The sequence below is a fragment of the Mercenaria mercenaria genome, chromosome 11, assembly GCF_021730395.1.
Source record: "Mercenaria mercenaria strain notata chromosome 11, MADL_Memer_1, whole genome shotgun sequence".
In the NCBI taxonomy this organism is placed as follows: domain Eukaryota; kingdom Metazoa; phylum Mollusca; class Bivalvia; order Venerida; family Veneridae; genus Mercenaria; species Mercenaria mercenaria.
This window is the reverse complement of record NC_069371.1, coordinates 30727653-30838189: the sequence shown is the minus strand read 5'-3', so window position 1 is coordinate 30838189 and position 110537 is coordinate 30727653. Positions and strand designations below refer to the sequence as shown.

General features: G+C 35.6%; 3 protein-coding genes and 2 long non-coding RNA genes across 11 annotated transcripts; 2 read left to right on the top strand and 3 right to left on the bottom strand.

Moving 5' to 3' along the window:
• The first annotated feature begins 1492 nt into the window (after window positions 1-1492).
• On the top strand, window positions 1493-8765 carry LOC123532385 (uncharacterized). Of its 2 annotated transcripts, XR_008365977.1 has the most exons (5): window positions 1493-2972; window positions 5006-5278; window positions 7098-7289; window positions 7987-8101; window positions 8500-8765. It is a non-coding gene; the product is annotated as an uncharacterized LOC123532385 (long non-coding RNA). The 2 variants fall into 2 exon arrangements; XR_008365976.1 differs by lacking the exon at window positions 1493-2972 and having other exon boundaries at window positions 4655-5278.
• On the bottom strand, window positions 4067-4305 carry LOC128546499 (uncharacterized). Its single transcript, XR_008365978.1, has 2 exons — window positions 4246-4305; window positions 4067-4171 (listed from the first exon to the last, which is right to left on the bottom strand). It is a non-coding gene; the product is annotated as an uncharacterized LOC128546499 (long non-coding RNA).
• An 8173-nt stretch (window positions 8766-16938) lies between the features above and the next one.
• LOC123531799 (uncharacterized) lies at window positions 16939-35465 on the bottom strand. Of its 2 annotated transcripts, none has more exons than XM_045313051.2 (3): window positions 35209-35465; window positions 22396-22517; window positions 16939-20230 (listed from the first exon to the last, which is right to left on the bottom strand). In XM_045313051.2, the coding sequence occupies exons 1-3, from the start codon at window positions 35290-35292 to the stop codon at window positions 19810-19812; spliced, it is 627 nt and encodes a 208-aa protein (XP_045168986.2). In that variant the 5' UTR covers window positions 35293-35465; the 3' UTR covers window positions 16939-19809. The 2 variants fall into 2 exon arrangements, with proteins under 2 accessions (XP_045168986.2, XP_045168987.2); XM_045313052.2 differs by lacking the exon at window positions 35209-35465 and adding an exon at window positions 24602-24982.
• Window positions 35466-40786: 5321 nt separating this feature from the next.
• Window positions 40787-47476, bottom strand: LOC123532569 (tripartite motif-containing protein 5-like). The gene is made up of 5 exons (XM_045314025.2): window positions 46479-47476; window positions 45705-46033; window positions 43677-43798; window positions 43249-43421; window positions 40787-42823 (listed from the first exon to the last, which is right to left on the bottom strand). The coding sequence occupies exons 1-5, from the start codon at window positions 46787-46789 to the stop codon at window positions 41914-41916; spliced, it is 1845 nt and encodes a 614-aa protein (XP_045169960.2). The 5' UTR covers window positions 46790-47476; the 3' UTR covers window positions 40787-41913.
• A 5062-nt stretch (window positions 47477-52538) lies between these two features.
• On the top strand, window positions 52539-95938 carry LOC123531348 (methylmalonyl-CoA mutase, mitochondrial-like). Of its 5 annotated transcripts, none has more exons than XM_053517062.1 (20): window positions 52539-52606; window positions 55657-55733; window positions 56063-56191; window positions 63132-63263; window positions 64178-64284; window positions 64766-64949; window positions 65330-65464; window positions 72256-72373; window positions 73309-73388; window positions 73938-74069; window positions 75318-75494; window positions 77224-77307; window positions 78580-78685; window positions 80008-80144; window positions 82317-82442; window positions 85005-85106; window positions 86596-86736; window positions 91641-91768; window positions 92412-92500; window positions 94172-95938. In XM_053517062.1, exons 2-20 carry the CDS (start codon window positions 55689-55691, stop codon window positions 94252-94254), a joined length of 2235 nt encoding a protein of 744 aa, XP_053373037.1. In that variant the 5' UTR covers window positions 52539-52606; window positions 55657-55688; the 3' UTR covers window positions 94255-95938. The 5 variants fall into 5 exon arrangements, with proteins under 5 accessions (XP_053373037.1, XP_053373041.1, XP_053373039.1 ...); XM_053517064.1 differs by having other exon boundaries at window positions 52568-52606; window positions 56066-56191; XM_053517063.1 differs by lacking the exon at window positions 52539-52606 and adding an exon at window positions 54026-54163.
• Window positions 95939-110537: the final 14599 nt, after the last annotated feature.

The window sequence follows — 110537 nt, the reverse complement described above, 5'->3', positions numbered from 1 at the left end:
GCTCAATGTGCAAGTCAATTGAACAGGAATAGCATTAAAACGAAAAGCTTTTGGTGGGGAAATCGTAGTACTGGGGATAGCACTTTCAAACAGGTTTCGAATCATATGCATGATATAAACACAATATATAAATTAAAAAACTTACGCCTGATTTTCAATTTTGTTTACCTTTCTACTTTCACTTTCCAGCTCAAAATGACGTAGCGCGATCACGTGATTAGGCACACTGTGCATGGAATTTTTATCTTAATAATCTCTAGGTCAAGTTCGGAACTTTGTCATGTGGGGTCAAAAACTAGATCACCACGTCAAATCAAGGAAAAGCCTGTTAACGCCATACGCCACATTTATGGCCTTATCTTCAGTAATGTTTATCTTTATGATTCTAAGGCTAAGTTTAACATTGAAAGATAAACGGAGAAACAGAGTTCAAACAACTAACAACAGACGAGCAGAAAGAAATGTTACAATAAATGAAAGACAAAAACTTAATTCTCCTCTGAAAACTGTCACAGCACCAATCAAACATATTAAGAGACCTTTAACTCCTTGTTCTAGTGCCAAGAGGATGACAAGGAATCAACTCATTTCAGTTATTCTTATTATAACAACTGAAGAGAAATTACAGCTGGGAACATACTTAAATATGCTAAAACAGGATTAAAAAACCTATAAAAATGACAAATGGTTGCAGCATGTGCAATGTGTTGGAGAATTTTCTCCCGCCCCCACCCTAATGTGAACCCGACTTCGATATTATATGGCCAAAACAAAAATAAGGGACAGCAGAAACCCTGTCAGTTTGTGTATTAGATAAGTTGGTCTGTTCTATGATGTTAAAGTCGCATGTAGTAAGCATTTAATCAAACAATTGATATTGTCAGTTGATATTTTGTATATAATAAGGGAAAAGGAAAAAGAAGAAAACCTTCATGCTTTAATATCAATAATCATAATTAAGTTGTATTTAGTACGAAAGAACATGGCGTTATTATTTGGCAGTTGAATTAGTAAAATAATTATGGTTTAAAATAAAACTTTTCGTGTATGCATTCAACAGAATGGAAGTGCAAATCAATAGGATATTATTACTAAACATTAAGTTTCTGTTGCTGTCTGATATCAAAGTGATTTCATGGACCTACCCCAATCAAAATCCAAGGAAAATGCTGTTTACTTAAGTTAAACGTCCATAACGAACATTAAAGAAACAAGATCCCCGTGATGCGTTGCAATTGTACCCACCGCACACTGCGTTGGAATAATTTTTGGTCGATATTTTCATATGCCTGTAAAGAAAATTCACCTATTACGAAGAAATAGTTTTTGCTTGACAGGGTCGTACTTACCATTTGCTGCAAACGTGCCCCTGAGGTCGTTTTGTACAAGATTTTACCATTTTTAATGGGAATTCTACAAAAACGGCAGTCCCTCGTCAAACTGTACAGAAGTGTTCACATGAATGACAAAGAATTGCACTGAACAAGTGTTTCTGGTTGGAAGAGTACACATGTGGGCTCCTGTCTTACTGGTTGTTTTCAGTCAAACGTGAAAAGGTCATTAGAAAACGTACCAATGACAGCATAAATGTAGTCAGTCGGCCATATTTCTCCACTGCTTCTGCGACGAATCCTCCACCGCCGCGGCGTTGGAACCACCGCATCTGCGAAAGCTATGGCCAGTGTGCATTTTGCATTTATGTTAGTTAAGGTAGACACCGTTGATGTTTTTTACTGGCCCAATAGAAATAGGGCATTTGCGTTTCACTCAGGAATCAGTAACACTAAAATGCATTATGCTTTTTATCCGCCCTTTACAAATATGGCATATGCATTTTACTTGCTCTTAACAAACATGCATTTCACTTAGCCATTTGAAATACGGTATATCATAATTATTAGGTTTTTAGAAATACTGCATAATTTTTATTTATGTTGTATAACATTGCTGTTAGAAATATGGCACTTGCTTTTTAGGCTGGCAAACTTGTTCGCTAGACTATTATTACCACAAGTCGAAAGTCACAAAGACTGTTGAGACTGACCACACAAAATTATATTTCATGCGCAATTCAAATAGTTCTGTGCTGTATATCAATTTTACTATGAATTTGTTTAAAGATTGATAAACTTACCTGTCTCAATAAATCTATTTTTTTCAACCATTTTATAATCATGTTTTCTTTTAAAGGAAAAATATTTGAAAGTACAAACAGATCTTTATAAAGGCATTGCTAATTACATATTCATTCTTACTAGCGTTTCTTTATTAAGCTGGCGTAACATCTCTCTGCTTGTACATTCACTTTTGTATAGACTGTTAACTTATGCATGCAAGCAAGTTTATTTTTAGACTGTGGAATAGTCGATTTTAAGCAGAAATAGTGTGTTAAGTTCTTAATTAGAGTTCTGTCAACAATTTTATATAATATACGATAACATATATACAAATCTAAAATATATAACATACTTCATGGTGTTACTGAAATAGATAGTGAAGATACCGAAGTTGCTTAAGAAAGTAATGGAGTTTTCCTCATGCATAATCTATTGTTAGATTTCCAAAGAATATTATTTAGGTTTTTCCGTGTTCTATTTTAGGAATAATGTCAGTAATTTCGTCGAAAATATGCTTCCGTGGTGTAGTCGAAAGAAGTCCATACTAAATAGATTCTAATTTTCCCATTTTTGCGCACAAATTTGTGTAGAACGAGTGCTTCAATCACATTTTTTCACTGCTAGAATATATTCTGCATGAAATGAGATGGTTTTCATGTTTATACACCCCATATGGCAAGTTTTGCAGATCAAAATCTGAAGTAGGTGTTTATTGTACGGACAAGAGCAAATATGCGCCATTGTTTGGGTAGTAGACAACAACTGACTGGCATTTGGCACAAGATCACAGTTATTTGCACTTGGTTGACCACAGTAAGGAAGTGGTGAAGTGGAAAATAGTTCCTCTGTTTGATGGTGAATATTGGTGAATTTTTTAGTGAAAGACCTGCAATATATGACATAATTGAATAGAGGAGATGTGAAATAGTTGGTATATGTACAATTTGACAGAATGAGAATGTCAGAATATGCATAAGATGACTTTTTGATAGGGCCAGTTTTGCCTGTTTGCAACCATTAAGGGGGTATTCTTCATACGCATGTGATTTGGTTCAAAATGGTGGAAAAAAGAGCTGGTCAACCCTATGTTTGTTGTAGCTGGAATTTTTTCTCTTGAATAGTTGTTATGTTCAGGTACTTTTAGTGGGGTTGGAATGCATGTAAAATTACAATAGTGTCCAGTATATAGAACATATAGTAAAAGTAATTGTAGTCTTGTGCCATTTCACTAGGAACTATTTGACCCCCTATTTTCTTTTCATTTTTTCGTTAATTTATGATAGAACTTTAATGAGAAATAGGTGTATAAAACAAATTGTAAATAAAAAATTTGTGGTTTCTGACCGTAATAAATTTGGTAGTCTGTGACCTTTAAAATTTAGTAGTAATTGGCCTTTGAAAATTAGTGGTCTCTGACCTTAAACATTTTATAGTCTGTGACCTTAGAAATTTAGTAGTCTTTGACCTTAAAAAAATTGGTAGTCTCTGACCTTAAAAAATTAGTGGTCATTGACCTTTAAAATAATTAGTGGTCTCTAACCTTAAAATTTAGTAGTCATTGACCTTAAAAAATTGGTAGTCTCTTACCTTAAAAAAATTGGTGGTCTCTCACCTTAACAAAATTGGTGGTCTCTCACCTTAAAAATTTAGTAGTCATTGACCTTAAAAAATTGGTAGTCTCTGACCTTAAAAAATTGGTGGTCTCTCACCTTAAAAAATTAGTGGTTTCTAACCTTAAAATAATTAGTAGTCATTGACCTTAAAAAATTAGTTGTCTCTGACCTTAAAAAAATTGGTAGTCTCTGACCTTAAAAAATTGGTGGTCTCTTACCTTGAAAAAATTGGTGGTCTCTCACCTTAAAAAAATTGGTGGTCTCTTACCTAAAAAAAATTAGTAGTCTGTTACCTTAAAAAAAATAGTAGTCATTGACCTTAAAAATTTAGTAGTCATTAACCTTAAAAAATTGGTAGTCTCTGACCTTAAAAATTTGGTGGTCTCTTACCTAAAAAAAAATTGGTGGTCTCTTACCTCAAAAAAATTGGTGGTCTCTGACCTAAAAAAATTGGTGGTCTCTTACCTAAAAAAAATTGGTGGTCTCTTACCTAAAAAAAATTGGTGGTCTCTAACCTTAAAAAAATTAGTAGTCTGTTACCTTAAAGATTTAGTAGTCATTGATCTTAAAAAATTAGTGATTTCTAACCTTAAAAAAATTAGTAGTCATTGACCTTAAAAAATTGGTGGTCTCTGACCTTAAAAAATTGGTGGTCTCTGACCTCAAAAAAAAATGGTGGTCTCTTACCTTAAAAAAAATTAGTAGTCTGTTACCTTAAAAATTTAGTAGTCATTAACCTTAAAAAATTGGTGGTCTCTGACCTTAAAAAAAAGGTAGTCTGTGACCTTTAAAAAATTAGTAGTCTCTTACCAATAATTGAACACCCTCGGCGTGTCCGGGGGTAAAAATAATCACTTTCGGGGAAGACTAACATCAGAAAATAAGGAACTGCCAGGTGCAAATGTGATACCAAACTGAAAGATAGAATAATATAATAGTTTAATTTCTGTTTTATTATCATGCAGGTTATATCTGTAATTAGGAATATTGGAGGCGAGGGGGGAGCAACTTCAATACTAAGCCCATCCAGGCTCCTGGGCTAAATTTTCTTCTCTCCAGCTATCGATTTCAATCAATATAAGGCACATGCAGTTACATGTGCACAGTTACTACCTCATTTGACTGCGTTTACAATAATGTGCATTCATTATTATTACATGCATCACATATTATTGTAATAGATGTGATGCTGCAGGTAAACTGCTTTCTGGAGTAAGACTGTGTTAAATTGTGGCTATTTTCCATGTAAATGTGGTTTCTCATCAACATGTGCAGGATGCTTTGGACCAACGACTGTCTTACTTCATTACACATTTGCCTGTTGTTAGTAGATGATCCCTATAGTATCGGAGGCCAAAAATCAAGATCACAGCAATTCAAAGAATAACAAGAGATGTTCAGAGATAGCAGGCCAAACTATATGCTTAATAGTGAAATGGGACATATTTGAGGAAACTAGAGCTATCACAGGAGCAATCAATACTCTCCCTTGCGGATGATGATGTTGGACAACAGTTAAAGGCAAATCCACTCACTAAATAACACAGAGTGAGTGCATCTGAACATTAACCAGAATATCTAAGTATATCCCCGACATAATTCCTGGACATTGTAAACCTTGTATATCATACAAGTTAAAGCATAGCAAAAGTTCCTTCTAGGGCACATCTATATAAATATATAATGATCATCTTGTAAATTTTGGTTGCAATTTCTTCTTTAAATATTGGTCATCAGTGTGTGGAACACTAGGATTGGACGCAATGACAAGACCATTCTACCTTACTGGCATTCCATAACCCCTGTTTAAGCGCCCCAGGGGTGTTACATTTGCACCAAGGGGGTGTTTATATCTGCACCAAAATACAAAAAAAACAAGAGGGCCATGATGGCCCTATACATCGCTCACCAGAGTTGATCTGGCCTAATGACCTAATTTTTGACCCCGCATGACCAAGAGTTGAACTTGACCTAAAGATCATCAAGACAAACATTCTGACTAAATTTGGTAACAACTCTGGCCTCTAGAGTGTTCACAAGCTTTTCCTTCGATTTGACCGGTGATCTAGTTTTTGACCCCATATGACCCAGATTCGAACTTGACCTATAGATTATCAAAACAAACATTCTGACTAATTCCAATGAGTTTCGAACTTAAATTATGGTCTCTAGAGTGTTGAAAAGAATTTCCTTTGATCTGGCCTAGTGACCTAGTTATTGACCCATGATCCAGATTCATACTTGACCTAGAAATGATGAAGACAAACATTCTCACCCAGTTTCATAAAGACTGAGTCACAAATGTGGCCTCTAAAGTGTTCACAAGCTTTTCCTATGATTTGACCAGGTGACCTTGTTTTTGACCCCACATGACCCAGTTTCGAACTTTACCTAGAGATCATCAAGACAAACATTCTGACAACGTTTCATAAAGATTGGGTCAAAAATGTGGTCTCTAGTGTTCACAAGCTTTTCCATTGATCTGACCTACTAACCTAGTTTTTGACCCCACATGACCCAGTTTCTAACTTGACTTAGAGATCACCAAGACAAACATTCTGACCAAGTTTCATAAAGATTAGGTCAAAAATGTGGTCTCTGGAGTGTTCACAAGCTTTTCCATTGATCTGACCTACTGACCTAGTTTTTGACCCCACATGACCCAGTTTCGAACTTGACCTAGAGATCATCAAGACAAACATTCTGACCAAGTTTCATAAAGATTAGGTCAAAAATGTGGTCTCTGGAGTGTTCACAAGCTTTTCCATTGATATGACCTACTGACCTAGTTTTTGACCCCACATGACCCAGTTTCGATCTTGACCTAGAGTTCATCAAGAAAACATTCTGACCAAGTTTCATAAAGATTAGGTCAAAAATGTGGTCTCTGGAGTGTTCACAAGCTTTTCCATTGATCTGACCTACTGACCTAGTTTTTGACCCCACATGACCCAGTTTCGAACCTGACCTAGAGATCATCAAGACAAACATTTTGACCATGTTTCAACAACTCCACTTTTCCATCCCCGGGTTTAGTAATGTGTAACCTGCAGAGCGCATTCAGCCAGAGTCGCCTCAATTAGGAAAGAATAATTTAAATGTCGGAGGTTATTTCTAAAGTCACGGAGTATGATTGGCCAGCTTGTAATGACAACAGCTTTCGAGGTCAATACTCAGTCAAGTGTGACTTACCCATTCTAAGTGTTCCATCTCAAGAGATGGAGAGTTCTTGAGATGGAGAGATGGAACAATAATGTCGGTGGTGATGTGGAATAACTTTTTCAAGTTTGAATCAATTCCATTTAGAAACTATCCCCTGTGTACTTTGATACACATATTTCTAATTATGTAGTGCCTACTTTTTTAGGCTGAGCTCCACTGCCTATACAGTAGCTGTCCGTATACTTCTTACAGTCAAGAACAGTTTGCCGAGTGGTTAACAAGGGGCAGGACGTGAAGTGGTTGCACACTTGGTTCAGGCGAGGGAAATGGTTGCAAACTTACAAAATGGCGGATATTTTCTGAAATCATTGCGTGTTCGCTTGTTTTTTTTTATCAGGTAAGTGGATTTTGAACTCTATGGATATGTGCATGCATCAGTTCTATTTCTACCTCGGTTTTGCGTTTCAGCGTTGTAGATTTCGAATTCTCAAAGTTATTGAAGTTATAAAATTGTCATGTTCATGTTTTGATATTTTAATTGCGTCGTTTCTTGCCATTTTTTACATTCTAATGATCAAACTAGCCTGTTTTAGGGCCCTTAAACGAGACAAAACAACTAATTTTGAAGAATTCTATAAACGTTTGGCTCTGCATGTTTTTGGGATAGTGCTATACCCAAATAAATCTTGTTCAAGCTCTTTTTTGTTGCAAACTTGTACTTCAAGCAATTTCTGTTGCAAACTTTTTCTGAAAAAATAGTGTCCAACTAACAGAGAATGTTTATTGTGCAACACGTGTACATTTCTTTTCTGTTAAGGGTAGTACATTTTCATAGCATCAAAAGGCCCTTTGATATTTTAATATAACTGTCGATAAAAAACCTTATCATGTTTTCATGAAACCTGGTAGGATTAGGGTTAGTGTTCCTACATAATTTTAACATCTTCCTTGTTTATAGATTCAGCTGTCCAGATTGCAAGCAGAAATAAAACTAAACTTTCGGAGACATTGTCTATAGGTTCATTTTGTCTTTGCGATCTTGTGGAGCTATACGCACTATACATACAATGACTTTCACATGTAGTTGTTTTCAGGTCTAGATGCTATGAACATCAGATGCTATTATGACCCGAGTCTCGGAGAGCATGAACATGAATCTTCATTAGTTGAAAAAACTATGCTATCACGTATATCAGAAAAACACGTTAGGTAAGTGTTATTGGTATCAAAGACAATATATAAAATTTTGTAACCCTATTCTTATTTTCTATTCCTATTCTGAACCAACTATTTTAGCAACCTAAAGTCAGATACATTTTTTGCGTAATATTATAGTACACACAAGCAATGTTGGTTACCAACCAGTAATGAAAAGTAAATTAATTGCAGTGCCATAATACAGAAGACATTAAGTATTGCTACAGAAATGAATGGCAAGGACAAACATTGAAATGCCGTTTACTTGCATAATTTATTTTGTTAGAAACAAAACAAAAGCGTCAAGTGCAACAGTGTATAATGTTGTATGTTCAGTTCTTTATATTATATTAATTTTGCATGACATTGCAATAAATTATACAAATTACCAGTGTTACTTTTTATTGCAGAGATCACGAGTTTAACCGAAGGAAAGGAACCATACCAAAGTATGGAACCTTAAGAAAATTGAATAATATACCAAGAGGTGTTCGACCAGTTAAGTCACATTACAGAGTTGACGAGTCCACTAAGACTATATTTTGAATGAACTCGCAAATTAAAATACAACGCAACAGTTACGATGTATACAGTGGATTGAAATTGATAAACTATAATAAGAAAATGTTCGGCTGCGATTAAATCCGTCTTCTCTGAAAATGAACAAACATAATTATGATGTTTTCTGTTGATTGCCACCACAAATTTAAATGCCAACTCTACTGTTTTCAATTTTGCCTTAATAAAGTTGCTTGTGTCCAAGATTACATCTTTTTGGATACCGTGCAACTTGGGTTTTGCCTTTTCCGAAGTTGTTTGTGGTACTTTTTCTTTCTGTTTAAAACCATTCAATTTTCCAATGACACAATTAAGCACATGATAAAACTAGAACAGTCACAGGAGTGACTCATACCCCCACCATACGGTCTTGTCACAGAAGAATGGCAACCATAAGGAATCTTAAAAATACTTTGGAGTACTTCATCCTGGGCTTCCACATATAAGTAATACTAGTATAGTAATACAAGTAAATATATTAAATCTCTAATATTAGAGATACACTAAAAGTGAATACAAAAAAAAGTGTCTTACCGACCCATGTTACCACAGAAAAATGTTTTTACTTTTTACATAGGACTTATAATAAAAAAGTCAGAAAAATACCTAAATACTGAAAATCTAAAATAGGATTTCTAAAAATAGACTAATTCCTGGAATTTAAGGGTAAGAAACTCAGTCCAAAAGTTAAACAAGAGCACCGCCTTGCGGGTGCTGACGCTCATCTGATTTTTTTTTGTGTAATAGAAATATTGTCCTACCCATGATTTTCTAAGTCTAAAAAGGGCCATCATTCTTGCAAAAAGCAGGATAGAGTTATGTTTCTTGATGTACAGTGTCCACTTATGATGGTGAAAAACTGTTGCAAGTTTTAAAGCAATAGCTTTGATAGTTTATGAGAAAAGTTGACTTAAACATAATACTCAACCAAGAAAATGATTTTCTAAGTCTAAAAAGGGCCATCATTCTTGCAAAAAGCAGGATAGAGTTATGTTTCTTGCTGTACAGGGTCAGCTTATGATTGTGAACAAGTGTTGCAAGTTTCAAAGCAATAGCTTTGATAGTTTAAGAGAAAAAGTTGACCTAAACATACTTAACCAAGAAATCTGATATTTTCTAAGTCCAAAAGGGGCCATAAATCTTGCAAAAAGCAGGACGGAGTTATGTTTCTTGCTTTACAGGGTCAACTTATGATGGTGAACAAGTGTTGCAAGTTTTAAAGCAATAGCTTTGATAGTTTAGGATAAAAGCTGACCTAAACATAAAACTTAACCAAGAAAACTGATTTTCTAAGTCCAAAAGGGGCAATAAATCTTGCAAAAAGCAAGATGGAGTTATGTTTCTTGATGTACAGGGTCTGCTTATGATGGTGAACAAGTATTCCAAGTTTCAAAGCAATAGCTTTGATAGTTTAGGAGAAAAAATGACCTAAACATAAAACTTAACCAAGAAATCTGATATTTTCTAAGTACAAAAGGGGCCAAAAATCTTGCAAAAAGCAAGATGGAGTTATGTTTCTTGCTATACAGGGTCAGCTTATGATGGTGAACAAGTATTCCAAGTTTCAAAGCAATAGCTTTGATAGTTTAGGAGAAAAGCTGACCTAAACATAAAACTTAACCAGGCAACGCCAACGCCGAGGCCGACAACCGCTCAAGTGATGACAATAACTCATCATTTTTTTTCAAAAAATCAGATGAGCTAAAAAAGGTTACTTCCCTTTGGCTCTAAGCCATTCAGAATGAGATATAGTGAAAATACATCAAAATTAACCTTAAATTCTAGGTAAAAGGGGACACAATTCAAGAAAAATTAGTGTCAGAGTTATGCACCTTGTGTCACATGATGTGGGTGATGAGGTGGAACATCTATTTTAAGTCTGGATCAAATCCATTCAGTAGTAACTGAGATATAGTGAAAATACATCAAAATTAACCTTAAATTCTAAGTAAAAAGGGGCATAATTCATGAAAAATTGGTGTCAGAGTTATGCACCTTGTGTCACATGATGTGGGTGATGAGGTGGAACATCTATTTTAAGTTTGAATCAAATCCATTTTGTAATAATTGAGATATAGTGAAAATACATCAAAATCAACCTAAAGTTTAAAGTAAAAGGGGACATAATTCATAAAAAATTTATGTCAGAGTTAAGCACCTTATGTCACATCATCTGGGTGATGAGGTGAAACAACTATTTTAAGTTTAAATCAAATCCATTTAGTAATAACTGAGATATAGTGAAAATACAACAAAATTAACCTTAAATTCTAAGTAAAAGGGGACATAATTCATGAAAGCTTGGTGTCAGAGTTATGCACATTGTGTCACATGATGTGGGTGATGAGGTGGAACATCTATTTTAAGTTTGAATCAAATCCATTTAGTAATAACTGAGATATAGTGAAAATACAACAAAATTAACCTTAAATTCTAAGTAAAAGGGGACATAATTCATGAAAACTTGGTGTCAAGAGTTATGCACCTTGTGTCACATGATGTGGGTGATAAGGTGGAACATGTATTTTAAGTTTGAATCAAATCCATTTGGTAATAACTGAGATAAAAGATTTCGGGACGCAACGGGACGCGACGCGACGCGACAAAACTGCCTCCTATATACCCCCCTCAAACAAGTTTGGTGGGGGTATAATGATGGGAACTACAATCATGTTTCTGCAGATGTTACACTGTAACTTAGAGGAGTTAAACATTTTATCTCGGTTTTACTCTCATTGTTCAGCGTCCATGTGTTTTAGTGTTAGTATCAGTTTATTTATCGTTTTGATACACAGTACGTATGTCTTATAAATATTCAAAGACGACGAATCACGATTTAAGTTTCAGAAACAAAATATGAACTATGCCGCATGTCCGTAAAGGGGCATTTTATATGTATCTTATCACCAACACTCGAAAGCCTTGTTTCGTATTATGATCATGTTATATTGACACAAGATTGCGCAGGTGGATAAACAACTACTATAACTTCTAATAAGTTCAAAACATTTTGCATCATATCTTAAGACTGGGACATATTTTTGTACATTAAATCTAGAAATAAAACATAACGTATGCATTTATGTCATTACATCACTGTTGTATATAAATGTGTTGTTTTTTTTTTCTATCAAAACTACATGTACTAATATTTTACGAAAAACAGTTTTTATGAACAAATCATGTATCCTGGTAGTTTTTTGTCTAATGTGACGACAAATGACGTTGAAGCACAAACCATGAACAGGATTTCTTTTCGCAATTACCACATTCCAGAGGAGAATTCCCATTGCTGTCTCAGTCTTGCATTTTTTCCTGAAAAATAAATTGAACAAGGAAATACAATACTGTAGATTTCAGATCGATTGAAATTAAAACATAAGTTTGCTATATATTAGTTCGATTATATTTTTTTTTATGTAAAATATCTTTAACAAATTTTCTGTCAATTATAAAATAAAGGTCAATGGAGATGAGAACTTAGAATTGGGACTAAGAATTGAGACGAGAACTTGTCAGATTACCCAGTTTGCATTAAGTAATTTCTTGGGCAAGATACACACAAGGCTAGTGCACACCATAGCAAAACATCGACCATATTATTTCACTGATCTTCCAAACTCACAAAAAGCTAAAAATTAGTCTCGTTTTGTGCCCAAACGCTGTTATAAGAGATTAGAAATAGAATTGTGAAATTTCGCGCTATCTGCTGTAACTTTGAGGAAATTTATGATTTGCCTCTTCAACCAGTTACACAATAAACATTCTCTGTTAGTTGGACACTATTATTTTTTTTCAGAAAGTTTGCAACAGAAATTGCTTGAAGTACAAGTTTGCAACAAAAAAGAGCTTGAACAAGATTTATTTGGATATAGCACTATCCCGAAAACATGCAGAGCCAAACGTTTATAGAGTTCTTCACAATTAGTTGTTTTGTCTCGTTTAATGGCCCCCAAACAGGCTAGTTTGATCATTAGAATGTAAAACCCGGCAAGAAACGACGCAATTCAAATATAAAAACATGGACATGACAATTTTATAACTTCAATAACTTCCAGAATTCGAAATCTGCAACGCTGAAACGCAAAACCTAGCGTGACGTAGAAATAGAACTGATGCATGCACATATCCATAGAGTTCAAAATACCATAGAAACCCACTTACCTGATAAAACAAGAGGACCATGATGGTCTTGAATCGCTCACCTGTTCCCACATGACCCAGTTTCGAGAATGACTTCGTTTTTTCTATTATTTGACATAGTGACCTGGTTTTTGAGCTCATGTGACCCAGTTTTGAACTTGACCTAGATATCATCAAGATAAAAATTCTGACCAATTTTCATGAAGATCCATTGAAAAATATGGCCTCTAGAGAGGTCACAAGGTTTTTCTATTATTTGACCTATTGGCCTAGTTTTCGAAGGTACATGACCCTGTTTTGAACTTGACCTAGATATCATCACAGTAAAAATTCTCACTAATTTTCATGAAGATCTATTGAAAAATATGGCCTCTAGAGATGTCACAAGGTTTTTCTATTTTTATACCTACTGGCCTAGTTCTTGACCGCATGTGACCCAGTTTAGAAACTGACCTAGATATCATCAAGGTGAACATTCAGACCAATTTTCATGAAGATCCATTGAAAAATATGGCCTCTAGAGAGGTCAAAAGATTTTTCTAATTTTAGACCTACTGACCTAGTTTTTGACCACAGTTGACACAATTTCAAACTTGACCTAGATATCATCAAGATGAACATTCAGAACAACTTTCATACAGATCCCATGAAAAGTATGGCCTCTATAGAAGTCAAAAGGTTTTTTTATTATTTGACCTACTGACCTAGTTTTTGACGGCACGTGGCCCAGTTTCAAACTTGACCTAAATATCATCAAGGTGAACATTCTGACCAATTTTCATGAAGATCCATTCAAGGGTATGGCCTCTAGAGAGGTCACAAGGTTTTCTATTTTAAGACCTACTGACCTAGTTTTGACCGCAGTTGACCCAGTTTCAAACTTGACCTATATATCATCAAGATAAACATTCAGACCAACTTTCATACAGATCCCATGAAAAATACGGCCTCTAGAGAGGTTACAAGGTTTTTTCATTATTTGACCTACTGATCTACTTTTTGAAAGCACGTGACCCAGTTTCTAATCTGACCTAGATATCATCAAAATGGACATTCTGACAAATTTTTATGAAGATCCATTCATAAGTATGGCCTCTAGAGAGGTCACAAGATTTTTCTATTTTTAGACCTACTGACCAAGTTTTTGACCGCACATGACCCAGTTTCGAACTAGACCTAGATATCATCAAGATAAACATTCAGACCAACTTTCATACAGATCCCATGAAAATTATGGCCTTTAGAGAGGTCACAAGGTTTTTCTATTATTTGATCTCCTGACCTAGTTTTTGATGGCACATGACCCAGTTTCGAACTTGACCTAGATATCAACAAGCTGAACATTCTGACCAATTTTCATGAAGATCTATTGAAAAATATGGCCTCTAGAGAGGTCACAAGGTTTTTCTATTTTTAGACCTACTGACCTAGTTTTTGACCGCACATGACCCAGTTTTGAGCTTAACCTAGATATCATCAAGGTGAACATTCTGACCCATTTTCATGAAGATCTTGTGAAATATATGGCCTCTAGAGAGGTCACAAGGTTTTTCTATTTTTAGACCTCCTGACCTAGTTTTTGATGGCACATGACCCAGTTTCAAACTTGACCTAGATATCATCAAGGTGAACATTCTGACCAATTTTCATGAAGATCTTGTGAAATATATGGCCTCTAGAGAGGTCACAAGGTTTTTCTCTTTTTAGACCTACTGACCGCATGTGACCCAGTTTCGAACTTGACCTAGCTATCATCAAGGTGAACATTCTGACCAATTTTCATGAAGATTTTGTGAAAAATATGGCCTCTAGAGAGGTCACAAGGTTTTTCTATTTTTAGACCTACTGACCTAGTTTTTGACCGCAGGTGACCCAGTTTCGAACTTGACCTAGATATCATCAAGGTGAACATTCTGACCAACTTTCATAAAGATCCCATGAAAAATGTGACCTCTAGAGTGGTCACAAGCAAAAGTTTACGCACGCACGGACGGAAGGACGGACGCTGCACGATCACAAAAGCTCACCTTGTCACTTTGTGACAGGTGAGCTAAAAACAAGCGAACACGCGATGATTTCAGAAAATATCCACCATTTTGTAAGTTTGCAACCATTCACTCACTTGAACCAAGTGTGCAACCACTTCACGTCCTGCCCTTTGGGTTAAGGTAGTTCTGCATGTTTGGATCAAATTTTTTCTGCAATGTAGAATTTGATTAAACTTCAGAATATACCTAAAAATTCAGCAAATAAAAAGGTTAGGGTCATGTGCTTGATTTTTTGATAGATTGATTTGAAAAATTTGGACCTCCCTCAATTTTTCATAATGGGAGTTTATGCAACTTTCATAACATTTTCGCAAATAGAAAATTTTCCACAATGTAACTTTTTAATGAAACTTCTCACAGTCGTAAACAAACATATGGCCAATAATATGGTGAAATAAAATGTATAGGTCCATGTGCTTATTTCTGAGATATCTGGCCACGATTAAAGTGAACGGCCTATTTGAAGCTAATTCTAAGACATTATTTTGGATTATTTAATGTGTAAGATGTTTTAATATCATATTTTAACTTTAGAAAGATAGCAACTGTTACAATTCAGTAAATTTATTCAGAGGTTGCCATTAATTCATAAACTGATTTTCATTTCCGTACGCTGAATCCAAGCTTTACTCTACGTTTTCCAGATAAATGACGTTTATCAAACATGCAGATCTACCTTAAGGTTGCTGACTTGAAATCACTTGCTCCTCAATGATGTGGATTTGAGTCTCACTTGGGGCACTGAATTCTTCATGTAAGGAAGCCATCCAGCTGGCTTGCAGAATGTCAGTGGTTCTAACCAGGTGCTGCCCATGACAAAATAAGGCACGGTGGGGCGCCTGGGGTCTTCCTCCACCATCATAGCTGGAAGGTTGCCATATGACCTATAATTGTGTCGTTGCGACGTCAAACCCAAGAGCTGTCTATTGACAGCATGCTCAACTATTCAAAGATTTGATGTAAGTATGAGGTCAAAATATTAATAATCAATTTCTATGTCAAGAAAGGGCCATAACTGAGCCAAAATCCTTGCCCTAGGTATGTAGTCTTGCTTACATATGGAGACTATGATGGTAAACAATTGGCCAAAGGTTCAATACCATAGGTTAAACAGTTTAGACAAAATATAGACTTTTATGAAAAACTTATATGACTTCCAAGTCCAAAAAGGGCCAAAATTCAGCCAAATATCTTTGACATAGTTACATACCCTTGATTACAGACTAAGATTTTGATGATGAACAAGTGTTCAATGTTTCAAAGCCAGATGTCAAATAGTTTTGACAAAACACGGACTTGTACAAAAGCTGAATCAATTTCCAAGTCCAAAAAGAGCCACAATTCAACCAAATACTTGACAGAGTGTTATGTACTCTTGCCTACAGATAAGAACTGTTATAATAAATATGTGATAAATGTTTCAAAGTCATATGACAAACAGTGTGCACAATATATGAACTGGTACGAAAAACCCCGTGCGAAAATGGAACAGGAATTCCTGGGATTATCCCAGGAAGTCCCAGGACTATCCTGGGATAATGTCCTGAAAATATCTCAGGAATTCCTGGGATAGTCCTGGGACTTTTCACGCTGTTAAATGGGAATGGGACAATCCCAGGATTTTCCTATGAACTGGAAAAAACAGGACATCTGAGAATTCCAATCCTGCTATCCTAAAATCCCAGGAATGTCCTGAGATTTCCTGAAGACAGGACATAAAAGTTTAATATTGTCCTATTCTCAGGAAATCCCAGGAATTCTTGAAGCCAGGATATCCCAGGACAATTGTCCTGTCTTCAGGAAATCCCAGGAATTCCTGATGTCAGGAAATTACAGGACAATTGTCCTGTTTTCAGGAAATCCCAGGAATTCCTGATGACTCAGGACAATTGTCCTGTTTTCAGGAAACCCCAGAACATGTAATTGAATATCTTGTACACATGATTTGAAATTCTCTTTGGCGGGAAATACAGATAACAAATTGACTGTTAAAGTTCAATAGTATTTACAGTAAGAATATAAGGATTATCATTTCCTAATATTAAAAAATATTTTATACTTAAAAGGCAACCCTCATGTACATTGAAACAATACAACCTCTCATAGCAGAAATTTTAATTTCTTGGCACATCTTAAATCAGCTCAAATATGTGCACTCATGGCAAATAAAACTAGGTGAAAGTACTACTATTTAGTCTAGAATCATCAAATTATAATGAGCTTCATACTGAGCAAAAAGCTCTTATCATTCTATGATCTGTTCACTAGAGTGAAACTGTCTTTGATCAAACATGCATGTACAGATAACCTAAACTGTAGTAACGCATTTCACTTTTTAATGCTCTGACTGATTTTAAAGACAACTACTTTTCTAAATAACTTCTTGTTTTGTAAAATCATTAAGTGAAGAGTATTATTTCTAAAAGTTTATACAGAAATAATAACTTACCACAAATTTATAGAATATAATCCTGTTACACTTACAACAACACAATCAGAAGTACTTAATGATACAGTTTCTTCCAAAACATGGGCCTTCAACACCAGGATGTAATTAACTTATTACACCATTACAAGATCATGTTTCAAATTAATTACCATCTTTCAATCTGTGTCTTTTAGAAAAAAGTCCTGTCTTTCCTGTGAACAGGACAATTTTTCTATCAAAAGTCCTGTCTTTTAGTGTTAAAAGTCCTGTCTTCAGGACTTTTTTGCAGCCTTGCTAAAAGAATCCCAGGATATCCCAGGATACTCCTGGGATTTCCTGAGAACAGGAAAATATTTCTGCACGGGACATAACCATTTTGTTTGTTTTGGGTTTAACACTGTTTTTCAACAATATTTCAGTTATGTAACGGCGGGCAGTTAACCTAACCTGTGTTCCTGGATTCTGTACCACTACAAACCTGTTCTCCGCAAGTAGCTGCCAACTTCCCCACATGAATCAGAGGTGGAGGACAAATGATTTCAGACACAATGGCTTTTATCAAATCATCATGGAGGCCTGCCCGGGGATCAAACTCGCGACCTCACGATTTTTAGATCTGCGCTCTCCCTATTGAGCTAAGCGGGCAGGTTTAAAACATAACAATATTTAGTTAAAAGGGCCATAATTCAGACAAAATCCTTGATGGCGTTATGTACTCTTGCCTAAAACTGGACATTGTGATTGTACACAAGTGTTGAAAGTTTCAAAGCTGTATGTCAAAAGGTGGAATTATACTAAAACTGAACCAATTTCAAAGTCCAACAAGAGCTGTCCATAAGACAGCGTGCTCCACTTTCCGGCAATTTGACAGTAAAATGAATTTATAATTCCAAGTATAACACCTTGGTGACCTTGACCTTGGGTATAATGGGTCCAGCCCCTGCACATTGTTTGTATGCTAGACAATGTGTATGTGAAGTTACAGTAAGATATAAGCAATAGTAACAAAGAAAACAAAGGTTGCCGAAGAACACACAGACGCTGGGGCGAGTAGAATAGCCCCTTTATTCTCCAAATAGTGGAGCTAAAAAGGGCCATAATTCAGCCAAAATACTTGACAGAGTTATGTACTCTGGCCTACAGATAGAGACTGTTATAATAAACAAGTGATTAAAGTTTCAAAGCCATACGAAAAACAGTTTACCCAAGATGAGCTGGTAAGAAAAACTTTACCAAAATTTTAAGTTGAAAGGGGCCATAATTCAGACAAAATCCTTGATGAGAGTTATGTACTCTTGCCTAAAACTGGACATGGCATACAAGTGTTGTATGTTTCAAAGCTATATATGTCAAAAGGTTTTGTCAAATTGTGGACTGGTAGAAGAAACTGAACCAAGGTGTGAGGCCGACACTGAATCCGTGGTGAGTAGGATAGCTCTCCTATCTACTCTGATATACTCTGAACAGTCGAGCTAACAAAAAACAAAAAAAAACACTTTCCTTGTAATAGCAGTATAATGCTTAGGCTTTCAGTCACCAACATTCAAAGAAGGATAGTCTTATAGTCAGCTGATGACCTAGCTCTATTGTTATCGGGGTCATCTATGGTACATGTAACTAAAAAATACATAGAACATGTACACGGTTACCTCCTACAGCTCTTGTTTGTGAAGATAACCATTCTATAGAAAAAGCTCATATCTGTTTAACATTTCATAATTTAATACGAAGACTCTCAGTAAAGGAGTAGTGACACAATGACTAGATGTAATTTGTCAGAATCTAGATGTGGTGTCATCCTACCACATAAATTTGAATATTAACTAAATTAGATGTAAACTTGTGTAACACAATCAGATTCAAGTTAACAAAAACAATGTGAAAACTTAACTTAATATATTTTTAAAGTTACCAACATCAGACCTGTAGAATAAAGCACTTGCCCTTGTTCAGAAATCAAGATCATCATAACCATTCTTTGAAATCAAGGCAACAAAAGTAATATCACATTTACTGCATAGTTGTCAAGGCTCCACTAAGGCCAGGAGTGTGGTCGGGGTTCGAAGGAAAGGTTGTCCCTCGTGGGGGTCTGGAGGGCGAATCTTGATCCCTAAAAGCCAGACACGCCCTCACATGGAAAATTTATATTTTTAACACAAAATAGATATGGTTTTGAATAGTCTCCCTCCATGTTTACTTTTTGTGACATTTATTCATGTGGTAGAAATAACATGTTGCACCGGTGAATGTAAAAGCTGTATTATATATACGGAATGAAATCACCGTGTCAACGTCGCCTCGCATGTTCGATTCAATAATTTTCTACAAAAAAACAATCGATTGCTTTATTGCTTTAAAATGCGTGTAACCTTGAAAAGTAGGCGTGTGAGCGTGATCTAGGACCAAAATGTGTGTGACACACGTGCAATGCGTGTGTCTTGACAGGTATGTTTACTGATTATTTCAATATCTGACCAGCAGAACGCCAGAATGCCGATACATAACTGAAACTGAACCAGACAACATCCTTACTTGAGACTAGTTCAACTTTCCTGTGTCAAAATTGTTTTTAACCGACTTTTAAACTTATTAATTTTAACTAAAGAAGAAGCATCCTGGCTCTCACTGTCAGTCAATTCACTAACTAAATTATTTTCACCGACTGTTCTTGAATTTGCATTACCAGCTCTGCTTTCAGTATTTGAGCGGTCTTTAATGTCAATATTATATTCAGTTTCATCATCATCAACTATGGTTGTTAATCTGTTGTTAATGCCAGGGTTAATTTCTGCACCACTGTTGCATGACGAGTCCTCTTTCTGTTTTAAATGAGAGTAGAGTTCATTTGAAAACTTGAGTAAATGTGTCTCGTATTCTACAATATCACCAAGCAAAGTTTGCAGGAGCTGTTCTTGATCAGGTGACAGTACCCCTGGCTTCATCAACTGGTAAGACAGTTTCCCGCTGAAATAAAGTAAATTTAAACATACCAAAACATGAAGACAGAGGATAAACAGTGTAATATCACATTTAAGATCTATATCGCTACTCACAGGCCCACAACTGAACTTTAATAACATTGTTAGATCTCATTGGTAATTAAATAAGTCTACATTTATTGTAAATATAACTAAGACTGGTTAAGAAATGATGGTGCTAGAATGTAAAGAGAAACAAACATTTGACCATGTTTTATGTAAATCCAGTAGATCAATGTCCATTTGGACGATTATGTCTTCGCTTCGCAAGCAGGCTCAACAAAAATGATGATAATATCCTCAGATGATGTATGTTTATACTCCCTACTTATAGACCTAAATACAGATAGTCAAGAAGTTCTGAACTTAAGGACTTCATGCACTAAAATCCAATGGTTAAAACTTCTTATCTTGTGTTTAGGCCACACCAAATTGATGTCTTGTTCTTCGGATTTTTTTCAAAAATATTTGGGGCGAGCGAGCGAAAAAAAAAATTAAAAAAAATTTCTTCAAATCATCATTTACTGAAGCGAGCGAAGAGCGATGAAATTAAAAAACGAGTAAATAATCGCTTGTGTCATGTTTAACACCATATCAAGTGTGTTTCTATTCATAAGCTGGCAAAAAGTGTGTGAAGTAACATTCAGACAGCACTGTCTTTGGAGTATTGAATGTTTAATGTGTGATACATACAACAAAAAGTAAGAATTTGTCAGCGCTATTATTATTCTGAAATGTCCTATTTATTCCATATCACTTAACAATTTTCTCTGCTCGTGAAATTAGACCTTTTAACCCTTGAAATGCTGGACAACACGTATCTATTACAAATGCAGATCACAGCACTCAACTGAACCTGTTAATCTGAGGTGGTATAATTCGGTGCTAAGTCAGCAGGCTAGGTTTTACTGTCAGAAATCAAAAGAAAATCAAGCACTTTGAGGACTTGACTACACCAAGCTATAAAAAATAAACAAAAACAAATGTTGACACTTTTGAGTGACGTATTAGCAAATGTCTAGAATTCCTGATGTATTGTCAATTTTTTGTATCATCTTTAATATCACTCAAACCAAATAAAACAAGAATGTGTCTGTAAGACACAGGATGTGCCCCCACTGGTACATTTGTCACAAATAAGGGGAAATAATTCAAATGTTTGCAGTCTTAATGGGGTATAGCCTCAAAAAAAAAAAAAAAAAAAAGATTCATTATTCTATACCATATACTTTTTGAGCTATGAGTATCACAAACAAAAAATCCACTATTTTGGCTATTTCAAGGGCCATAACTCTGTAATAAACACTAAGACTCTCAAGAAGAATGCCAAGTGTGCTAGGTCACATTATGATAAAGGCTCAAGCAAGGTTTCATGAATTTACATTAAATACGAACTTCAGACGGACAGACGGACAAGAGCAAATCTATATGCCCCCACTACTCATGGGGGGACACAAAAAGTCAACAAAAGTCAAAAACAGAAACCTGCATTTGAGAAACACACATGTCCCGGCAGGGTTTATACGACTGTATCTGCGGAAAGATTCATCTTATTGTATAGCACAGCTAGCAGCCCTAAACAACTCTGTAAAACTCTGTAGCTCAGGGAAATCTCAACAGCTGTTGCTGGAAATACTTGACGTTCGTCATCTCGGCATGAGACAAAACAGACATAGGGGGCTGCCATTTTCTTATGCCCAATTTTTAAAGCGATCAAATATTACAAAAAAATTTTATCGAATAAACTGATACTACCAGGGTAGGTATCCCTTCTGTGCAGTAGGGAGACTACGTAGTCGAACCAGTGGCTGTGTCAGAGAACATGTCAGAGAACATGTTCTTCCGATGTTCCGATAAAATTACAAGCAAGGTGCGTTTAAACTTCGGAATTTCCTCTTTTCTTTCGTTCCTACTGATTTCGACCCACCAGGTGCGGGCGGTCAAAAAAAATAATAAAATTTTTTGTTTCATTTCCCGTCAAATTGGTGCGGGAAATCCGACAAACAGGTAATCAGTTTGGTGTGCCGCCTTATGTTAATAAAATTCTACAGACTTATTAGTTTCATGTGTGATTTCATTTATATATAACAGTGCTGACCAGAAATTCTAGTAATAATTCGTAATTCACTGAAGGTAAATGACAAAACACACCTAACTATTCCTCTTAATTCCGAGACAGCAAAAAGAAGTTTTGAAGACTGGGTAAAACTTGTATTGAATCCTTCCTGCAGACATTCTTCCTGGCCAACATCTATACCAGCTCTATACCCATCCTAAAATACAGTATTCCCATTCGCCTATATTCATACATAATTCACATATAAGATTGAGCTAAAGCGAAGAGAATTTTACCCTGCACACAATAACAAGAGGGCCATGAAGGCCCTGTATCGCTCACCTGACCTAGGAATCATCAAGATTAACATTCTGACCAAATTTCATTAAGATATGGTCATAAATGTGGCCTCTTGTGTTAACTAGCTTTTTCTTTGATTTGACCTGGTGACCTAGTTTTTGATCGTACATGACCCAGATTCAAACTGGACCTTGAGATCATGAAGATTAAAATTCTGACCAAGTTTCATGAAGATACAGTCAAAAATGTGGCCTCTACAGTGTTAACAAGCTTTTCCTTTGATTTGACCTGATGACCTAGTTTTTGACTCCAGATGACCATATATCGAACTCGTCCAAGATTTTATTGAGGGTAACATTCTGACCAAGTTTCATTAAGATGGGCCAAAATTGTGACCTCTAGGGTGTTAACAGTGTGCGACATTAACGGTAGCCCGATCGCCAATGGCTACGAAAAATCGGCTCGGGCGACAGAAAATTGGAAGACCGTAGCCCGTCGGGCTATGAAAAATTCTCAGGAATAAATTTACCAAAAAGATCATTGCAAACGTGGGAAGCTTCTACCTAGGTATTCCGAATCAGTTTCAAATGCGGGTCACTGTAAACATTTTACAGCTGATGACTACAATTACTTCAGCAAAATTAAAAAAATGATTATGTTTGTAATCTTATAGAGCTGCTCCCTTCAAGAAACTCTTACTTCATTGTCAGGTATGTACACAGATAAATAATACATGGACATGGTGTAAAACCTATCACACTACAGATATATAAATATTTTAACATTACATATAATAAAGTTGTTTATATTTAACAAAATAATGTCATTAAATATGGGGTATTCTGAATCACTGTACTCTTGTCTGTTTTATTCCATGCCAAATAGTTGTTTATTTATATATATATATATACTTAACTTCACTTTCATCAGTGTTAAATATTTATTTGTGTTACCCTATTCATTTAAAAATGCCTTGAACTCATGTCAATAGTAAGTCTGAACCATTTACATGCTACTATGTATTACACCAGTCAGGGGTGTAACTGTTTCAAGTTATCGCAGTTTATAACCCGTTTGAGTTACTGCTTATTCTTTCATAACTTGTTTCAGTTATCATTAAATATTACTAAGCCCTCCTGTGCCAATTCCTCATTTTGAATGATACTAATGCAACTATTTCCCGAATCCTTGAACTTTTATCTTTCCAGCTATGCAGTAAAATATTTTACGCAAGGCTGATATTGATAAAGCTTTATCCAAAAGATACTGTACATGTTGAAGCATTAGTCCAATTTTAATTTTTATGAAAACAGGTTCAGAATACCCGAGTAGACTGTATATCTATCCGGTCTGTCTGGAAACAGGTCTAGTCCGGCTACTGGTTCGTCATCAGTAACCTTATCTTATGTGTATCATTGATGGAAGTGTCTACTGGGGTATGGATCCGTACCTCTAGAATCTGATTCTAGAGGTACGGATCCGTACCTCTAGACAGGGCTGTTAGGGGTTTTCTAAATAACAAAATAAAAAGGTGCATAATTATTATGCCTATTTTTTCTGCTGAATTTCATATATTAATTTATTCAGCCGTTAGAACTTAGATTCACTCATTAATCTATTAACAACAGTTTGTTTTTAACAATAAATTTATCGGCAAGGAACAGTGTATTCATTTGGAGTTCCTCGGTTATTTAGGTTTTGAAAGCAGGTAAACAATCGGGTGAACGCTGGTATCTGTAAATCATTTAAAAATTAAATCCAAGTTTGAAGTGAACACTGGTTATGTCTTACTAGTTATTTCATTTTCAACAAATTAAATTTAAGATGTAAATAACCCTAAATCTCTAGAAAAAGGAGATCCATACCCCTAGAAAAACCCTAACAGGATTGTCTCGAGGTACGGATCCGTACCCCTAGACACTTCCATCATTGATAGGGGATGAAAATCCCCAAGACAGTAACATCGGTATATAGTTATTCGTCTTGGTTGTCTGCATATACTGAGGCATTTTTTTCGATGTTTTCCGGTTCCGGTTGATGCACATGCCGCAGACTGGTTGTCTTCATGAACATTCGAGCACCCCGAATCAGTCACAGAAATTCGTAAACCACATCAACATGCTTCTTTTACATCTTTTTTCGTAATGAAAACTGTACATGCAACTGAAAAACACTTTTAAAACAGCAAGGAAGTGTAAAGGCCGTCAAGTTTCTGCGAGAAGTGCAAACAAACAAAAAATATCCTAAAGCCAGTGCGAGAACGCGGTGAATTACGTCACCGTCACGGCTTCCCGTAAATTTTGCAAAGTATGATATTTGCTGTATGAGGTATGATGACACTAAATGTAAACTTGGAACAAGATTTCACTTTCTTTTGAGTGTTAAATATTTCTTTGTAAGTTGATATAAAAGATAAGGCAGTGGCTAGAGAACCGGAATCGGTTTCCTAGACTCCGGACTTATTCGTCCAGAACCGTTTCTCTAAGCAAAATACCGTGCATAGGCTAGGGAACCGGAATTTTATTTCTATGCATAATACTGCCAAAATCCACTTTGTTTCTAGGTAATTGTCATGCCAGGGATATAAATTAACACTCGCCCAGTGCGACCAGATTTGAAGCTGGTTGAGTCAATTTTCCAAGATAGTCGCCCAGCCGGCGAATGGCTTTGGATTCTCCTAATGTCAATATTCTGGGTTTTTCCGAGACTGTCTTATTAATACGCACGACGTCACTTGAATTGACCAATTAAAATTACCGATATATACTACAACAAATCGGCATACGCGGAACATTTACTCTGTCTCTAACAATGGCTGCGCCCATAGAAATACGGGTAATTCCATAGGGCAAACAAACCACTGTGGCCATAGTCGACCTAACCCTAACCTTTAGTCAGAATATTAAGAGTCATAATTTTAGTGGTGCAAAGCCTGGACTATGGCCGACAAAACTTATAATAGAAAGTAGTGTTTCCCTAGAAATACAGCACTAGAAAGTAGAGGTTTATTGAAGGCTGTTAAAAAGCTTAAAACGGCCAGTCGCGGCGACAAAAGGAAATATTATCAGGATTATGAAAAGACCTTAAGGCCAATGAGGAATTTTAATGAAAAATGGGCTGTTAACAAACCGTGGCTGCTTAGAACACCGACCGTAACATGGTTTGTACTTTCTGTACAAGTAATAATTTCGTGACAGTTGCGAGTCCTGTAACTCGACAATGTAACAAAATACTAGAATTCAGATGTCCATAAGCCTGCAGCCTCTATCAAAATGCCCATAAATAACCCAAATCTTCTAGTGCAGCAAAAATCATTCAAACTTTAAAGTAAGTGCGTCCGTTTTTGACAGGCTGTGTCCTATGTTTAGAACATGTCATGCACTGGTTGATTATAACTTTCCTTTTTCAATATGAGTTTGATGAGTGTTCTGTATTTATATTTAAGATTTTGATGTATTTTGGCAGGAAGCAAATTACAAGACTTATTATTAAGTATGTAGATCTAAACCACTGTTAGTATATTTTTCCGCTAATAAAAGCTGGGCCCCTAACTTTTAGGCTGGGCCCCTAGAATTTGCCTGTAACGAGCCCAGATGGCTAATAGGGTCTGAGTGTTAATTTATATCCCTGCATCATGCATATTATATTATATATTATTATCTTAATTAATTTTACCATGCCTTTGCATTTATCTGCGTTCACTGTCTCCCAGAGTGTACTCGCCGTATATATACCGTGTCTGCCGTATTCAAATGATATAAACTATAGTCTGTCCCACCTAATTTTGGACCTCCGATAATTTATCTATACTGTATATAAAATTGTCAAAAAGGACATCGTTAATACCAGATGGTTAATATCTCTAGGCACCTTTTTCATTTTTTTGAAAAAATGTAAAATGAAGTTATAAATCAAGATTTTATGCTTTTTCCCATAGACTTGCATTGTAAAATGACACAACGTCAATTTCAAGATGGCGGCGTCCATACAAACGTCATTTGGGGGTTTGCTCACAGTTAGCAACGTCAGATATATTTATTGTTGAATAACAGACATGGAAAATTAAAACAAACTTTGCCCAAAACATGTAGTATTTCCTTGTACGGAAGACCCTGAATTAACATTTTACTTCAAATTAAAGTTATTTCCGTTTCAGGTTTTCAGCTTTTTTTTCTGAAAATGTGTCTGTACTTACCCGTAGGCATTGACGTAAAATAAATACATGTCTCAAGTCATTGTTTCAGCCGTAGATATCGTAATAGAGGTGGGGACAGCGGAGATGCGCGCAACCCATTAAACTCATTTTCATTATCGGTTACTGTTGTTTATAATCGTATCAAAGGTTCGCAATTCGCATGATAACAGTCTGTTAAAAGGTTGTTTTTAAATAGCATGTGTACTGCCTGGTGCTCACTATTTTCAGTGACCGTTCGATTAAGGTAAAACATTATTCCTCATTGCAATTAATGATTTAAAATATACATATTTCAATTTGAGACAACCGCCTATATATGGGACTACGTTAACCAAATTAATACTCGTAATTGCCTTTATTCTTTGTAATAACATAATACCAGTTTTTCAATTCCATCCTCGCGTCTTTATATCTCATGCTCGACCGTTCAGTGAAATCCAAAGTGGCATGTTAAGACAGTTTTGTGCTATTGATAGGCATGGTAGACCTATAGACAAAATAAAAATATGAGCCGCGCCATGAGAAATCCAACATAGTGCATTTGCGACCAGCATCTGCGGAATCTGGTCAACTGCCTACTGCAAATAGAGAAACCGTTAGTGAACAGCATGGATCTTGACCAGATTGCGCGGATGCTGGTCGCAAATGCACCATGTTGGTTTTCTCATGGCGCGGCTCATATGACCTTTCGAATGGGTATTTTGTTCTTCAGCTAGATAAAAGAAGCCTGTTCAAGCGCGTCAGTTACTTTCATTTTCGATCATATAAAACAAGTGTTTTTTGTGTTTTTTTTTCACCAAGAAGTACTTATACGAAACATTTACTTCTATTACAAACAGGGCAGTATGTAGCTATATTGAAAATTCAACCAAAAACACGCTGAGCGCAAAACAACAACAACAACAACAAAAAAACACACACAAAAAAAAACAACCATAAAAAAAAGTTATTCCTTAAAATGTGATTTCTAGCAATTCAAACTTTATATAGATATCAGTGGCGTAGCTTCTATAAGGCACTGCAGGCCCGGGCCTGCAGATTATCCGAAAAAGTGAAAAAAAAAAATGCCAAATATGCAATAAAAATTGTGTAAGGGGGGTTAGGCTGTAGGAGGTAATTAATCAGTCACTAACTGGAGCGTACCTGGATGAGTTTAAACTGTGCGCTAGATATGAGCAGCATAGTTACGAACGAAGCAGCGATGCTGCGAGTATGATGTAGGTGAGGGAGGGGGTCTCCATCTCCCAGAAAATTGAGATTTAGTGAATGTTTTAGGCAAGAGATGCGTTCTCTTGCTATATTCCAGCATTAATCTATTTTGTTTGTCACATTTGTACTACAGATTACGGAGGTAATCATTTAAAATCATAGTTTAGCACACCGCTCATGCTTAATGGCAGGGATCGTGACATTGTCTAAAAGCAAAAACTGCAACTCGAGCAGCCCAGGATATTTTGAGGAATACAACCATTTTTCGTATACTTTGTTTACAATTAAGAGTCCTAAATAACTTGACCATGAAATTGTGTATCGCTCTAGCACGGCTGAGACTTAGAACGTTGAAGAATCAGAGTTCTGTGAATTGCTCTACACCGTGACTATACTCCCTGTTTTCGTACATTAGACATCAATAGTAACAGTAGATATATGGTTATGTTTCAAAATATTGGTGTCACTGAAACACTTTGTCATTCTATGATATATTTTATTGTACAACTGCCAAGACCCGTTCACGCCAAAGGGGCCTAACACTATGGCAGTTTGGGTAACTGCATCTAACTGCTACACACGTGAAAAAAATCGTATATTCGGACCGTGTGCAAAGCAGTCGCTATGATTATTTAATTATTTATTTATTATTCATTTAATATCCTCCACAACGTCAAGATTACATAGGCAATGAATGGAACGAAGGTATACTGTTTTGTTTTGTTTTTTATCATATTTGAAATCTTTGTCAATGCATTAGTTTAATGCATTGCGTCTGCATCCGCATTTTGGTAAGTTTTTGATACCTCGCACTTTAAAGGTATACTAGGTTTTTTATTTTTGTTGTAATCGTATTTGAAATCTTCGTCAGTGTTTAATTTAATGCATTGCGTCTGCATCAACATTTTGGCAAGTTTTTGATTAATGTATCTATGCACAAATTACAAGGGAAACTTAACATTTTTATAGTCAGATTAAACATCTAATTTTGGCAAAGCAAATTTAAACTGCGCGAATTGCTAAAAGTATTTCTGTATTCAGATCTGGATATAGATTGATAGATGTTATTGCAACCATTAATAAAGTCTTCGCTATCACGTAAGCAGTCACATTTTTCTTACTTGAGATAACTATGGTCACGGTGGCTGATTTCTGCCAGTGTCGTTCTGTCGTTCTGGCGCCCCCGCCATAACGAAAGAACGACATTTTGCTCTCTTGGCGTTGTCTCGTTGTCGTTCTGGCACCCCCGCCATAACGAAAGAACGACGTTTTCCTCTTTTGGCGTTGTTTCGTTCCCACGTTCTGGCGCCCCCGCCAAAACGATATAACAAAGAATGCAACGCGACAGAACGAAAGAACGACACTTATAAACGGCGCCATAAGAAGCGTCGTCTTGGCGTTCTTTCGTTCTGGCGTCCCCGCCACAACGACGGAACGAAACAACTCCAAATGTGAAAATATCGTTCTGGCGCGTTCCGGTAGACCATGCGCAGTGTTGTCATGTTTCGGCAGAGTAACTCGGAGTTACTCCCTTTTAGTGGAGACCGCCTTTTGGGTTGTTCCTAATTCCATATCGTACCCGTTCCGTACATTCATATTCGGCAACTTTCGAGTTTCACGGAGTGTGGCGGAACATATGATGAAAAAAACTCTATTTTAAGTCATATTTAAGGGGCTGTTGTTGTGGTCTTGCACGACTCATAGGTACAGTGGTGAAGAGCACATACTTTATGTGCCAAGCCGCCCTATACATAAACACAGGTGTTGGGGGAATGAAATGGTGTCCTCTGGTGCATTTATTAGTGGGTGTAATCCCCTCATTTTAATGGGGTCAGGGGGCTCTCCCCTGGAAATCTTTGAAATACAGGCATAAAATGGTTGCTCCCGGTGCAGGTTTTGGTCTAATACAGATCTTATAATTGAGGGGTTACTCCTCTCTTGATGTTGCGGGAGGGGGGGGGGGTCAGGGGGCTCTCCCCCTTGAAAATTTTGAAATACAGGTATGAAATGGTGGCCTCTGGTGCGTTTCTGTGTAAAAATTTTGAGAAAAAATTATTCCTTTACCAAAATAGTAGGGTTCATCTTTGATGAGTTATACGAGTAATATGAGTAGGCCTATAGGTCACTTCTCAGCCAACTGAGACGCTTTATGTAAGAGGCCAAAATTTCAAATTTATAAATATAAACGCACCTTCCGTAACCGGTAACGTCAAGGTTGTTTGTTTTTGTCAATGATAGAAAAATCCCTTTTGACACGTTTTTTTTTCAAAATAGCTGTATTGATATGTTATAAAGGAATTTAGGTCTGGGCTCAAAGTTAAAGTAAACTGAACCATTCCCGCCTTTGATTTAAATTTTATCCACGTAAATCTAGTCAGACTGGCACATTCGACAGATAATTTGCTTTATCCTCTTTAAATTCGGGACTTGGTTAGCTTCAGTATTTACTTAATTAATTATTGTTGTGGTAGCTATGCGTAAGAGAGCCCACATGTGCCGCCTATGCACTTGATCGCTCGAGATTATTTAGTGACGTCATATATTGTATGACATAATTGGAATTTAGCGTTGAAAAGTTATTGTGTCATGGCGAGCTTCTTAAATGTGTAGAAGGCTATATTCTAAGGAGGCTGAAGCAGTTGATGTCTTTGTATCGTACAGGTTCTTCCTGGATTATGCATTTGGAAAATACTGTGATTAATGATATTGTTTCAAATGCATAGTTCAGTTATTTGCCTGAAATTCTTCGAAAGACTGCAGCAGATTGACTGGATCAATTTTCGGATGATGGATTTTCAGCATAAAACTTCTGACTCATGGACTTTGAAAATTGTGCATTGAACTGGACATCGTTTGGAAGGATTTAAGGATAATTGGAATAATGATTATGGCATAAAGGAATTTATAACTGAATATTTTATTTAATGGCCGGATTCTTTCATTCAAAGTAAGTTCTTTTTCTATTTTTCATTTTTACGTTTTTCAAAACTTCGTTTGTATACTGAATTATAAATTCTATTTCAAACCCATTCTGTTTCTTACGGGAGGAAAAATAGCTAAGTGTAAAAAATAAGTGTGAAACGTCCCCATGGAATAACACGTGAAATTTCCCGAAAATCTCCAAAACAGAGAGTATTTGGCAATGGCGACCAGAAATAAACAACAGCGAATTCCCATAGAAAAACTGAAATTAAGTCGCACGGGAAAACCACACGATTGTTTCAAAAATCCTTGAAATTCTCGAGGGTGACTTTTTTTTTCATTCACAAAATCATGTTTTATGTTCTTTGATCCCATTTCATTTCTTCATATCAGCCCAAAGTTGAGGTCCAAAATTAGGTGGGACAGACTATAGTATGAATGAATGCATGAAAACTACTTTGCAGTTTTTAAATGTTGTTTGCTTTAAACTTGTATTATGTTTAAATTATTTAAATATAAAATAATATTGGTTTGTATTTGCGTCATTACATGTTTTTAGATGAATAAACTAATTTAATTGCCCTTAAAACTTCATACATATTCTTTGATCACTTTAAATACTGGTTTGTAACACTCGGCATTTCACGTTCAAAGATATGTAATCAATACTGAAATTACTTATTTTGTTTTAATCATTTCTTTTATTGTCTTATATCTACCTTTTAAGTTTAAATTTCAAGTTTATTTCGGCTCCAGTGTCGACGATTTCGCATTCATTCGTACTAGTTTATTTTATCATTCCAATATGGCGGACAGTATGCGGTGAGTACACTTCTGGAGACGCAGTAAACACAAATAAATAAAAGGGCATAGCTTGCTGAAATGGTAAAATTAATTTACTAATTAAGATAAGAACATGCACATGATACTTACCAAAAGAAACAAAGTGGATTTCGGCAGTATTATGCGGGATCACCTAAAACCCGTGACAATCTTGAATTCCGTGATGCCCGTGACGACATAAATACGTGACAAACACCTAATATCCGTGACACATTGAATTTTCCGTGATGGACTTCTTAAGGTACTAAACACCGTGACGCTTTCTATTTTTAGAAATAGGATTGTATTCGGCAAACTACGGAACGCCCCGTATAACAATGGACGGACATGACTTGGTAATTTCCGGAACGTTTCGTATGCTTCCGATGATTGGCTTCTTTATATTTGGTTAAACATTGACCACAAAATCGTAATTATTGACATTTTTATTAACAATAACAAATCTTAAAATATACAATCATTTTCTTTTCGTGCGTTTTCTATTTTGCTTTTTGGGGTGTGTGCATTTTTTACAGTAGTAAGGAACGTCATCTGCTGGTATGTCATCTTTTTGTAGACCCTCGCATTCAGGGTGGTACCATATTTTACATTTATCACAAACAACATACATACCATCTTCAGGCATTCTACATGAACAAAATACTTTTAGATAAGCGGTGTATCTAACACCACTTGCATGCTCAAGGGTCCTAGAACCGGCAGGAAATGGTGTTAGTTTAGCGTTTTCTAAACAATTAATTAAATGCCCACGTAAAAGTTCCACATTATATTTTTCAGTACACGGGTCTATTCCATTAGCTTCCGCTATGGCATTTGCAACTGCATACAGACCACAGTCATTACCGTTTTCCTGAAAAGCACAGTCCATGAATTTTAACAAAATTTTGTCAGACTTCTTTGGTGGGGTATCCTTCTTAAGTAAATTACACACCACTTGTTGAACTTGAAAGCTTAAAGATAAAGCTGGAATCGTATATTTTTATTTCCGATTTATTGTTCGTTTTCATGGTTGACAAAGTAAGCCAGTGGGATCCCCCGTGCTCTGGAGTTCTGTTTACAATCTGGATAAAATTACCATATGCACGAGGAAAAGTCAGATTGACCGCGTTTAAACAACTGTCCAAACCCCATATATGTGGAAATTGTCTCTTCATGAGAATCATTGCTGCGTCTATAATCCGATCATTAAGCCACTCTGTTGGTGAATAAAGAATGTTTTTTTCTTCGTCCTTAAGTTTAAGGTTTCCAATATCTAACCAATCAGGTCCACTGACAGATGTATTTGACGCAACTGGCTGTCCAGGTTCTATGTTTTCTTCTATATATATTGTGTATGAAGGTTCTGTCACGGATGACTCTACATTCCGTGACGGGTCTTTTGTCACGGGGTTTTCATGTTCGCTTATGACCGGTTCCGTCACGGAAGAATCCAATTTCCGTGACGCCTCTTTTGTCACGGGTTTTTCATGTTCGCTTATGACCGGTTCCGTCACGGAAGAATCCAATTTCCGTGACACCTCTTTTGTCACGGGTTTTTTGTCCAGGGAACTCTCATAATCGTAGTCTCCTATCCTCGGCCGTTTCCTTCCCGCCTTTTTCTTTTCATCAAGGCCGCGCAGGATAGTCAGGTTTGGCTGAGCTTTTGAGCTTAAGTCCATTCCTAAAGACTTCTTCACAGCCATTAAATGATAGCAGTTAGTGCATTCCATAAATGCCGCCATACTTTCCTCTCTTGAATCTCTCCCAAATATGAAACGAATATGGTCTTTGTAAGCATTTACTTCCGCATTCGAGAACCCTTGCTCCGTCAGCCACCTTCCGATATCATTCAAAATATGGTTCCAGCACCTCACATCGACTACAGTCGGAACGCACGACATAGCATTCATAATGCCTTGTTCACCATCAGTCACACAGGCAAAAAGTGTTTTGGGAAGTCGTACATTTTCTTTGAAAAAGGCGAACAATAATTCGTGATGTTTTTGAAACTTGCGTTCGTGCAGCATAAAGAGGGCTGGCATGCAAGGCATTTCTTTAAAAAGAATATGTCTAAATATCAACGTAGATACGTAAAAGTCTCCGAGCTGAAATGTTGTGTCATAGCTGAGACACTGATTTTCATTGTCGAGATATAGTACCCTTTCAAGTTCTTCAAACATTAACTTGTGTCCACAGATAACAACTAAATTTGGGTAAGTATTAATTACCTGAATGAATTGATTACTTGTATCTCTGGCCAGCGCATGAAGGTTATATAAGGCATCACGGGATATTCTAAGTTCAGTATTGCCTTTATGTCTCAGGTTTTGTATTTGCTTCAAGTCTCGGGGTTGCTCCTCGTCGTCATGGATTTCTCTCTTATACACAAGATTCGGGTCTTCCGACTTTGTCTGTTTCAGCCATTTTTCTAAACTGCTTGGTTTAGCTCTCAAGAAAGGACGATCCTGATTTTTTGAATTTCCATGTGACATTGGCTGTGAAACTTGTTCATTTCCGATATACTGAATTACAAATGGACCGTCGGTACAATCCGGCTCGTGATAAACAAATTTCACAAATTCTTTTGAAGCTCCGTTCTCTGTATGGATGTAGAAATATTTTTTCTTCAATCTTGGATTTCGTCGAGGTAGGCCCACAGTTCCTTGGTTCACCCAACGATGTCTATCGGCTCTCCAATCCTGTTTTTTTAAGCCTTCTCCTTTGAAAATCCATGTTTCCCCACCTTTTGGCCTGAACGGTAGCGCCAATATCGGCTGTTCGGACCGTATTAAATGGAGAATTTGTTCCGTAGATAAGGACATCTATTTTCCATCCATTTTGGCTGACGACGTTACTAAGACAATCACGTGACGTTATTGCCATTAAATTTGACGTCGTCACGTAATGGCATCATTAGAACTGGCATATGTCGTGATATAAATTGCCCATGAGTTTAAGTTTAAGCTAAAACAATACAAACAGCAAAACCCGTGACAGACCCATGATGGCATCATTAGAACTGGCATATGTCGTGATATAAATTGCCCATGAGTTTAAGTTCAAGCTAAAACAATACAAACAGCAAAACCCGTGACAGACCCGTGATGGCATCATTAGAACTGGCATATGTCGTGATATAAATTGCCCATGAGTTTAAGCTAAAACAATACAAACAGCAAAACCCGTGACAGACCCGTGACAAAAAATATATTTTCCGTGATGACATCGTCACGGTCGTCACGGGTTTTAGTAGATCTGGTATTATGCATAGAAATAAAATTCCGGTTCCCTAGCCTATGCACGGTTAGAGAACTGGTTCCAGACGAATAAGTTCGCAGTCTAGGGAACCGATAATTTCCGGTTCTCTTGCCACTGCCAAAAGATAAATCCCCATGCAAGGCGGTGCCTTAATTCATATTATCAGGGAAGAGTCAACTATGCTGAGAGTGAAAGGTAGTACCTTATTTATTCCATCAATTGTTTTCTTCCAGGACTTTTCTAAAATCATACTTTCGTCATCTAAATCTTCGAAATCATCACACATTTTGTTTGTTGTTGTTGTTTGTTTGTTGACAGATTGTCTAATGCCCGTCAAGAATTGCAATATGCCGTATTACGAATCCCGTATTACAGAACTACGCTAATACGATAATCTGTGATTTAACGTGCGTTATGAAATAATTAAGATATTCAGAAAAAATATGGTAACATGCTTTTTTGCTTAACCTGTTGAAAAAATTGGCCTGTAATGGTATGCAAGTGCAAGTACGGCCCGAGACGGGAAAATCAAAAACCCATCCACGGTTACCTCCCCTAGTAAGTAAGGGGAGGTCACTGCGAAGGAGGGAAACTTGATTTATGATTTATTCAAAAGGAAATATAGTTCGAGAATTTCCGAGCTTGGACCACTTGTATAGGAGGCAGTAAACAGTTTTCTGAGCTTCTCGGCCTAGAGTCGCCTACCTAACTTTCAAAACCTCACACAAAAGTCTGTAACCACACACCTGAAATAAAGATATTGCAACATTAACATCACTGTATGTCTATCGTTACAAACCATCTGCAATACATCTCTAATATCTAGTTTTCTGTTTACAAGACCTGAATTTTGTGCTCTCCCGGTCGCGGAAACTGATGACGAAAAAAGCTAAATTTGCCAATTTTTCAGTCGCTGCAGAAAATTTCCTGAAAATGATAGCCCCAATTGCTACACTGTTCCATACTCCAGTAACACTGTAAAATCTGAAAATAAGCTGAAATATATGGGCCATCCGTACCGTTTTTTCACTATTACACTTTTCCTGAGGCCCCTGCTAAAATGACAACCCCACTTTAAGCTAGCTCAGAGGAAGCATGTATACGCTCCTGCAAGTCATTACGTCATACTATCAAGATCAAGGCTACTCAACTGATTTTCTTTAAATAAGTGAAACTCAATTCTAGCCGCTGAAACTTCAATTCTAGCAATTATTATTATTTAGAAGTTCAAATATGCACTTCATTCCGTAAATTGCCTCTTATTTGTAAATTTCACCCGGCCAATTCGACACTAACAGCTCAAAACTGTTTACTGCCTCCATAAAACATAAACACACTTCATTGATTTCCACGTGTTCTCTTTACGTGTTCCTATCTTTTCATTTGTCCATTGATTGAAAACGTGAAAAGAATGATTCGTCATTCTATATGAAATAGAAAATCTCCCAATGCATGAAGCATACACCAGACCCTTTTAAATGCCTATAACGTACATTTTCTTGAAGAACATTGTCAGTGCTGAGAAAAGTTACGGGTGGGGGCGACATGCTTGTGCAAGAAAAGTAGTTTTAATCACACATACGCTCAAAAATCATACCCAAATTGTAGAGGTTGTGACTATCACGTACACTTAATTAAGTCATCCTATTTTGATAAAAAAGTGCCTATTTTTCAAGTTCATCAATTATCAATCAACGTACCTCGAGTCCTTAGAATAAATCCGATACTGGCATCTATACAATAAAAAAGAAAGAAGTTAAGTAAGTGGTTTGTCTTTCATGTTACCACAAGACTGTCCGCCACGAGAGTTCCTACCTGCAATGCACTGTTGCCTCATATATCTCACTAGAGTCCTGATGTAGTCCTTGGGGATCTTATGCCACTCCGCCGGTAGTTCGGCGTGTATAAGTCCTGTACGTTTTGGAGACTGTGAGTTTGAATCTGCCGTTTAAGATGGTCCCAAACAAAATATTGTTCTATAGGGTACTGTTGTGAAAATCTTCACATAATGTTTGGCCAATATATATCTTTTAGCATTTTAAAACGAATTTAGAGTGCATTTGGGTAGAAATCCTATTACCTAAAACAAAACCTATAATTGTAGGTTCTTGCTATAGACCACCAAATCAGAATGACTTTTTAGAACATTTTGAAAGTGTTTTATCTTCTATAAGATTTGACAATGAATGGTATATTTTAGGAGACTTTAATATTTGTTTTAAAGATACTAAGTCTACTCTTTTTAAATGTTACCAACAGGTTTTAAATATTTTCAACCTGAAACAACTGGTAAATAGTCCAACTAGAATTGCTAAAGAATCAGCAACATTGATTGACCATATTCTCTGCAGCAATGAAGAAAAAATTTTACAAAGTGGTACATTACCAATCTCTTTCAGTGACCACCTGCCTGTGTTTTGTACCAGAAAGACTATTAGGGGTAAATTCCATAAACATAACAATGTTACTATTAGATCATTACGTAATTATAATGTTGAAGATTTTATAGCAAAATTGAAGGTTTGTGATTGGTCTAGTATGTTTACAGCAGACACAGTTCAAGAATGTTGGTTGAATTTTAAGGAGATTTTTTTATCAGTATTAAATACTGTTGCACCAGTTAAGGAGGTAGGTTTAAAGCAAAGAAGTGAACCTTGGATGGATTCTGACATTTTAGAACTTATAAAAATTAGAGATTATTATTTTTACTTGTTTAGAAAACATAATAAATCAGAATTTTACAAGTTATATAGTCAATATAGAAACAAAGTCCAGAGAGTTATAAAAAGGGCAAAATCAGAATACTTAGAAAACAAATTGGAAGAGAACAAAAATAATCCTAAGGAGCTTTGGTCGCAGATCAAAAGTTTAGGGTGCAATAACAAGAGTAAATCTAACACTAATGTGGTTTTGAAAATAAATGGTAATAACTGCTTTGAGCCAAAGAAAATCGCAGATCATTTTAATAACTTTTTTACAACTGTGGCTTCTGTTTTGGTGCAAAAATTGCCCAACCCATTAAATTTATTCACTGTTGATTCAGAACTGTTCAAAAAATTTTATGAACAAAGAAATCCTAAGGGTTTTAGATTTAAACTTCATACTGTAAATGAAGAATTTGTGTATAGGGAATTATGTAAGTTAAACAGCTCTAAAAGCACAGGGTTAGATAATATTCCTGCTAGATTTTTGAAGGATGCAGCTTCTTACTTAAAAATTCATGTTACTTTTTTAGTGAATAGTTCAATTGTTAGCAATACTGTTCCAGAAGATTTGAAAAGTGCAAAGGTTAAACCTTTATTTAAGAAAAATGATAGGTCTGATGTCTCCAACTATAGACCTGTAAGCATTTTGGCAATTGTATCTAAAATCCTTGAAAGAGCGGTTTATAACCAGTTAGAATCTTTTCTAGTCAAAAATGGTTTATTATATGAATTACAAAGCGGTTTTAGAGGAAACTATTCTACTGACTCATGCCTGATACATTTGACTGATCACATAAGAAATCAAACATCAAAAGGACTATATACAGGGATGATTATGTTAGATCTTCAAAAGGCTTTTGATACAGTCGACCACCAGATATTATGTCTTAAATTGAAGGCGATGGGTATTGAGTCGGTGGAGTGGTTTCGCTCATATTTAACTGGAAGGACCCAAGCTAGTCATGTGAATAATACTATGTCGGATTTTGATAATATAGTTTGTGGTGTGCCTCAGGGTAGTATACTGGGTCCATTGTTATTTTTGTGTTATGTGAATGATATGGGTATTAGCATTAGTAAAAATTGCAAGTTAATTTTATATGCTGATGATAGCGCTATTCTATTCTCTCATAAGAACCAGAAGTGATCAGTTCTGTTTTAGGTAATGAACTTGCTAGTTGTAGTAAATGGCTGATAGATAATAAACTATCATTACATTTAGGAAAAACAGAGTGTATTCTATTCGGCTCTAGACGTAAGCTCAATAAAATTCAAGATTTTTCAGTTCATTGTAATGGACATACAATTAAGGCACAGGACTCTGTTAAATACTTGGGAGCTATGTTGGATAAAGACCTATCTGCCACTTCTATTGTTAATAATATTGTTAATAAAGTCAATTCAAGATTAAAGTTTTTATATAGGCAAAAGAGTTATTTAAATGAATCATTAAGAAAAACTCTATGTAATGCACTCTTACAGTGCCATTTTGATTATGCTAGTTCGTCATGGTATTGTGGACTCACAAAACAATTGAAGTGTAAACTACAAATTGCTCAAAATAAGATTGTGAGATATATATTGAATTATGAATGTAGAACTTCTCTGTGTGTTTCAGATTTTAGTTATCTAGGTTTTTTAAATATTGAAAACAGGTGCAAGCAACTTAGACTTAATCATGTGTATAAAATATTAAATGACAAATGTCCGGCATATCTTAAAGAAAATTTTAAAAGGTGTAATGAACAACACCAGTATAATAGTAGAGGTAGTAGTACCAATTTTTATGTGCCAGCTGTAAATGGTTTTACAACTTCAACTTTTTATTATAATAGTATTTTAGACTGGAACCAGTTACCTCAATGTATACATAATACTAAGAGTAAATATGCTTTTAAAAAGGAAGTTAAAAAGCACTTGATTTTAAATATGAAGTTGACTGAAGATTCCAGTTATATCTATTTTTAATTGTAAGTATAGTCAAATGTAGATTTTATGTGATATGATTTTTAATGTGATAATATTGTTCGTGTAATATATGTATGTCTATGTACTGACAACATAATTGTGCACTTACTCTGCATAAACTGTATCTATTACTATTATTTAAATTATTTAAATACTCTTATCCATTATGACAATATTTTCAAGGACCCTGTTGGAAATAAGCCGCAAGGCTTTTACAGGTTATCCTGTGTTTTAATATATGTCATGATTGTGCACTAGTCACCAATAATATCTGTGATATCAAAGCTGTGTTAATATATTATGTGCTGTTATAAAATTCAATGTATGTGAGTAATTGTGTCAATGTGATGTATATATTTACACGAATAAATCTATCTATCTATCTATCTATCTATCTATCTATCTAACTGAGCATAGATAGAGAGCTGACATTCAGGTTTCGACGGGTAACCGAATCAATCAATTTTTCTTCTATGAAACACTCCTTTACGAATGGGTATCTGCTTTAAATATATAAACCATAGGCTGGCAGAGCCGCGTACCAAAATTGACATGCTTTCGATTTTGTTGAACCGGATAATTGTAATATTACACAAGGGCTGTTTACTATGAAACGATATGTGTCAATTATGGTACCTAGACATGCGTGATACAGAACAGGTATCCAAGTGCAAGGTGTATGTTCCATGTGTTGATTCCCAGAGTTTCCAGGATTGTTATATAAAGAGAAATTTTGGTACTTTTTTTCAAAATGCTGACATTGTAACAATGCATTGTTTAAAATCCCGTTATATACAGTTCGTTTTGGAATGCTAAAAGACATTGGCTAATAGCTGATAGTTGCGTAGGAGGGGGTATCCTGACCCAAAGTATCTCTGCATTTTATTGATCCTTTCAGTGTCTTTAGATGAGTTATTCCCCTTTCGAAATATTTTGACCACAACAGGATCAAATTATACAAGTTTATGTGGCAGAGGAGTTAGGATACACTATTCCCATTTGTATAATGTAATCATTTAAAAAGTACCGGCAATGTGCGTTTCAAAATGACAATATATTTTTCTTTATTTTCTATCTTTGTAATTTAAAACAAAATTAATTCATGCATTTGTGATTACCTCTTTAATAAAAAGGAAATTAAAACTTTCCATCTTCTCAAAACTTAGGAAACTTCGACATTATTTCTATATTTACAACACATGCAATACACACATTTGTTTATTTGAATATAATTCAAACTAGATTTCGTACAAATCAACCAGAAAGCACTGCAAAGCAAAGTTTTTGGTGAAAATGCAGCTCAAAGACGTTTACTATCGTTTTGCAGAAGAGAATTTACACACTGTTTCGTTCGAATCTCTCTCCAAAAATAATGATTCTCAAAATTTACTATAAATGCACTTTGAATAAGAATACTAGTACCTTATATATTTAAAAAATCGAGCTTGACCAAAGTTATATCCATTCCTTACATAAATCACGGGTCTATGGTTTGTGCTATATGGTCGGTCTGTATTTAATACATGGTTACTGGGCCCATAGGTTAAAAATTTGAAAATTAATTTATGAGATTTAATAAAAACTTGTCAGTCATTAGTCAAAACTGTTGGCCCAGGGTCCAAATCAAATTAAACTAGTATGTACATGACATTGTGTTTTGGAAAACAAAATTATTGTTGTTTTACATTGCTTAGCACATTTGATTTATATAAAGACATATACTTGGTGCTACCTGAAGGCTAGTGTCTGACTAGCTTAATATAAATCAGTTTTGACTAAAACACATTTTAATACAATTGTATATTAGAAACGTACCAATGCACGAGTAACAAAACTTTAGTTAGCATTTACACAAATAAATGTAAAACCTAAACAAGATATTTATGTAACTAAGCAAAGTATAGACATGCAGACCCGATGTGTGTTTATTTGTAAGTGGTAACGAAGCTTTCGCGAACTCCGAATTGATTAATTTAATGATTTGAATGATAATGTTCTGCATTTAGAGCCAGTTACATGCATCATTAACTATGACGAACATACTCCATCAAACTAAGTCTCCAATAGTTTTCTTGGATCGCTTCTATGCTTCAAAATGATCTTCTTTATGTATTTTAAATGCAAATTTATATTGAATGGACTCCTGTAATAATCTTTTACATGTCTGTTATAATGTTATCCTTTCAAAATTCATTTTCCATTTCGCATAACGTTTGTATATCAAAGTCGGGATATCACTTTGCCGTCGGAAGTTCAAACACTTTTATAGAGTCACTTGCAACCTCTGTCAGCAAAAATCTTATATGATAGTTCTTTATAAAATTCAAGTGCAATGGTCCTACTACTTGTTCAGTTTTGGCGGGAAAGATTCTGAACATTTCCCCTTTTTCATTACATTGGTACACTGTAGAAGATTCTAGACCACAAATGTAGAGTTTTCCATGTCTGTCAATAGCAGCACTACGCGGTGTGTCAATATCCGGGTCATTGTAAACATTTTGAAGTTTTCCATCCATGTCCATGCAGACGACACAACCTTTACTCCATGCCCCGCCAGTGCATGTAACATACAAAAGTCTTTTCTGCTGATCGGCAACAACAGAAACGGGACATCTTATATTCTCGTCTGCATGCTTAGTTAGCAGATACGAGTTTAACTCTTTACCTTTCATGTCTAGAACAATGACAGAATGTCCATCTCTACCAGTGGTCACAATTACGAGGTTTTCTAGAATATCAATGCCCCAACAATCCAGCCTTGTGTTTATTTTTCGTTTCATTGCGAACTTATCAATTCCAACATTTATAAAATAAACTTCACGTTTCCCTGGTAATGTTACAGCAATTTCCGTCTCAGAAACAGCTGCTAGATTTAATGGATTGGAATCCAGTGCTAGTTCAAAGGTTACATCAAAACTACTGCTCATCATTTTAAGCTTACTATTGCTGTCGTCTGCTAGAATAATTCGTCCGTCTGAAAGTACCACTGTACTTGTGACGTTACAAAAGAATGATTCCTCCTGCCCACTCGCGCTATGCTCACCCAACTTGACAACATGTTTACTTCTATGACGCTTACCATTCTCTTTTTCTTGTGTCTGTGATTTTGGTACAAATCCAGGGAGAAGATGGTCCTTCTTTGTCCTGCAAGGTATACAAGAACGAAAATCAAAATCTTTATATGTAAAGGAAGCTACAACGTTTTAGGATTTTACCTTTTTGTTTTCAAATGTGAGCAATAAAAGTCTTGTTGATATTTTTAAAGCCTAGATGCAAATGTTAACGTCAAACACGAATCATGTTGTGGATAAGGTATAAGAAACAATAAGGAACACAGCAAGTATTTACATATCACAAATGTATTTACATTGAACTTATAATATAAATAACATTCTGTAGAAACGTCCAGCACAAAGTAGTCTTGGCGGCATAGGAATGCAGTAATGGCTGACAAAGAAAGCGCCAACAACTTGGCTTACACGCATTATTGAATAAGCGCACTACATATACTTGGTTAAAGCATTGAAATTGAAGAACACAAAAAGGAAAAGTAATAAAATGAAGAAAACCTTTCTATATTGATATTTCCAAACTTTTCCAGACCTTGTTTCAAATCTTCTATAAGTGGATCGAAAGCCACCGTCATGTTAATGAAGCTGAAAGTATCGTGTTCACTTCTAATACTTTTGCCAAAATTTGCCATTTTTTCTTCTACACTGACAATAATTTCTGCTTTTTGTACCTACGTAGAAAATTAATATTTTAATTTTTATGCAATAGACCGAGAAACAACAATTTTTAAAATAAATGATAACACTCAATTTATTTTTACATTAATTATTCACTAACTACATTAAAATAACATACTTTATTGATTAGATCAAATACAATCTTTTAACGAAGCGAGTACATAAAATGGCTCGGTCAAGGTCACTGACAATAGTTGTTGGTTCAAAATACATTCGTTTTGGGAAGACAAATTTAGGTGAACCGATACCATGTTTATATCTTCCTGTGCTGCAGCAATTTGTTCAATTGAGTTGCTTATGTCAGCAACCACCTTTCTGCATCGCGCAGTCTGTTCACAAAGGTGTTCGCATTCTTTTTTATACTTTTCATCTGAAATATTAGATAAAATACTTATCATAAAATGCTATAAATTGATACATTTTATGTATGCTTTAGAACTTTTATAGAATTCTCTATAATTCTGCTCTGAAATATTAGATGCAAAATTTCTATGATAATAAAATCTGGAAAGTAGATCCCTCGGAATCACCGAGAACAAGACAAACAGTGAAAATTGCAGACTCGGTTTGATTGAGTCTGTTCATGAGCAGTAATGGAAAATGCAACACTGCCCACGCCCCTAGCACCGGCTTAAGAAGTATTCAATCTTCAAATCTAAATGAGTTGAAATCAATGATCCCGAAGGACCAGAAAATATAACAACACTGAGATGAAGTCGGGGCGACTTTTCACGGCCGCCACACATTTTAAGGCAGACTGTTGTTCTGAATTCCAGATAAAAACGTGTTTGACTGAAACCAGTTTAACTTAGTGTTACGAATTAAAAAATAATATGACCATTTCATGATAAAGTGGAATACGTGCAGTGTAAAAATGTTAATCCACCGTGTATGAAATACGACGCTTCGAGCTGGTATTATATTACTTATCATAGTTTAAGTATTATTTACAGCTGATTGTTTGATGCCCTTTCTTTATCACTCCAACTCCTGGTAATGAGATAATTCCAAATGTTAATGAAATTTAAAGTGTTCAGTCAAACAAACATCTGAATAACTCGATCAATGATCATTAAAAGGTAATAGATACTCGATCATGAAGCAAATGCCAGTCTTAAGGTATTTTGTTCATTAGCGTTAAGGTTATTAAAACAAACGTGCTGTATCTGTTAGCAACATTCTTCAATATTAAATTTAACCGTCTCAGATAGTCTCATTGTGTCGGTCTTGGCAAGCAAAACAATTTGACGGTTTAACAATTTCCCAGTAGTGGATTTACCTTTCCAAGGCAGCTGTCCCACAAGTGTTCCTCTACTTGTTTTCTTTGTACATGTCCAATTTCTACTTTTCTATGCATTTTGTGTAAAAATGCAAATCAATTACCATACAATAATATACTGATAAAGAGTTTCATTTCGAGGATGCTACGGTCATAAAACATGCGTGGATATTGTTACTGAATAGTGGTCCTTCTTTACCTATTTTGTTAAGTATCTTTTCCTCCAAATCATTCAGTAAAGTAGGACTTTTGTCCTCAATTCATTAACTTCATCGATAACGTAGGTATACGTATTATGCAAAAATTATTCAGGGGCCACTTGTATCGCAGAAAGATGTTTCTTTTAAAGCCTTCAATATTTTAAAATTATTGCTTTTTTGGTGAGGTCGATATGTGGATTTATCGACCTGATAAATCCACATATCGACCGAACTTAAAAGGCAACAATTGTTTTATTATTAAATTCAGCCTACTCATAATTATAAACATTAAATACAAATATCTGCAACCTTTGGTCATTTTTAGTGGTAAATTGTGTACGACGTCGCATTGTTTTGACGTCACAGCTGGTGGTCAATATGTGTTTTTGGCTCCGCCTTCGAGTCAGTAAGACTTTTTATCATTGATCATGTGACTACATCTAGGAAAGGACTATAAATATATAGATTTGATAATAAAGTCTGATGTATGACCCTCATTTCTATATATAGATGTTACTAGTATATAAAATATAATACGTACCATCACCACTTAATATCTTTTCCACTAAATATTGCAGCACAGTATGAAACGTGGTCCTCATTTCATTTACTTCATAGTGCATTAACATGCTATACAATAAGTTTCTAACTTCATTGATAATGTACAAACATGTTACACAAACTATATTATTACCTTCCCCTATACCTATTTACTTAGTACATGTATGAAATGTGGTTCACATTTCCTTTACATCATTGATAACGGATAAACATATTTTACAATTCGTTACATTTACCTATATCAAAAAGTATCTTTTCCTCCAAATCTTTCAGCATAGTTTCAAGGTTGGTCCTCATCTCTTTAACCTCGTCGATTAAACAAGCTCTATCCTTCTCCAAAGAATCTAGGTTCTGTCCAGCTTCAACTACCATATCTTCAAACAGTTTCTTGTATTGTTGCAGCATATCATTGTTTTTCTGACAACTTCTTTTGAATTTTCCACTCTTTATAAAAGTCTCAAGTTGAACAACCTCACATCCTTTGTGTCTAGTTATCAAGCATGTACTACAGCCAATTTCTATGTGACTCTCGCAGTAAAATTCAACAATTTTTCCTGGATGCAATCTGGAAATAGATATTTGGAGTGATTAGTCAACGAAATACAATACAAATGGTGCGATATGTTTAATGTACACAATACAATCTGAAAACTGCTTCAGCATGGAATGACAGAGTTTTCTGGGACAATGTTTGTGCTATATTCTTGTCCTGTTGGATTGTGGAGTATTTTCAATGTACCCTTATAGTAGAGTTCTGCTTAAGTCGGGCATGAGGAGTATTTCACGTTTCATTACCTCTAATCCACAGACGCAATCAAAACGAATATGTTACTGTTTCTTGGTTATGATCTATACTTCTAAAGGATATTCTTACAGATTTACTAGGATACAGACAGACAACTGAAAAGAAAAAACACGATTTAAATTTACCTGCAACCTTCCGAACGTTCAAGCTGTCCTTCAAACAAAGACAAAAATAATTCATTAGAATTAACACGATCTAAATTTACCTGCAGCCTTCCGAACGTTCAAGCTGTCCTTCAAACAAAGACAAAATTAATCTATTCTTTGGAAAAAGCTTTGCCCATTTGTCACGTGGCCTGTCTGGTTTTGGAATAGTTGTTGTTTCTCTGCACATTGGGCAAGGAAAATCTGTTTTATCCGCTTCAAAAGACATTGTCCGTGTGATGTATGTATGGAGACAACCTTCACAGAACGTATGTTGGCAGGGTAACATACGAGGAACTTTAAACATATTAAAACATATTGAGCACTGAAGCAGCTCTGGCTGTCTCTTTGTTTTAGATGTCCCACTTCCCATCTTTTCTTATAACAAAATATTGTGTCCTAATCAAATAATACTATTTATCAGTATAATATTGTTCAACAGTTTAAAATGTTGTACTCAAACTCAAACTTTTTCTGACACTAGGTTACACCAATGTTAATAGTTAGCCATATACAGCTGTTTCAATTAAACGTTTTTGTGACACTAGTCTACAGCGACTTTCACTTCACTTCATTTCTCCATTAAAATGACATATCACAAGCTCGATTAAATCCATTTGAAATGGTATTAGCGCAAGTATTACTTTTTATTGCGCAGGATTTGCATTACATTTGGAATACGTAGTACATTTACGCAACATTTGTCGATATTTACAACTGCACCAAGCAGCTAAAAATCCCTTATTGTTGGCAACATAAATAAACTGTACTTATACACTGTCTTTTTATGTAGTATCAAGACAATGACACTAAAGTAATTGTTCCGACCAAACCGACCAAATAGTCTGCTTATACTTTTTACTAATGAGAACACGATATCTACAAAAATCATTTATAAAGAGGCGTTATTGGAAACCGAATCTGTCATTTCACATTTTTTTGTGATTAGTCTATTGTTTTTAAGCATATTAGTGGAATTGATAAAATGTTACTGTCAGGGTAAAATGTATGCTATATTTTATGTCTATTATATCTCTACTTTGATTTTGCTAGACTAAGTTCGTTTTAAAGATCCGTTTAAATTTTATAGTAGCAATTATTCGCGATCTTAAAACGCTCGACTGCTGCAATCTTCTGATGATGATGGTTTTTCATATAATACAAACATCTTTGGCTGTTTGATATAGGCTTACTATCTGTAGTTTTCATAGATGGGGCTGAAATAAATGTAAAATCTAGTGTGGAAGCTGAATATAGTAGAATAATGTAAACGAAAGACGAACCTAACACAGTAATTAAAATGTGTTAATAGCGGTTTGAGTTATAACTATTCAGGTATGGAATACGGTTAATAAATCTAATTATAGAACGCTTGCTGACATGGAGAATTTGACACACGCCTGCAGTGCGTATCACAAAAGAAAACAACAAAATCTCAATCCATTCTTTGAATATAACCATCATTGTTAAGATAATACCTATTCGCATTCTCCGTACATGATTTTGGCGTCCTTAGGCCGTAGCAGAAAATACTTTCTTATAAAATGTAGAGAATGGACTCCGTGACTCCATCTGACCAGAGATAATAATAATCATCATCATAATTATAATAATGAAAATAACAGCAATTACAGCTTGCTTTATACATACGTCGAAATACAAAAGTTTTTGTTACCCTTGTTATCTTTGTGAGAGGACAATTTAATACTATCATTTTCTTGGATACTCTTTATTATTAATCATTTATGAAATCAACCTGATTGAACTAATATTCTAACTGTGTCTATTTTTTATGAATCCATTTAAAATATGTATTTGTCCGCTGTCAAAATATACGTTTCATTTGTCATAAAGGTCCTGGTCTTGCATATGCCGTGAAATGCACATAGGAAACTATTGTTTTAGAGGTAACGGTATAGTAACCAGATTAGTAAAAGTTCATTGATTCGACAGCAGATATGCGTGCTAACCGGTACGGTATTGTTTTTGCCTAAAATGTTTACGACAGATCTGTAATTGATATTGCTTATGTCTGTTTCACTATATTAGTTGATACAGTTGAGGAATTCCCAACCAACCGATCTTTGTAAAAACTAAGCTAACAAAATATTTGAGTAAAGAAATTTGAACTGCTTGTCTGAAATAAATGTGGGATTATGTAATTAATATTTACAATAATTAATTATACCTACTTATGTGCACTTTGGTCCCTATCAATGTTATATTGTCTTAAACTTTTACGAACTGCCACGCCAGTGCATGTATCAGTATTCAGCTTGGTAACAGAATACACGTTATATTGTTGAACAGAAGCTGGAAAAAAATACTGACAGTCAAAAGTTCCGTAACTAATCGACATAGTAAAATATCAAACGCTCTTGGAAATGCAAATATATTTTTATTAAATAATATAATTGCAGTTAAAATTAGTTAGAACTTCTTTCTTTGTTTTTCTTCTCTTTTTCTTCTTCATGTTAGTAATGCAAAGGGTCCACTTTTGAACATTATCATGCATTTGACTACATGCAATAAAACATATCGAGGGTTGAGCGCAATACTACCAACTCCTTCTTTGTTTAGTAGTAATCACGGCAGTATTGCGCTCAACCCTCGATATAAAAGTAGTCAGGTACAAAGCGCCAGAGGAGACGCTGCAGCCCAGCATATAGCCCGAATGGAAATTGTTGCTGGGTTGAAAAATGGAGTGCAAAAGGTGTCGATGTGTCCGTGTGTCTTACAGAAAATGAGTAGCCTGAAGCCATCCATACTTCGTCGCCTGGAGCTATGTACTACTAAAATATTATATTACATGTATCTGTTTGTTACGGGCCTTTAAGTTCCCGGTAAAACACAGACCGCTCAGCGTTGAAGCGCTTCCAACTGTATATGTTCCGGCTGGTATGAAAGTCTCTTGCAGTTGATTGTTTTTTTTTTTTTTTGTTTTTTTTTTTGGGGGGGGGGGGGTGGGGGGGGGGGGCGGTAACATCGCGCAGACAAAGTTTAGGTCATATGGCGACGTTCCAGCTTTGATGGCGGAGAAAGATGGCGGAGAAAGACCCTCAGGTGCCCTTCTGAACCACTGACCTTCCATAAGTCAGCTGTATGGCTTACTAACATCAAGAATTCAACGCCCAGAGTGAGGCTCGAAGCAACATCGTTGAGGGGCAAGTGATTTGAAGTCAACGACCTTAACCACTCGGTCACGGAGGCCCCCTCTTGCAATTGAGGCATCTTCAGTGAGTAAATGATAGGTATTGCGGTGGGCCTAATTATCCGTCTTAAAATGTACTCCTGACTATCTTGACTTGTCGGCATCCGGTTTTAAGGTGTATTATGACCTATCTCTACTGGTAAGGATTTTTGTGTGGACTAAGAGTGTCGTGTGGAACTCACAGTCCTTATGACAGCTGGCGGGCTCGACATGTTGTCCGTGGGCATCTTGCTATGTCCTGTAGAAAATATATGAAATTAATTTTAATTTAAATGAAACTCTATATTTTACAACATTGTTCGTGTTTAGATTTGTTTTTCTTTACGTTTCGGTACATGTGATCTCTTTTATAGATTACTTCTGAAATGTCCTCAGTTTCACGGGGCAACTTATTTTCTTCACTGATACGTACTTAGATATTCCGGCTTTAAGTTTTAATACATTTCCTCTCAGGATGCTTGCGTGTAGCTCTTCATCTCTTAATCATTGTACTATCGTTTTCCTGAATATTTTAAAATGTGTGAATGTTATTATTAAAAGTAATTACACAATTTTGAAAATCATGAGCTAGACAACAGTCCAATTTTAATAACAATTAGGAATCTTTTCGGAAGTGCAAAAATATCATTAATTAGTTTTAGTCCATTTTCATGAATTTTGTAACCCTAGTAAATACATTGTATTTTGAAAATACAATAGAAATACTATACCCGTTCGCTCTATTATGAAGTAAGGAAATTATCGAACTTTCGATCCAACAACAGGCGCTTGAAGCTCTATCAATAAATATATGCATTACCACATCCCACCAACCTAATGTACTATGAAGAGAGATCTAACCTGCACATATATTTTATTGATAGAGCTTCAAACACCTGTGATCCAACATACAGGTATATCTAATATCATAGTTTTTTTTCTAACAGTTTATGTTGCAAATGTTATTGTATCTAAGAAGAATGAAAACTTACATTTTCTCATAGACAGAGACGTTTTATAACGGATTTAAAACATCTTTTAAAAGACGTCTTTATTTTTTAGGTAAAACGACACAAAAAAGATGTCTTTTTCTGGTCACAGATGTCGTCCCCTTAAAACATTTTAACCAAATAAAGACGTCTTTTTTCTGGTCACAGACGTTGTGACCATAAAACTGTGGTGTAACAGGGTCTAATGGTTCACTCTACTAGCTATCAGCAACAACAACAACTGATCTCTATAATAACTACTATTTAATATTGTACTAAGTTCTAAGATAATATATACATCAATGTCTTTCTTCATAATTCACTAACATAGTTCACTAACATTTCCTCAGTTATTAACAGAACTTCTATTCTTCAACGTTAATTGCCTCGGCGCTAACCTAACTTATTCATTTTGCGTGTATCGAACATACGCATCTAACCTAACTGAATACCAGAATGATACTAAAGCTCTGCCTCAAAGTATGCTGTATTTAAGGAAAACTGTCTATCGGATGACTAAAATGTTTTTCTCGGAGCATACACGCAAATGACCACTAGTAAATAAACATGTCATAATTCCTTTTTAGTCAGCTTGCCAAAACAATTAGTAACTGAACAAAAACAACAATCATGACGTGGACAGAGGGTAGTTAACCTGGGCGAGATATCATGACCTGTCACTTTCTCATATGACCAAGTGCTGAAGTTATTTTAAGTAGCATTCCGAAATTCTTTTGTGTGTGACTTATAACTGACCAAAAACAAAATGAATAATGCTTATCTAATAAGTATAATGAATTCTTAAAGTCATTATACAACAAAACAACCAAATAAAGACGTCTTGAAGATGTCTTTTGTTTGCTGGGTATAGCTTTGGGTATTGTATAATCACCCCTTGTATATGGTGCCTGCATGCTTTTTAATTTTGTCTTTTGGCAGTTCCTGTACATGTGATATGCAGGCTTCATAACCTCAGATCCCCTTTCTAAATTCCACTTTGTTTATTTCTGCCCATTGTTTTCTCGTTTAGGGCAAACCGATTATTTTAATTCGGGACCATACGCTGCTTTTCATGGAATTACACGCTAGTGTATCATTAAAGGAGCCATGTGCACCGCCGTATGAATACATCTGCAGATGTCTCTAAAAAAAAATTGTACTTGTAGCATGTGTAAATGTTGAGTTCTACTCCACCCGGAGCTACTCTAGGGTGTGGACGGTAGCATGCATTTCAACTACCGTCCATGAACAGACTCAATCAAACCGAGCCAGCGACATTTTCGTTTTTGTCGTGTTGAGCGACCTGTGGAGTTCCACTTTTTTCTATTTTATATAGTGGATACATTAGTCTTTGTACCGTACGTCTAACCTTTAAGCATCTAAGCATTATTATATACATATTGTCATGTATTCCTCATTTACATGTGATAATTATGTAAATATGTTCTGTTTGGTTGATAGAGCTTTTACATTTTTACCAGCTGCAATAACTTTTAGTGTGTTTTATGCTATGAAAACAAATATTAAAGAGTTTTAATGATGCAACTACTTCTTTATATTATTTATTATTATTATTACTACCTTTATAAATAGTCACAAAAAAGTAGTCGGTTAAAAAGCTCTTATGAGCTTATGTTGTATTGTTGTAACCTATTGCCGACTTTAAATAAAGCTTACTGCAGTACGTACTTACTTACTTACAAGTTTACTTACTTACAGTACGATTTAAAAAGAAAACAGAAATGATAAATATACAGTACATATTGTATCAAATTGTTATTATCTATTTTTGCAATTACACAGATCACATACATTAGCACACATTATATAGTAAAACAAAGAAAAATAATTTTAACAAATCAATTTAAATAAAATACAGAATTTCTACTGCACAAATTAGAACTTGTCGGCTAAAACCTAAGAACATTGTTCTTCGTCATAAATGTTATAATCAGGCATATCTGTGCAGAGTTACCTCGCTTGCAAGAAAATAGCAAACAGAAATCAGCAGGTTTATTTTTTTTTTTTTTGCATTTGCGATGAAATTAATAAGATTTTGCATATTTCTATTGAAAAATGAAATAACTTGAAACCAATAGAATAAATTGTAGCTACAAGTCATTGCTGTCAACGCTTCCTTTCAAAGAAAATGCTGTCCTGACCTTCGTCTGTGTGGCCTTCACCTTTCATTTTTGGCAGTGGCTAGAGAACCGGAATCGGTTCCCTAGACTGCGAAATTATTCGTCCGGAACTGGTTCTCTAAGCAACATACCGTGCATAGGCTAGGGAACCGGAATTTTATTTCTATGCATAATGCTGCCGAAATCCACTTTGTTACTTGGTAAGTGTCATGCATATTATTATCTACATCTACATCTTTCACCCAACCGTCGATTTCCGACTATCACTGGGCGGCGATTATCTTAATTAATTTTATCATGCCCTTGCATTTATCTGCGTTTACTGTCTCCAAAAGTGTACTCGCCGCATATATACCGTGTCTGCCGTATTGGAATGATATAAACTAGTACGAATGAATGCATGAAAACTACTTTGCAGTTTTTAAATGTTATTAAATTTTGCTTTAAACTTGTACTATGTTTAAATTATTTAAATATAAAATAATATTGGTTTGTATTTGCGTCATTACATGTTTATAGATGAACAAATTAATTTAATTGCCCTTAAAACTTCATACAGATTCTTTGATCACTTTAAATACTTGTTTGTAACACCTCGGCATTTCACGTTCAACGATATGTAATCAATACTAGTTAACAGGAATTACTTAATTTGTTTTAATCGTTTCTTTTATTGTCTTATACCTTTTAAGTTTAAATTTCAAGTTTATTTCGGCTCCAGTGTCGACGATTTCGCATTCATTCGTACTAGTTTATTTTATCATTCCAATATGGCGGACAGTATGCGGCGAGTACACTTCTGGAGACACAGTAAACACAAATAAATAAAAGGGCATAGCTTGCTGAAATGGTAAAAATAATTAACTTATTAAGATAAGAATATGCACATGATACTTACCAAAAGAAACAAAGTGAATTTCGACAGTTTTATGCATAGAAATAAAATTCCGGTTCCCTAGCCTATGCACGGTACTTTGGCTAGAGAACCGGTTCCGGACGAATAAGTTCGCTGTCTAGGGAACCGATTCCGGTTCTCTAGCCACTGCCTTCATTTTTATAAAAAATCTTGTTTATACTTTAAAGAGAAAAAATAAATATGCAAGTGTTATATATCATTGGCAATGTCAAGACAAATATAGTGTTTTTTTCTCTTTATTGTAATTCTACGATACAAAAAGTTACAGGCTTACCCTTACTCATTTCAATTTCGCTTCTAGATTTGGCTTGTTGGGATGACCAAAGAGCTATAAAAATAAATAGATCGGCAACTTTAAAGGCATATAGAGCAAATCTCGCCAAAAAAACATGGGAACTGAATGAGATCTCGTTTACCGGAAGTGACACGTTCTCCACGCGCCATTTTATATGCGAAAGCAATTATTCATCAGTAAATTAATTATCACCGTATGACCACGCTTCTTTTGATGGTAAGAAACGTGTACTTTGTGTCTTAAGATTATTTCACATTAAACTAATGTTGTTTTAGAAGCTATCATGTATTTTAAATGTAGTTTTAAAGGTACAAATTGTAACTCTATGCTCGCCAAGGTTTGTTTTTACTAAGATAACGCTGATTCACGCCCTGACACGAGATCACGCGAGATTACAGCCAGTTGCCATTCTGTGTATTTTATACCTCTTTGGGATGACTTATTTTAAATTATTATCAGATATTTTATAGTTGTCATCCGGCTAAGCCTTACCGTATCTGCATTTTACTGTTAGAAAAACAAGACATTTAAAATCCAAAAAAGTCAATATACTGGTTTAATTGCTCCAATAAATTAAACATTAATGATCAGGTAGAAACTTCAAATGGGCTGAATATAACTCATAATTTTAAATTAGAGACTTAAATCTTTGGAAATATGATGTGAACGGTTGCGAGGAGATATCTATTCCAACACCGGTTTCAATACACAGTAGAATGCTGATGACACTAAATTGCAGAAACAAAACACAAAATATACATTTAAAAAATGTCAGCAAGGCAATGTTTGTGAGGAGATATCTGTTCCAACACCGGTCAACATATAAATTCATTATCAGAGATGTAATCATTACAAATACATTGTACCTGCACCAGAAAATGTTCCCAACAGATTTCATTTGGAATTTCCTAACAGAAATATGCAGAATAAGTTTGGATGTGACAGGACAGTGACAGTCTAAAGTTATCATGTTGTCCCAAAATGTCCTATTATTTGGACTACATGCTTATGTATTGAGCCACTATTGAGATTTTTTCTAGTGTTCAAGATAAAATGTAAAGGTAAGCTTTATTAAACATCACATATGTTCAGAAGACAAAGTTCTTGTGGTGACCATTATTATATCTAGTAACAGATTCTTGCTGGGCCTATTTTTTCTCCTGGTACAATGTTTTAATTACTGAGTGCAAAGCAAGATGACTAAAAAATCAGCTTCAGAGATGTTTATATAGTAGACAGAGATTTTTATATACAGTAGAACGCCCCTTACTGGTCTTTAATAAACCAGTGACACGTAGTGCTTGAACTGACCATATGTGATTGTCCATAATGTCTTTTCCACAAAAAAAACATTTTCTTCATATATTATGGTCTGAATTATGACCACCGTCTGCTGTTTAAGTGTTTTATTTCAAACAATTTTTTTTCTTGGCCTGAAGCAACCCTAAGTTAACCACTAGACCACCACATTCCTTATCAATATATGAAGTGATTTGGCTTCAATGAATTTGTATAGAAACATACATAGTTGAAACTCCATATCTCAAACTCGTTTATCACAAAATTCCGGTTGTCCCAAAGACATTTTCAAGTCTCGTCCTGAAGTAATGTGCACAAAATATCATTTTAAGTCAAATTTTGGTTATTTTGAGGCAAAACGCTTGATCCCTTGGAATTTAAGGTATCTGTATTTAAATATATCATTTCAGACTAAAGTGCTGTTTAGTAATCTATCAACACGATGTTGAGAGTATTCCAGTACAGAGGAGTAACTCACACAGCACAGGTATGTTCACTGCCAGTACTTACCCTTTTAGTGGTAAAAGCCTCTGCGGTTTATATAAATTATTATTTTCATTTTATATATTTCTTCTAGAACTGTATGTAGTATTAATATTTATTATCTCATTTGAAATTTTTTGCGAAAATAAAATGGTAAATTATTAGAGTAAATCACTATTTCTTTAATTAAGAATGGCAATGTTTATTGCAACATGGGCTGTGGAATTAAATCTGATACGCCTGTACATACTGGAAACCTAGTTTATCTAAAATTTGTCTTTTATGATTGGTATCTTTCATACATATGAAAAAGTTTGAGTTATTTTATCGAAGAAGTTGCTGCCTACCTGTGGATGTAGAAATATCCATAGAGAACCTATAGACGAGAAATGGAAGACTGCAGCTGCCAAAGAACTGAAGGGGAAAGATGTGGAGGAAACGTTGATGTGGAAAACACCAGAGGTGAGATCTATTTTCAGAATAATATGACAGACTAGTCTTAGAATGAAAACTAACCATTAGTTAATTCCAACAGTTTGTTCAGAATTAACCAATCACATGCTGGAGTTTTAGACAGTGCTTGTATCTCAAATTTTATGACATCAGCTTCATGTTCAGTGACAGCCTCACTCTAGAAGAGTATAATACTGATCACTTAAAAGTTCTGTACATGCACAACTGTAAGGGATAACTACATCTAAAAGTAACTGTTTTTAAAACTGATGAAGCAAACTCTGTCATTTAAAATGTGATGATGTCTGCCAGAACAGCCTTAAAGCTCCTCAGTGTTCAGTTTTAGGCAGAAAGAACAACTGTGGCTGTGTTAGTAATCAGATTTGCGGCAGGGCATTTAGTTGAACTGTTGGTTTTGGATTCTGGCAGGTTTCTGATTGCCATAGAACATAAACAAGATTGTGTCTAATTTTATATAGCCTGGTTGCTCTTGACATGTTGTGTCTGTGCTGAAGTGTGCCCCACTGCATTTCATCCCACATATATAAGACCGCGCTTGTACATTAATCGTCAGCTATTCACTGAATCATCTCCCTACTGGCTGATGATATAAAATTTACATCAGCAAAGTTAAGGTCATATGATTCTGGAAGAGCCAAGCTAGCTTCCAAAGGCAGTATCTAAAATATGAGGTGGGCACCAATGAAGACTTCTTCATGTAAAGGGAGTTAAAGGCATGGCATGACTTTAGCCTGTCTTATTTGAAATTACTCGAAATAAAAATAAACACACATTGCCTCCTCTTTATGTTTAATAATTACCTTGCAAACAATTCTATCATAACAACAAATGTAACAAAATAAAGTGATCATAAGTTAAATAATTAATAACTTTTTATGTCAAAAATAAGTAACCTCCTCAATGGGACCGGGTACGCCTGAGGCTCCTGCCCAGCTGATGAAGGTTAATGAACTTAACTGCCTTGCCACAGTTCTGAACATACTCAACAACAAAAATTAAATATGACAAAAATAAAGTTATCCGTTAAGTAATTAAAACCTAATTCAATCTTAAATACGCAGTAACATTTTCAACGAGACAGGGTAGGCACAGAAGCTCCTGTCAAGTTGGTTTGAAGGTTCAATTCCATTTACAAATATTATAACAAGATGGGATAGTATTATAATAAGATGGGTTGTAACGGCCGCTCTAATTTATCCCCCCGCCAAAGGCGAAGGGGATATTAGAAATGCTCTCCGTCCGTGCGTCCGTCCGCAACGATCTTTGTCCGGAGCATAACTCCAAAAGTACTGGAGGGATTTTCTTCAAACTTCATACACTGATAGAACACATTGGGAGGAAGTGCAGTGTGCAAGAACAATAACTCTACCTTGCCTATTTTTTGAGTTATTCCCCTTTATCATATTTTCTTAAAAAAATTTGTCCGGAGTATATCTTTTTCATGCATGGAGGGATTTTGATATATGTTGGCATAAATGTTCACCACCACGAGGCGGAGTGTCATGCGCAAGAACCAGGTCCCTAGGTCTAAGGTCAAGGTCACACTTAGAGGTCAAAGGATACAAAAATGAAAACCTTGTCCGGAGCATTTCTTCTTCATGCATAGAGGGATTTTGATATAACTTGGCACAAATGTTCACCACCACGAGACAGAGTGTCATGCGCAAGATCCAGGTCCCTAGGTCTAAGGTCAAGGTCACACTTAAGAGGCCAAAGCTCAGATACAAGAATGACTTTGTCCGAAGCATTTCTTCTTCATGCATGGAGGGATTTTGATGTAACTTGGCACAATTATACACCATCATGAGACAAAATGTCATGCGCAGTTCCTTTCTTTAGAATTACCTCCCTTTGTTGTTACTTTAAATAGCTTATATTGTAACTTTTTCATTACTAGTCGTAGGGAAAAATCGAGACCACTTTTCTGTAGTACAACATGCATGCTACATCCAGCTTTGAGGTGTATTTTGACCAATCTCTACCTGGTAAAGATTTTTGTGTGGACTTGCAATTTTTTTTTTTTTTTTTTTTTTTTTTTTTTTTTTTTTTTTTTTTTTTTTTAAGATTAACTTCCCTTAGTTGTTACAATAACTTGTATTGTAACATTTTTATAATTGACCGTAGGGAAAAAACAAGACCACTTTTCTGTGGTACAACATGGATGTTACTTTCCAATTTTATGTGTATTTTAAGATATCTCTACCTGGTAAGGAGTTTTTTGTGGAATTAGAAAAACAAAAGACTTACAATGATTACCAAACAACCACAAAATTAAAATTCCATTTGCAAATACAGCTGCTAGAGTAAACAAATTTGCTGTGACGGGCATATATTGTGACATTCTGGCACTAGTGTTCCCTGTTAGCTTTCCATTCTTTCTTTTTACAGTAGCCATATAGAAAAACGTCATAGCTTTACTGTTCATGAAAATTGATAAAATTTAGCAGTAAGCCACCTCACCACTGACTTATTCTTTCTTCCACATCTTTAAAACCCCTGATGCCGACCACAACTAAATGGTTCTTCAAAGCTTTCCCCAAAATTAATACTTTCAGACACTAACTTGCCAGGAACTTTAGCCTTCAATTATAATATGCCCAGCAGGGGGATTGGCCATGTCTAACATGGCTCTTGTTAAACTTGATAGGGTAAGCGCGAGGGCTCCGACCAAGTTGATGAAAAATTCACTCGACGGGAAGGAGACCAAGCGTGACATGCCAGTCAGTCCGAATAATCAAAAATCATACCTTAACGGAAAATATGTTACTGCAACGCAATGCAACAACTTAAACAAACTAAAGTTAAATACCAATTGCGGTTCACGTTACTTTAGAGAAGTTTGGGACTTTAAACAAGCGAGGCTCCATTCAAGCTCATAGTCTTTTTACTCACGTTGTTGACGTCGAAAAACAAATCATCAAAGAGAAAGATAAGCAACCTTACATTACCTAAATCCAATTATTTACTACAGTGTTCTACTGTTTATTAATGCCTGTTACACAACCCCGAGCAATATAGGTCCTACCACACTATAAGAATAGGTCATAATACTTAACTAGGGAACGGCATCAAAACTGTGATATTCTTCTGCAATCTTACACTACATTACTAAATATTTACTGTAAAAATCTTTATTTTATTTAACGATGCCTTTTTACGCAACGCAAAGCAATCTAGGTCCTACAGTACTATAAGAGCCGAACAAAGTGATCCAAAGCAACTTCGAGTCATACGACTTTATTAAAGAATGGCATCAAACCTGTAGTATTCTATTGCAATCTAAACTAATTATTTACTGCCGAAAACTTTGTACTATTTACTGATGCCCTTTACGCAACTCAACGCAATTTGGGTCTTGCCGTACAATAAAAACCGGACCTGTTGACCCAAGGCAACTTCGAGTCACAACAGTTTATTAAAGAATGGAATCAGACCTGTAATATTCCACTGCAATCTAAACTAAATACTTCCTACAGAAAACTTTGTACTACATACTGATGCCTTTTACGCAATGCAACGCAATCTGGGTCTACCGCACTATAAGACCCGGACCTAGTGACCCAAAGCAACTTCGAGTCATAACATTTTATTAAAGAATGGCGTCAAATCTATAATATTCCACTGCACACTTATCTAAATACTTCCTACAGAAAACTTTGTACTGTTTACTGATGCCTTTTACGCAATGCAACGCAATCTAGGTCCTACCGTACTATAAGAGCCGGACCTAGTGACCCAAAGCAACTTCGAGTCATAACATTCTATTACAGAATGGCATCAAATCTATAATATTCCACTGCACTCTTAACTAAATACTTCCTACAGAAAACTTTGTACTATTTACTGATGCCTTTTACGCAATGCAACGCAATCTAGGTCCTACCGTACTATAAGAGCCGGACCTAGTGACCCAAAGCAACTTCGAGTCATAACACTTTATTATAGATTGGCATCAAACCCGTGACATTCCACTGCAATCTTAACTAAATATTTACTGCAGCAAACTTTGCACTATTTACTGATGCCTTATACGCAATGCAACGCGATCTAGGTCCTACCGTACTATAAGAGCCGGACCTAGTGACCCAAAGCAACTTCGAGTCATAACATTCTATTACAGAATGGCATCAAATCTATAATATTCCACTGCACTCTTAACTAAATACTTCCTACAGAAAACTTTGCAATATTTACTGATGCCTTAAACGCAATGCAACGCAATCTAGGTCCTACCGTACTATAAGAGCCGGACCTAGTGACCCAAAGCAACTTCGAGTCATAACACTTTATTAAAATATGGCATCCAGCCTGTGAAATGTCACTGTAGTCTTAACTAAATATTTAGTGCAGAAAACTATGTACTAATTACTGATGCATTTATACAATGTAAAGTAATCTAGGTCCTACCTAGCTATAAAAGATATACCTAGTGACCCAAAGCAACTTCGAGTCAAAACAAATTATCAGAGAATGGCATCAAACCTTTGGTCTTCTACTGCAATCTTAACTAAATACTTACTGCAAAATCTTTATACTATTTACAGATGCCTTTTTTGCAATGCAAAGCAATTTAGATCCTACTGTACTACGAGTGCCGGACCTAGTGACCCAAAGCAACTTCGAGTTATAACACTTAATTAGAGAATGGCATCAAAATTGTGGTATTCTACTGCAATCATATAAATACTACATAAATAAATTTTCACTGAAAAATCTTTATACTATTTACTGATGCCTTTTATACAACACAAAGCAGTCAATGTCCTACCGTACTATAAGAACCGGACTGAGTGATCTAAAGCAACTTCGAGTCATAACATTTTATTAGAAAATGGTATCAAAACTGTGGTATTTTACTGCAATCGTAGATAACTAAATATTTACTGCAAAGTGTTTACTGATGCCTTTCATGCAACGCCAGGCAATCTAGGTTCTACTGTACTATAAGACCCGGACTTAGTAACCCAAAGCAACTTCGTGTCATAACACCCAAAACATTATGCTATTGTAGTCTTAGGCAAAGCAAACTACACAACAGCGATTAAACTCGTACAAGCAACGGTTTGCAAGAACGTATGTGGCAATTGCGATGCAACAAGCTAACTACATTATTGAAGCTGTCATGTCCCCTCGGGTACGAATTGGAAACGACCGACGAGAAATGATAGCTGAATGTCTAACAAAGATGCTCTAGATTAGATATAATTATAAACGCTTACTAAATGCATTTAATATAGATATCACGCAGTCTCCCCCCTGCCAACTTGAATTCTCCAGTTATATATCGTGATAACGTAGAGCGACAATTAAATTATTATGTCGTAGGCTACCATAAAAGCATAAAATAAATAATTTTATCCCTTCAAAAGCAAGTTCCATAACAAGCTTTAAAACAATATATTTGCAATGAACGTTATCAGATTGAGAATCCAGAGTATACAAACACTTGGCATTTAAATGCACATAATTAAATAACACACATTAAAATTGATAACACATCTTATGTTACTGTTTATCTCCACACTTGCTGAATGGCATATTATCCGTGTTCCACATCTAATCATTGTCTTCAGCAGTCCAATACTTCGAGCAAATATGTGTGAAATTGTCTTGGAAACCTTTTGATTTATTTGTACACTCATCCTCGTCAAGTAATGATCTGAAATATATGACTAGAGCAGAAAATCTGTCTCAACTCTCCTACTGAAACAGCTCGAGATAGAGAGAGGATAATATAACAATGTTGACAAAATGAACATATATGTAAATTATTTGGAACTGGTAAAGAAAATTAAATGCACTTCCTTTTGCTATGTCCTTGTTTACAGAAATTAAGAGCAAAGCATATTCCAGGAAATATTGTATTGATTTATGTCTACTCATTTATTATCCTTATAAGCAGTAGCAATAAAACTACAATAAAAATGTTGCCATGTACGCATACTATGATTTCATAGAACGTAAACGTTTGCTTTAAATATAATAATATGTACTATATACATGAAACTAAAGTATACAAGTTAATAGGTTTATTTTATGAATAAGATTTGAATTTACGTCCCGTATTCCATAAATGTATACTGCTAATTGTATATACATGCATATTTTAATTTTGGGCCGGTGGCCGCTACATCAAATAAACTTCGTCATTATCATTGTCATATTGAAACTGGACGGAAATGCATTTTATAAAACAGAACATTGCAAGCGGCGCCTTTGTAATCTCATGGGGTGTGGCGGGTGGGCAAAATTGTCAACTTTACATGTACTCGCTCAGCCAACGTACAAAAACAGACAGAGAGCTGCACGAGAATTCCCAGCTTTTTACGCAAGTTTAACAGACTGTTTACCGATATCAAATTTAACTAGCTACAGGCTTGTATAAACTCGGGTACCAATTTATAACGATAAGCGCGAGGGCGTATCGGTTCCATAGCAACGGACGTGACATTTGATTTCTCTAAAAATAAATCAAATTATTTTAAAAGAAAAATAATTTTTATTATCTTAACTTCCCTTTCTTTTCTTTTCTTTAATTTCCTTATCTAAAGTGATTGGAATTCAGGATACCTAATATTTTGACCTTTTAAGGGCTGATATTGCACATAAAATAGTATTTATGATATTCGTAGGTAAAACTGGATGAGTATGATTGAATGAAAAAAATGTTTTTTAAGTTTACCAAACTGTCAGTTTTAAGGTAAAAAAATAATATGCTGACATTACGTCATTTAAAGGGACTTTCTGAACAATGTTTTGTTAGAAAATGTCAACATTATCTGGTTATTTTTAATGAAAAGAGAAATGAAGTGTTTATAAAGGCTTTTAGGCAGTATCAAGTTTGTTTATCAAAAAATCACTTAATATGTAGTTTTTAAAATATAAAAAAAAACTCAGTTTTCTTTAATTTGATTGGTATTTTCTTCAGGGAATCAATGTTAAACCAGTCTACACCACAGATGATACACAGAGAACAGACAAAGAAATCCCGGGCTCATACCCATTTACCAGAGGCCCATATGCCACCATGTACACTCACAGACCCTGGACCATTAGACAGGTATATATTTCAGCAAGCTGTTATTTACCTTTCATAGTAATTACTGTAAGAACCTGTCTGTGAAGACCACCCTTGGGAGAGACAAGAAGTGAGCTGTGCCATGGGAAAACCAACATAGTGGGTTTGCGACCAGCATGGATCCAGACCAGCCTGCGCATCCGTGCAGTCTGGTCAGGATCCATGCTGTTCGCTAAGATTTTCTCCAATTCCAATAGGCTTTAAAAGCGAACAGCATGGAGCCTGACCAGACTGCGTGGATGCGCAAGCTGGTCTGGATCCATGCTGGTCGCAAACCCACTATGTTGGTTTTCTCATGGCACGGCTCAAGTGGTCTTTTTACCAGGTTAGACTGCAGAGTAAATGACAAAACAAGAAACCAGTCTAGCAGTCTTTAGATCCAGATGGTGTTATTTACCTGACTGTATATACACAGGCCACTTATTAATTTAATATCAAATACTTTTGTCTTGGGCCTGACAGTTGTTCAACAACAGACTAAGATGATTTTGGAGCATTGGCATATCTAGATCTATACATAGAGCTCCAAATTTGGCTACCCTATCAGGCCTCAGTCAAACGGCAGCATGTCAGTACATGTGATCAGCTGTTTTGACGGAGTAGAGGCTATGACAATGGCAGATCATCACAGTCTGACAGAAATGAAAGGTCACTGTTAATCAAACACTAGACCAACTTTTTCATGATTATACATCAGCAGATGACAACTAAATTTCATTTTAATGCAAGGCAAATGTTCACTATGACTATTTTACAGAAGGTGATTTGTCTGAGGTTATTCATCCTCCCAACCACTATACACAGGTAGAAGTTGGTACAGAATACAAGAACACTGGGTAACTTAAATGTGATATATAACCAATGTCCAATGTTCAAATAAGCATGATGTATTTCAGTATGCAGGGTTCAGTACAGTGGAAGAAAGTAACAAATTTTACAGGGATAACATCAAGGCAGGGCAGCAGGGTCTCAGTGTTGCTTTTGATCTGGCTACTCACAGAGGGTATGTCTTTTTTAGTTTGCATGTTCTTCCACTTCATATTTTTTGTGAAAACGTTGTTTTAGCATTCGCAGATGATAAGTCTTACTATTTTGTATGCCTTTGCTACTATTTTATATGGAAAAGGTGTGTTTAAATTATGTTGATAATAATTTTGTACTGGTAAGAATTGCCAGAAATCTATCAGATTAATGCGAGCCCCGTTGAAGTTTGAACCTTGGCTGTTTAAGCAGTATTCTTTGTTAAATGGTATAACTGTTTGTTCAAGATACCTCCTGTAACTAAAATACTTGTGAAATATGAAATTAGAACCAACGCTTCAAGACAATATGTCATTCATGGTAGGTTGTGCGATTTTCAGTTGATCAGTTTATATTTAACATGTGCTTTTAAACTCTTTTTCATGTCCTTAACTCTGTAGTAAAAAAGTGCATACTGACATTACAGTGTATATAGTATGTACAAATTTCAAGTTTATTTCAAGGTATGATTCTGATAACCCGCGTGTCCATGGTGATGTAGGTATGGCGGGAGTAGCTATAGATTCTGTTGATGACACAAACTTACTATTTGCTGGCATACCTCTGAACAAGATCTCTACGTCTATGACAATGAATGGAGCAGTCTTGCCAATTCTTGCTATGTATGTTGTCTCAGCTGAAGAACAGGTATTGCATTATAGAGTGTAGAAAACGTTTAATGAACAGATGGTTTTGCTTCCTTTTAAAGGGGTATGGCTAAGGAAATATTTTCCTAAGTAATTGGGAATAAAAAGTCGGCACATTATTTGGTCACTTCTAGGTAGATTTTATTATGCTCCCTGTGAAAAATCTTGTGTCATTTTTTCAGTAAAAAACTAAATTTTAAAAAAGTGACTACAATGGGAAATTTTGAAGCCTGCTAAATAGAATATGTCTATATTGTTTTGCTCATAAAATTAGTCATTTTGAATTTTGATAGTTTATAGAAAATGATCTGTTTTTAAATGTTGTAACATTGTGAAATAGGTGCCATTTAAATATTAGACATTTACCTTCATTAATTGTAGGGGGCAAAGCAAGCAGAGTTAGCAGGAACCATTCAGAATGACATCCTGAAAGAGTTCATGGTGCGTAACACGTATATCTTTCCTCCAGAGCCCTCCATGAAGGTGATTGGAGACATCTTTGAGTACACATCCAAGGTAATAAATTGTACATTTGAGCCGTGCCATGAGATAACCAACATAGCGGGTTTGCGACCAGCATGGATCCAGACCAGCCTGCGCATCCGCGCAGTCTGGTCAGGCTCCATGCTGTTCGCTTTTAAAGCCTATTGGAATTGGAGAAACTGTTAGCGAACAGCATGGATCCTGACCAGACTGCGTGGATGCGCAGGCTGGTCTGGATCCATGCTGGTCGCAAAGCCACTATGTTGGTTTTGTCATGGCACGGCTCATTTTATTAAGACAATTTTAGCCTAGCTGTTTGAAGAATAGGTGGAGCTAATTGCACTCGCTCGTCTTTAGGCATCTGCACCACATTTGATTAAGTTTTTGTACATAAGCTGGTATACACAAATACAGGAACATTGTTTGTCTAATCTTTTTTTTTTTCTTTTGTCTGAATATCTGTGGTAATATTTTGACCCCATTCTTCAATCAGTTCTTTGAATAGTCGAGCGCGTTGTCATCCGACAGCTCTTGTTATAGTTATGCCCCCTTTTCAAGTTTCTTCATTAATTTTATTCCTAGACTTTTGTTAATGACAGTAGTCTGGTGTTGCTCTCCACTGACAGCTTTTTGTTTAAATACTGTTTCCAAATCTTAGAGGTTATGCTAGCTATATAAGGTGCCAAATTGTAACAACAAAATACATCAGTCAGATATTAATGTTATCAGTAGTAATAAGGGAGCTACTGTTTGATCCTTCAAGTTCTTAAAGTAGTTCTGCATCTTTGAGAAAATGAAGTGCAACATAACATCATTTATCTGTGAAACTTACAATAAAGCCCAGACCTGGTAAATTGGAATGTTGATCAAATCATGAATAATTTGATTTGCAATCCTTGTGTTAATTGATAAAACTCGCAAATGTTTCTATTTTTTTTATAAAGTATATTACTTAAGTTGTGTGATTGTGATTCTAAACTCATCATAAACAAAACTAAATAAAACCAAACTTGAAACTGGAATTATGGTCTGTGAATTTCTCAAAATTACCAAAATTGTCTGCACTGTAGGTTAAGTTGTTCTTATACAGACTTTGCCAAAATGTATCACAATGTTTATGGGCATAATATGTCAGCCAAATTTGATAACCATTCAGGTCATCCCATGGGCTTTTGAATAATGGCCCTTGAACTACTAAAAATTACAAAAACTGACATTGTCTGGCCTCTAGCTTGAGTAGTTCTTACCAAATGTTCACCTAAGTTGGTCATAATCTCAGGGCCTCCTCTGGGTTTTTAGCTCACCTGAGCACAAAGTGCTCAGGGTGAGGTATTGTGATCGCTCACCGTCCGGCGTCCGTCCGTCCGTCCGTCCGTTGTACGTCCGTCCGTTGTACGTCCGTCCGTTGTACGTCCGTCCACACTTTCCTTTAAACAACATCTCCTCCTAAACCAACAGGCCAATTTTGATGAAACTTCACAGGGATGTTCCTTGGATGGCCCCCTTTCAAAATTGTTCAAAGAATTGAATTCCATGCAGAACACTGGTTGCCATGGCAACCGAAAGGAAAAACTTTAAAAATCTTCTTCTCAAAAACCAGAAGCCCTAGAGCTTAGATATTGGTGTGAAGCATTGCCTAGTGGACCTCTACCAATTTTGTTCAAATCATGACCCCGGGGTCAAAATTGACCCCGCCCCAGGGGTCACTTGATTTTACATAAGAAAATCTTAAAAAATCTTCTTCTCAAAAACCAGAAGCCTTAGAGCTTAGATATTTGACATGTAGCATTGCCTAGTGGACCTCTACTAAAATTGTTCAAATCATGACCCCGGGGTCAAAATTGATCCCGCCCCAGGGGTCACTTGATTTTACATAGGAAAATCTTCAAAAAATTTCTAAAAATAAACCAGAAGGCCTAGAGCTTAGATATTTCACATGTAGCATTGCCTAGTGGACCTCTACAAAATTTGTTCAAATCATGGCCCCCGGGGTCAAAATTGACCCCGCCCCAGGGGTCACTTGATTTTACATAGGAAAATATTAAAAAAATCTTCTTCTCAAAAACCAGAAGCCCTAGAGCTTAGATATTTGACATGTAGCATTGCCTATTGGACCTCTACTAAAGTTGTTCAAATTATGACCCGGGGGTCAAAATTGACCCCGCCCTAGGGGTCACTTGACTTTACATAGGAAAATCTTCAAAAGTTTTCTAAAAATAAACCAGAAGGCCTAGAGCTTAGATATTTCACATGTAGCATTACCTAGTGGACCTCTACAAAATTTGTTCATATCATGACCCCCTGGGTCAAAATTGACCCAGCCCCAGGGGTCACTTGATTTTACATAGGAAAATCTTCAAAAATTTTCTAAAAATAAACTAGAAGGCCTAGAGACTAGATATTTGACATGTAGCATTGCCTAGTGGACCTCTACAAAATTTGTTCAAACCTTGTCCCCCGGGGTCAAAATTGACTCCGCCCTAGGGGTCACCTGATTTTACATAGGAAAATCTTAAAAAAAAATTCTAAAAATAAACCAGAAGGCCTAGATCTTAGATATTTGACATGTAGCATTGCCTATTAGACTTTTACAAAGTTTATTCAAATCATGACCCCTGGGGTCAAATTGACCCTGCCCCATGAGGTTACTTGATTGTACATAGAAAAATCTTCAAAATTTTCTAAAAATAAACCAGAAGAGCTTAGATATTTGACATGTAGCATTGCCTAGTGGACCTCTACAAAAAGTTTTCAAATCTTGTTTTTAAAGTTACTTAAAGAAAATTTCAACTATATTTTCTCATAATTCTTTTGATTGATTTCTATTATGATCTTTTGACCTTGAAGACTTGTCCTTAAGTGCAATGATAACAGGTGAGCGATATAGGGCCATCATGGCCCTCTTGTTCATACTTGTCGCCAACCTTTTCGCCAATTTGAAAAAGTTGGAGCCACTTTAGAGCCATTTTTGAGCCAAAGTTCTGAGCCACTTTTATTTCTTTTAGTTGGCTGTCATAGTGTGCATAGAGAAATAAAATATTGTAAATAATTTCATTAGGAATAATAACAACTTTTGAAGGTGTATTAGTTTATTGTAGAAGTAAATTCAATTTGTAGTTGGATAAAAAATGACACAAATCATTCTCTAATTTAAGAATCATATCTATCCATGTCAGAATTACCAATATTTCAGGACTCATTTATTTTCAGAAAGGAAAATTCGGATTTTTTTCTATTCTAAAAGGTCGAGTTGAACACTCTTCTAATGATTTTTAAGAAGCCATGGTAGCAAGTGATATCTTCCAGTTTCTGAACATTTCAATTTCAAAGAAATTAACCAGGTCCAGGATGCAAATTGAGGCCGATGTGTTTTAATTTTCGGATCCATCGTTAAAATCTTTTATGAAAACTGAGGAATCAAAAATTATCTTGCAAAAAAGTAACAAATTAAATGTATCTTTCGTACTTATTTAAAATTCTTCAGTCATACAACTGCATGCCACAAACATGACAATCTTTTTTTTGTAAAAAATCGCAACACATAAAGTACACCGTAATCGGCGTTAATTTTGGTGAATTCTCGGCAGAGGTCAAACATACAAGCTGGCAGATGTTTTGATTACTGATTAATCTTCAATTCACACATTATTACGAAATTATCTTCTCAAAGTGTCAACCAACTTCAATAGTCGAATTGTCAAATACACCGCCTAGACTGGTTATCGATTTTATTCACTACCAGCGTCTAGGTAAACACGTGTATCGGGAACCAATTCTTGGGCCGCTTATATCACTACGGAAAAAACAAATGCCGAGGAAAAAAACTATGCGCCACTTATTTTCGCAAGTTCGCAAAATTTAGCGCCAAATTCTTAAAATTATCGCAAATGGCGACATTGGCGATCGGCAGCGGAGGCCCTGGAATAATATCTGAGACAAGTTTGATAACCAGTTGAATAGTTCCAGTCACTCTTTGAGTTATGACCCTTGAATTACTTCAGATCGCTGAAAATTGACAGTGCATCAGAGCTCCAGATAAGCTTTTGGTGCAATTGGGTATTTACCCATCACTTTTTGTCTGAATTGGGTATTGGAAATTTGAATTGGGTAAAAATTATATCATTACCCAGCCTTTTCAAAAGTAATTGGGTACTTGCTAAAACCAATTTGGTATTTTACCTCGCACTAACAAATGAGTATTTTTGCTTACAGTATACATGGTATATATCATTAAACAGGACTGACTAAGTATTTTAATGGCACTCTTCAATGTTTAATACAAAAATTATTTAAAATTGTAATGAATGTTTCATACTGTTGTTTTCTTTTTCACTTTTAATGCAGTCAGAGATCAGTTCATCCACAATATCCCGAACGATTACCGCAATATGCATTATCCTAAAAGATGTCATCCAGTATTGGTGGCACTACATCGTCACAAACAAATAACTGTCATTGTTGAACAGCAAAATACCCCACTAATTTGTTTGTTTGTGCTGCAACAATGTTTTTTTTCTGCAAGTTCTTTTACATTTTATCGGTGTAAAGATGTTGTTTACAAAGCGTCCAAATAACACAGATCAGCCGACTGAATGGTCCTGTAATTTTTCCGATAAATTGAAACCTGTTCTGCGGTAACCTATAACCAGTCAGTCAAATCTAGTGTTAAAGTCTCGTACCCGTTCTAAATGCGATACGCAAGCGATTTTTTACGAATTGGGTATTAGCAATTTTACTTGCGTTTCAGTACGCACACTGTATGAATTCAGTTGGATTTTCTGCAATTTTAATTGCGTAAATACGCAAATACGCAGCTTATCTGGAGCTCTGGTGCATCTTAATAACTTAAGCATTTCCTACCTTAGTGTTGGCCAAACTTTGTCATAATATTTATGGGCATAATATCTTGGCATAATGTCTTGGCCAAATTTGATAACCAGCCACTGAGATAGTCCTTGTTCTCCAGTGTTATGGACCTTGAATGAGTTGAAATTGAGAAAATTGGCAACTAGTCTGTTGAAAGTCAAAAGTAATTTGCTGTGATGAGCATAATATTATATTGTGACAGTTATGGCACTTTTGTTACGCTCTATTTTCTAGCGTCAAATATTGGAAGATGGTGCATATAAATTTACATTAGACTGTCCATATATATGTGTGTCCAAGCTCACATTTGCATACTTAGGTGGCTATAGGAACAATAGGTAACTGTACTTTTTCTTTGATGTCATTCATTCCGTAAGGCTTTTATGTGGCTATTTTTCTCTTACATGGCTAAAAGAATAATAGAGAGAACAAAAGAGTAGCCACATAAGTATCCATATGTAGGAACGTATTTCTGTTCATATGTATGTGTCTGTCTTTATGTCTCTATGTATGTGTCTGTGTCTGCCAGTACTCAAGTATGTATGCCTGTTTGTATCTGTCTTTGTCTGTATATATGAATATCAGTCAGTACATATGTCTATCCATCCGTACATATGTATGTCTGTCCATATGTATGTCTTGACAAACCCTGAAACTGAAACTGATTTATTTGATTAAACGCCTAATTTTACTCATAGTATATTCACTGGCGTTGTACATTAAATTAAAAAAATTATGATAAAATATATACATAATGATATCAAACAATGAAACACGACATAATTGACAAAATTATTATACAGTGCAAATTGCAACATTGCGTATTAAACATACGTCGATCACACTACATAGTAGAGTATACTCAGCATTTCTACCATATTTAGTCCACCAACAGAAAAATAATCAAAACCATGAATCAAAGCTTCTGAAAAACAGTGGTTTGAGCTTTTTCTTAAAAGTGTCTACTGAATCAGAATTTCTCACATCTACTGGTAGTTTTTTTCCATAGTTTCGGCCCTACAGTTTGAAAACTTCTATCACCAAATGTTTTACGTTTGTTAAATGGTACCTCGTAACAACCTGTAACAGAGTCTGAAGACCTTAAACTACGTCTTGGTGCTTGTTCCGATAATAATGCAAACAAGTTAGATGGACCTTGGCCGATTGAACAATTAAACATGACAGTTAAAATCTTAAATTCAATTCTAGCTTTGATAGGAAGCCAATGTAGTCGGAATGTAGTTTTGAACTGTCGTACTTGCTGAGTCTTAAAACAAGTTTGGCACACATGTTTTGTATCCTTTGCATTTTCTGAACTTCACATTGAGGAATACTATACAATATTGCATTGCAATAATCTATATGTGAAATGACCAGTGATAATACAAGAATTTCAGTAGCCTCTTTAGTAAGGTATTTTCTGATATTTTTTATTCTAAGATAATTAACCATTGCGGTCTGACATTTTCTCTTGACATGATCCTTAAAACTAAGATTTTCATCTAAGAATGCCCCTAGGTACCTTATACAATATACTGATTTGATTTTGTCACCAGCAATGTCAATTTCTGTAATTGAACATTTGTCAAGTTGCTGTCTACTACCAAATAAGATGAATGTGTTTTTTGACGTGTTCATTTTATGTTTGTTTTGTTTCTTTTCTTATTGAACAAATGTTTCAAATTTTCAGAGATGTTTACAGATAATGGTAGATCTGCATGAAACAATTTATCAGAATTTACTACAGTTATGGCTCATTGGCTTCTCACCTTTTAGAACAGGCTTATATATTTTGATGGGGGCACACATTCGTTTATTCTTTTTTCATATCTTTTCTAAGACTTTTCATAATGTCTCTTATAGAACCAGTAGTTAGAAAAGAAGATAATTCTAAGTGCATGTAAATGTTCTTATGTCATAGATTTTAAGTTATTGCAGTTTGTTGCTTTTTGTTTCAGAATATGCCAAAGTTCAACTCTATTTCGATATCTGGCTATCATATGCAGGAGGCAGGGGCTGATGCTGTGTTGGAGCTTGCATTTACTATTGCAGATGGTTTACAGTACATTAGGACTGGTATGTATACACAGGTGTATTGTTCATTATCAGGAATATCACAAAGTCTTATTAGCAGGGAGTAAAGGCTACAAATATGCAGATCAAGAAGCTGACCATCAGAATTTAAGCAGTCAGATTGTGTTGCGCATGAAAGAGTTCATTGTACACGGAACAGATAAGCCTATGTTCATCCGTTATGCAGGATAAAACTGAATTGAGAAATAAAATGCTATTAGGAAGAAAGAGCAACTATCAAAGTATTTGATTTTTATTGAAATTTAGATAAAAAAATGTATAACCAATGCACTAATTTAATACGTAAATGTAAATTGTTGAGTTGCCATTAACAGCAAGAGAGTCATCTGGCATGAGGGGCACCATATGGGTAAAATCACTAGAACTGCCAGTTCAGTGTGCAAGAAATGTAATTCTTACATGTTTTCAATACAACACGAAACCATGATAAATAAATTTTCTATGACAGTGAGACGAATTTAATTTCCATCCACTATTCAACCTGATTAGATAATGTCTCTCATCGATGTGGGTTCGAGCCTCACTCGGGACATTGAATTCTTCATGTTAGGAAGCCATCCAGCTGACCTACAGAAGGTCGGTGGTTCTACCCAGGTGCCCGCTCGTGATGAAATAATGCACAGAGGGGCACATGGGGTCTACCTCCACCATCATAGCTGGAAAGTCGCCATATGACCTAAAGGACCTATAGTTGTGTCGGTGTGATGTTAAACCCAACAAAATAAATAAATGAATGGATAACGTAATAAACTAAAGAGTTGTTTATTCAAGTGTAGACCTTTCTTCATGATGGACTTTTGATTTGTCTTCTTCTAAGTATGATGGCTTTGATAATTTTGATGCAGTACGAAAGTACTTTTGTGAGTGTTTTCATGTTAAGGTCTATACCTGGTAGTTATCTCTATCTTTCTCTTCAGGTATTGAGCGAGGTTTGAATGTGGACAAGTTTGCACCCAGACTGTCATTCTTCTGGGGAATTGGTATGAACATGTATATGGTGAGTCTTAATGAATAAACATTATTCTTTCTTTCCATAATTTAGTAGATAGGACATGCTGATTTTGAGCTTATTAACTGTTTGTCGTCAGATATCTTAAAAACCCTCAAGGGTCACTTATCAGGTGAAGAAGCCATCACACTGGCTTGTGGGAAGTTGATTGTTTTTTCCAAGATGTCTGTTGTGTTTAAACTGTCTGTATTAGCTCATTTGGTTAGAGAGTAGGCTTAGTGGTAAGGTGTTGGATTATGAAACCAGGGGACTCAAGTTTGGTCCTCGCTCTTCTGACTTAAGTTACTAGTGTTCGTTTGGAAAATAAGTTTGCAGAGAGACATGTTTCCAACTAAAAAGCCTAAACCATTGGCTTTTAGAAGACAGCCATTTTTGTACATGAAACAGCTATTTTCAGCTGATAATCATTTACCTAAAACTATCCACTTGGAAAGCATAAGGTATCTTTCTAGAAAAAAATTATCATTACTAGTAGTATATGTTAATATATATGCAGTTTAACAAACTTTTTTTTAAGGTAATTTTCTTTTATTACAGGAAATAGCAAAGTTAAGAGCTGCAAGAAGGCTTTGGGCACATCTGGTGAATGAAAAGTTTAAACCCCAAAACCCAAAATCTCTGCTGCTGAGAGCCCACTCCCAGACTTCCGGCTGGTCATTGACAGAACAGGTATATTTTCTGTCTGAAAAACACAAGTTGTTTGGGGCTAGGTGGGACTATAGGGTTATTATAACAGTAGCTTGATCTGGGATGCTGTATTCGGCTCAAGTGGAATTTTGCCAGATAGGATCTCACGAGGCGCGCAAGCGCCGAGTGTGATCCGACCTTGCAAAATCCATGAGAGCCGAATACAAAATCCCAGATTTAGCTACTGTTATAATGACCCTTTTATTATATACCTCTACCTTTTTGTTTGTTGTTTTGTTATTGAACGAAATTTTCAATGTTTATCGATATTAAAATGGAACTAAATGAATTTTTTATGTGTGCTATTTATAGAACTGTGTCAGGTCATGCATATTAATGAATATTAATGAAAGTATTGCATGCAATACAAAAGGTACAATATGGAATTTAAAAGGTACTATACGGATTTTTTTTCTGCCTGTTCATATTTAGTTGTGAAATACAAGCCGATTTCTTTTTATAGAATTTATATAGGTATATAATAAAGACAAATCTCAGCCTCTAAGGAGTTTGTTCTCAGACTTGCCAATGGTGAAAAGTTGAACCGTAACATTAAACTGAAGAGTTAGTGATGGAAATCATAGTCTAAGGAAGTGATGCATTTTGCATACACATGTACATTAAAAAATAATGTCATTAGACACTTTATCTGCTTCTGTATTCATCAAGGCTTAAAGTTTGAAACTGCGGCTTAAACTTCAAAATTCTAAATTTTCTTTTTGCTTCTGTCTGTCTTACAGTCCCAGGAAATAACAGTAAATTGTCAGTGTGGAGTCATGAAGGTCATGAATTACGACAGTTGATTTTACTAAGAATCTCATAAAAGCATTTATTTATCTTGGAAACCAACTGTATGCAGCAAAATTGTCAGATGTTTATTAATATTTAGAAGTGATTACAAATACGGAAAACCTGCCCGCTTAGCTCAGTAGGTAAGAGCGTTGGTCTACGGATATCGGGGGCGCGAGTTCGATCCTCGGGCGGGGCGTATGTTCTCCGTGACTATTTGATAAACGACATTGTGTCTGAAATCATTAGTCCTCCACCTCTGATTCATATGGGGAAGTTGGCAGTTACTTGCGGAGAACAGGTTTGTACTGGTACAGAATCCAGGAATACTGGTTAGGTTAACTGCCCGCCGTTACATGACTGAAATACTGTTGAAAAACGGCGTTAAACCCAAAACAAACAAACAAACAAATACAGAAACATGACTCAATATATTTCCAGGATCCATACAACAATATTATTCGTACATGTATTGAGGCCATGGCAGCTGTATTTGGTGGTACTCAGTCATTACATACAAACTCTTTCGACGAGGCTCTTGGACTTCCCACACCATTCAGTGCTAGAATTGCAAGAAACACACAGATCATTCTTCAGGAAGAATCTGGCATCACAAAGGTACTTTAGTTGAACGTAGGGTTGTTTCTATGCCTCCCTTCCAGGAAGAGTAGGTAATTTATTTTGCTGGTCGGTAGGTCTATCGGTCGTTAGATTATTTGGTTTCCAATCAGTAACCAAAGAAGTGTTTGGCCAACTGCTGCCAAAGTTCAAAGGATGATTGGCTGCATTAAGCAGATGAATCCTATTGTTTTGGGGGTCACTAGGTCAAAGGTGAAGGTCACAGTGACCTGAAGACTGAAAACAGTTTCTTGTTAATAACTGGAGAATGCTTTAACCTATGACTGTCAGAATTAATAGCATGATTGCTGGTGTTCGGAAGAAAAAGTGCTTTTATTTTTGGGGTTCATAGGTCAGAGTCGCAGTGACCTTCAGACTAAAATGGTTGATGATCATTGACTGGAGAATGCTTCTGTCTACTTCCGTTAAACTTCATAGCCCACTTGTATTGTTTCAGTAGATGACCCCAATTGTTTTTTGGGTCATTTGGTAGGAGGTCAAGGTCACAGTATACTTTAGACTGAAAATTACATGCCCTGGCCCAGTTAACTCTGATTAGCCATTGGGTGGGTTAGGGGCACAGGCAGGGGGAGCAAGCACTTGTATTTATGAACAGCTCTTTTCAAATTGATCTCTTTCTTATGTCACAGCACCATGTGTTCTTAGACGATCTAAATATGAAAAGAATTGGAACCACTGTCTTATCCAGAGGTGATTTATAGGGTCTGAACACTTGGTTTTGCTGTAACTTTGTGATTTCATTAGGTATAAGAGTTTCGGTTCCATACCTCATGTTTTTATGCCCTCGAAGGGAGGCATATTAGTTTTCAACTGTCCATCCATTCGTTAGTTAGTTCGTTCGTTCGTTCGTCACAACGTTAACTTTTTGCATGAAGAGACTTTACTCGCAAACCACTGCACCCAGGACCTTCAAACTTCACATGCTGATAGTACTTATTGAGTACACGACCCCTACAGACTTTGGCGTCACCAGGTCAAAGGTCAAGGTCACAGGGGCCAATGATAACATTTTGCATGAAGGCACTTTACTTGCGAACCACTGCACCCAGGACCTTCAAACTTCACATGCTAATAGTACTTATTGCGTACACGACCCCTACTGACTTTGGGGTCACCAGGTCAAAGGTCAAGGCCACAGGGGCCAGTGTTAACTTTTTGCATGAAGGCACTTGACTCGCGAACCACTGCACCCAAGACCTTCAAACTTCACATACTGATAGTACTTACTGAGTACACGATCCCTACTGACATTGGGGTCACCATGTCAAAGGTCAAGGCGCTGCAGGGGCATTTGTCACCATTAGTGACAGCTCTTGTTATTTTGATATAAATGAGATGTGAAACCAAAATATTTAGTCCTGTTTGGGGCCATATAACCTGTACTGTGTTGGTTTGTAGTAAAATCCTAATAAATCAATCAGTCAATCAATCAATCAATCAATCAATCAATCAGTCAACCTTAAATCACATTTAATTTGGTGTTTTGACCATGCAGGTTTTTTTAATATATTTGCTTGAAGTAATGCACAAGGTTATGTTCTCTCAAAATAGCCATTTTGGCCTGGACCAGGAAATTCTATGTTAAGAATTTAATGGCTTTAAATTATTTGACCGAAGCTATCATGCAATAACTATAAATCAAATAAATTTTGAGTACTACTTGTCTTGTAGAATGTTTATAATTTCTTGTTTCTTTTTGTTTTGCCAGGTAGCAGATCCCTGGGGTGGATCTTACATGATGGAGAGTATGACTAATGAAATTTATGAGGCAGCACTGAATGTTATCAATGAGGTATGCAATCAAAGTATATTTCCTTAGTTCACTTTAGCCACCACTTTTTTTGTTACATCTAGTTGTGATAATGTAGTAAGAATAGTGAAATAATTGTCACATTGATAAACCTGTAAATTTTCTATGAAAATAAAGTTTGTATTTCTCAGCTAATACAAATGGATAGAAATCAAATTTTTTATCTGGCTAGTGTAGTGTAATCTATTCTGTGATTTTCATGTGTCTGAACTACTTAAAATGTTGGTTCTTTGTTTCTGAGGAGTTTGTAGTCACAGGTATATAATAAAAGTGTCTTGATAACAGTAGCTTGATCTAGGATGTGTTCAGTTCTCTTGGATTTAACCAGGCCAGGTCAAACAAATGCCTTTCTTTTAAGCACTATTTCATTAAATAAGTGTGTGAATTTAGGCATTCATTCATAAATTACAGGATGACAAGCTTTTCCAGCAACAAGAAAAACACTTTATAATCCTGTTCGGCATGCAAGAAGGGCCTGTATTGGTCCTCGCTAGACAGCTGTTTCTGTAGTATCTGGGGCCAATGCAGCTTTTTATTATCACACTGTGTAGATTTTATGGTGCCACTACAAAATGTAATAGGAATACAAACACTTTGTATATTTTTTCCAAGGAGTAAATCTTTCCTTGTCGAGTTTGATTAAGCATTAAGCATGTGGTTGCAAGTATGCCTTGTTTCCCTTTGGACCAATATGGCAGACCTGTGATCTATTTAGATACAAAATTTTATTTATAGTCGGTCATATACAAACAAGATCAGCTATAAATAGCTATTATCTTACTTCAAAAAATATCACAAGTTCATACATTCATATAAGCATAATTAAGAAATGAGCATAATTGAGACAAACATAGCCTACCACATAGTAAGGACAATACATTATGAATGAGCATAAACTATTTTAGAAATGGTAAGAGAAGTCACAGTTGAAGACAACAGTTAAACCTGTATTAAGCAGCCAGCCAAGAGAGCAAAGTAGTGTGGCTGCTTAAGCCAGGTGGCTGCTTTACAATAAGTCAGGTTGAAATTCGAACAAAAACTTGATTTAGGAAGTTAGCTGACTGGCTGCTGAAGGCAAGTGGCTGCTTAATACAGATGATGGTTTAGGTCAGGGTTGACTATAGCTTAAATTTTAGCACGCACACTATATTTGCAACCTATTAAAATAATAAGGTCAGTTAAGTTAATAAAAAGCAGTAATAAAAGATGACCATTCTTACAAAAGTGAAAAGAAATTCTGTACTATATTTTTAGATAGAAGAGATGGGTGGTATGGCCAAGGCTGTTGCCTCTGGTATGCCTAAATTAAGGATTGAGGAATGTGCAGCAAAAAGACAGGCACGAATTGACAGCAATTTAGGTAATTCATTTAAAACATTTTTGTGATGAATTTGTATTCGTATCAGCCATAGGAATCACTTAATCCAAAAGAACTTGTTTCCATAGCCAGGTATTTTTCATGCATTCAGGCCAAACTCTAATCTTTAAGGTTTGAATGATGAATATAGAAGTCTGTACAAATCAGTTTCTGTGTTTCTACTCGGCTTACAGCCTTCTACATATAATCAAAAGTGCAAAAATTCCGTTTTTGCTTATTATTAGGTTTACCATACTGTAAAATCAGTACAATTTGTAGCAAACTGATAATGCTTCTATAAGAAGAAAAGGGGATATAGAATTTTGTTTACTCTCGGTTGGTAGAGTATCTGGTTTCCAGGCAATAACTAGAGAATGCTTGGTCTCACGATGTTCAAACTTTGTAGGGTGGTTTTCTGTGGTCAGTAGATGATCCTATTGCTTTGGGGAGTCAGTAGGTCAAAAAGTCAAGGTCACAGTGACCTTTAGCCTGAAAACAGTTTGCGCTCAATAATCAAAGACTCACTTTGACCAATAGTCATCAAACTTTATAGGAAGATTGCCTTTTGTTAGTAGATGAAAACTTCTGTTTTGGAGTCAAAAGGTAAAAAGTCAAGGTCAAAGTGACCTTGGGACCAAACACAGTTTTCGCTTGACAACTAAACAGTATTTTAGCCTACTACTATCAAACTTCATAGAATGATTGTCAGTGGTGAGTAGTTGACCCTTTTATTTTGGGGATGAGTAGGTCAAAGGTCACAATGTCCTTGAGACTGAAAACAGTTTCCGCTCAATGAATACCACAGTTGCCTACAGCTGTCAAACTTGATAGGTTGATTGTCTGTGTAAAGTAGATGACCCCAATTGGTTTGGGATCAAAGGTCAAAGTGCAAAGTGACCTCAAGACTGAAAACGGTTTCTGGCCGATGATTAATGAATGCTTTGGCTGTTATTCTTCTTAGGATTGTTGCCTGTAGTCAGTAGTTGACCCCTGATGTTTATTAGGTAATTTAGTCAAAGGTTAAGGTCACAGCATACAAAATTACTTATCCACTTGCCTAAAAATGTCTTCACCAGGGCATTTGTGTTTTAAAAACAGCCATTGTTTACATGGATTTCATGGATGCATCAGTCATGCAAATAAAATTCCTATCTGTTCATCTTCAGACATGAAATCAACAAATTCATATGCCATCAGAATAGCTGTTTTGGTCAAAACTCACAAATTAAACAATTTCACAGTATGTCCAGTTAAATGCTAATTTAAAAGTATAAATACTTGCAGCAGATAAAAAAAGAGAAACTGTTTGATTTTATCATTGACAGAGGTGATTGTTGGAGTGAACAAACATAGACTGAAGGAGGCGGAGATGGTTGATGTGTTGTGTATAGACAATGCCGAGGTGCGAGAGAAACAGATCGCTAGACTGAAGAATACAAAGGCTAATAGAGATCAGGCTAAGGTATTTGTTCATAGTTTAATATGTATTGTGTATATACATTGCAAAGGTAAGAGAGAAACAGATCCCTAGCCTGAAGAATACAAAGGCTATTACAGATAATGCTATGGTATTTATTAATGGTTGATGTGAGTTGTATAGAATATGTCAAGGTCTTACAGAAAGTGTTTGCTAGAGTGAAAAAGACAAGAGTTGATAGCGATCATGCTTAGGTGTGGTATTACCATCGCATAGTAGCATGTATGTGTCAACTGTGCCCTACTGACAGGGTTTGATTAACATTTGAATACATGGCATACATATGTGTGAACTGGGTAATAACAAAATGGTTTGATGGTCATATGATGTTATACAGTAAATCACAGATCGCTTGAGATAGCAAGGACATGAGCAACGGTCATCCAAACATAGTAAGTCAAACTTCATTCACTCGAACTCGGATAATATGATCACCACCTATCACTCAAACTATCGTCATAACTAGGCAAAATTCTTATATAATGTATATTGTTTAAAGGCCCAAACTACCGATAACTCCTACCAGTTTGCCAGTCCCATCAAGTTCAAGCGAACATGTTTTGACTGTAAGAAGAAACTGGTTGTGGACCACATGGTTTGTTTTAGAGAGCCTGGATGATTAAGTTGTTACTGTAGATGTTTGAATTGTATAATAGGTGATGTAAAAAGAAACATTTGATTTGAACTTTTTTGTTACAAAAGGTTTTGTTGAGACAAATAACTCGCTTGCATCTATGAGCAGTGTCATGAGAAAATATATGGTATGGCCAACATTAATGATGTTATGTTGTCCATGATGAAATAGAAATATAAGCTTGGAGCTTTATTATGTCAAAAGTCTTAAAGACCAGTTACACCACAGACACAAATTATGTACAGTTGTTTCATAACAAAAGTGCCATGTGGTCAAAAATTTAGTTTGAAAAACACAAAAAGAAGTATTTTTTTTGTTGAAAAAATGTTCAGCAGGAATTTTATTGTTTTCAGTTATTATATTAAGTTACATGATTGCATTTACATATTTTGGGATCTTTTGCTGCATGTATGTAGAAACAAAGACTTTACAAGTTACAAGAAAAGTGTTTTCCTTTGACATAGTTCTGTAGTTGTAAGAATATATCCAACTATTGATGGACTGTAAGGTTAGTATATTGATGGTGAATGATACAATCCAGTAACCGATAGGTTGCATGCCTATCAATGTTTTCGGTAGTTTTCGCTAAAGATTAGATAATAACCTGAACAAGACTGTTATTTCCTTGTCTTTCTTCGTACTAAATATATTCTACATATTTTAAATATTAGTTAATTCTGTATACAAAGCTGGACAACAAAGCAGACACCCACCTGCCATGCCATTGATTCTGCCAACTAATTCTCAGCAAAGAAGAAATGTTCCAGTATATGGGAGACAATTGACAGAATACAGGCATAACATCTGAGCCGCACCATGAGAAAACCAACATAGTGCATTTGCGACCAGCATGGATCCAGACCAGCCTGCGCATCCGCGCAGTCTGGTCAGGATCCATGCTGTTTGCTTTCAAACCCTATTGCAATTAAAGAAACCGTTAGCAGATAGCATGGATCCTGGCCAGACTGCGTGGATGCGCAGGCTGGTCTGGATCCATGCTGGTCGCAAATGCACTGTGTTGGTTTTCTCATGGCGCGGCTCATTTTTATCGTGAGTTAAGGTAGTGGACCCATAATGAAAGTCAAATTATTCATTCTCCATTTGTGATCTCGGCTCTATCCGGTTTTATGGAAAGACAATTGCACTTTGAGCTGTTATAATTTACATCCAAAGAACCCTGAATTGAGTAACACAAAACTTGCTGAGTGTCATTACTCGTCCACTCCCTTAAGGTTGTGTATTTACAGTCAATCTTTGTTCACTCAAACTTGGATAATTCGAACACCACCCTTCGCTTGAAAACATCATTAGGTCCCGTCAAAATCCCAGTTTGATATATATTGTTCAATGACTCAGACTGCCAATAACTCTTAACAAATTTTCATACTCCCATTGAATTTGAGCAAATGAAGTTTGACTGTATTTATAAGCTGCTGTACTTATTTGCCTCTATTGTAACAACCACTTTTGCTTAACATTTTTAGATTTAGCCCGCTGACAAGTGATTGTTTATTTTTTAATAGGCTGATGAATGTCTGTCCAATATAACTAAAGCATGTGAAAGTAATGACGGGAACTTATTGAAACTGTCTATAGATGCTGCCAGACATAGATGTACTGTAGGCGAGATAACTGATGCAATGGAGAAAGTAAGTGTAGTAGGGTTGTCATCATTTGTTGTAATCATCTTTTGTCGCGTCATTGCCTTAATTTGATCAATTGATGGTATGGTCCAGTAAATATATATTGATACAGAATTTTCGAATATCAGTACAGTCTTTTGTTCTGATCTGTTAAAGGCAAAATGGTTGGTAATTTTTGGCGACTAGCAGGAAGTGTGATATTTTCTCCATTGGAGTCTTCCTGATACACTGATGTGTTGTTGATTGTTATTGTCGTTCCTTCAGTACAACAATTTCAATCAGTGATAGCTCTAATATATAGAGGATATTTGTTTGTGTATTTCTCGCTGCAAAACCAGGGATAGGGAGTTCTTTTCACAGCTCCTCCAACTAAAATTTCTGACATTCTTTGGATTTGAGTCCTATGTATAAAGGTGATTTGATATTCTAAAAGCCTGGAAAGCTTATTGAATGTGGGTGTCTTCTGTATCTTCCACTTTTCACCCAACTCCAAAATTGCTAACATTCTTGAGGAGGAGTCACCAAAATGGGTAACCCATGGCAGTTTTCAGTAATCTTAGATACACCAAGGTCTCAGTGAAGGATGGAAAAAAACGTTTAAAAAAACTCCTTCCATAGATCATTTGGATTTGTACATACTCTTTTTAGCTCATCTGATTTTTTGAAAAAAAATGATGAGTTATTGTCATCACTTGAGCGGTTGTCGGCGTCGGCGTTGCCTGGTTAAGTTTTATGTTTAGGTCAGCTTTTCTCCTAAACTATCAAAGCTATTGCTTTGAAACTTGGAATACTTGTTCACCATCATAAGCTGACCCTGTATAGCAAGAAACATAACTCCATCTTGCTTTTTGCAAGATTTATGGCCCCTTTTGGACTTAGAAAATATCAGATTTCTTGGTTAAGTTTTATGTTTAGGTCAACTTTTCTCCTAAACTATCAAAGCTATTGCTTTGAAACTTGGAATACTTGTTCACCATCATAAGCAGACCCTGTACATCAAGAAACATAACTCCATCTTGCTTTTTGCAAGATTTATTGCCCCTTTTGGACTTAGAAAATCAGTTTTCTTGGTTAAGTTTTATGTTTAGGTCAGCTTTTATCCTAAACTATCAAAGCTATTGCTTTAAAACTTGCAACACTTGTTCACCATCATAAGTTGACCCTGTACAGCAAGAAACATAACTCCATCCTGCTTTTTGCAAGATTTATGGCCCTTTTTGGACTTAGAAAATATCAGATTTCTTGGTTAAGTTTTATGTTTAGGTCAGCTTTTTCTCTTAAACTATCAAAGCTATTGCTTTGAAACTTGCAACACTTGTTGACCATCATAAGCTGACCCTGCACAGCAAGCAACATAACTCCATCCTGCTTTTTGCAATAATTATTGCCCCTTTTGGACTTAGAAAATCATTTTCTTGGTTGAGTATTATGTTTAAGTCAACTTTTCTCATAAACTATCAAAGCTATTGCTTTAAAACTTGCAACAGTTTTTCACCATCATAAGTGGACACTGAACATCAAGAAACATAACTCTATCCTGCTTTTTGCAAGAATGATGGCCCTTTTTAGACTTAGAAAATCATGGGTAGGACAATATTTCTATTACACAAAAAAAATCAGATGAGCGTCAGCACCCGCAAGGCGGTGCTCTTGTTTTTTTTTGTACCCCTCAAACAACGAAGTTGTAAGGGAGGTATACTGATTTCAGGTTGTCTGTGTCTCCATCTGTCTGTAGACACAATCTTGTGCGCGCCAACTCTCCTCATCCCCTTGACACAATTTAATGAAACTTCACACAAGTAATCAGTAACAACAGTTACATAGTTGTGCATGGTGCATGTTAGGTTCTTTCAGAAGAAAAAAATTGCAGAGTTATGGGACTTTGTTTTTTGTTACTATACTATACTATATACATAGAGTCTGCATATGCAGTCTTGTGTGCGCCTAATCTCCTGAACCCATGCACACAGTCTAATGGAACTTAACACATTAAATGATCAGTAGTAACCCTAGTTGTGCGTGGTGTATGTTATGTTCTTTCAAAAAATAATTCTGCACAGTTATGGGACTTTGTTTTTTGTTAATATACTATATACATACAGTCTGCATATGCAGTCTTGTGCGCGACTAATCTCCTGAACCCTTGCACACAATTTAATGGAACTTCACACAAGTGATCAGTACCAACCCTAGTTGTGCATGGTGCATGTTACATTCTTTTAGATAAATATTCTGCACAGTTATGGGACTTTGTTTTTTGTTACTATGCTATATATATAGAGTTTGCATATGCAATCTTGTGTGCGCCTAATATCCCGAACAATTGCACACAATTTAATGAAACTTCACACAAGTGATCAGTACCAACCTTACTTGTGCATGGTGCATGTTAGGTTCTTTCAGAAAAATATTCTGTAGAGTTATGGGACTTTGTTTTTTGTTACTATGCTATATACATAACAGTCCACATAATTATGCAATCTTGTGTGCGTCAAATTGCAATGTACTGTGTCAGTGCGTGCGGGGGTTACATTCATCACCTTCAGTGATAGCTCTAGTTGTTTTCAGGTTTATGGTCGACATGTTGCAAGTGATCGAATGGTCAGTGGGGCATATAAAACCGAATATGGTGCTGATGACGAAATATCAAAAATCATCAAGAGAGTTGAGGTAGGTGTTTGATACATGGGATGCTCACAGATGATTGTTGAGAAAATCAGAATTTTGAAATAAATTGATAATTCTGAGTGGTCAGTAATATTTAAAGTCATGGTTTGAACTAGAACATACGCAGATAATTCAACGATTTTCTCCAAAATTTTCAGCATAAATCTTAGGGAGAAAGTAGTCCAGTGGTTAACAGTTGAACTAAAGCAACAAACTGTAAAATCAGTTAATTGCAAGGGAACAAAATTTCATGGTTTGGGCCAAAATGACTAATTTATGGGGATTTGAATTTGTGTAATTCAGTCTTTTAAAGATAAAACAAAAGGGAATTTTGCTTGTTCATTTGGATTTAATTTCATATATTGACAGAACCATGAAATCCACGAATTAAGTCCCCCCTCGAATATTAATAATTTCATAGTAGATGTTCATTTTAACATAAATAGCTTGGCTCTGAGGTCTTACTCGCAATTTGCTGTGTTTATCTTGCATGTAACAAATTTGTCATATCAACATAGAACAAAATATATACAAATTGCGTATCTCAAAATTAATACTAGTATTTTAAGGCATTTAGACAAGTCTTAAATACTGTTTCAGAGAACCTCATATTCCCACAAATTAGCAACATTGTCTCCTTATGATGGAATTTTTTATAACAACACCAAACATGGTCCTGGCCAGTATCATTTCTGATAAAATGGCAAAGAACCTTGATAGGAATGGAAAAATAAGTTGGTAAAGATTTCAAAAATTCATAGTAACATTATTAGTTACACTGCTTGTTGGTGACAGGATACGGGATATACGCTCTCGCGTGATATGGGTTTTCGAGACAGCGTATATCCCATATCCTGTCACCAACAAGCTGTGTAACGATTTTATCTTGCCGACTACCCTTTATTTCCATGCTATAATTGACACATTTTGTATATTAATAAAGCTACTTACAGTGCAGACTGGAATCCTGCAACCATTTGTTTGGTCATCATGTTTTTGTTTATAGTTGATTAATACCAGCCATAAAATGCACAATGAACTGTATTTTGACTGAATCACAAAACACAAATATGTTAATTCCTTTGCTTTACGATGATTTAACTTAAAACAAGATTTAAACGGCCGTGTCTCCCATACAGAGTTATTGTTCTTCTGTTCCTGCTTAACGGCTAACTTCACGAGCCTAAACGAAGTAGGAGAATGAAAACGGCAAGAAAACACTAAATTTACTCTCGGAAACGATGTATAGATGGAGCTAATATTCTGACTTCATTCAATTACGCCAGCGATGCGGCAGCCATTTTGTTTTAATCAAAATTCATATCGGAAAATTACTAGAGGATATGGAATATATCCTGTCTGCACGTGACGTCTGTTGACCAATAGAAATGTAAGAAATTTGTAGAAGGCGAGATAAATTAATTTACCAGCAGTTGATTAACGAAAACTGTGCTTCAGAATAATAATGGTTGCTTTATTGTGTTTGTTGCAGAGATTCCAGGAAAATGAAGGAAGAAGACCCCGTATTCTGGTAGCGAAAGTAGGTCAGGACGGACATGATCGTGGAGGCAAAGTTATTGCCACTGGCTTTGCTGATATGGGATTTGATGTTGATATTGGACCTTTGTTTGCTGTAAGTTAAATTGAGTTTTGTAACTTTAATTAACAGTGTTGTTATATTTTCTGGTCCTTCAGGATCATGGAGTCCATTCAATATCTTTGTAATAGAATTCTGCTTAAGCCGGAGCTAGGGGGCATGAGAGGTGTTGCACTTTCCATTACCTCTCATGAACAAACTCAATCAAACCAAGTCTGCTATAATTTTGCTTGGTAGCATTCTGTGCTTCCAAAGGATCTTTTTACAGATTTTATTAATGTATGTTATTCTCTTTATTTAACTTACAGATTACATTGACATTAAAAGAGATAATCCATATATTGTCATGAACCTATCTTTCTCTCTGCATTAAAAGGACTATTGATATAAGGAAACTTATTATACATTATCGTGATTAGTGGACGTGCCCATATTGTCAGAACTTTCTTTTCTGGTTTTTTTTTATGGAGTTACGGACATTTTTTAGACTTTAAAACATTTTAATTAGATCTGCATAACAGAACATACGCTGTCAGTTTCTTTCAGTTCCAATCCAGTTGAAATGAAAGTTTTTATATGTCATCAGCATGAATTGGTCATGAGCATATTATTAAGACTTTCTTATGTAATTCATTTTTAGAGTTATGGCCCTTTTTTGACTTTGAAATATTAGCTACATCAGAAAATTCTGTAACTCAGCTCAACTTCTGTTTCCATCCAATTAAAATAACAATTGGTATACATCATCAACATAAAGTGGACATGCACATAGTATAGGGACTTTCAATTGTCTGATTGTTTTTCAGGAGTTATGGCCCAGTTGTGGACATGTTATTCTGTTCAGGGGGGATATGTCATACAGTGTTGTCATCATTATTGTTACATTCTTACTTAAACTATTAAATGAAATAAATTTGTTGTTTCACTGGAATGAAAAGGTTGATGAATGTTTTTTAGTGACCTCACACCTTCAAATAACGTCACAAAATATGGCACAACTCGTATGAAATTTACCTGTCCAAATGGACAAAATATTGATGTTTGAAAGTTAACATAGTTTGAAAAAAAATAAACATTGCATATTATTATTCAGCAAGGTTTTAAAGTTAGCCACTTACAGAATGTAATATTGATTAAATATTTAGATAATGAAAATTCATAATACAAGGAAATTTTCAGTGTCTAAAGAAAAGAATGAATACAGTGTTTAATTTATCCGCTGCTTAAGCAGTCTTTTCAGTTATTATTAATCTGATCTAGAAAATGAAATTTTTGAAAACTCAGATTATTGAATGAAATTCCTTGATTTATGTTTTATACTTAAATCAGTTCTCCAGTTTTCAAAGAAACACTACTGTTTGATCCAGAAATTCCATAACAGTGTTTTCATGAATTTTACCTTTATTCTGCAGGATTTACTTATAAGTTATATGTCATCAAAATGGTCTCTTGGAGTGGTACTAGAAACATTCTGAACTTATATTTGTAATAATGTTGATTAAAGCGGGCTCAAACTGATTTTTTTACTCTGTAAAATTCAGATCCATGAAAAATTACAAAAATGCTCACCCGATAACCTCCTCCACCTCGCCAGATAAACTTTCTCCATCTTAGGCACTAACCTATTATTCTATTTATCTTGTCATTACTTCATTTTCCGATATTTGGCAATTTATTTTACAAAAATAAGTGTGCGACAACCATTTCAATGACGTCATATTCGTAATAACGTCACTTATATAATGACGTAATCACCGACAAAATTGCAATAACTTCTTTGTTTTTGAATAAAAACTCATTATTTGACCACTCATTTTCTTAGTTCGGACATTTCCAACACAATGGTGATGGTTTCAATGCAAAATTTCTTATGACAACAATATCGATCAGGCCTAAAAAAAAATATGTTTGTTTCCTGTAACCCGACCGACCGTAAGTTTTTACCGCCGACCGCAATTTTTTTATGGGCTGAAATTCGAGATTCTGATCATATCTTTATTGATTATAGGGATAATTTAGTTGCACCCGACCTCGTCGCGCATAGTCACGAACGTTCCTGGTTCTGTCGACATGAAACAACATGGCGAAAAGCCTGTTTGTCGGTAGACTCGAGGTTCCGGGTTTTCACCCGCGAAAATCGAGAAGTTTTCTTTGATGCATATCGAGTTCAAAAGTTCTGCCCCTAGTCAATCAAAATCTCGGTGAATTTCAATACTGTTCGCCGCAACAAGCGGAAGTATGGCAGTAGGCGGAGCGTCATATACTAATTAGCTACTGACAGATGTCAATCACGCCACGCGCCGGCTGACACGTGGTTATCTCGCGGTTTCTATTTAGTACTTATTATGAAAGGTGTTTATTGATCAAGGTGTAAACGTTAATTGATAAACAATTCGTAGAAGAGCAGTCTATTATCATGTTTGTACCACTTGTTCAGGGGTCACGCTGTCGGTTGCACTTGAGCCATTTGCGACAAAAGATTAATTGTGGCCCCGAAAATCTCTAATTGGCAAAAACGGCCCGAAGCTATGTCTGTCTGCAAATCTATGAACTTTGCCTGTTACACAATGTTTACTGAACGAAAGGAATCAGTGTAGAAAAAAAACTTGTATGAACAACATCTGTTATTGAAAGGCGGGAGCAAATTTTCAACAATTTTATTTGATTAGTAATTTAATTTATACAGGCCTCGACCTTAGTGGTGGACCGTTGGACCGACGCAACCAAAATCGGCAGGTCCACTATCAAAAGTTGGGTTGACCGACGGTCAACCAATTTTCAGTCACGGTCTGCAAATAAAATAAAACCCTTAAAAGTGGAAAAATAGGGGTGATGGGGGGTGGGGGATCGTACCCATATCGGCGAATTCACAAAACGAAAGTTGATTTTGCCTTAGTACGGCATTCTACAGTTATAAGCATTGGCGAGTTAAAGTCAGGATAGCACGAATGGACTACTCCACCGATCGGGTGAGTGGTTTTTACGTGGTAACTTTACCAAATTGAGTAATTACATCAGGCAAAATTACCTGGATTGACTGGAATTTACCCGCGAATCGTAAAAATATCAAAACGTCATGCTGGTAATTTTCCATTCCACAAGCACGTGCGCCCTATCGTAATACTTAATTTACATCGCAGTTACTTTTGACACAAAAAACGCGCATAGTGCATTCATTTTTTAATATATTCGCTTCAGATATTCAACACCGCTTGAGAACTAATACAGTTTGAATTCTATAACAATTTTAATAAGATATCGACAGGTATGTAGGCAAAATTCTTTTAAAACGATCAGATTTTCATATAATGTTTTGTAAAATTTCAAACAGCGCGATCTTGATTATTTATTTCCTTTTTAAAGTAAATAAACGGTACATACTATGGTAATAAAATTCAGACTTTTGACCAGAAAGTACAAAAAACACAATTAAAAAATCTTAAATAATGAAAAAGCGGCAGCAATTTAAATACATGGAGTAAAACGATTTTTTTGGCAAACAGATTTCTGTTAGCACGGCAGAATAGGTTACGTGACCTCATGAACGTAAATAGAAATATGGTTTTAAAATGAGGCAGTATGATGTCGTTGCGATTTTTAATAAGTTTTAAATGAGTCTTCGTACATATATTTTTTGACACAACACTTTGTTAGATATTCTTCTCAAACAATAATGTAAATTTCTTGAGGGCAAATAGGTCAGTATCGTTCACGATCTGACACATTTACATGTCAGTTTATTCGGGATATTGCACATTCGCTTTTTAAAAAATTAAAGAAAAAACTTTTTTACTGATTTCTTCTCAACAATTAAAGGAATCGAGAAAGTACGATCAGACAGTGATGTGTCACATGGCGCGAAAACATGACGTAATGCAATGACAATCTCGTGGAAACTATACCGCTTTGATCTCCACTGCAGATGCCACAATAACCGACACACTTCCTTTAGCTCTTTGAGGGGGTGTTAATTGATGATGAAAACAAGGCCAATTACTTAGTTTATCATCAGAATGATTACCGATAATTGTTGATGTTGTTTTTTTTTCACTTTCAACACTGGTGCTGATTGTGTCCATATTTTGGGACACTTTTCAAAATAATTATTTTTCGGGATAACAGATTGCTACAGTCTTCCATTTTTAATTATTTAGAAATAAGTCCTGTTTCTCTGAGTCATATGAAGTTATGACGTCTACAGCATCACAATTTATGAGATAGAATTGGAGGTCCACTAAAGTCTGAGCAGGTCTACTAGATTTTAGCAGTTGGTGAACCTGCTGGCAACTGCCGAAGAAAGTTAAGGTTGAGGCCTGATTAGGCAGTTAATTGGCGATAATAAGGTTACTAAACACTGAAATGTTCTGACACCTACTAAAAAAAATTAAAAAAAAAAAAAAAAATTCCCTACCTACCGACCCCCATTTTTTTCAGCATGTTACAGGAAACAAACATATTTTTTTTATGCCTCATAAGGTCACATGATCAACTGACCGTATATCACTGGTCACGTGTCAACTGACGGTATATCAAGAAAGATATACGGCACCCGGATATCGGGTCGAAAATTCTGCAAGTGACAGGATAAAATTTTTTCTTTTATTCAAAGATATCTTGAAACTTCTGTAATTATCGATGAACAAATAGGCCAAAATTTAAATTTTAGAACATTTTGGTGTCCAAAATGGGTTAAGTTTACTTGTGAAAATAACCTTACAATATTTTTTTTGATGATACACACACATAATAATCTGAAAATTAGAAATAAGTGTTATTTAAAATAATATATAATATAAATTGTGCTGTCTTATATTGAAAGAGAAGCCAAAGAAAAACTTATGTTACAGAAATGGTGGATCAAATAGTTGATACATGTATTAACATGAGACGGCCAGTCAGGAATTTTAATTTTGAAGCCATGTCTGTAACATGTTTTACAGACACCACGTGAGGCAGCACAGCAGGCTGTGGATGCTGATGTACATGTAGTTGGTGTAAGCTCACTGGCAGCAGGACATAAAACTCTTATACCAGAACTTATAAAAGAACTCAGGGATATGGGAAAACCGTAAGTAAACTTGTAAATGTTGACAGTTTTCTTGAACTCTGTTTGAAATAAGTGTAAGAACTCTTGGAAGAAATTGTATAACTCTATGTTGGCACAGTAGGTCAAATGCTGCTCATAATTTTTGTGTAAAATTATTCATAGCTTCTTTAACCGCCTGACAATTTTTGTAGTTCTTGGTTGAAGATTTATATTACCTGCCTGTATTTATGTAGTAAAATCTTTTAAAATATTCTTACCAGCAAACTCTGGAACTATTTCAAAATAATTTCACAGACATTTCCTTACATAACCATCAGTTGTTCAAGCAAGTGATGTATCTCAGGTGAGCGATCTGGGGCCATCACGTCCCTCTTTTAAAGTCAGAAGACTTTTGAAACAAGTAACTATTGTATCAGATAGATGATATGGATTTATGTAAGAGGCTGTTTACTCAGAATTGTAGTAAAGGTTGGAGACTTAAGATCATTTACAATTTCTAATTCAAAAGGTGGTTGTACCATTAAGTAACAGGGGTCAGTGTCTGATATAATTTTATGAGGGGGCTCATTTGTGTGAATTAAACTCTTTGCAAAAACAAGCAAGAAGTTGTCATTTGTTTCTTATGAAAATGTTATTTAAGTGTAATTCTGTTATCAATTTTTAGAGAAATTTTAGTGGTGGCTGGTGGAGTTATCCCCCCTCAGGATTATGATTACCTGTATGATATTGGTGTTGCTGCTGTGTTTGGTCCAGGTAGGTAACTCTTAATTATGGTCTTGCAGTAAGTTACCTTCTTGACTGCTACTTGAAATATTGTTCTGATAGCTGGTTGAGTTGTTCAGGGTTCCCATGGTCAGGGAAAAAAGTATTTTTTCAAGGTCATGGAAAAGGTCAGTGAATTTTGTAATTGGTCAGGGAAATTTGGAAATTGGGCAAAAGTCAGGGAAATGTCAGGAAAATTTGGAACCAGAGTCGAGAGCCAAAGAATTTGATTTGTGAAAAAGCAGAAAGAATGAAAATAAAAGGCAAAATCATATTTACAAATATTTTAGTTAGCACTATGATATATTCTGTATTTCACATCCACAAAATATAGTTTATCTGTCATTCAGTCCATTTAACAAAATTATTTAAAAAATTGAATAGAATTAAAACTGTAGAACATAATTCTGTTAAGCAAGTGATCATCCTTTGTTTGCCTTGTACAGTATAATGTTGTATAAATGCTATGAATTGTGTTGTGGTGCATAGTTGCAAACTTACCTCATCATACAAGCAATAACTGTTCTTTTCTCTCATGTATGCTGGTATTGAAAAGTTACTTAGAAAAGCTTATTACACACCATTCTTAAATGTTTATCTTTTTTACTCAAATAAGTGCTTACAGATTGTAATGCGTTAAGCATTACTAATACTGTGTTGGACTGTGCAGTATAATTTTGATTTATTTTGTTTTTAAATCCTAATCAGCTTTTAAGTATTCTGTTAAAATAGGCACTAGTCTTTTGGTCAATTCATCTTTGTAAAGATAAAACACTAGTTTCCAGTGCAAAAGATGGCCAGTGTTTATGGAAGTTCAGTGGTGAATAAATATGAAAGTGAAAGAAACATTTACCCTGATATTACATAATCTGTTACCACTGCCATTGGAATGAAGCAATATGGGGACATGCACCTTTTCAAAAGAAGTCTCTTGTTTTGAGCAATTTTGACTATACTTTATTCTGTCAGTCATTTGGAGGGGGCATGTGTCCTACAATCTAGACATCATTCTTAGCACTGTTTATTATGCCAAGACTTGACTGTTTATTTATCAGTGCCCCGCCACGAGTGGTTGGGGGTTATAGGAATGGTTTCCGTCTGTCCGTCATTCCATCCGTCCATCGGTAACAATTGTGTCCGCTCCATATAGCTTAAACCCCTTGAAGGATTTTCATGAAACCTCATCAAGACGATGTGCAGAAGTCATGAGTCAGCCATGTCAGCTCAAAGTCAAGGTCACAACTCGAGGTCAAAGGTTTGAGCCTTCCATTTTGTGTCCGCTCTTTATCTCTGCTAAACCACTTGAAGGATTTTCTTGAAACTTTGGTCAAGTGTTCACCTTATTGAGATGGTTTGCAAAACCCATTAGTCAGCCATGCAGGCTCATGGTCAAGGTCACAACTTAAGGTATTGATGTTGTCATACATGGACTATAAATATACTTAACAAGGACAATGCTTCCACCCAGTACCATCAACCCTTGCACTATCCATAACAGTAGCGGGGGATATAGCTGTCTTTCAGACGGCCTTGTCTTACCACTTTTTCATCAAAGATATTGTGACTTTTGTAAGTTTTTGTCAGATATTATGAGGGAAAAAGTGAAAATCTTAATATACATGCTGAATGAAGATGAAAACAAATGTGTTTCTTATCTTACAGGAACGAGGATCCCTGATGCTGCTGAAATGGTTGTTGACCTCCTAGAGGGTAAAGGGCCAAATAAAAGACAGTCAGCGGCATAAAATACCTAGAAATATTACCTCCTTAGAACATGTTGGAAATAGTAGAATACTCGCAAAATGTAGATGACAGCTTCCTAGGCAAAAGAAAGTATAGGAGTTATGGTTCATACATATAAAATTTTGTTTCAAGTTGTTAAGGAGTTGAAACATATTGCAGCCCCAAATCAGGCCACCAGTTTTGGAGTTGATAAACCTACATAAAGACTGTGGTTCAAATAGGGATTTATTAAGATATGAAGACATTACTATACGTCTGTATTGTTCCATCTGGCAGTAATGGCATAACCTAATGCAATAATGGCACAGGTGCCGTTATGAAAAGCGATGTGCCATTATAGCCAGGAGGCATACCCTAGAGTTTATTATATAGATTTCTATGAGATAGCAATGTCAGAAGGGCAGAAGTTAAATTCCAGAAGTGTGCCAGTGACATTATTTGGCACACAGAGCAAGTCCACTGATATTTATGTAATTATAATGTGAATGTGTTGCTATATATGTTAATGTCTATGAATTAAAGCTCTTCTTATCTTTGTTTTGTGTGGAATTTTGTATGAATTATGCTCCAGTAGCTTTATAGTGGATTTGTTGACAATATTTCCCACTGATTGTCCCTTATCAAGGTAGATTTGTTGTTTTGATCATCAAACTGGAATAAGCTATGTTAGTTATTTACCTTACTTGCCGTATTTTTGAATGTTGACTAAAATACATCATTATATTTCACTAAAAAAAGCTTGAATTTTAAATGAGTTTTATCAGTATAATTTGACACATTGTTAAGAGTCTTGGAGTATGTCACAAAGTGGCTGAAAGCAGAGTCAGTTTTTAGTGATCAAAGCATGAGAAAACCTTAAGGTAGTGGACAGGTCAGTAAGCAGTTTCGTGTTCTCTTCTTATTTCAGTTATTTCAGTATTCTACTGCAGTAAATGTACCAACAATGGTTTCTGTTGAAACTGGGTAAATGCCGAAATAATGTATGGGGCAAACATAAATTTCTGAAATAAGGTACAGAGAGGAAATAAAATGCCAAAATTACTTATTGAGAAAATGTAAATTGCCCAAATAATGTACAGTGAAAATATAAAGTGTCAAAATCACATTGTAGAAATGGTAAAAAGCTGAAATAACGTATGGAAAAACATTAAATGCCGAAATAGTATACAGAGAAAGCATAAAATGCTAAAATCACATATGGAGAAAATGGCATTACATGTCCACTACCTCAAGTGTTCAGTATCAGTTATTATATGTAAAAATGTTTAGCAATACGGGTGAACAGATATGTTATATTTTATAGTGTATTCTGAACAGATGCTCTGTAATGAGCTTTTGCTGTATAAGAAGCTTGTTTTCGTATAATATGTTTAAAACAGTAATGTACATGTAGTTTTTTATGCAGACTGCATTCTGTGCATTGTTGTCTTAATGCCTGATGGTAAAACATGGACTGATAAGTCCTATTGTTTGTCAGTCTGTTACTAAGACCTTTGTTGGTATAGTAACTTTATTTTTCCGTGATTACTTCTGCTAATACGAACATTGTCATTCATTGTACAAGTTAATTTTTAGAAATTTACTTGTTTCATATAACAGTAATATTCCATAGAGATTATCCTTGTTAGCTCAGTGTAGTTATGTCAGTAATTTATTGTTTTATTAAATAAATTTTTAAAATATGTTTTTAATGTTTGATTGTTTTCACTGTAATGTATATGATTGAAAGCTGTAGACCTAGACATTTCAGAAATATTTTCAAAATGAATTTTGTATTATAAATAAAAATCGTAAAGTATAGATCCCTCAGAAACACCAAGCACAAGGCAGACAGTGAAAATTGCAGACTTGGCTTGATTGAGTCTGTTCATGAGCAGTAGTGGAAAATGCAACATATTGCCCAAGCCCCGCAGCCCTGGCTTAAGCAGTTTTCAATCTTTAAATGAGTTGAAATCAATGATCCTGAAGCACCAGAAAATATAGCAACAGTGTTGATTCTATGGAAGCGTGAAAGGGCCATCAGATGCTAATACATTTTATTACACTACGACCCCAGAAAGTTGTATTTTTAAAAAGAATTACTAGCCTTATGTTCTTAAATGACCTGTAAACCACCAAGAAAAGTAGGGGTAAACTTTGTCTGACAGGTCAACACTATGGAAAATCTTCCAAGCTGACAGCTAAAATGTGCATGGGTATGAACACATGAGTAAAAATGTTTGTTTACATTTCTGTAAACTTAAAAATGCTACCAAAATGTCAAGTATAGGTCCACAATGAAATAAAAACAGGAACTGGCATACATAAAACATGAAAATAACATTAACTTGGAAATACAGGCATAACTATAGTAAAAGAACCAGTGTGGGAGCCATCTAGTCTACTCGCATAATGGCAGACTTTTTTGAACACTGATTTTTCACTTGGCATGGACACAGAGGTCTAAATTAAAACTGGTTTTTGTTTGAATTACATTGGTAGATTTATTTTTGATATTTTGGTAGAACAAATGGGAGAGGAGGTTGTATTTGGTGAAGTGAAACTCAACTTTAGTACAAAGAGTACTTCCAGGTCACAGCAGTGTGATTTTGGTGTGATTTTACAGTAAGCAAATGTGACAAAACTCCTCAAAAGAAATATTCAAAGATTAAAACCCATTGACAAACTGCCATATCTGCAACTCAATGGGGTATATTGGTTTCAGATTGTCTGTCTGTCCGTAAACACAATGTTGTGCACACCCAACTCCATCCACATGGCACAATTTACTATGTCTGCATATGCAATCTTGTGCATATCTGATCTCCAAAATCCATGCACACAATTTAATGAAACTTAAGACAAGTGATCAGTAGTAACCAAAGTTGTGCATGGTGCATGCTAGGTTCTTTCAGAAAAAAAATTTGCACAGTTGTGGGACTTTCTTTTAGCTCGGCTGAGTTTTGAAAAAAAAAATCTACATGGTATTGACATCACCTGATCGTCAGCATTTTTAAAAAATTTTGTTTAGGTCCACCTTTTCTCAAACACTGTAAAAGCTACAGCTTTGAAACTTTGCACACTTGTTTATTAATTATCATTGGGTGACTGTGTAGGCTAAGAATCATAACTCTGATATGCATTTTGTCAAGATTATGGCCCTTTTTGTACTTGGAAATTTTAGTTTCTTGGTCAAAATATTTGTTTAGGTCCACTTTTTCTCAAAAACTGTATGAGCTACAGTTTTGAAACTTTGCACACCTATTTATCATCATTGAGTGACTATGTATGCCAAGAAACAAAAATCTAATCTGCTCTTTGTCAGAATTATGGCCCTTTTTGGACTTTGAAATTCTGAAATGGAACTCTTTTCTTGCATACTGTCCAGCACTTGCAGACGAGCGACAGCAACCGTAGGTTGTGCTGTTGTTATTACTACTATCTCCACATTTTCTAATGGCTATCTTAAGTACATATCTGACTTCCTCACTGCATATAACCTGTGATCGAATCGTGACAATGCCACATCACACGATTATAATATGTTTAAAGTTCCATAAGACTTTAAATTTTATGTTAACATCAGATTAAACAGCTATCCAAATAGAAGTTATGAATAATCATATGGTTGGTAAAAGCGCTACTTTTCATACTGCACATGACTTTTACAGTTAATGTCATAAAGTGAGGTAATACAATAGATTCAATGAAACTTTCTACTTTGCTCATCAATATTTAAACGTTCGACAAATATTAGAGAAAACAATTTTGTTAAATAGGATTTAACACAAAACTGATAGATTTTATGTTCATAATGAAAAAAGTGGCAGCCACATATTAAACAAAGGCATTATGAGCCTTAAATCTTTTGTGCTATGATTTATAACCATTGTAGAAGATAGGTTTTATCATCACTGATATAATAAAATTTTACACGTCTTTTTTAGCTCACCTGAACCGAAGGTTTGGGGTGAGCTATTAGTATAGGTGGATGGTCTGGCATCTGTCGTCCACATTTTCAGTTAAACATCTTCTCTGAAACTACTGGTCAGAATTACACCTAAGTTGGTCAGTAGCATCCTGGCATAGCCCTCTATCAAGTTTGTTCAAGTGGTACACCTTGGCCCCTTTTAGGGGCCGCCAGAGCTCAAGATAGAAAGACCTTTTAAAAACTTTACATGAACCGCTTGGTGGATCTTCATCAAACTTGGTCTCTGGCATCATTATAAGGTCCTTTCACAAGTTTTTTCAAATGGGGGCACGCTAGATCCAAAATTAGAAATATCTTTAAACGACTTCTTGTCATGAACCCCTTGAAGGATTTTCATCAAACTTGATCTGTAGCATCATTATAAGGTCCTCTCTAAAAAGTGTTCAAATGTGGGCACTTGGCCACTTTTAGGGGCTAGAGCCAAAATTAGAAATATCTTTAAAACGACTTCCTCTCATGAACTGCGTGAAGGATGTTCATACAACTTGGTCTGTAGCATCATTATAAGTCCATTTTGTTCATATGGGGGTACCTGGCCCCATTTAGGGACCGCTAGAGCCAAAATAAACGACTTCTTCTCATGAACCGCTTGAAGGATTTTCATCAAACTTGGTCTGTAGCATCATAATAAGGTCCTCTCCCACGTTTGTTCAAATGGGGTCACTTGGCCCCTTTTATCGGCCACTAGAGCTAAAGATATAAAGGCCTTTAAAAGACTTCTTCTCATGAACAACTTAATGGATCTTTATAGAATTTGATTTGTAGCATCATTATAAGGTCCACTTCAAATTTTATTCAAATGGGGGCACTTAGCCCCGTTTAGGGGCCGCTTGAGCCAAAATTAGAAATATCTTTAAACAACTTCATCTCATGAATTGCTTGAAGGATCTTCATACAACTTTGGTCTTTAGCATCATTATAAGGTCCTCTCCCAATTATGTTCATATGGAGGTACCTGGCCCCATTTAGGGACCGCTAGAGCCAAAATAAACGACTTCTTCTCATGAACCGCTTGAAGGAAACTTGGTCTGTAGCATCATTATAAGGTCCTCTCCTAAGTTTGTTCAAATGGGGTCACTTGGCACCTTTTAGAGGCCACTAGAACTAAAGATATAGAGGCCGTTAAAAGACTTTTTCTCATGAAGAACTTAATGGATCTTTATAGAATTTGATCTGTAGCATCATTATAAGGTCCTCTTCAAATTGTATTCAAATGGGGGCACTTGGCCCCGTTTAGGGGCCGCCGCTTGAGCCAAAATTAGAAATACCTTTAAACGACTTCTTCTCATGAACTGCTAGAAGGATCTTCATCAAAGTTGGTTTGTGGCATTATTATAAGGTCTTCTCCCAATTTTGTTCAAATAGGAGCAGTTGGTGCCATTAGGGGTCACTAGAACTAAAAAAAGAAAACGACTGTAAAAGGCTTCTAGTCACGAACCGCTTGATGGATCTTCATCAAACTTGGCCTGTAGCATCATTATAACATCCTCTCCCAAGTTTTTACAAATGGGGGCTCTTGAGTTTAAAATATGGCAGTCGGTCCCTCTTTTAGGGGCCACTAGAACAAAAATGTAACTTCTTCTCATGAACTGCTTGATGGATCTTCATCAAACTTGATTTGTAGTATTATCATAAGGCCCTTTACCAAAATTTTTCAATTGGGGACAACTGGCCCCTTTTTTAGGGGCAGCTAGAGCTAAAACTAGAAAATACCTTTTAACAACTTCTTCTAATGAATGGCAAGATGGATTTTCACCAGACTTGGTTTGTAGGATCATTATAAGGTCCTCTCTCAAATTTGTTCAAATAGGGGCAGTTGTCCCCTTTTAGGGGTTGCTAGAGCTAAAAGTAAAAATGCATTTTAATGACTAATTATCGTGAACCACTCAGTGGATCTTCATCAAACCTGGTCTGTGGCATCAATATAAGGCCCTCTCATAAATTTGTTCAGTTTTGGGTGTTCGGCCCCTTTTAGGGTCAGATGGTTAAGATCCTCTTCAGGTGAGCGGCTTAGGCCCAATTTGGCCTCTTGTTTACTTGTTTCGTTTGAATGCTACGGCACACAAACTGTTTAGGGGACCCATGTAAAGTTATAATACAATATTAGTACATTTTCATGCTGAAACTCTGATATTAGACAAAATTCCCTTAGTCAAATCAAAGGGAGGCGAAAGTTTTTAATAACGAAAAGATGAAGTCAATTTTCCCACAGATTGCTCTTATGAGGAGGTTGTTACTTTCTTACACTGCAACAAGTTATTACTGGCAGAATAACCGAGGGCATTGGAAAAGGTATTGTTTTCAATATAATAATATTATAAAATGTACATGTAATTATAACTGGATTAAATGTAAAAAATGACAAGGAATCTTGTGTCTCATATCCAGTAAAACATTTCGGTTTAGTTTGATGACGGTAATCTACACATAACTTGTAATGGGACGGTGTTAACGTTTTATTGTTTATTGTTGTCGCTCCCAGAATCAGTTACAGTGCAGCGGCTTTTATATATATGTGAATGAGAAAAAGGCAGCTATATAGAGTGAGGCAGACATCCTTTATTCCACTGTAAGAATTCACAAATAAACATCATCATAACAATGGTATCAGTTTTATACATTAATAATGTGCACCAATTTGTATATATACATACATGAAAAATGGCAATTATATGAAAATGATCTTTAAATCACGACATTTTATATTATCAATTTATAAGAAATGTGTTTCCATTCAAGTACAAGATACATTAGCCATGTTTAAAATGTTTTGAGGCTGAAGGTGTATTCGTACGTACTTACTACACAACCATGTATTGTATACAAAAATGGAAATTACTAAAATTACGAGTTATGTATTATATAATCTACTAGTATTCATATTTTATCTCGGCTTCACACATCCGGGTATTTTGGTCGATAAGAGTTACGTGCCCCTTGACGACTGGGGCAAACAAATCCATATAAGAAAAACTTTTTTCTCTGACACTATGCCAGTTTCATTTGAAATGTACAAGAAACCCAAATGCATGAAAAAATACAAGGTTTAGCTTGATATCAACAGTTTCCAAGGTTTTACGGCATTTTCAGTACCATAAGACAAAGCGTCAGATTTTGTCAAAAATAGCTGTCGTGACATAATTTTGAAGCAGTTACCCTAAATGCAGCCTTGTTTTGTCCTGTTTTAACATTTTCTACTCTGATCTGCATGCAAATTACACATTTAAACTGTTAAATATGTTCACTTTTACCTCTGATGGCCAGAAAATAGCAATCAGTAGCCTATAAATATGCAGTTTTTGAAAAAAAATACACTCAAAACAGTGAAAATGTTATATTTTTGGGTTTTGTCCTCATTTTCAACAAAATTGCAATTAATTTGTCATTTTCTATCAAATTCTTATCAAAGTAGCCCATTTCCACCATCATCTTGCCAGATTTCCTTTTTTACCAATGTCATCTTTACGCTTTATAGTTTACAGTAAGTATTTACCTATTACTTTACCCAAATAAAAAAGATTTCAACATTTGCTAAAGGTATCTCAATCTGAAAGTGTTTGATTTTTTGCTTTTTTAACTGAGAACTTAATCAAGTAATAAGATCGAGTTACGGGGGTCACTACTACGAAATTATTTCAGAATCAGCCCAGGATGTCAAATCATTTTCACTTTCTATCATTGAAAGGTACGGTGCCCCTAAAGTGACATGTTACGCACTTTTTTCCACTTAGGTAATGTGAGACTTTTTTTATTTCGTTTAAACGAAATATCATTTCGTTTTAACGAAATAACTAATTCGTTTAAACGAAATCATTTCGTTTAAACGAAATATCAATTCGTTTTAACGAAATAACTAATTCGTTTAAACGAAATCATTTCATTTAAACGAAATAAAAAAAGTCTCACATTTCCTAAGTGGAAAAAAAGTGCTTAACATGTCACTTTAGGGGCACCGTAGAAAGGATACCTCTTGATCATTTAAATTTGCTGCTTAGTTGAAATATTTGCAAATGAATAATGTGACCGTATATGCATATCCAAATCTTTTGTGTCGGTACATCCTGTTTAATTCTGAATTTTTCATGCGCCAAACATTATTACCTCTACGCCGTTTGTCTTTTTAAAGACATTTCTTGTTAATTATACCAGTGATGAATACTTTTGAAATAATATATCCCTAGACTGATAAACCTGAACAGCGATTGTTCTATAGCAAATGATTCAATTGCCAGTTAAATAAAGAAGAAGATCAAGCTATGTGCAACGGTAGACGCGCGGACCGGTAAGAGAGCATTATGACGTCAATGTTGACCTCAATTGCCGTATGACGTCCGTTGCAGTACAAGTCCAGTATATTTTTTGTCCAAATATATCACTGAATAGAAAACAATGCCTTCTTGTGATTTATCGTCCAATTTTCCACGGTTCATCTTTGAGATGCTTAGATATTTAACCATTCGGGCATTTATTCCTGCGCATCTAAATTCTGAACCTTGATAAAACAGTCGACAAATCACTCGAAGTCCTTGATTATTTGATAAACATCGCAAACTAATGTGTTCATTACTCAGACTTCTTTTAATAACAGTTTATTTTAAATTCATACAGCGTTGTATATTATCGAATTATTTATCTAAAAAGCTAATGATGGCTGTATTATGCCTCGTCACAACTCACGTTTCCATATGTAACATCCGGTAAATTATACGGTACGTATATCAAAAGGCAGAAGCGATATACAATTTAATCGCCGGAAACGATCTGCTTGTCTTTTAAGGCCAATGACGTTCTCTCGGAATTGTAATACAAAAGATGATGTATACAGTTTCATGTATACAGAAAGATGGACGTTCTGGACTGAAAATTGTATATTGAAACAGAGCATTTCTAGAAACTAATGATCAATACACAATGTTCTTGAATAGTTGCAAAAGAACTGTTTACAAAATGGTTTAGTTTGTGATAAAATGCAATACAATACAATACAAATTTTATTTAAAGTCGGTACATATATAAACAGAAAACATAAGCTATGTATAGCTTTTTACCGACATATGAAAGTATATGTTTTGGATGTTTTGGAATTTTTGAATACATGTATAGCAAAAAACACAGTCACGTGATAAGCATGTAAGGACTATTTTAAGTAAATATCCTTTAACAAATCGTGTATTTGCTAGTTTTTCGATTAAACTGGAGGTTTATTATAGCAGTCTATGTGGTCTATGTGAGGCTGGGCGATTTTACTTGCTGATACTTGTTTCTGTGTTTTCATCCACCTGGGAACAAAAAGAAATGCTAGTACAATCATAGCAGTAATCAAACTTGAATGATTTAAATTCTAATTATTTTGTGTGTATACCTGCAGTTATGAATTTTTTAATCACAGCATAAAATGTTCTATATATATGATACAAATGGAAGAAACAGACAAGGGTCTCAACTCCTTGCATTTCAGAATAGTTCTATCCATACAAAATGTCATAGATATATTGAGTTTTGCAATCACTTCCCATTTCCACATATGTATACATTAGACAGTATACTATTCAAAAATAAGGCAGGTAGTTTTAAGTTTGTTCTTTCAAATATATAAAGATGTGAGAATTTTTGAATAAGTAAAAAAATGAAGTCTATACAGATTCCGCAAATGATGACGTCTCACCCTGTTTTGATGACAACAATTGCGACAACTATAGTGGTAAGGCAAAGGACCACGCTTACACCAACCGTGGTTCCAATAAGCACTCTCTTTGAATTACCTGTAAATACGAAAGCATGTTTATAATCAAACGATATTAGTTTTGAATACACTTGTTACGCATTATAATATAATAATATAAATACACATTCAAACCACTCGTACTCGTGGCTTGCCGCCGTATTGATTATCCGCTGTGACTTGATTACATATACATGTAAACGTCCGTGCACGCCAATAGCCTCGTTCGCGGAATATGTCATTTTCATTGCCGAGCAGGACTGTATCCACTTACGTTGTTGAAAAAAAAAATGACGACAAAAAACTACCTTGTCTTTTATTATCATTATAATCTGCATTTTTTTTAATACTGACTATTATAACGAAAGTTGTTGGTTATTAAATTTTGGTGACTATATTTGCAAACAATTTCAAATATGATAGTTATAGGTTATTAGCCTTGTATCGGGAAATATGCACGAGTTCTTCAGCGGAAATATTGCGCGACTTTAGGAGCGCAATATTCTTTCGCTGAAGAATGAGTGCATATTTCCTGATGCAAAGATAATAACCTTTTTATTACATACACATCTACACGTATAAATATAATGTAAATATCATAAATTTGTTCAATAGCCTGAATAGGATTGACAATATTGAACTAAACAGAAAAAAATAGTGCAACAACAAACACTGAATTACGTTACGCACCCGATATGAAATTCAGGCGTCAGTGTATGGAAAAATATTGACGTTTCCGGTACCATTGTAACCTAACGGGGAATAGAAACGAGTATGTAATAAATCTCGATATCGGTCACGGCGGACAGTCAACACGGAGACTATATGTTTAGCCTAGGCCCTGAGTACCTGTCATTCAAACACAAGTTATGATCTAAGTCAATTGCCTTTTATCGATGAATAGGGATTCATCTGGAAAAATGATACTAACGGAACCTACAAAGCAACAATTAGTTTATTAAACTTAAAAAAGCAACAGCTGGTCTATTTTAATATCTAATGACTTCCAAGTTATTTGTAAATTTTGCCGCGCCGAGCGCCGACCTACAAAATATCGTCCAGCCTATTGTCGCCGTGCCAAATGCCACCCCGCCGAATGTCGCGAAACGTCGCTCAGCAAAACGTCCTCCCGCCAGACTTTAGGGCCCGGGTTTCGCATGACACTAAATGCCACATTATTGAGGCAATTGAAATACTTCTATATGAGTGTAAAAACTACATGTACCGTTTGGGTAAGTTCTGATATGACCCTTTCCCAATCCACTTACCCAAGTATAACATTGATCTTTCAGATAGGGATTTGGTGTTTGCTTACAAAAGTGACAATCAAAGTATTTTCACAATGCACAACAAAGTTAGGCCTATAATCTGGTCAAAAACTAAACGGCAGACGGACGGGTGGGCGGACGGACGGAAGTGCACTCACGTATATTGCCCTCTTTTTATCTATATTTCATGAAGAAGGATATGCATCGTGTAACTGAGGAACTGAAGGTCAAAATGGGGGAAGCGTAAGAGTAATTTCCTCTGAAAACACTTCATCCAGCTAACAAATATTTCATAAATATTAAAATCCTACTACGTTTTATCTCTTATTTAATAAATGCTACCATGTCTTTCTGGATGGGGAAAAGAAGACGTTTGGCAGTGCGACGTTTGGTGTGGCGACATTTGGTGGGGCGATGTTCTGCGGGAAGACGTTCTGTGGGTAAACGTTACGACGTTTGGTGGGACAACGTTCGGCGGGGCGACATTCGTCGGGCGGCGTTTGCCAGGGCTTTGTTCGGCGGTGCGGCTATTGTCCAGCGCAATAGAATTTGAATTTGCCCGACACGTTGTGTTTTCTGACACCGAATGAAACGGCTTTCTATACCGTGATAATGGCGAAAAATGAGTTAGGTAAAATGGTGTTTTTCTTCAGGGTTTTGTGCTCATGACGTGACATATCATATGTTACACAAATTCATCCACAAACGAAACTGCCTTTAGGAAATATATTTCGTCATTCAATCACTATTATCATTCATGTCAGGAAGGCTGAAATGCCTCTATTACAGTGTTGCTTATGACTCTGTGGACGGACCGTCAGAAGATTCATCTTGAGTCACGGATTGGGACTACGTGTGCAGGTGCTTTACACCTGGCACGCTAAAGAACCAGGTAAGCTTCTGAAATTGGAGCGTCTTCTGTAATTTGCAGTATCATCCTTCTAACATTACTAACAGTCTTCTGAAGGAGTCGCACATGTCTGGTTGCGACTACAAATAAGCTTAAAAAGAAACAAACAATAACACTAAGAAGTGGACACATAACTTTAATGGCAACACTGTCTGGCTACGAAACCAGGAATCGTGAGTTCAATCTCCCACTCCTGAAACTAAAATGACTAACACGAAATAAGAGGCCAGTGCATGGCTGCTTTACACCTGGCAAACTTTGAAGCTTCTAGAATCGGAGCGTCTTCTATATCTTTCGCTATTTTCCCCTCTAAAATGACTGAGAGTCTTCTGGGTATAGATAATGGAATACAAACGAACAGTCCAAATCAAGAACGGACGTAGTTATCCCATGGTAAAACTGTGAAAACGAAACCAGGGCACCTGAGTAGGCAACTGAGTTCGGACCCCTACTCCTCAATCTTAATATATATTCTTAAATATAATCGTATAACAGTAAATTTAAACTGTTCTTTTGGAATATGTTGTCCATCCAATGTTAATGGATGACATAGTTTCGCTTAAGTCGGTTCTAGGGAGCATGAGAGGTATTGCACATTTCATTACCTTTGATGAACAGACTCAACCAAATCAAGTTTACTATTTTATTTAGCTTGATTAAGCTAAAAGCTTCTACAGGATCTTCCTACAATTTTAACAACAGCAGTCCTTAAGTTTTGTGTTGCGGCTGTTAAAAGTCCCCATGTACTTGCATTCAGTGTTGTTATATTTTCTGGTCCTTTGGAACCATGGAGCCATGTTTATGTATAACAGAGTTATGCTTATGCAGACAGTACTTACCGCTATCTTCATTTCCTTTACTAGCCTTGATAGTTGTAGTGCCTGGTAAAACGATAATTGTGCATTTATTTTTCATTATATTCAAAGAGATTAAGAACTTGTTCTGGTAAAAAGATATATTTACTGATATACTTAATAATGATATTAAACTCGTATACAGTAACACTGCAAATTTTCAACAAGAATATAAAAAAGTTAGGAATAGACGTTTGTTAGCACCAGCCTTCAGCTCTGGTCCTTTTTCATGTGTTTAATATGCTTCAATTGTTACCTGTAATTTGTTTGTCGCGACGACATAATAATAAGAAATATGGCGACTTTTCAGCTTTTTTAATGGTTGAGAAAGACCCTAGTTTCCCCTCCGAGCATTATTCCATGCATGGTAGGGCACCGTGGTAGAACCATCGACCTTTTATAAGCCACCTGGATAGTTTCCTCACACTAAAGAATTCTACATCAAAGCGAGGTTTTGAATCCACAGCGGAGATTCCAAGCCAGCGACCATAACCACTCAGTCAAGGATTCTCCGTCTTCTCTCCGTCTTGTAAAACGTAAATGTACAAATATATATTTGATAGTTTCTGTTTTCAAAACAAATATAATAAAACTGATAAGACTAAAACATCCGTACTCGGAGGTCCCAGTCGAATCAAATCATTTCTTTTTTCAATATAGAATGGTTCTTTAATGGACCATTGTGTTTGGAAATATTCTGTGAAAATTTGGCCATTACAAGAAACATTATTATAAATGCAGCCACGCCAGACCAAAATAACATAATAACATATTATGGGAGTAATTCTGTATTTAAAGACCTAACTACCGTTCCTGTAGACTGCACCTCTTACATTGGGTGACTGCCAGTTTGAGCTCTTGTTTAAGATAAAAAATTTGGCAAATTTGAGGTGTAGTTCTTAATCAATGCACTGTTCTCAATTATGTGAAATATGAACCAAATTCTTAACATTTTCTGAGTGACTTTTATGACACGTACAATAAAAAAGATAAAGTACAATGTATTTAATTCAGCATCTTGGCAACTTGAAGTTAATAAAATTAGATAATTCAAAGTGTAAGTGAGGCAGAGTTATTGTTCTCATACATTTTTATTCCTCTCAATGTTCTCCATTATTGTGTCATCATAATTCTATCAAATACTCCATGCTATATATATTTCGCGTTAAATGTGAAAAACTCCCTCAATGTACAACGTCTTCTGCTTTTTGCTGCATAATATTTTAAGAGTTTCTTCTTTTTTATCGGTTTCGAAATTGCATGAATGTCACCTGTAGGCTATAACAATAAAATGAGTTTTCGCAATAGTCTGTGTGATGATTTATCAAAAATTTTATATGACAAAGTTAAAATAGCTGGGATAGATATTGCTGTTGAATAAATATACTTACTATGTGGATCTTCTGTAGTAGTCTCAGTACAAGGAAGGGATGACGCTGAAAACATTTATTTGAAATAAGATAACATAAAATGATACATTTTTCAAAAAGCCTTGAAATTACTTAGATTTATAATTTATTTAGAAAAAATGTCTCCTTCAAAACTACGTGAGTTCAACAAGACGTATTTATCAACGCTAAAACAGACAAAAGTTAAAGAGAACATCCGTAGTACGAAGTTAAAGGAATAGAGGTTAAGAATATTACCAATTAAGTATATTACCAAAGCAATAGGCACTTGAACACTCTTTTAATGGTTGCAAGTAATAGGCATAAAATCCGGAGCAATTTTTCAGCTGAATCGGAATGATATCATTACAGCAATCCGATCCTCGCATGATGCACGCGCTTCTGTTCACGATACCATCTTTAACGTCAGGGAAATCACCTGAAATAGGTTTATTCGGAATTATATTAGCCGTGAATCATTGTTCTCGTCTTACTTTGGATGTGTAAACAAGCTTTTTAAGCACACATCAAAACGTGTAAAATATCATTTATTACATTGAGGTTGTAAATTAAATGAATTGATTATTCATGATTTAATAACGCAGAACAAACAGTAGTAAATTACTTTATTCATCCTGCGCTGATAAAACACATAATGCGGCAACAATATAATTAACTACGACTACAAAAAAAAGACGAAAGTATGTACGTTATTTACACAGTTAGTCCGCGAAATGCAGTGGGGTGAAGTGTTTTACTCACTTTATCCAAACAATAGATTATTGACTGGTATAATCGTATCACCATTAAGATCACACAACCAGACAAGGTTAGTATACATATATCAATCAGTATCAGTATATATTACCATCAAGAAAGGCAGGGTACGCAACTCCACACTGTCCTGTACCCTTGGGACAGTTATTCAATAAAACCGCTTCTTCCGCAACATACCAACTTTCTTCCAATAAGTAATCACATATTGCTGTGCTTCCGGGCATCACTGGGCAAAGTTCGTTTCTTGAACCCATACGAGTATCTGGAAACTTTTCATGATTAGAAGGGTTGCAAGGATCCGCGAAGCAACCTGAAACGTTAAACAACAAGAGCTTTGTAATGTCAGCGCATTCATCTATTTGAAACCCGTCCTACCTCAATCACAAATTTTGTAAATTGTTAGAGTTAAAGAACCTGGCTTATCATTGTAATCTAATGATGCGGAAGACTTGTGGGGAGTTTAACAGCATTTAGTTAAATAATGCCTGAAAAACCTGCTTACCTTCACAACTTTTATTAAAATTTCAACTTGAATTTTGAATGTAAGCTTAAGTTATTTTACTTGCCTTGTGGGATAATCTCAATAAAACGTGTGACTGTGCAATTTGAAAATATTTTATAAGAAATGTTTTATGAGAAACCATCTTACATGCAAAACTTTACAACATTTGTTTGTTAAAATAGATATGGAGGCTTTTAGTGAGTTTGAAAGCATCCGGCCCAGTAGCTTTTGAGAAGCCTGTTTAAGTTACTCGTTTTGTGAGATCATCTCTTAATGCCAAAGACATGAGTGAATTTGCAAGTATCTAGTCATGAAGGTTTTGAGAAACCTGCTAACATGTTAAAATTGTGACGGGAACAAATACCAACGCAGACACCGAATGAAAGGTGACAATCAAAATTCCACTACTAGTATTTGAAAAAAATACGGCATTCCTATAATGTATTTGAATGAATTACCGTTTGGAGCGCAAGGTGTTTTACATGTAGATATAATTTAAGAGGACGCAGACTTTGTAGTTAGGAAAAGGATTGGTGGAATATAATAAAATTTATCTGCAAAAGGTACAAGCTTTCGGTGTATGAAATGATAATATTTCAACTGTTATTAGTAGACAAAGGAGTGCTCACCTACATAAAGATGGAAAAAAAAACTCAAATAAGACAGTTATTATTGATTTGCATGATATGACCCGTTGGTAACATCCAATGTCAACTTTTTGAAAATAATACGCACTATACATTTGCAAACTTTTGTTAATATCCTACAAATACTAACTTAAAGGAAAATGTGTATAATTTAAATTTCTTCATTTTTATTTTGCATATCGTAAGCTAAAACACAGTATTTAGTTAGTTTACAACATAGTACATATGGAAAGTTATGGTGGTCAAG

Excerpts from the sequence above, each read along its gene's own strand:
- LOC123531799 (XM_045313051.2), bottom strand. The coding sequence starts at position 35,292 with ATGTGTGATGATTTCGAAGATTTAGATGACGAAAGTATGATTTTAGAA. Across the intron at positions 22,518-35,208 it reads CAATTGATGGAATAAATAAG|GATGGGTATAGAGCTGGTAT; the intron begins GTACTACCTTTC and ends ACTGTATTTTAG. Across the intron at positions 20,231-22,395 it reads GAATTAAGAGGAATAGTTAG|CGGGAAACTGTCTTACCAGT; the intron begins GTGTGTTTTGTC and ends ACTTTATTTCAG.
- LOC123532569 (XM_045314025.2), bottom strand. The coding sequence starts at position 46,789 with ATGGGAAGTGGGACATCTAAAACAAAGAGACAGCCAGAGCTGCTTCAG. Across the intron at positions 46,034-46,478 it reads GAACGTTCGGAAGGCTGCAG|ATTGCATCCAGGAAAAATTG; the intron begins GTAAATTTAGAT and ends ATCTATTTCCAG. Across the intron at positions 43,422-43,676 it reads CACAGGAAGATATAAACATG|GTACAAAAAGCAGAAATTAT; the intron begins GTATCGGTTCAC and ends TTTTCTACGTAG.
- LOC123531348 (XM_053517062.1), top strand. The coding sequence starts at position 55,689 with ATGTTGAGAGTATTCCAGTACAGAGGAGTAACTCACACAGCACAG. Across the intron at positions 64,285-64,765 it reads GATCTGGCTACTCACAGAGG|GTATGATTCTGATAACCCGC; the intron begins GTATGTCTTTTT and ends GTTTATTTCAAG. Across the intron at positions 77,308-78,579 it reads CACTGAATGTTATCAATGAG|ATAGAAGAGATGGGTGGTAT; the intron begins GTATGCAATCAA and ends CTATATTTTTAG.